The sequence below is a fragment of the Lissotriton helveticus genome, chromosome 3_1 (genome assembly GCF_964261635.1).
Source record: "Lissotriton helveticus chromosome 3_1, aLisHel1.1, whole genome shotgun sequence".
NCBI classification, from domain to species: domain Eukaryota; kingdom Metazoa; phylum Chordata; class Amphibia; order Caudata; family Salamandridae; genus Lissotriton; species Lissotriton helveticus.
This window is the reverse complement of record NC_136061.1, coordinates 265,469,449-265,613,627: the sequence shown is the minus strand read 5'-3', so window position 1 is coordinate 265,613,627 and position 144,179 is coordinate 265,469,449.

The window sequence follows — 144,179 nt, the reverse complement described above, 5'->3', positions numbered from 1 at the left end:
CCCTCAATGTTTCATCCAGTCCTGAAACCTGGCGGCTGTACGATGAGCCTGGGCCCCAGGCAGGGGAGGGTGAGAGTGGTCTAGGGAGATATCTGCCACACAATTGAAGTCACCCCCAAGTATCTTACAGCCTGATTCATGTACGGGCCGTTTTGCGTGTCCCTAATAGCGATTAATAGCGACTCGCTATTGAGGAAACGCAAAACGGCATTCATGTACTTTTCGGGAAAAAAATAGCGACTCGCACGCGGGCGCTAAAGCCGTTAGCGACCTACAAAAAACGCAGAAAAATCGCTATTTCCGGCTACCTGCGATCGGGATAGCGACTCGCAATCCCGATCGCACGGGATTGCGACTCGCAATCCCGTGCGATCGGGAATGCGAGTCGCATTCTCGCGGGATCTGGAAAACGGGAAGACGCATTCCGAGCACCGTGATGACATCACAACCAGGAAGCAGCCAGTTCCCACCCCCAAACACCACAGTGACGCCATCCTTCGAGTGTGCACGAGGGAAAGCAGACGCTAAACCACCGTTAGCGACTCCCGAAACGGCAGAAATAGCGACCGCCATGTCCGAGGAACCTGTCCCTGGCCCCAGCAACAGCGCTGGCCGCAAGCGCAAGCTCAAGTTCTCCGAGCAGGAGCTCGAGAACCTGATTGAAGGGGTGGTGGCCAACCACGACCGGCTCTTTGGTGCCAACTCCAGGAGGGTCCCAGAGCAGGAGAAGCGGAGGATCTGGCTGGGGATAGCCTCCAGCGTAAACTCTGTGGGCGTGGCGGACAGGTCGTTGGAGGAGCTGAAGAAGCGCTGGTACGACCTCCGAGGGCGTGCCAAGGAGAGGGTGGCGGAGTGCCTTGGTGAGGCATCGGGCACTGGAGGTGGCGGACCGACTGTCCCACCCAACACACCCCTGGAGGACCAGGTTGAGGACACCTTGGAGAGGGAGGCGTGTGTTGGCGTGACCCCTCTGGACTCCTCCCGCCCCACCCAAGACACCCAAGGTAAGTGGCATGCGACTGCGACCCTGTCCCCTATGACCGTCCCTGACCAAATAGGCTCACTCATTGGCCCTTAGTCATGCCTATGTTGTGCATCAGGAAATGCCCTGAAGCATTGTGGGAGACGTAGTATGTCCACAATGTAGTAGTACCACAATGCGGCCAGAAAGGTTCCAAAGTGCGCAAATCCACAGCCATCCAGGGAATGACACCCAGCATGCATGTAACATCTGCACATCTGACAGTCACATGCACCTAATGAGTATCCACTTACCCTCACAGGTGGCGATGATAGCAGTGACAGCGAGAGGCTGCTGATTGATGAGGAGGCCCAGGAGGAGGAATCCCTACCCGATACCCAGCCACCAGCCCCTGCCGATGCACCAACACCAGCAGCCAGGCCCCCCACCGTACCTGCTCCTGCATCTGCCGCTGCACCAACACCAGCAGCCAGGCCCCCCACCGTACCTGCTGCTACATCTGCCGGCCCACCGGCTGCCAAGGCCAGGCCCCCCACCGTACCTGCTCCTACATCTGCCGGCCAACCGGCTGCCAGAGCCAGGCACCCCACCAATGTGCCTCCAGTGCCTGCCGCACCAGCAACACCAGCTGCTACACCACCTGCAGCTCGTGCAACCAGATCTGGGCCAGCCACATCCGCAACACAGCGGCCGAACAGCAGGAGGGGCAATGGGCATCTCCATGCCTGCATGAGCGTGGAGCGGCGCATGCTCCGAATCCACCAGCGCCAGTCGCAGCAGCAAGGAGCCATCCAGCTCCAGCTGCATAAAATTGGCCGCAATGTGGCGGGAGTCGGAGAGCGGATGGACCGCATGACGGCGGCCATGGACCGCATGACGGCGGCAATGGAGGACAATACTGCAGCGCTCGTGAAGCACCGCAGTGTTGCAAGCAGGCGCCACTACCAGCTGATGAGCCGGCTGTCGACCTATAGTAGGTCAAATTATGTGGCAGCAAATGCCACCACCCAGCTGTCGCGGCGCTCTCTGACCCAGCAGCACCAACTGGTCCAGTGCTGCGAGGACATAACCCGGGTGCTGGAGCACTTGACCACCGCCGTGACCGCACTGCATACACCTGTGCTACCGGCCATTGTAGGGGGAGACGATGCGAGTGAGGGTGCCTCCAGCGTGAGCAGCCACTCTGCCACGCAGGTCCCGCCACCTAGGCGCAGCACCAGGGCAACGCCTGGTACAGCTGCCCAGGATGAGGAAGAGCCTCACAGGCGCCTGGGCATTACGCGCCGGAGGCGCCAATGACATTGTGTGAGGGACACTGGCGCAGGCTGACGCTAAGCCTGCCATGAACCTTCACATGCAGTATGCAGGAATACTGTAATTTGTAAATAGTTGATACCATGACCCTTTTTTCTTGTGAATTAAACAAATACATTTATTTTGCTGCACACATTCGCCTTGTGTAATCATTACATTTTGCATGCAATTGTGATATGTGGGGTGGGGGAAGGGGGTGGGCTAGAAATTGTTAGCTGTGATGTGGTTGCGACGTCTGTGGCCTTCAGCTGGGTTCTCCCCGCGTGCATGGTGCGCATGTGCTGGTGGCCGGTCGTCCCCCTCAGATTCACTGCCTGAGATGTCAACTGGTATCCGGCGCTTGGTTGCAATGTTATGAAGCATTGCACAGACAGCCACAATGCGGCAGCACGCTGCAGGACTGTAATACATGGCCCCACCTGTCTTGTGCAGTATACGGAACCTGCTCTTGAGCAGCCCAAATGTCCTTTCAATACAGTTCCTTGTCCGGATGTGCGCAACATTGTAGCGCCGTTGCTGAGGTGTGTCAGGGTTGAGGTAAGGGGTCAGGAGGTATTCCCGTAGGGCGTAGCCACTGTCACCTGAATGAGAGGAGCAGATGTTGATTGCCTGTGCAGCGCAGTTACTTCATAGCAATGTGACATTGTCGACAAAGTGTACTTACCAAGTAGGTGTCCTTCCCCAAACTCTCCCCTGATCAGTCGTGTGTGGAGTCCGCTGTGCCTGAAGATAAAGGAGTCATGGGTACTCCCTGGGTACTGGGCCACAATGTCAGTGATGATGTCTTGGCATTGCAGACCATCTGTATGTTGAGGGAGTGGTAGGACTTCCTGTTGCGGTACATATACTCCGTGCCAGCTGGTGGGCAGATGGCGACGTGGGTACAGTCTATGCAGCCGAGGACATGGGGAAAATGGGCGACATTATAAAATTGTAGTTTTGTCAGGTCCAATTCCTGTTGGCTCGTGGGAAATGTGATGTGCCGGTGGAGCTGGCTGAGCATGGCGTCAACAAAAGTGTGGAGGCAGCGTGACATGGTGGGCTGGGATATCCCCCCAGCAGCGGCTACTATGCCCTGGAAACTGCCGGAGGCCAGGAGGTGCAGGCTGCACAATACCTGCACATGTGTGGGCACAGAATTGTTTCGCCTTGTTGGGTGCTGCATGATGGGGTCGAGTTCTTGTATCAGCCAGGTGATCATTTCCCCATTCAGCCTGTATTTTGCATAAATCTGTTCTCTGGTTTGGCCCAGCAAGGTGACCCGCTGCCGGTAAATCCTTGCCTGCCTCATGCGTCTCCTCCGTGCTGCTCGCTGTAGCCTTCGCCGCCTCACCACCATGTACATCCCAGGCATTGTGGAACGCCTAATGCTGCTGCTGAATGTCCTTATGTGTGATTGGTCAGGCCTGGACCTGTTGGTGATTGGCCAACAGTTTTTCAAATTTTACTTAATCATGGCTTTTATGGTTACCACCTGCTTTGAGTTGTCCTTAAATTGCGCCGCGCAAACGTGCGAATTAGCGCTTTTTCGCTAATGTATTTATTTCATGAATGCCGATTGAGACAATATTGCGTTTCGCTATTCATTTCGCAGATTCCGTGGTTGGTCGCTATTTCCGTATCGCTAATGCTCGACTTCCCGGAGTCTGCGACTATTATAGCGTAATCGCTATTTCAATCGCTATTATTTTTTTGCGAATTCGCTATTTCGTACTTGAATGCCGATTCCGTGTTTTGCACCCGCAATTGCGTTTTCGCAGCCATTGCGGGCGCTATTTCGCTTCATGAATCAGGCTGATAGTCTCCATTGTCAGATCAGCCATATGAGCTGACACCGCCTCCGGATAAGAGAGCCATAACCACCCCTGCAAAGAAAACAACCCAAAATATGAAAGAAACACCCATAATCATCAACTCAGTCTCAGTAGAGGACCCTGTCCAACCAAAGGAATGTTCCTTCTGAGGTGAAGTCCAAGATCTAGAGGAGCAGTCTCCCGCTCGGCCCGCGCCTGCCCGGGTTTCAATAAGGCCCAGTGTCATGTTTCTTTAATTACTCGTCATGCTTGTTATGTACAATGTTTTCCTTCAATCCCCATTCCATTGTATCTCAGTGATTCCTTTCCAGGTTCTGCAGGACAGTTGCTGGGAAAGAAGTCCTGAGTAGGCTTCGTCCTACCTTGCTCCTGTGCTTCTTATTTAATAAACCTTCTACTTCTCTAATTCATTGAAGCGTCCTACTTTACAACTGGCGACGATGTGGAAGAAGCAATAGGAAATCCCTGAACCCGATTTTGGATTTTCTTCAATATTCTATATTGTGAATTTTTCTCATTTTTATTTCTTCATGTGCTCACTTAAGGATTCTGTGATTTCTAATTGATGGATACATTGTGAGTACTCATACGTGGATTTGGAGACTTTGTTTTGAATTTCTTTTAAGCAGTGTGCCACGCTGCTTTGGATATTGTGCGCTGTTTAACGCGTCCCATGACTTTTATGGTTATGCTTGCCTAAGGAGTGTTCTACGCCTTTTGGATCGTGCGCAAGTAATTTTTCTACGTGTTATTGGCTTGCAGTAAGCATTTTTATCAACTTTTCTACGTGTGCATCATTTGATTCAATCTGTACCTTCTTCGTTGATCAGAGCGTGAGGCAACCGATTTCTCTTCATTCCACATTCTGCTTTCGACGCTGGAGCTCGGCATTCTTTCTTCTGACACCCGTATCCGCTGTGTTCTTCTCCGACGCAGGAACTCGTCACGCATATCACGCTGTGATGAAGGACGCCTTGCAGTGTTGCGTGATGATGTAAGACGTCAGCGGCCATTTTGTTTCCTTGACAAAGGTGATACAAACTCTTGAACACGAAAATCTTCTGTATTTTATCTCGTTTTGGCTCTTCACGTACCGTTTTTTAAAAATATTTCAGCGAACACTCAGTAAGATTTAATATTTTTTCAGAAAATAATTCTTCGTTCTAGGACTGTTTTTTACATCTTTCATTTCTTCTTGCCTTTTGTCTACGTGCATTATTTATTTTCCTGTTTGATTAATCCTTATTTTATCTTGGATTATCAGCCATGGCTTTTCAGAACTTCACTATTCAATCACCCCAGGCGTTTTGGCCTACAGGTTCTGAACCATGCATGAAGTGGCTACAATGGAAAGCGTATTTTCTAAATTTTATTGAAACTATTGACGAAGAATTAAAGATGAAACCTGAAAGGAAAAGAAAATTGTTTTTACATTCTGTGGGTGCTTGTGGTTTAAAAATGTATGATGAAATGAGTAAAACAGTTGGGGGTGGTGATTCTAATGTATTTACTGATATTTTAAGAGACTTTGATAATCATTTTTCCCCCAAAGTTTGCATAGGTATCACCAGATATAAGTTTTTTTCGTAGGAAACAGCTTCCAGGTGAAACTATTGATGTTTATGTTGCTGAACTTAAGAAGATGGCTGAAGATTGCAAATTTGACCATCTTCAAGAACAATTTATTAGCGATCAGGTCGTTATGCATACTTCAGACCCAGCGATTCAGGATAGACTGTGGATCAATGGGGATGCTGATCTCAAGGATGTTTTAGCGATTGTCAGGAAGGCTGAGTTATCTGGTCATAGTGCTAAAGCTATTAAGCAAGATGATAAAACGGTTACTGAACAGACTTGCTAAAGTTCAAAGTAAATCTAATTTTAAACAAAAACTACAAGTTAAAAGTAAGCCTCAAGAGCTTAAAAAGAGTGAAGAGTTAAGGTGTTTCCGCTGTGGCAGTGACTCACATTTACCCAATAACAAGTTGTGTCCTGCCATTAAGGAAACATTTTCTAATTGTGGATTAATAGGACATTATTCAAGGGCTTGCAATAGGAAGAAGAATAAAAAGGTGAAAGTTATTTAAGATTTCCAGACCGTATATCAGCTCCGCACAGTGGGGCACAGACCATCACGGGGGGTACAGACATTTCCCATTTCTAAACTGTTTTTCAAATTATATAATCTGCAACCCCTGGGGTGAGACTTTCTAAAGGACACAATTTCGATTCTAGATGATGTATATAATAGACTGGAGGTTATATCGTTTTTAATTGTTGATCTTAATATGTAATAAGTATCATGCATCATTCTTTTATTGCTGTTTTATGTTATGTGGGATTCTTTAGGTGTTCCGTATCATAATAAAGTTAAACTGAAACTGGGGGGTTTAACATATAGATTGAAAGCATGTAGTGGAAGAATGATAAGTACATTCACTCTCCTCCTTACAGGTTGGCTGTACAGCTTCACTCTGCTGTCCTTTTATGAGAACCTAGGCCAGCAACTCCTCTAGTACCGTATGGTAACACCCTTTTAGTACCCTGCAATTATGATTAGAAACCCCAGGGAATTGTGATTAACTTTTTCCACCCGTTTTTACCGCCACATATGGCCACGCAGAAATCCCATTTCTCTGGGGCTTAATGCTACAATTTACAACCTGCTCTGAGTGGGAGGTGGGAGGGGAGGGTACAGAAGAGAAGGCATAGAAGTGTCCTGGGAAGGACTGCATACTCCTCCTTTGCCAGAGAGGATGGGCCGGAAGCCAAGGCCCTGCTGCTGTTTCAGCCGCAGCTTGTAGCGAATTTACTGGCCATTGTATTCCAGCTATGAAATTGAGTCTGGTGTTCCCGCACTCAGGAAAACCAGTTGTGAAAACACTGGGACATTTGCGATTAGGTGGAGCATAATTCCATACCGGAATTCCACGCCACTGACTTTCAATGCTTCCCTTAATCTTTCATAAGAACTGCAAAACATTGAACTATCAGTGGGTGTTTTAGGCAATACTAAAGGTGCTTGTTGTTTTCCTCACTAGGTGCAGCGGTCGGGCTCCATATGATGAAACCCAGATAGCTATGCTTGAGAATCAATGTGAAAAGAACAATTGATGGACGGAATGCTGAACAATGTCAAAGATTCACCCCAGTACAGAGATCTGGGCCTAAATTCATTGTTATTTTTGCTCAGCATGCCACTCCAGTTTGGACCCAGTCAAATGCAAACCAGTCTTGACCCTGACATCCATTGGAGCAGTCCAGCCCGAACTGCCAGACGAGGTCCTCCCTGTACTGGAGCAAGTATACTAGGACCGGTTTTGGGGTATCACCCCTCATCAGCCAGAATAGCCTGAAACCACTGGCATGGTGAGCCCGTGACACACGTCTGGGAATCCCGTCCCACTTAGGGTGACAAATGCAAAAGGAACAATTGATGGACGGAATGCTGAACAATATCAAACACTCACCCCCAGTACGGAGTTCTAGGCCTAAATCCATCACTTGCCAGGAAGGTCTTCCTGGCACAAAGACACATGAAAATGAGCAAACCAAGCAAAAGGCAGGGTAGGCCAGGCAGGCGAGGGCACAGTGACAATACTAGTATGGCATATCACAGGTTAGAAAGTGCCCCCAAAAAGTCTATAAAATATGCTTTTAAACACATGTAGTTCATGTTTAGTTGCTGAAAGATGGTTTTGAATTTCAAAGATTAATTCTTTCTTTCCTCTCATAGGATCCTACCTATTTTACTAGGTCATTAAGCATGTATTGCTTTCAATGCAAGATCTGCTAGAGAACAGGGTCTTTGTTGGGTTACAGTTTTAGAACTGTCCACAAATTATTTGGAGCCCAAGGCAGAACTCATTGAGGTCAATTGCGCACTGATGGATGGTTCAGTGAGCTTCGTAAATTGAATCCTGCAATGCTGGCTGAGCCTTCCATTCTTAAATCCAGCACAATTACTTTTGATAACATAACACGTATTTGTAAAGTGCACGTTCACTGCAATGGGTAGCTTGGTGATGAATAATAGATGTTTATTGTTACCCAACTCAAAAGTACTCATCTTATCAACCACAGACAGATGAAAGGCTGAGTGGACCTACTGGGATTTGAAACTGAGGTCATGGGGTCAAACACCGGCCCCTATAGTGGACGCAATATTTCACTTAGCTACCAGACTTTGATAATGCTATTTCATCTCAATAACATCACTTAAACATTAGAAGTGCAGTATGCATTGCCAAAAAGGTTATAAATAAAGCAGCTGATGAAACAAGATTGTAAAAATGACACCATGACATTGAATCGACACATTGTGAGATAGTCAGCTCTTAAGTGCAAGGCAAGAGGTGCGTAGCATACAGTTTAATTACATGCATCCTTGGGATGCATTTGTGGTTCAGCATTCTGGGAGAAAGTATATAGGGGGGATAGCTGGAGGGTTATGGTGACTTGGGAGAAGAGCTTTCAGGTTGTAGGAGGTAAGCTGTCAGTGTCAGATTAATTCAGTAAGGGAGCTAGTAGCTTTTCTCGGCATTGGAAACAGCATTCCATAGTGGTCCTGGCAAAAGATGGAAGGATACTACAGGTGATGGGGTGGAGGGCGATTCAGGTACAGCCAGGTGGGCAGTGCGAACAGTGGACATGATGAGAGTATGTATGTAGATGTTGGACGTTATGAGTGGCTTGATCTCAATAGCAAGTGATTTGCAGTGGGCACGATTTGACAGAGAGCCATTGTAACGGTTGTGAATGGGGTCTAGTGTGTGAATGGAATATATGATATTACCACGATTACAAGTTCCACGCATGGCATTACCACGCGAATTTTAGTTCGCAAGTGGCTTTACCACGCTGGAATTTGCAACGAAGGATTATACCACGCATTTTAACGTCCTTTAAGCACGAACGATAAAGATTAATTTCTTACCTGACACCTTCCTGTCTTTCACCAGCAGCCCGTACTTCAATTCACCATCGAAACAAGCGTCAAAACACGTCTACCAAAACTAAAAAAGGACTGCTATTTTCACGTACACGGCACGTCTTTGGGGGAGGCACTTTCCTTTTTCTTCGGTGGTACTGAAGTTCGTTTTTTTAATTTAAGTAATCCGCTCCTTTGTTTGTTTTTTGGGGGGGAGACCCCCCCAGCCCCCCTCCGAGCCTCCCTCCCTGCCCTCCCACCCGCACGCCCCCCCCTGCCCCCCACCCCCTGCCCCCCCAAGCCCACGCAGAACGACTTGAAGGAATACCACGTCTCCCCCCCCCCCCAGCCCGTGGTAAAGACGTCGTGGAAGGCACCCTCGTTGTAAAGACGTTTGCGTGGTAAGTGTCACGTGGTAAACGTTATTAGTGGTAACGCCTTCGTGGTAAATTATGTTTCCCGTGTGAATGGTGGTGTGATTTGTAAAAAGTTCTTACAGGTGATGTCTTTGTCTAGAAGTGATGAGAACGAATTGTGGGAGACCAGTCAGGAAGGGTGAACGGGAGTCAACTTTTCTCATTGTAAAGTTGGTTTCCTTCCCCCAAATGATGGCACATACACTCGGGGATGCAGTCAAGTGCTTCTTTATTTACAGTGATGGAGCGTGTACAACCAGTTAGCTTGCGCTCCGAGATTCAGAGACGCGCGCAGCCTCCCATCAGGCTTTGCGGTACCATGTGGTGCACAACTACTTGACTGCGACACCACACATCTTCCCCCTTAACAACAATCATGAGGTAACTAACCAATGCATGTGCACTTTGTGTTTCTTTGTGTAACAGAACATACAATACGCAACTGGCGTAGTCAGAAGGCGCCTCACCAGAGGAACAAAAGAGACACTGCAATAACGACTACTTATAACAGATCAGAAGAGGGGTGTAGGAGAAGGGGTAAAAGGGAGAGAGAGAGCAAGAGAATCACTGTGCATTACTAGCTAGAGGGTAGTGAAGGCTAGAGGACAGGGGAGCGGTAAATGTCACTCTCTACACCTCTTGGGTAACACCACTACCCTGCCCCTGCGGGTGTATGTGAGGGGAACTACTGGTTCATGTGCTTCTCCCATGTGGGAACTAGCCTCCTTGGTGCTCCCCTCCAGGACCCTGTCATTTAAGGTGGAAGTTCCCTCCGTACTGTCCGGGCTTTGTATGTCGTTGGTTTCTTGAAGCAGAGTGTGCTGAGTGATATCGGAATTATTCTTCCCTACAGTGGTGCTCACATCGCCCCTTGTCTCCTCCATCAAGTCACTGTTCTGTGTACCTGCAACCACCCTGCCTTCGTTGGTCTACCCTGCATATCCGGTGCTGGTGATGGGAAGGACCTTGTTTCATCCAATGACTTTGCTACACTTTGCCATTCTGCATTGCGACCACACTTTACCGTCGCTCAACAAGACTAACCGGGAATACAGTTTCCTCACGTGTAGGGGCTTGCTGAACTTGCTGTCTCCTTTCTTGCCGAGAGTGCCAAGTTTCACCCTGACCCAATCCCCCGTAGCTAGGAAGACCTCTCCCACTCCGTGCCAATTGACATAGTTGGCTTTGTATACTTTCTGGGCTTTCTCCAAGTTGCTCCTTACCACTGCTGCGGATCGTTTGCCCTGTAGCTTCAGGTTCATCCAAACATGGTTGTCACCTGTGAACGGTTCTCTTCCTCTTAGGATCTTGAACGGACTGTATACAGTTAGGGTGGGCATGATGCGGTATGCCCATACTGTATTCCTGGCTTCTGCTTCCCAGCTCTTACCCGCATTGATGGCTGCTTGAACAGAACCCATGATCACACAGTTAAATTGTTCTGCGAGGCCATTACCTGCAGGGTGATACACTGAGGTGTGTTTAGCCGTGATGCCATTCCTCTTGATGAATGCATTCCATTACTCCAAAGTGAATTGAGGGCCATTGTCACAGGTGATGATTTTTGTGATTCCTTCCCTCAGGAATGTATCAGTGAGAAAGGAAACAACTGCATACGTGTCCACTTTTTCATACACTGCTACCTCCGGCCACTTGGAATATCTGTTGACTAGGACCAACACATATTTGGGAATCCTCCAAGAGTCCAGAATAGGGCATAAAATGTCAACCGACAATTGCTCCCAGGAGTTGTTTGGAGTGGGGAATTCTCCCATAGGAGGCCTCAGCAAGGTTGTTGACTTGTCTGCGGCGGCGCAGTGTTCGCATGCTCTTACGTACTTTTCCACATGGTTGGCTATAGCTGGCCACCAGTAAGACTGTTTTATTCTTCTCTTCAACTTCACGATTCCCAGGTGGCCTTCATGTAGGATGCTGAGAATGCGATCCCGCAACAGTCGAAGGGTCATCTTGGCAATACGTGGGGTAGCACTGTCATGCCCACTGGATGTGAGGACTTTGATCAACGGGCTGTCGCCCGTTCTGAGCATGAATAGGGAGCCCCAGAGATACTGGTGAAATTTCTCCATGGCCCAATCGGATGCGAGCATTTCCTTCTCTATGACACAAAACTTCTCCTCATTGGGGCAAGGGAACCGGATGCGAAGCTCACGGTTGTGTCTGTGCCATCAGTGGACCTTTGGGACAGGACAGCTTCTAACCCTTTCTCGCTGGCGTCTGTTGTCAAGATGCTGTGAGCCGAGCTGTTGAATCCCTGCAGGGGGGTGGCATTGCATATGTCCGTCTTGATGGCCTCCACGTTGGCTCTTTTTGGATAGATCCCGCTGTCACTAATTTGGTGTTCCTGATACATGACGGTGCGTAGGCCAAAGTGGCATTTCTCCAATTCCGCCGTGAGGCTGTTCTCTGACACCTCTTTAAGTTTGTCATCGTGCGCCGCTTTGTGTTTCCCCATGATGAGTATGTTGTCCTGGAATTATAGGACTCCACTGACATTCTTGAACAACTTGTGCATGAGTTTTTGGAAAACTGCGGCTGCTGATGCCAGGCCAAATGGCATTCGCCGGAATCTGTAGCAGCCAAAGGGAGTGATGAAGGATGTCAACTTCCTGCATGAAGGATGGAGTGATATTTGGTGATACGCCGCTGTGAGGTCAATCGCGGAGAACCAATTTATTCCTTTGGTTTGGGCCAGCAATTAATTGATTCTGGGCAACGGAAACTTGTCCACTATTATGTTTTCATTCAGTTCTCTAAGGTCTATGCACAGACACACTTTCCCATTTGGTTTCCGTGCCACCACCAATGGTGCCAACCATTCCGCACTTTCAATGGTTTCGATCATGCCGTTTTCTTCCAGGCGTTTCAATTTGAGTTGCACTGCATCTCTGCAGTTGAAGGGAATGTTCCGAACTTTATGGCTGACTGGCACAGCGCCATCCTTGAGTAATATCTTGTGCATGAACGAGGAAAGCCTCCCAATGGTCCCGCCAAACCGTGAAGGGAACTCTTCCTTCAGTTTTTCCTCTTCGGTTATAGATGGGTTATCGGTCATGAGTACCTGCTTGGTCCCACTGGGGTTGAGCTGGGTGCCCAACGCCCCCTGGTCAGCCCAGCCCAGAACAGAAGGTCCCTTTTCTGCGGCATACAGTTTTACAATGGAGACCCTCTCTTTCCATTCAAATTTAAGCTGCCGGAACTCAACCATGGGGATTCTCTCTCCAGTGAAGATGACAGGGCGTACATCAGTGGGGTGTAGATTTCTCACTATAGTGTCAGAAAGTCCCTTTCCCTTATGTGTTTTTGGATTATAGTGTATGGGGGACCAGAGTCCACCACTATTGATACCTGCACACCCCCAATGGTTAACATACAGGAAGGTTTTTTGCTGATGTTGCAATCAATACCCATGACATGGTCTTCGATGCACACAATACAATCCTCATCAACATTGTCTTCCCCACCTTTATTGTCTGATTCATACAAGACACATTTTACCGTGGATTTGCTAGGCTTCCGTCTACAGACTTTACCAAAGTGTCCCACGACCCCACAGAAGGAACATTTGACGTGGAACGCAGGGCATCTTCTGTCGTTGGCCATGTGGGACTGACTCCCACAGAGGTAGCAACTACCTCGTTGCTCACTCTGGCTCTTGTTGGGTACCGCAAACTATCTCATGGGTCACCAGGTCTGTCTTTTCCCAGCACTGGGAGCAGGTTTGTAATTTGGCAGTTTATTGTCACTCACTTTGCAGACTGTAGGCTTGTGCTTGTTTTCCTTCAGCGCATCTTTTAGACAGTTCCGCTTTCTTCACAATCGCAATGATTTCATTAAGAGGGGCATCACCACTGACCCACAACTGCTTCTGTACACTTGTGTTGACTGTGTGCATTATTATTTGATCACGTACTAGATCATCGTGAAGGTTGCCGAATTTGCAATTTACTGCCAATATTTGAAGCGCCGTCACATAGACTTCCACCGTTTCCAAGTCGGTTTGTTTCCTGTGAAAAAAATTGTAGCGGTCTATGGCCGTGCACACTACTGGTTGGTAATGACTGTCTAAGTCTTCCAATGCATGCTGGAATACGCCTGTGTCATTCGGGTCTCTGGGATTTTTAACCAGCCCCTCGTACACCCTCAGGCATTCCGGCCCCAGATTATGTAGTAAGATTATTTACCTGCGTTTACTGGAGAACTCCTCTTCCCCCTCAACCTCCAGGGCAGGGAGGTAATTGAGGAAGTACACCTTCCAATCAGCCCATTTCATGGCTGGTTCCCCGAGCTTCAGCAGGAACGGCACTGGGTTTGTCAAGGAGAAGGTTTGGGCGCACATCGCGGCGGGCTAGTAGGCGCAGGAGTGGTAGAACCCTGAAGGGAGAGGGGCACAGCAGTCCGCCGTCTGCACTGTAGGCGCTGTTGGCCCTCTGGGAATGGAATGAATCCCAGCACTTGTGGAGGGCTTGTAACTGACCTTGGGGAGTGGAGGCAGCGTGCGTGTCCCTTGGAGAGCTGTAATGCAGGAGATGTGGTCGGCAAGCTGCCAGAGTCGGCAACATAGGTTGCAAACGTGGACACCTGTAGGCAAGGTATTGTGTGCACAGGCGAGGGTGGCCTGAGGTTGTGTTATGCAGAACACCACAATATGTAGAGAGCCACTTGCGCTGCAAGGAGGGCCGCCGACACGTGGTGAATCCCCGTGTGACTGCGGAAGACGGTGCACTCAGAATCAGTATGCAGTGTAAGTCCTTTCAATGTGCAGTCACCAGGGGTTGGTGTTTGCCCTCTGAGGGGACTCTGTAGGCTGCCTTTGCAGCCGGCTTCAGTGTCGCCGCACTCTCTCTCCGACTGACCTAGTGATCATGTGGGCTGCACTTCGGCACCTGGCCGATGCTGTTCGCGGGGCGCCGGCCGTTGCAGACGGGGATTCACCCGCCTCGTCGCCAGCTGTAAAGTTGGTTTCCTTCCCCCAAATGATGGCACATACACTCGGGGATGCAGTCAAGTGCTTCTTTATTTATGGAGAGGGAGCGCGTACAACCTGGTAGCTCGCGCTCCGAGATTCAGTGACGCCCGCAGCCTCCCATCAGGCTTTGCGGTACCACATGGTGCACAACCACTAGACTGTGACACCACCCTCATCACTGAGATGTTAATCAGGGTACAGATTATCCTACCGTCGAGGGGTTGGTGATGCCTGACACCAGGGCAAATTTACCAGTGTACTTGTCGCTACTGTCTGACCCATTCAGAGCAACAGAGCTTCTTTAATAGAAAAGCCTTCTCTCCCGGCTGAGATTGTGATGGTCTGGGACAGTGTCAGCTACCAGCTAGAGGAGTGAACTCCTGCCCCCTTGGGTTATTCGTAGAGTGGGATAGGTCGGCCCCTCCAGCATTAAAGAAGCCGCCCCACCTCCAGCAGATGGAAATCCTTTGGCAACTTGGTGGGCCACTCCAACACGGGCAGCAGTGATGGAGAGGGAGATGAATGAAGCACATGCAACAGTTAAGTAAAAACTTAAATACTACGAGGCTGAGCGGCACCCCGCAGTGGGAGTTCAATGTCCTATAGGCAGGGACCTTCCATCTTGATTGGGTAGCAGGAACCCTATATTCTGATGCTTTTACCCCTATGTCCATTCCCGAAAATTATAGTGTCTACTTTATGGACCACCATTTTGAGAATTGAATATACTTAAATACAATATATATTTTTTCCTGGTAAGCCACTTTCAGTTTTGCTCAGTTTAAATTTGGAAAGGAATATGCACGGAAAGTAAAAGTGCAGAATGCAGAGGCAAAGTTTTGCAGAGGCATTGTTTTGGTACAACGGAGGGCAGAAGTGTGTCTTGGAATATACATAGCAAATGAGAGAGTATTGAGGGTATTTTGTACAGGGAACTAGACACATTTGGTTTTTGACGTGAAGCATAAAAGAGCAGAGGGCATTCTGAGGTCCACCTAAACGATTAAAGGAAGACTGACATTCTATACTGGAGTATAGGATTGCATGAAATAATTGAAAATATGTTCTATGTGTCTTCAGCATCTAGGTGGTATGAGAAACCAAGGAAGAAGATGATGTTATGAAGGATGATCAGGTAGATGGAGAAAAGGAGGGGTCCAAAGACTAAGCCCTGTGAGACGCCAGCTCGTAGGAGAGTTGTTTTTATTTCATTTTTTATTTATTTTTTGGTCCAACATGAACTCCCACGGGCCAGTGCAATCTTGCCTTGCCCTCTAATATATCCTTTGTTTTTAAGTTTAAGGAAAGCAGTACTGAGTCACCATGTCCTTTAAAAGTGGGCACAATGTTTTCTTTCATGTTGTGGACAGCCACTGGGAATGTTCAGTCCCGCAGGATGGTTGGGTCCTGTGGGAACAACCATCTACCTGGACAAATAGCCCTCACAATCTTTTTGATCACTCTATTTTTTAATTTGCGGTCCTGTGGGACTCCCTTGGGCCCAACTGCTCAGATCTCGCTATGTTTTTTAAGCCTGATGTCTCAAAAACAACTGAATGAATCTACACCAAATCACAAAAATCACACATTCCAAGTACAGATCTAGCTTTCTGCCAAATTTGGTGTAAATCTGTTCAGCCATTGTTTCTGCATTACTGTCTAATTTTCCCTGTGAATATTGCATGGGGAAAAAAGTTTTTGGGATACACCTCCACCCTGTTTTTTTTCCCCAGCTTGACGGGCTCTTCCAAAACTTCTCAAGCAGGAGCTGAGGTAGATAAACTCTTTTTTGGGAAAGTTCTATGAAAATTTGTCAAATGAAGCCAAAGTAATTAGCAACAAGCATTTTCAATGCAACGGTTTCGCCTTTGAAAAAGTTAGAGCTATTGGCATTGTAAATGACAACATTTTTATTTATGTGTTGGTTTTGAAAATAGATAAATAAATGGCACTGTCATTTACAATGCCAATAGCTTAATCTCTCGCAAATGCCACACACAAACACACAGACCCACACAGAGTCCCACACACATACATACCTACTGAGCCACACACACAGAGCCACACACACACATACACAGAGCCACATACACAGACACACACACACACACACACACACACACAGCCACATACACACTTTATCCACCCACTAAGTCCATCCACCTAGCCACCACTTAACTCCATTCATCCACAAGTCATTGAACTAAAGTGCGCTAACAGCACTTTTCGAGCAGCGCCAGCGAGCTACTCTGCTAATCAATTCAGCCCTTGCGGAGTGCTGGATTGAGCAAAAGCAACCATGAACACTAAAAATAAACCAAACAGGAGCAAAAATCTCGATTTATGGTATGTGTAGAGACAAGATGCGGCGTGGAAACCAGCATATTCTCGCCATTGGCGGCTTAGACGCCCATTAGGCCATCCCTAAAACAAAGTTTTCCTCCATGCAAACTAATAGTCAGAAAACTCGCCGTAAACACCACAGGTGGAAACACTCCTTTGAAACACGAGGCGGAGTTAATCTACAACCATGTGACCGCAAACTGAGACAAGAAATAAAAGAAATACCTGACCCTGGTCAGTGATTCATTCTGTGCTTTTTCACCATGCTTACTACATGAAAATGATCCAAGCACTCCTCAGACAATGCAAATAAAAAGTGATAAACACAACAATTGTAAAAAGCACAACATTCAGTGATTGCTGCCTAAATTAACAAGAAACTATGACCAAAACACGACGATGCAGAACCTTCAATCTCAATTCAAGCTATAAATGATGAACAGACTTTGGTAGTGCGTCAGACACAAATGTTTACATGCACCCTTTCATTGGAAAAAAAAAACATGAAACAATGCTCCACGAATAAAGTATTCACCATTTGCTGTTGTATAAAGACGACTCCTGCAGATGAAAATACAACCCGATTTCCCCTCCAGGGGGCCTCTGATGCGATTTATTATGTAACTGCTATTTAAAACGGTCAGGGAGCAACCTAATCAAGTGGGCCAGAATACGAATATCTGAATAAATGAGGCTCAAATGCCATTTCTTTCCAAAACTTGATTTAGATGCTAGAAGGCAAGACAATCAGGAGCGTGACCGCCTGGTGAACCTTGAGAGAGAAGTGTGCCCCATCCCACTCTTGCGAGCCCCCAAACGGAGCAGATGATGTTGATGAACCGGCGGTTCGGGGGGGAGGGACAAGTTTGCCCCTCTACGCCAACGTGTGAAGGTAGGTCTTGGCAGGTGAAAGCTGCGAGTGTGATTGGGTCATGCACGACTCTTAAAATAAAACTAAAACCCACCTACAAAGTCTTCTTGTCCGACACAACTCAGATTGCGACTCCATCTAGCTGGTGGAGAGCTGCGGGCTCAGGGAAGGGGGGGCGAGGAGAGACGAAGGAGAGCTGCGGGCTGTTGTAATGCTTGCATGGATGAGTTGGTGGATGCATGGATGGGTGCATGCATGGATGGGTGTATGGATGGGTGTATGGATAGATGCATGGATGGGTGGATGGATAGATGCATATATACAGCCAATCCCTCAACAATTTATGCAATCCACCAACCCATCCAACCAACAACCCATCCATGCATCAACCCATACATCCATGCATACATCCATCCATCATGCATCCATCCACCCACTGCGTCCCACTCCGACCCCTCTAAATATAACTCATTTTTTCTGTATATAGAGATGACTGTATTCACTAGTATATGCAGTAGACCTTTCTACTCTAACATTCCTATGTGACTCTTGCAGTACATCTATTCATATCCCTTCCATATGTATATAGAAATATAACGATAATCAACAGTCTCTTCTTTGTGTGACTACATCTAGTACATTTCAATTGTTTTCCTGTTTGTATCTTTTACTTAACGCATGTAAATCAAAGTCCTTAGGTTTGGCAACTGGTTCTTATGTAAAGCGCTCTGACACCTTCGGGTAAAGTTCGCGCTACATAAAATCACATTAAATAAAACTTTACCCCACAAATCCAACCATCCATTTGTGCCTAGGCTTACATTTGTGCCTAGGCTTACATTTTACGGCCTCGAAGCACACAGAGAAGGGACAGTTTACTAAGTCGAGGCTTTGTAGGGTGCATGGCAGGGGACAGTTTTAGGCGCCAAGGGAGGGTAGGGAGCAGAGTCAGAGTACTTCACGGAGGTAGGGGGCAGTTTTTTATGGTTCAGGGCAGGGGGCTGCGGTACTTTTTGGAGCATGGCCTTATTTTAAAGGGCTCAGTTCAGGTGGAGGAACGGCACAAAACACTAGGCAGACAGAGGGCAGAAGGACACAAAAACGAGGGGAAACAATTATAACTGAGGGCAGATTGGCACAAAAAACTAGGCAGACAGAGGGAAGAAGGACACAAAAACGAGGGGGGATGATTCTAACAGAACGGCACAAATCACGAGGCAGACAGAGGGCATAAGGACACAAAAACGAGGGGGGGATGATTGTAACAGAGGGCAGAACGGCACAAAACACGAAAAAGTGCAAGCAATACCTTTACAATAGCACTTCACCAAATACCACCTAGTCGTCAAACAAATCCACATAAGGGGGAAAAAACTCATTGCAATACCTGAAGTAAAGCACCTGTTGAAGGTCATAGATTGATTATGAAAATTATATATTCTTGGTGCTCAAAAACGCTGGTGCCCATCACCCGCAACCACAAATTAAAACCTTTTGCCAGAAAAATCTCTTGCCGAGTCTCCATTGATAATACTGAACATGTAATCCCTTTAGCAGCAGTGCTTGCACCACCTTGTAGTACTGTCATAAAGATGCCAAGTCACTCATTCGCTCAAAAAAAAAAAAAGGCCGTAGATGAGAATGCGTCAGAGCAATACCAATAAATACAGTATTCAAATGCAGATGGCGGGTGCATATAGAATGGTATCAAATCAACAAAAATGCAAAACACCTTGAAATACCTTAAGCCAAGCACGTGACAGCGATAGACCCCAGCAGAGCGAGAACACAGCAAGTAACACCCGTCTGCACATGAATCCATGCAGGGACCCCCCCGGTCCTTTGTTTTGCCACCAGCATATCTTGCGGAAGCATGGAAACATGCAGCCATGTACTGGCAGCGTTAAATCGCTCTTCAAAAGGTGCCCTTTTTTTCTTTTTAAAGTTTAATATAGCGCTAGCTTGACCCGTGGGTATCAGAGCGCTTTACATACACACAAGAGGTAAGGAAGCAAAACAGATTAAAAAAAATACGTCATTAAAAATAGGTAAACAGTGCAGGGGAGGGAGAGAAAACCATTATCGCGCTTGCCTTCACTCAGCCACGATTAATATTAGATTTATATTTTATACAATCCTGTTTGCGCAAATTACTTTCGATGCATGTTTAAGGTTAACAAGGTCTATAGAAAGGCCTGCTAGCAGTTAAATATAAACCCCGGATTACCTGCAGCAGAACAAATTACTCAACTTTCCGGTTCAGAGAAATCTTAATCCAAGAACAACGTCTCCGGTAAAGTGAAACCAGAGGGAACACTGCTGGCACAAATTCTCTAACTGGTCATGACTCATGTTGATTTTGCGACCTCGTTAAGGGGTAGTAGGACCCATGCACTACAGACATTAATGAAGCGCAATGGCAAGATAATTGCTAACCCAGGCCGTTCCCATATCCAGCCATAAGAAGAAGAGCATGTGAAAACATGAAGAGATCGGTGCCATAGGTAGGGATGAAGCGGAAACACGGACAGCGGGAGGGGACGGGGGAGGGAACGGACAGCGAAAGGGGATGCCGCGGACAATGCGGGGAACAGCTGTGGACCGGGACAGGGCTCAGCAGGGCGCCTGAGGTGAGTCCGGCTCGTGGCAGCGTTTAAGATGTGCGGCGCTGGAGCGGGGCCTCCAAGGGGCTCTGCGGGCTGTCCGGGGTCATACCCCAGGGCCACACCAACTATGCACCCTTCGTGTATAATCCATAACTACTGGACAAACTGGTTCTAAGCCATCTAGTCTCAAGCAGTATAAAAAGTACAGTTTTTAAAAGTTGCTTTTCTACTAAACCATTGAGGATAAAAAAACGGTTTTTCAACGCCAAGGCCGGTACACTTGTACGGGTGGGCGCAGTGCAAGCTCTCAGCCAGCGGGGAGGCGGCGAGCGGTGCGGTCCGGCAAGAGGGGGGTGAAGCGGGTAGAAGCGGGCCAGGGACACAGTGCAAACACGGCTCGAGGTCGGAGTGGGTCACACGGGCGGGCGGCAGCAATCACGGCTTCACGTTGCTCAGAAAGGAGAGTGGGGGTGGGGGCATCGAGTCTGGGGCGGCAATGGAAGGGTCCAAAACCACTTTCCCCATTAACAGTATTACGGAGAGCGGGAGGGAGGTAGGCGGGAACGGGCACCGGGAGAGGTTGCAGAGCAGCACCGCCAACACCCAGAGATGCAGGCCGGGCCACGGGATTGCCAGCAGCCACCGCTGCCTCCAGGACAGAACCACATCGCTGCCGGCGGCTGAGATCCCCAGGGCTCCTGTACTCCATTTATGGAGCTAGCCAATGGGAGCCGGGGGACGTTCCTATATCCCATATTGTAATCATTACATTTCGCCTGCACGAACTGCTTGCGCAGCGCAAAACCTAAAAAGGAGCAATCTAAAATAATTGCAATTAAGAACAAGGGCTGCCAATAAATAACAAGCACTCGATTCTGCCCCACTACGGCGAAGGCACGGACAACGGGAGGGAGGGCGGGGATAAAGAAGGCACAACAACGGCACAATAACTCCTTGTGGGCGTATTTTTCACCATCTCCCCTTCCCATTGGCTGGAAAGTAAAATTCCAGCCAATGGGAAGAGGAGAGGGCGGGACTTACGGAAACGCCCCCCGGATCGCGTTTTCATGGGAAAGCGTGATTGACAGCCTCTGTCTCCCAATGGCTAGCCTCCATTTATGGAGCTAGCCAATGGGAGACAGAGGCGGGACCAAAGCCCATATGTAGGATCATGAGATTTCGCCCTGGGCGGAGCAACTGCTACGCAGTTGCAACGCCAGGGCGAAACCTAAAAAGGAAATGCTCTCCCTATGGAAACTGTGACTCGGATAACTACACATTGGTGCCAGCCACTCGGGGGCGAGGGGGGGGGCGAGGGGGGGGGCGTTTGTGTCTGTGTGTGTGGGTGTTTGCGTGCGTGTGTGTATAAACAACGTTAATGTACAGTTACATATAAAACCCAGAAAATCATTGAAATTCACAAATTGTGGTTATCTTCACAATCCATAGCTTGCAGCAGAGATATGCAAACCGTAACTCGCACACCAAATACAATGTTCATAGCCTCACAATTGATGTGAGATGGAAATACAAAAGATGTCATCAATATTACAGGTCAGATTACTCATACCAATTGGGCTGTGTCATAATCTGTCAATTTGATGTGTGCTTCTAATCACTGCACTGACCCGGAAGCACCAGGGAGTACAGTGAGCAGCGAGTAGCGAGGACCAAGCAGCACGACAACCGGTAACTCGGAGCTGGCCGAAGTTGGAGTCGGAGTAAGAGACGGCCACCTCATTTCACTGACCGGACCTGACCTCACTTTGCAGTCCCCACAGCAAAGGCATCGGAAAGGCGGTGTGGCGCGAGGGGCATGAGGAGGTGCTGAGTAAGCAGGCAAGTGAGCAAGCAAAGGCGCAAGCGGAGGAGGGTGAGAGCATAACCTCCGTTAGTAGGCGGCTGCTGAGTGAAGTGCCCAGGAGTGCCCGCGGAAGCGGCCCAACCAGGATGGGTGCGGCTTGGGTCTCTAGCGTGCCCTGCTCTCACCCCTCGTCAGCTCGCAAAAGCTCCTGTTCCTGCTGTCTCTACCATCTCTGCCCCGCAGCTCCCCCACACCATTCAATCGCTACTCCTCACGGGGGTCCTGCCATTTTGCAGTAGACATCACTACCTTTGGGGGTCAAGCTCACCTGCTCACTAGTGGACAGCTTTGACTGCCCAGCGCATTATCCCCTTTGCTTTGTAATTGCACCGCCACTACTTTACTATTCTTCCCCACCAAACTATCATTTTACCACGCAGACACCACAGCCACAAACGGGCTGGAGCTGCAGACTGGAGCCAGCCCGTAATCTAATCTAAATTACTACAATTTCTACCAAGTTTTAACTTTAACAGGGGTGCCAGCTAGGCCCATTTGTGCAGCCAGGCTTGGGCTTGGGCTCTTTACACACACCATTTCCTCATGAGGATTGCGACAACTCCCAGTGCCTCTCAGCGGTCCCATCTCATCAGGCTGGTGAGACCTAACTTAGCATGAGGTCAGGGAGAATGAAAAGAGGGGAGAAAAAAGACAAAAAGACAAAAAGATGCCAGGCACAGCAAAAGGATGACCCCCTGGCCACGGCCACGGATCACACCAGCATTTCACCTGGAATAACGCAGGAGGGAGTGAACCTCTCAGAGCCAAGGCCACCAAAAAAAGATAAGCTGCTTGAGCTGGAAACCCTAATAACAGGTGCCATGAGAATTAAGTCAGCTGTTTAAAAAAACTCACAGAGTCCGCCCCACAAGCCGCCCAACAAGGAAACAAGAAAGCCACTGCATCAGCTCTAACTAGGCACTACTCATGTCCAAACAGCAGCCAGCGGGCGCTGATCACAGACTTTATAAAAGGTGCTATTAAAACCACTGAGAAAAACTGGGACTGCAACGATTTCATGATCTCTAAAGCAATCAACCCAGGAGATAATACTACAGAGCCTAAAAACAAATCTGACAAGATTTTCTCGGGAGACAGAAGTATCCACAGCTACAGGAATAACAGGAAAACATCAAAGGGCACGGGTCTATTACCCAGCACTCTTTAAACAAACAAGTTCCACTTTCGCAACCTTTAATATCTAATGCTCTCCTCTCTCCGGAAATGTGTCCAAGTCACAACCTCCAAGCTATCGAGGCACTTATTCATAGTCATCCGCCTTTCTTAGACACACAATCGCTGCAACCACAATATACCCCATTGGGAAACAATGAGGGCGGACTAACATATCAGATGAACTCAAACATTCTTAGTCCTTGCGGTGACACACTTACATTGCTGGGAGCTCCTCCTATAGACGAGATGGGTTTTGCCAAACTAAAGCCCAATGAACAAGACAAGCCCGATTCATTATCTCCTCCATGGGAAATGGCACACCAACCAGGCCAGGAATTTACGCAGATCAATTCTTGTGATAACATGTGAAGCAAATCTAAAAACCCAGAAAAAACTCCCATGACGTTACTATTGCAAAACATGGAGCATCTCGGTAGGGCCCCGGGTTCTCTGGACCATCCTTCTTCGGATCCCCCACAGCACCGGGAACAACAAGCCTGTTCACCCCTAGTAGCTTCTTGTAGCCAGTGAACATCTTTAGTCTCGCTTCATTTGCTAAATTCTATGGATACCATTGGTAAAGCAAAGATCTACCATGCAGATAAGCTATACACCCAAGTAGAGATTCTAAACATTTTAGCAATCCACGTACCGGGATGAACAAAAGCAGCATAGCTTCAAAGAGATGATTATGAAGGTCCAGCAAGACCGGGAAACAACAGTTCAAATGAGCCCCTGACATTGCACCCAAATAATTGACAAGCTAGCAACGGTCCCAACCCTAATGACAGAATTACTGGGGGCTACTAGGGACACCGCACTCAAGATCACATCACCACCCGAGAAAGAAGTAGAAACATTAAGGACAGAGGTTCAAGCATGCACCCCGCCTTCTTTTGGGCCAAACTTAAGAGACACAGGGACTGATTCAGCCCAATACTGGCATGTCCAATCACACTCAAACCATCAAGTGCAATAGGAAACGTAGGCGCACTATCACCCATTGTACAATGCAAGCAGTCACCAACAAGGCAATCTCAAATAACTATCTCATTAACCAGGCGGGAGAGAAAACGCTTGAGAAAAGCCAGAAAAAGCAAATGAACCAGACAGGTACTTAAAGCCACCTCTGGTACGATTGAGCATGATACGACCCAAAGTCAAGACAAAGCAATTCCAAATATCTGGGATGTAGAGAGAACGGAGGAGCCCACGACCCCATCAACCAACTCGCCCACCATTCTATGCAGCGAAACTCAATATCCAAAAGAGAAATCTCCACCGGCAAAAATATTTAGCATATTCAAGTCTTCTGCAAAGCATGAGAATCACAAACTAATAACGCAGGCCACACAAACAATGGAAATCGAACGAGCACCAAGGTGCGAATTCACCGAGACCAGTACAATCTGCACTCAGGAAGCCACCTTAACCAGGGCAAACCACAGAGAAGAGAGGCGCAACCCAGCTAAAACCAACAGCTACTGTTTGGGACTTAATTAAGCTATATTCGTAAAAAAAACCTGAAACACATCCTCAAAATAACACACATGACTCCTCAAATTCATCTTCGTCTTACTTGGAGCCTATTACGATCATTAAAAATTCAGAAAATAGCTCAGACAACGAATCATGTCTAGATTCGCCTAATGAGAAATGCAAGATAGATTTTGTTCCCCATTACGATTCTAGGGGAATTCACGATATTCTCAACAGAGGTGTATTGCTAAAATTATTCAAGGCCCTCCCCCCCTGAGTCACATCAACACCAGCGATCTAGAAAGCAAAGAGTTAAAAAAAAACATTAATATTAATGACCAAGAAATTACCACAGCTACGTTTCTCGACAACTCCATCATTGAACAGATCTTGCAGCAGAGGGAACCATTTGCCAATTGGGGCATTGAGCTAAAGAAGCCCGTTCAACCCCGCTATCCAAGCCCACGTCAAACACCCAACCAGATAGAGGGCCTGCTTAAAGGTGCTCAGGGCTCGGACAAACACAGCTCAACTAAGCATACAGATGCAACTACAAGGAAATTTACCATCACCGTTGCTAATCCTGAAGCAGTCAAGCCCTCCGGCTCCCGGCAGCTGAACACAGCCGGAACTACCCAAGGAATGGCATGAACAAGTACAATCGAAGCCACAAAACTGAACCAGGGTTGCAAGTTTTGTTCCTGGAACGTGAATGGTCTAAGTACAAAACTCGAAGACCCCGATTTCATGGAATTCATTCTCCAGCATGACATCATTCTTTTCCAAGAAACATGGCAGACAACCCCTTTACCAATAGTAGGCTTCAAGGAATACTTAAACCCGGCTAAGAGAGACACAAAGCACAAAAGAGCAAAAGGCAGCCTCTCAATATTTATTTCACCAAACATCCAATTTCAAGCCTCTGCTATTGATCTCGACTCACCCTGGGTGCTATGTATTAAAGTAGACGTCTTGCCTTTGAACAGCCTGTTAATATTGAACATCTACATCCATTCTGTGCCTAAACAAAAAAGGTCCAGAATAGAGAAACTAATAGCAACATTAGCAACACTAAATCTCGCTTACTCACATGCCATACTATACTGTCTGAAGATTTTAACATGAATTTATTACATAGGAAGAACAAATACAAAACAGGTTCCGCCCAAGCCTTAAGACGATATAACACATATGGCCAAAGATGTGCGGCTCCTTTGGATGATCTCTCAATGCGCGCACATACGAGGCCAGACAGAAAGCCCCGCTGCATTCACAACAGGTTCCACCATTGATTACACATTAACGGATCACGACCTTCTCCCCCATTTTCACAATTCCAAATAAAAGAATGGCTGGAAAGTGACCATTACCCCCAAACTTTTATACTGCTCATAAACACTGTAAAATCTGGTAAAGATAACCCGATGACCGAAAGAACTCAATGTTATAATTTAAAACGTCTCACTTGTAATAAGGAAAGCATAGGTGAAATTATGGGGACATGTACCAGCCTACTGGAGAGTTTCAACGCTGAAGCATCGAACATAAAGGCCTGGGAGTTACTTATTCATGAACTAAATACTAAATTTTCCATATAGGGCAATGGCCAGAAAGCAGGTAGTCCAACAGGGGCAGTTTGGTTCAATAACAGCTTAAGGACAAAAAAACCCATCTAAACAAGCGCCTAAGACAACTGCAAACTAGGGGCTCCGAACACTCCCAAGAAATTCTCACGCTAATAGCAAGAACCAGAAAAGATCTAAAAAGGAACATCATGACAGCCAAGAAAGAGTTTAAAGAACATTTCTGGGTAAGTCTTCTCCACGCCTGCAAACAAAATGACTCTAAGCTTTTCTGGGAAAATATCAAGCAACTATTAAACGGCAAGAACCGTCACTACCATTTGGATATAATGGAGGATACTTGGAGAGCCCACATTGAACTCACATGTAACGCTATTCCACCTTCAGACACAATAAATCACGGAGCACCAACAGGGAAGGGGGAAGTTTTATCAGTAACAGTCCAGGATACAACTCAGTTAATATCGAGGGAACTCCCCTAGTGGATCTCACAAGCGCAGGTCCTTAAAATTATTTTTAAAATCTTAGATCTGAAGGAGCTCCAGGGCCCAACAGACTGCCAAATGCCCTCTTCCGGCATGTTCCACTATTCTATTCGGGCTACCTTCCCCCCCTTTTTTCACAAATTCTAGAGTCTTGTGCTGTCCCTTATTCCTGGCGAGGAAGTATCTTACACCCAATACACACAATGGGTGCATGTTCTGACCCGTCCAATTACAGACTGATCGCATTAATAGACGTTGAGGTGAAAATGTATGCATCGAACCTGTTGTTGCAATTAGAGGACTGGGTCAGTCGAATAAACCTGATACCAAAAACACACACCGGATTTCGGGCAGGGATGGGCACCCTTACGAATATCTCCGCAGTCACCCTCTTAGCCAATCAACCCCACGCAAATCGAGCACTCTGTATGTGTGCTTCATAGATCTTAAAGCGGCTTTTGATGAAGCACAGAGAGCTAAGGTGTGGGCCAAAATGCAAAGTTGGGGGGGGTCACCCAAACTTCTGGAGGCTATCATCAACCTTTATTCACAAACATGGGTTCGAATTCGTAAAGGAGAGGGGCGCAGTTTGACAAACAAGATTCCAACAATCAATGGACGAAAACAGAGGTGCGTGCTGGCCCCTTGTTTATTTAACATCTACACTGCCGACATCGAGCAGCACCTTCGTTCAATACAAACTGATCCTCCAAAGCTAGGCATAACACCAATAACCAGCCTCTAATACGCGGACGACATTGTCCTCCTTGCCCAGACACCCATAGGCCTCCAACGATCGATTATTAAATTTGGAGAGTACATAATCTCTGCTCAACTGACGATTAATCACAAAAATGAAAGTTACGTGCATCTCCAAACACCGTAAAACAAAGAATAAACGTAGCATTACCTTAGATGAGAAACCACTGTCCCAGGTAGACTCATATAGATATCTGGGGTTTAAACTTGACTGTAACCTTAATTTTATGCAACATCTGGAACTAAGAAAAAAACAGATGGTATTCTCGCCTAAGATCTTGAAACGAGATGATGCCATCCGGGCCGTATACGTGGAACAGCGCACTGCATCTTGCCGTCCGCCAGTGTGCGAAGGCTCCGGACTCCATCCCGGGATGAAAATCTGGGTTCTCAACCAATGGCGTAAATGGCGATGGGAAGGTAGTGAGATCATGCGCAACATTCGTGGCGTCCCACACTCACATCGGAACCCGCGTGATGAAGGACGCATATAGGTTGGGGGGGCGGTGAACTCTGCGCAGGAAGGGCACCTCTTGAGGGGTCCTGCCTGCGACCGCCTGGTCCTGGAACAGCCTGTGTTTATCTGACTCCCACCTGCTCCACTCCACGAGATATCGTAGTTGTGCCGCTTGGAAATATTTGAGAAGATCCGGTATGCCCAGTCCCCCCGTTTCAGGGGCCAGCGTGGATAGGGCTCTCTTGAGTCTGGGCTTGCGGCCCTGCCAGACGAAGCGCGCAAGGTCCGCTTGAGTCTGCCGGATCCATCCTTTCGGGGGTTGGAGCGGTAGAGCTCGGAATAAATATAGCACCTGCGGCAGGAGGGTCATCTTCACTGCGGCTATTCTGCCCAGCCAAGACAGTGTTCCCTTGTTCCATTGGGATAACTCCTCTTTAATTTTCTTGCCTAAGGCCGCGTAGTTGGCGGTCACCATTGTGGGTAAAGAGGGCGCCAACAATATGCCCAGGTAAGGCACCAGGTCCTTGGACCAGTGCATGGGGAAGAGGCCCTGTAGTTCGGTTCTCGTGGCGGCAGTCAACGAGACGTCAAGGGACGCAGATTTCCCCATATTCATCTTGAAACCTGCGACAGCGGCAAAATCCTCTAGTTCAGCGATACAAGCAGGGAGTGCCCTTCTTGGATCTTCTAGTGTCAATATAACGTCGTCCGCGTAGAGGCTAATGGTGTGTGTATACTTCCCCATCCGTACGCCAGTCGCATTCGGATTTTGGCGTATCCTTTGGGCAAAATGCTCCATATAGAGAGCAAAGAGCAGTGGCGACAATGGGCACCCTTGTCTGGTGCCCCGCTCTATCGCAAACTTCTGAGAGCTACAGCCATTCACCCGTACCACCGCAGATGGAAATCTATAGCAGTTGAATACTAGGGTGCGAAATTTCTCCCCTGTGCCCATCTTTGACAGAACCTTCTCCAAGTAGGGCCAATGTACCCGGTCAAAGGCTTTCTCCGCGTCGATCGATAGCAGCATCCTCTCCCCGGGGATTCGGGAGGCCTTCTCTAGGATATGGACCACTCTCTTGGTGTTGTCCACCGTTTGCCTCCCGGGGATGAACCCTGCCTGATCCGGGTCCACCAGTCCCGGCAGGTGAGGTGCCAGGCGTGCCGCTAGGATCCCGGTGTACAGTTTGAGGTCTACGTTCAAAAGGGAAATCGGCCGGTAGGAGCCGCACTGAGTCCGGTCCTTTCCTGGCTTGGGGATAACCGACACCGTTGCTTGGAGAAGGTCCGGGGGGATAGCTCCCGGCGCAGAGAATGAGTTAAAGAGGTGCCTAAGGAGCGGCGCCAACTCAGGGCAAAACGTCCTGTAAAAAAGGGACGTGTAACCGTCAGGTCCCGGAGCCTTCCCGTGTTTGAGCCTGGAGATAGCTGATATCACCTCCTCAACTCGAATGTCTCGTTCTAAATGCTCTGCCTGTTCTGAGGCGAGGGAGGGAAGGTCTACCGAATCTAGATACTCTGCCTCAGCCTGCGCTGAAGGGGGCGCGCCCGCATACAAGTCGGCGTAGATTCGGCGGAAGCCTTCCGCTATCTGGCTATCCTCTGTGGCCGTCACCCCAGCGGAAACTGATAGCTCCTTCACCAAATGTTTTTGGTGCGCTACTCGGAGCTTATTCGCTAGGAGCCGGCCACACCTATCGCCGCCAGTGTAATACGCATGTTTCAAGCGTAACGCAGCGTATTCCGCCCTGTCCATGTCTAGTGCAGACAGGAGTTTTCTGGCAGCTTTAAGTTGCTTCCAGACTCTGGGAGCCCCGGTTCTCTGATGCACCTGTTCCAACTCTCGCACCTTACAGGTGAGTTTGTCCCTCTTTTGTTGCCGCTCTCTATTCTCCACCGAGGAGATGGCAATAAATTCACCGCGAAGCACCACCTTCAGCGCAGCCCACTGTGTCGCCCGGGTGGTGTCGTCATTATCATTGTGCATCCGGTATTCGCGAATTGCGTCCTGTATACGTTTCACCACCGCCTTCTTATGCAAAAGAGCGTCTCTGAGGGGCCACACACCTCGTGAGGGAGACATTGGCGGTAGTCGGAAAGTGCCCGCAACGGGGGCGTGATCCGACAGCAAAAGAACCCCTATTTCCGAGGCTATGGCTAGGTCGCAGACTGGACCCGTGACCAGAAGATGGTCCAGTCTCGTGTAGGTCTTGTGTGCGTGTGAGTAGTAGGAGTAGGCTCGGGCGGTAGGGTGGAGACGACGCCAAAGATCGTGCAGATCCAGGTCGCCCAGATGGGATTTGCCCATCTGCGAGATCTCCCCCCATTTGAGGGCGTCGCTGCGCCGATCTGTCCAAGGACGAATCGAGGACCATATTCAGGTCCCCACCTATAATTATGTATCTATCCGGGGTGGCCGCGATGTCCACCAAGGCCGAGTGAAGGAACCGCTCCTGATGTTCATTGGGACTATATATCGAGCCAACAGTAAACACCAGACCTCCCAACTTTACCCTGTAAGCTAGGAGCCTCCCTTTCTGTTCTGCCACTTTATGTAGGGCCTCCCCTTTAAATGTTCTGGACACCAGGATCGCGACCCCCGCTGTCTTGGTGGTGTTGGAGGAGAAAAACTGTATCGGAAATTTCGGGGACCGCATCCTTTGGCAGTCTCTGGCCAGAAGGTGTGTCTCCTGCAAAAGACAAATATCAGCCTGTGTGTTTTCTAGCAGGGACAGCACTGCCCTCCGTTTGACAGGGTTATTCAACCCTTTCACATTAAGAGTAACGACCTTAAGGGCTGTCATCGGTGTGGGTAAGAGCGCAGCTCAATCAGCAAGTGTCAGTAGTGTGTAGATGTGGTGTGAGGTCAGAGCAAATGCATCAGCAATACAGTACGGTTCCCGTCCCTCCCCCCCCACTCCCCTGGAACATCCCTCCAACAACCCATCCCTGCCTCCCCCTGACCCCCCATCCCTCTCCTCCCCAACAGACCCCCCATGCAAGCAACCAGCTTCACCGCCCCCTCTCTCCATCGCCATTCCCCCCATCCTCTCCTCCCAACCCCTCTACTCTCCCCTCCAACCTCGAAACTTCCCCAACCACCTCCCTCCCCCACCTTCCCCTCAACCCACTTCTCAAAGAGCACCATTGTCCCAGTCTGGTCCCAATGGACCAGTCCGTGGAGAGTTATTCAAGTGGACGTCCAGCCACAACACACCCTCCCGCCGCCCCCATCCCTGGAACCCTCGAACCTGCAAAGATGATGAAGCCATGTCGATCTCCCCCGGAGTATGCTCAGGCCGTTAGGGCCACGTCACCATTCGTCGTGTCTCTGGTCACCGCATGTACTGCACTGTCCATTTCCGCCCGGATAGTGGGCGAGTCTGGCCTCATGGGCGTAGGTGGGGATTGCCGCTCCCGAGGCGTCTGCCAGCCATCTCTAGTGCCGCGCCGGCGGCGGGGTTTAGGTGCATCCTTCTCTGTTGCGGTGATTCCCAGCACTCCGCAGGTGTCCTGGAGGGACCGGAGTTGGTGCAAGGTCCCATTCCATCGGAAGATGAGCCGGAAGGGATGGCCCCAGGAGTACTGCGTGTCGTGTTCCCGCAGGAAGTCCGTAGCTATTTTGAACGCTTTGCGTTTTTGCAGTGTGATGGCCGACAAGTCTTGAAAAAGGGCCACCTGATGGCCACGAAAACGCAGGGATTGTTGCCGCCGTGCAACACGAAGAATCCGCTCTTTCAAAGGGAAGTCCGGCAAGAAGGCCAACATATCGGGGGGCGAGCCGAGGTCCGGCGCGGCAGGCCCACTCTGTGTGCTCTGTCGATTCGGACAGGGAAGTATCCAGGTTCGCCCAGTATTTCTCTAAACAGGTCCCTCAGGTATGCAGCGCCGTCGTCTCCTTCCTCCTTTGATGGGACGCCCCGGACCAGAATGTTATTGCGCCTGGATCTATTCTCGAGGTCTTCAGCGTGGGCTTGGAGGTCAAGCTGCTGGTCCCTGAGTCGCAGTACCTCCTGCTGCAGTTGCACGATCTCTTCGTCCCGGGAGTGGCTGGCCTCCTCTACAGTAGCCACTCGTTCGCCCAGGGAGTCGACCTCCCTTCGCACTTCTCGGACTTCTCCGGCCACCTCCTGCTTCAGCGTCTGGAAATCTTCTCTGAGGGAGCTGAACAGCGACTCCAGGAAAGACCTGGTGACTGGAGGCTCCCCTCCCTCCGCTCCTCGGGGATTGTTCGAGGGGCTCGGGGTTGCTGAGTCCTATCTTGTCTTGGGGCACCCCATCTCAGCATTTCTGGTAGAGTGCGGTCCCCCTTCTTGCCCCCTCTGTTCCCGGACATCGTGAGAGCGGGAAGGCGTGCTAAGTGGCACGGCACCCGGGAGGAGCCGTGGGGCTTGTCCCCGTGTCCGTAGGCGAATCTCCTTGTGGGGCCTGCGCCCAAGGCCACTCAAACGGGCAGTGTCACTAAGTCTCACGTCTGTCTGCGGGCTCCCAGCACACCAGGAGCGCCGGTGCAGGGAAAGCAGCCACGGACCACCTCCGGCGCAGGTCGCAGCAACAATGCCGTGAGGCGAGGGACGAGTCCGCACGGTGTTGGCTGGGAGGTGATCCTGATCCCAGGGGCGGGTCAACCAAAGCACAGTCAGTCCGTGAGACGTGCCTTCAGACCGGCCGCGTGTCACCCCCGACCCCTCTGTGGCGCCCAGACCGCGGCGGAGCCGCTCCACTTGATGCGGGGGTGAGATGCGCCACAGGCCGGTCTCCCTCCAAGTCACTAATGGCCGCCACAATCGGAACGCCTTGCAGTGCGAGGCCTAGAACCGTTCCGTGGTCTCGAGGGGGCCGCCAGGGCCGTTCCCACCTCAGGAGTTAAGAGACGGTGCTGCGGGAGCAGTGCAAGCCGCTGAGGCCCACTTCCGGCCGCGACCACGGCCTCAAGTAGCGGCCCCACGCCGACCCGGGTCGCAGCTTCCCGGCTCCGCGCGCACCACCACTGTGGATCGGGTCCGGGAGGAAGGCCGGTGGCCGTGTCTCTGCGGTCGTGCAGTTGTACTTGGGAGGCCGCCTACTCACTCTGCTCTCCCGCGTGGGACCTCGTAAGCGGGGCCTGAGGGCGGTGTGCAATCTCGGGCCCAACAGCCGGTCGGGATCCCCCGTCTGCTCCTCTCCGAGGCGCCCAGGCCAGAGCGCCTCGCTCTCCGCTTGCTTCTCCCGTCGCCGGACCTCACCGGGGGCTCGTGCGGGGGCCGACCGCCTCCACCAGGCCGCCGATAAGTCGACGAGTCCTCCTTCCTCAGCTCCGGCCGGCGACGATCTCGGCCCCCTCAGCGCTCGGCCTTCTCCCTGGTCGCTCCTCGCCCTGGGCTCACTCCGGTGCTCCGCCTCTGGAACTGCAAGGCAGCACGGAGCCCTGAGCGGCGCCGCTGCGTGCTCCTCTGTACCCGGCTTCGAATTCCGCCAGATCGGGGGGAGATCAGCGATGTTCGGCGGTTCAAGGGCCCTGGATCACGGGAGTTCACGGGCAGTGCGTCCTCTCAGCCCGCCATCTTGGCCACGCCCCCCTAGGAAACTTTTAAATTGAACTTATTGTGCCTTTTTCCATCTACCACCACTTGTTTTTATCTAACGAGTTGTCTATCGATAAAGGATATGACTTTGTTGTGTGTTTATCTTTATCTTTTTATCAACATTTATCCAATTTAACATGTACAATGGTGGCTTGCTCCACCCTTTTATGATTTTTTACGAAATCAAATAAAAGTATTATTGACTTGACTTGACCTGCTGTGTGCTTCTATTTAATAGTGTTGTCCTTTTAGGTATAATTGGTATAAATATGGCCAGGTCACAAGTATTGGCCAGGTCCTGCATCAAAACTGCTGTGAGCAGCCAACGCCAGCCTTTGGATATGCACAGCAGCAGTTGGATGCAGGGCCTGGTCTGCTGCCAGATCCGGTGCCCAACCCTCTGTCAATTTTTTTACATTTATATATTTTAATACATATCCCAGCGGAGACTCTCCGACCTTTATTTAACTTCATCTTGAATTTCCAGAGCACGTCCTGTATCTGTAGAACAAAGAAAGTGTACAATAGAGGTCTGAGAGACCTAGCCATAGGGTTAATAGACCCCAAGGAAAGTTATGCAGACTTCAGAGCCTCTGTCAAGTTCAAGTTCAAGTTTATTTATGATAACGGAACTCAATTGAGGTCCACATAATGATTATAACAAACATTAAAAATGAAAAAAGCAATAAAATTCCGAAGAAAAATACATAGTATCAATTTGTCAATATAACGGCATGAAACATTTAAAATAATAAAACAATTTAAAGCAGAACATATCATTTGGAGGGTTAAACATTGCTTCAATAAAATCAGAGGCTGTAAAGATACCCATTTGAAGACACCAGAGCCTCTGTCGGGTTCAGTGACCCTGCCTCGAAGTCCAGAAAGTCTGCAGCAAAAAGCTATTTTAGCTTGTTTAATCTCAGAGGAGGTCAATTTGTCCAGGGGATGATACCCTGGCCCCAATGGCTCCTTTGCCGTTGTTTTCAGGACCCGGGAAACAAGTGTCCCATCCTCTAATGGCAGCTGCAATAGAGTTCACTCTACCACAGCCAGCCAGCTAAGAGAGCTGGGTCCACATACCTGGCATACATGCAAGGATAAAATTATCCCTCATCCAATCAGATTCGTTTTTTTTCTTGTAAGTATGTCTTTGGATGGGCCACAAAAATGTTTAGCTGCTATTTTTGTTCAAAAACAATTGAACAGAGGTACACCAAACCCAGCAAAACCACTTCATTTGGTAAAGTTCTACTTTCAAGCCATGTTTTGCAGAATTCCGTTCAGTATTTTTGTCTGAAGAAGAGAGCAAATATTAAGTGAGTTAAATTGGGAAAAGCCACTTTTTTATACCCTTTTATGACCTTCCCCATTTATGGTGGATCTGCACAAAACTTGCAATTTCGAGCTGAGATCAGATTAACAGGTTTTTGGGTAAACTGCACAGCACGGGTCCAACAGACCTTGCTGCAGAGTTCACAGACGCCAAGGCACGGCTCATAGCCTTGCTGGGTTGCACAAACCTTGCCTCAGAGAGAGTCCACGAAGCATGCAGCAAAAACTATATTGTTTTAATGTCACTATAAGGAAGGGTATGTTTGGGTAACCCACCTGAGCCAAGGGGCAGGGGAGGGTACACCTGAAACCTTAGTGTTGTACCTTTATTTTTCATGGCGCGGGATCGAGCTACGATCCCTGCAACATATTTTTCTCTGCTGCAGTCAGCCAATCAGGCAGCATCGGGTCGACTACGCAGGTTTGGGTCCACGCCACGGATCCAAAATGCACGCCGAGAGAAAATGATCTCTCATCCAATCAGATTCGGTTATATTTTGAATGTGGGCACTTGGATTGTCTGCGATCCCAGGTTCGTATGCTTCCCTTATTTTAATTATCTAACATTTTATTGTGTGAGAGTTTAAATATTTTAAGTCATTAATTGACACTGTTTGAGGAACATGTGAAAATTATGTGCCAAATGTTAGTGCCCACAGAGACACTATTTCAAAGAGCTTATTAGTTTTTATATTATATTTTTAACACGTCGTTTCAGGTTGTTGGTGCCATAGGCGGTAAAGTGTTCCCATATACATTATTGCGATTCTTGGCTGGTTGTATTTTGTATTTAAAAGCGCATCTGTTTACATAGCTACTACAAGATAAAGCTACTTCCGCTCGGCCCTAAACTCCAAACACCCGCAATGCCATGCAGCTGAGTGGCATCCGCGGTGCCACCATTACTGCCACATAAATCATCCTCGAAGCCGGCACATCAATTTGATTTCGTGCAGGTAATTGTTTCTGATAGCCTCTCCATCTTCTCTCCTTTCACACTTGTCAATGTGCTTTGGCGCTCACATAAAGGGTGGCCCCTCCCTAATGGGGTTCGCACCTCATCAAGCTCAAAGCACTGCAATTAGCACCAGTAGTCGCATAATAAGTGTCTCATCGTCAAAACAAGGGGAAATAATACCCCCATTATATTATCTCTCTTACTTTCTTTCGTCTCTCTCTTTTTCTCGTCCACACTCTCTCTTTAGCTCTATCTTTTTCTCTCTGACCCTTTTTCATTCTCTTCTCTCTCTTGCTCTCGTTTCCGGATCACGGCAAAACCCATAAATCGTCAGCTAATAATACAACATATGTATTCAATAAGGTACAAAACATGGGAGAGTGATGTAGGTAAAGTGTCTGACGAAGGTTGGCAAGAGGTGTTAATTCATTATAGAGAGGTTGTAATAAGGACCGAAGTTACATTGACACCCTTTAAAATACTGCACAGAATATACTACTCAAACCCGAAAATGGAGGTACTTGGATATATCTACTCATGGGCCTACCCGAGGAGGTAGGTTCATGTGGGATCATATTCATAGCCGTGCCCGAAAATACAGACCTATTGGAACAAAGCAAATGGAATATAACAACATGTTATGCACATAGCTAGGGCATTATCTCGCTTACTGCTAATACTGGGGTTCTGGGATGACTTAGAAATTAAATAGATATAAAAAGATGTGTAAAAATGAAAACGAGGGCACATTAGCTGCCGGTGTAAGAGGAAAGGGGGGTGAACAATGAAGACCTGCAGCCCACCGCATCACCGTCTTCTGCTCCTCTCATTGCTCCACTGCAGGTAGAGGCTCCCAGACTCAGGCATGAAAGCAACTTCATGATTGGAATAGGGCGCCGATGATTTGCGCTCCCAGGGAGACTGGGAGCCAGTGCTTTATCTTCTCCAAACCTTGCAACGCAGCTGGGTTGGAGAGAGCTTCAGTGTGCATGACGGTTTGGCCGGCCTCAGATGGCCGTCATGCGCACTGATAGCAGTGCACCCACTTCCCATTGGTGCCTGTCACCCCCCTGTCCCCACCCCCAAGACTCGGCTGGGATACAAAATAAAACAATGATAAACCCAGGTTTATTATTGTTTTATTTTTCTTTACGCTGCTGGCAGGGGCGCTACTCTGCCATAGCGGAGGCGTCGGCCCTTGCTAGGGCAGCAGTATGACCGTGCAAGCGTGCCAACTATTGAGGAGTGGTGCCAGGACCTAGACTGTGTGGGAGTTTTATTGCATTCATAAAATTGTGATTTATTAACAATGTGCAGAATATGGATCTACACTGTATACATTTATATGATGCTTCTGCCTTTGAAAAAAATATGCTATGACCTGTTGTCTCCAGGAAAATGTGACTTATACTAATTAGGCTGCAACTAGGCCTCAACACAAACTTGTTCAAAATGGACGTCTCAACCCTGCACGTTCACTGTTTTTATTTGGGCTGTACACAGTCAATTCGAGTCATGTTTTTTTTTTCTGATTGACGTTGTTTTCTTACCCGTCTTTCTGATGCTTCTAGGGATGTTGTCCGATTTCTTACTGATTTTGCTGCTCATTGAGTCTTGGAATATTTTTGATTTTACCTGTAGTTCAATATTGTCCTATTGCTGAGAACCTTCCTGGCATTGACTTTATGTATCCACACTTTACAATTTCTGTATTGTACCTTTGAAATGTGTGTACTGAATCTTTCTAAATATTATAACTCCTCTCTAGAATTCACTTGTTTAACCTTCCCTTACTTAATTGACTGTATTTTAGATATGCTGTGCTGTGCCTTATCTTTGGACACATTACCTCTTGAAGTTGAGGTTTAACACCATCCCCAACCCATCCACCCGTGTATATGGTTAAGGTGTCTTTTTGGGGTGTAAGATTTTAGGGGCTCCCCAAAATTGTATGAAGACCGAGAGGCAGAGAGAGTAACATATGAATGTAGAGGGCATCCTCAATAATTTGAAAAACTATGGGGTGTATTGAATACTAATCTTTCTGCCATATCAAAGGGACTACATATGTGGCCATTCTTGGGAACAGGGTTGGGAAATTAGAGATAAGAGGATCTAAGCACTACAATCAAACTTTAAGTGGAAGTAAGGTTTCATGATGATTAACCCACATCACATCAGTGGTTGAACCAAGAAAACATGATGTGCTTGACAGGTATTGTATTGTAACGTATGGGTGTTAACATTCAATTAAAAGTGTTTTAAGAAACTCTGTTGCATCAAAGTCTGAAGAAATGGAGGAACTTATTTTATAATCTGTCCCAACCCCGCAGCTGAAAGCATGCTTACTAAATCCTCCAATCTGCTTGAGGATCGGGGACATTCTCAATGGAGGCTGATGTGAGACCTTTTTAGTGGGGTAACAGGCAGTCATTGATTACTAGTCAGTTTCCTATGTGGGTCTGTGGTATCCCACTGGTGTACCAGTATGACCAATACTATTGAACTCCAAATGGGGAAGTAAGACACTGGGCACTTGACTTGCCTGGGGTAGGGAAGCCAAGTAGTCAAGTCTTACACACAATAAACCTAAGGTTCAGTCCATGCTATAACTTTCTGGAAGAACAGGTCTTTATTAAAGGATTCTAATGGAATTGTGTTCTATTCCCAGTGCTATTCTACATGGAAGCATCTCAGTTCCCTCACGAGCCAATAGGCCTCATCAGCTTTTACTTCATTGTCTGTTAAACAAAGACTCGGCTTTACTCTCTCTGGCTCTGTAAGAGGGCTGTAGAATTCAGAAGGTTTGAGACCCTGGTGCTGCTTTTCCAGCAAATATAGTTCTAACGGTCCCTAGACTAAAAATGCCACTACTGAAACAAAATAAGCCTTAGTTCAAGATGTAAGTTTTAGGGGGGCAGGCAATTTCACTTCTCAGAGTCCAGTTCTACTGAACCACTGGCATATGAGTAGTTAATATCCAGTCACACCACAGATCAGGGTGGATTAGTTAAAGATCCAACAGATCACAGCCCTTAGCCCATCACTAGACTCTTTTCCTGGTATCATCATTGTCCCCTCCACGAACTATTGTAAATTGAGGCTCAATCGACGTGTACTGTGTAATCTATGCTCTCCAGCGCTGTCTTGTATATTGTCTTTGTCTCTGTCCCTGCTCTGTACAGAGCTCTGATACCCCTGGTGTTGCCAAAGCTGTATAAAACTCTTTAAATAAATACATATTTACAGTCTATTAAAGGATTTTCATTGGAAACAGAAGCTGGAGTGGATCTGAATCCACGAAGTATCTCCATGGTAAAAAAAAAATGGTTTATATCTCAAAATGGGCCTGATATGATCACTTTTTTCCTTGTTGTGGTTTCACCCCTATAACTGGCAGCACTCACAGGGTCATAGATACTCAATCAGTTCATCTGAGAACCATGGTATGTGGATCGGTGGGAAAGTGAAACTGAAAGTGAAAGAGTACCTAAAAAGACTGGTCAAACAAAGTAGAGCAGTAGCTGTGACGGCCAGAGTATTGAGTTCTGGGGACACAGTAAGTCAGTTGGTGCACAGGGTTGGATGCTTTCGTTAATCTGATGAATTCATCTTGAGATGTGTCAACGTGTGAGTGCAGAATGATGTGTGGGCGCGGTGGGTGTGTACAAGGATGGTGGTGGAGAAGTAGTAGTGTAGTGCTGGTATCCCTAATAGTGATCACTTCTGAGGAGATGTAGCTAAATCATTCACAAAAAGGGATAGAACATTAATAGGAGAAGGGGGAAGAGAATAATGTGTTAATGATGCATGTTAGACATCGAAGTTTGACTTGCATGTACAAATAGCTTTGAAAATCAGATCCTCTGTGAGCCTCCAAGCAGCTGATGGAAATAAAGCAAGTGAAAAATGAATTTCTTCTGGCTAGCCATCGAAGAAGCAAAGGGTAACTATCTGTAATGTTTCTCTACAGCATAATGTTACTGAGCCATTGACTAGGTCTTATTGTTTGGCAATCATGCCCTTTGTTTTCTCCAGGCCTTTTGTGTGGCTCGTGGGGGGCATAACATGTAGAGTCTGACTGGCCTGTAGGGCAATCTGGCAGTGTCAGAAGAGCTGGTCTGGCAGATCAGTTTGTCAGACAGTTTTTTAGCTGTTTGTGTGCCTGTTTTATGATCTGGAGGGCCAGATTTTTTATACTCATATTACCACCACGAACATTGTCTTCAGCAAGCATAAATGCATACTGTCTCCCATACCTTGCAAAACACCCATCTAAAGTGTTTTCAGAACTGCTCCAATTATCACATCTGATTCGCTAATTGAAGCCCCTTTTACTTTGGTGCCCGGGCGTATTTTCTACCCCAGGCTGACCCTGGCCATATGCCTATACCTTGAGTGCTGTTAGTCGCGGTTGAATCCATCACACAGACTCTGAGCATCCGAACTCTACTAACACCCTGAGAATGCTCATCTGAGTGAGTTAAGACACCCCCATTCCCACTGTTGCACCCCTGCGAGTTTATTCTCAAACATATGCTTACGGCTCGAAAATAAATCAAATGGAGTTTTCTGAACAAATGTAGAAAAAGTATAACTTTATTTTAAAAATGATTCTTGTCCCAGTCTAGTCAGTAGTTGGATCCAATGTTTTTAGAAGGAAGCTTTAATGTGGGACAAGGTAGGGACAACATTGGGTGGCTGAAGCTCAAGATAGGATATCACTCCTCTGCACAATTTCACCTTGACACTCTGACTCCTTTTTCAGAGGAAGAGGCGGCCAAAGCCATGACTGAGGTCAAGGCAGGGTCCCCACTTAATCTTTGCCCGTACTTTGTTTTGACCAGATTAGTGTCAGTCTTAAGCCCTCACGTCACCAAAATCCTCAATCAATCTCTGGAGCAAGCCTCTTTCCCAGACATACTGAAGAAAACAGTGGTTTTCCCACTTTTAAAGAAAGCGGGACTTGGTATATATGACCCAGCTAACTATCGCCCAATTTCCCAACTGCCTTACTTATCCCAAATTTGGGAGCGCTTAGTTAACAAACGACTCACCACCTTCTTCAAATCCAACATCTTATTCGATCCTTCACAGATCGCCTTTAGGGCCAATAACAGTACCGAGGCCACGTTACTAGCCATGTCTGATAACATTAGGTCACTAGTTGATCAAGGCAGAGCCATAGCATTTATTCTATTAGATCTGCGGCTTTTGATACCGTATCACACACTAAACTATTTCAAATTCTACACAAAAAAGGGATCTGCTCAAAAGCCCTATCATAGTTTGCTTCTTTTCTGAAAGATCAAACCAAAACAATTCAAATGGGATCTTGTACATCCACCTCAAAAAGCATTGAGTTTGGAGTCCCGCAGAGAGCCACATTGAGCCCCACCCTTTTCAATGCATATATTTCATCTTTAGCAGATATGAGTAGAAAATTGGGTTTTGACATCTGTTCATATGCCGATGATACCCAATTGGTGATTCCCTTGATAAACAGACTGACCAACACTGAGGCTGAGAACAACCTAATAAACTGTCCCAGCACTGTTTCAAACTAAACGCCGGGAAGTCTGAAATTCTGCTCTTCGGGGTTGCCAGGGGAGTTGGGATAATAGGTGGTGGCCCCAGACACTAGGCACCGCCCCAGAATAAAAATGTGTGGCAAAAAATCTGGGCACCATTTTTGATGACACCCTGTCCATGCAGGACCAAGTACGCACATTGTGCGGAAAAGCCCTTTCCACACTGAAATTGTTCAGACAACTCTTTCCTTGGATCCCATTAAACTGCAGACAAACACAGGCTCTGCTCTTAAGCAGACTGGACTACGGCAACGCCCTTTATGTTGGCGTGGCCGACTATCTTTTGTCTAGACTCCAGGTGGTCCAGAACGCCACTGCTAAATTAAAATGTAATAAAAAGAAATACAGTTTGGCATCACACTGCTTGAAGGAATTACATTGGCTACCAGTGCGCCAGAGAGCCAGTTTTAAGCTCCTTTGTTTTGCGCATAAAACCTTGCATGAAATAGGGCCACACATCTTGCAAGATAAGCTACAATTCCATGTCCCTTAGCGCAATCTGAGATCGTGTCACCTGGCTCTTGCCTCAGTCAAATGCACTTCCAAAGTCCGGATGAGCGATCGGTCCTTTTCCAAATCAGCTGCGGTCCTTTGGAATAACCCACCCATTGATCTTCGTCTGACAGATGATTACCTTCTGTTCAGGAAAAAATTAAAAACCACTCTGTTTCCTAGATGCTGATCCTATTCAATTGACCAACTTGCACTGCACTAAAACCCGTCCTAGCGCCGTGATGTCCCTCGGGATGATTGATGCGCTCTATAAATACCAATAAAATACAAATACCAACTACGGGAGGGGCAGAAACAGTAGGGACAAATGTCTAAAATGGGGTTCTGAAACGCTACCTGCCAATGCCTCTGGGGACCCCTCATTGAGTCAAAATATGATGGGCCAAAGTGATTGTCAAGCCTCTAGCATTCTGTACAAGACTTGGGGTCCTCCTGCCCCCGGCCTGCCATTGGTTTTCTGTGGCAGGAGGGTCGGTCTCACTGCTTCTCCACACCTGTAATCAGGAGGGACCAGGTGAGGAAGGATGAGGTGCTGTACTGCTGGGGTTTAGGGTAACCACTGAAGGGATTCTGGGAGTTGTAGTCCTACTTCACTCATTCGTTCCAAATAGACTAACACACCTGAAAACGGTGATTTGAGCAAAGAAAAGCCGAGTACAGGGTCATTGCTCCCTTGCTCACAGAGTAATTCGTAACCTTATTGTTTGGTGCTCTTTCAGGACCCCCGCAGCCTATTTTCGACATTGTCATAACACATTAGTGAGAGGTAGTGGGACATGTGTTATAGGAGCCCAGCAAGGCTGCCTGAGGGGAACCAAGAGTGTGGACAGTAACTTTTTCCCACTTGAAGGCTGGTCCTTTTAAACTGGTCCATTTACACCCCAAAGTATTTTATTTAAGTTACTTGGCTGTGTGTGTTACTTTTATGACGGCTCCGCCCTCATGAGGGTCACGCCCTGACGTTCTTTGTCTCCTTTCTACCTAAGGTGTACCATATCCAGCCCACACCCACCTCCCCTGGCCTAAGGGGCTTTGAAATGTTATAATTTCGCTTCTCATACTGCCCACCCTGTAATGGCAAGCTAAAGGTACATCAGTGAATGTATCTAAGAATGAGAAGAGGGATTAATCAAACCACAAGAATAATAACTTGTTGTGATATAGTGTTTGCTGTTTTTTTAGGCGCTGTAAACAGAATGTAGTACTATCTAATGTAACAGTATTCTCTTAGCAAAAGGGGAAGAATGAAAAGCTGGGGTGCCAGAACAAGAGCTGATGTCAGCCTTTAACAGCCCTCCTTCCGGCTGTCAACCCGGAACCTCTGCACCCCACGTGCCTCCAGGAAACAGGGATATTTCACCACAGGTCCGTAGAACTTTCAGCTCATATTTTATTTTGGTTTAATTTCCCTCGTTTCTATGAGTGGCGAGGCTTTGTGCTGGGAAAGAGAGGGTGACCTCCACCCGACCTGGACAGATGATGTATAATTTCAGGTTGAACATATAGCGCCTGTCCGCTCTGATGGAGGGGGCGGAGGACAGACGCCCCCTCTTGAAAGCAGGCTGAAAATACTGTAGCGCATTATTTTTCCTGGAAGGTGAATCCAAGATTAACCCGGACGAGGGCTTGAATAAGGGGTGCCCTGGCAGGTGGGCACAGTGCCAGCCTTTCATGCAAGCAGGAACATTAATGTATGTATCCCCCGCCGCGCCCCTCCCTCCAGAGCCTGCTCTCCGTCCGTGTCAGCAGTTCGTGTGTGAAAGGTAAGGTGCCCCCGCTGAAGACTGCTTAGCGTCAGATCTGCCAGCCTCAGCAGTCCAGCCCAAGACGCACCGCTCTGGCGTGCAATGTCACCCGTGCAGGCCGCTTGAAGCGCCTTTTATTGTCTCCCTTGCATCCAGGGTGAAACTGCTTTGAAATCAGCTACTAGTTTTATTTCAAGTTTTCTTCAGCGCATACCAGCCTAGATATGGCGTCGGAAACAACTTGTTTACAGTACCCCGATAATGAAACCTGTGGGCTCACCCATGTGCAAATTGGAAGCCGTCTTGGAACATTTCCCTCCATGTTGGTTATATGGTGTATGGAAGACATATGCTCGTGATTTCTCTGGGATGTGTGCCTGCAGTTGGTGTAGGTCACCGCTAGAGGGCTGTTTATACGTATCCATTTCCATTCGGATCCGTCATCAGTGTCCTGGTGCACCAAGACCAGTAGTCGTGAACAGTAACTGCCTAAAGCAGGCAATTGACCCCAACAAAGAGAGGCAGAGTAGGACTCTTAAGCAAAAGAACATTTGTACTGCAACCAGCCGACCCAAAGTCACACGCAGAAGGCCCCTGAATGCAAAAGAGCTAGTGACCAGAGCCCATGGGGGAACTGAAACATCGCTACCATTTTGTTGCCCATGACCTACCTGTGCCAGACTTGTCAGAATGTTTGTGGGGCCCTGGTAACAAACAGCATGTAGGGCCCAGCTCTGGTTTCTGGTATCTAGAGAACCTCGTACAAAAAACACATTATCATAGGACGCATTGGGTGGCAGTTCCAGCACATGGCAGCTGATTTTACCTATCTCATTAGAATAAATATAAACACATACAAACTCGCACACAAACCATAGAATATATATATGATGCATGGACGGACAGATACAATTGGGCCTGGCGCTAACAGCCGTTGTGATGGTTCTCTCTGTGACGCCTCTGGGAAGACTGAGAATAGGCCTGGGAGAAATTTGAATTACACTGGAGTAATCAAAGTAATTTCAGTAATTACACATTACTCTTGTGATTCGAAAGCTTGAGTAGTTAAGAGTAATATGGGGCAAAAATCCTACCTCAGGTGAACAAGAACAAAGGACTAGGAGTGAGAGAGCGGCTGCTGGCCACTGTTGTTCGTGTCCTGTAGCATTTTGTGCTATTTTCTTAGTGCAATATGCGTCTTTGGTCCCATTCTGGCTGCAAGGGTGCATTTTGTACTTACAAAATAACGAGAAATGCTGTGTTGCGCTTCTTACGCAATTATGCATAATTGTGAGTACTTTTGCGATAATTGCGCCAGAGAGAATAACGCCAGTTATGCCCACCACCAACTGCACACCAGAAATTCCTACCTCAAATGTCTGTAGAATAGTGTTGACTGTATTCCTCCTGTGTGGCCATTGCACCAAGAGAGAGACTCAGTATCCCACAGGTACCCCACGGGAACACAAAGATTTTATTTGTATGTGTGATGAACTGATGTGGAACTGATCTTCCAACCCTAACTCTGAGCTTGGCAAGAGTCAGGGAACACAGGGACACCAGACAAACATGTAATAAATAATATAAATCCTATTAATATAAAAACAAATATATTTCGATGGACTTTGTGACACCTGGGAAGACTTTGATAAGAAGGATTGTACTGCATACTCTTTTATTAATGCTCTTTTTGTTTTTCTTGCCTTTGTATGAAAAGGAAAAGTTTCGAAAAGAAAAAGAAAGATTGTGATGGTTGTGACCCCATAATCCTGGAGAGGCGTATTTTAAACACCCCTGTGCTTCTCCTTTGACTCCCATCGTTACCATCTTAAGGAACAAGGGCAGCTCGAGAGCTGTCCGTGGTGCTGAGATCTTAGCAAGCGTACACGGGCAATTAAAGTCTATCGGGTCTAAAGCTAAAGGTTTCAGAAAGACGACCTTAGGAGTTTCACGAAATAAATTAATTAAGATTAAAGAATTACAGAACTGACCCTTTCTTCTGCAGAAAGGCTAACCTAGTGATCAGATGATGGTACACCTTTTATCACATCCACAGGTTTCATGAACTCTGACCCTGGATGTAAAGACTAGTTTTTTTCCTATAATGTGTTAACCATTTATGCTATGGAATTTGTTGCTTTCACTGTAGTTTTTCACTTTAACTGTTGTATTAATCTAAGTGTGCATAAAGAACGAATTATTTAATAAAGTGATGAATGTGACCGGGCAGTGATCTTTATTGATTGCAGTGCCTTATATTGAGTCTGGTAATACAACCTTCACAACACCTTTCATGAGCTTGGCCTTGGTACTTCGGCCCATCCAGAACACCCAAGGGAGCTAGACTGGCAGTGCACACAGAGTGCAAGCTCCTTACCCACACATGCAAAGCACTACACAACATAGGTCCTGCCTACCTGCACAGCCACATGCAGTTCCACCAACCTACCAGGCACATCCACTCTGCTAGACACTCACCCTCACAATGACCATCCATACACAAACGCATGCGTCTGTGCTTACACATACATCGCTCCTAACTCATGGAACCACCTCCCACACCACATTAGAGTCTCCTCATCACGTTTTGCATTTTGCACAGAGCTGAAGACCTAGATCTTCAAGTAAGGCTCCTCGAGGTCAGCACCCCACACATGCTTAGCACTAGGATACTCTCATGGGTGTTTAGGAGCTATAAAAATCCACGTAACATACCAAGTTGTGTACTTCCACTTAAAGACAGTGCATTTATTCCACAGATCATGCTCAATAGAGCAGGCCTCAGGTGGTTATAGTGACAAGCCAATGTTCAAGGCTGCAGGCTTGATTGGTTAATTGGAAGATGCCCTCTGTCGGATCTTATTATGAAAAGGTATGACAAAGGTAGTGAGGGCATTCCTTCAGAGGGTATTTGAGGTGTGACACCACCCAAACGATTGCGTTCCTGGCTTGATAGTTAGGTCTGGGGGCCCTAAATTGGTGATATGGTTGTGTTAGTTTTTCTCCTGAACAGATGCAGATACCTTTTTCTTTTTATAAGTTTACTTTTGTCCTCATTTCGCCTAGAGAACAGGTTTCAACTTGTTCACTTTTTTAATTGGGAACTGAAACACATATAGGGACTGATTTACAAAACTAAGTAGTAAATTCGTACTGCTAGATGTATCTCTATGAATGGGTGCAGATGCACTACTTCACAAACATTGGCAATAATAGGCTTAAAAATGTGTGTCAGGTGCCGTTTTCAGATTTCCAGGCATACTACTGGCAGTGTCATGTGACATGTATGGGCATTGCTATTTCTAAAATTCTTATTGTTCACACAATAGGTATACTCACTGCGAAGGCCAGTTTGCAGTTACACTTTTTTTTCTCAAACGGGAAATATTTTACTCAATGTAGAACTCTCTTTCTGCACGCCCACACAAAATTAGGAGGTTTTCCATTTCTCTTCCATCCCTAGAGGACATTGGTTCTGGCACTTTGCTGGAGCGCATCATTGACAATTTTAGAGGTGGGAAAAGGTCAAAGAGGAGTTTTTGAATGCTCATCAACTCATAAGTTGCTGGACATTCACAAACTTCCAAGCCAAATCATCGTTGATCCACACCCTACAATCTGTGTATGGGGTTTACTACTGAATAATTGTACTACACTTGTGATGTACAATTGTGCAGTACTAAATGTGTAGTATCCTTCGATCGACACTTCACAAGCATAAATAGGGTCATTATGGGTGGGATTTGGCTTGGTGAGCTGGTCCTACAATGTCAATATATTACGGGATGGAGGAAAACAATAAAAATATCAATGGTCATCTTTTTTGTGTCTTTTGTGGGAGGATTGCAGTTTGACATGCAAAAGCAGGACAAAACAACACAATAACCCTCGTTGGCCCTAATTGCTTAAAGTGCCTTAGGGGACACAAGGGGATTATGCTCCCACTTTCTGGTTGCGAGGCACCTTCAGTAATAGAGATCTCTCTGGTGCTAAATGTGTGCCACACGATCCAAACGGTGTATTTACTAATTTGCATAGGGACAAGGCCCCATGTAATGAAGGAAAAACTTTCCCTGTCACCTGCAGTGAAAGATTGATTATAGACGGGTCATAATATTATTACAATAATATGGAGGGATAAAATATTGAAAGGTAAGTGTAAAGAGGTAGGTAGGTATTTACTATTCTTTTTTTTTTTTTTTTTTCAAAAACCTTTATTGGAGTAAGCATAGAAAAGTACAAGAATGGGCCTACAACCTCACGGGCTGGCCGCTAATAACAAGGCAAAATGCATGTAAGAGATTATACACCCGTGGATAGGTACAGCTCAAGTACAAAGCGTTACTCTATAGACATCACAGAACAATTCGTATTTTTATTTTACAAAAAGAAAACATAAACACTAAAGGCGAATGGACGATAATTAAGGTCAGCCCAAAGAGCGGAGGGGACGGTTCCACGATCAGGAGAACACACCCAGAGCCCGGAGGCTCCAATCAAGTCGGGGAGGGGGGGGGAGGGGAGCAGCGGGGAGAACCGGAAGTATAAAAAACCTTACGGAAAGGTTCCGGGAACTCTAGTCTAGGGAAAAAGGACAATCTCAGCCGTGTTGTCAAGGGGAGGGGTGCAAATATCCCCACGATAATCATTCCACTGGCCCCAAACCTTCGTCCACGCCCTGGGTCTGCCCCTGGCCACATAAACCGTCTTTTCACGAAACATGGACCAGTCCATATTATCCTCCCACCTCGAGACCTCAGGGGGCCTGGAAGCGCCCCAGAGTTGCGCGACATCCCGCTTCGCGATCATGTAACCAAGGGTAGCCCATCTGGTCTGGGCCACCGAGTAGTCAGTGGGTTCCCACACATTCAACAGACATCTGCGAGGCTCCGGTCGCAGGGCCACCTCCGTAACAGCAGTCATCACCTCAAGCACAGCAGTCCAATAAGCAGCTATAACCGGGCACTCCCAAAGGATATGCAAAAAAGTCGCACTCAAGCCACATCCACGCTTGCATAGCCCATCCGGAGAAAAGCCCATCGTAACCAGACGCGGACCAGTGACATAGACTCGATGAAGAATTTTAAGCTGAACCAAACGGAGGCGGGCGGGAATAGCCACCTCCTTGGGAGAAGAGAGCGCCGATTGCCAATCCTCGTCGTCCAGTTCCAACCCATCGCGAACCCAAGCCTCCCGAAGTCGGATCAGTAAGTCCACCCGATTATTAATCAACTTCTTGTAAATCAGAGAAATAGTACTATCGGGAAGATGCCCATCGAGGATACGGTCCTCGAGGGGGGAAGAGTCAGGCAAGGCCTCATCAGGAACCAAGACTGAGACGAGGGCATGTCGGACCTGCAAGTAGCGAAAAAATTCCCTACCACTCAAACCATACTCCGCCTGGAGGGCCTGGAACGACTTCACACAACCATTCGCGTACACGTCACCCACCTTGCAGATCCCAATCACATCCCAGCGGTCGAAACCCTTGGTAGACCGGAGTCCGCCCAAACGTTCGGATGCATAAAGCGGTGTCGCCAACGTCAATCGATCCTCCCACCCCAAACTCACACTCGCAGCCCGCCACACCGTTACAGCAATCCTGGATGGGCCCACAAGATGGCGCCCGGCCGATCGGGAATAAAGCGCTCTAGTAAAGTCCCCACCTGGAAGCTGGAGTCTGTCCATCTCGAATGCAGGATTACGACCCGGGGAAAACATCACATGATTAATGGCAGACAACTGGGAAGCCCAATAATATCGCTTGATATCGGGGAGCGCCATGCCCCCGTCATACCAGGGGATGGTGAGCTTTGCGAGTGCGATACGGGGTCGCCCATCCCATATCAACTGCCGTTGAAGACTCTCAATCTCTTGGAAGTAGGTCTTAGGGATAGCGTCATAAGAGTTGTGAAGCGCGTAAAGGAATCGCGGCAAGGACATCATTTTAAACAGGGCCGCCCTGCCCAGCGGTGATAAAGGAAGCTTGCGCCAACGGGCCACATCCAGTCGCAGTCTAAGCAACGGTGGGAGAAGATTATGCTCAAAGCGGAGCGTCGAGTCCAACGTAATAAAAATCCCTAAGTACTTGAAGCCCGAATGGACCACTTGAATGGGAAGTCTACTCGGCAAGGGGGGCAAAACCCCCGAAAGAACATATACACAGGACTTGGCCCAATTAATAACGAGGCCCGAGTTGGCCCCAAAAGAAGCAAGAACATCAAACAGAACAGACAGAGATTTACGCGGGGAGGTGAGGTATAAAAGGATATCGTCCGCGTAAAGCGAAACGCGGTCCTCAAAGTCCGGAGACCAGCGAATCCCCTTGAGAGACGGTTCCCACCGGAGCCAGGCAGCCAACGGTTCCAAGGCGAGAGCAAACAGTAATGGAGACAAGGGGCATCCCTGACGGGTGCCCCTGCCGAGGGTGAAAGGAGCAGAGACCCTACCATTCACCACCACTTGCGCCAGAGGCGCCGCGTACAGCAGCTTGACCCAACCAATAAAATCAGGCCCAAAACCAAATTTCTCAAGAGCCGCCCAAAGATAGGGCCACTCCACCGTGTGGAAGGCCATGGATGCATCCAACGATGCCAAAATGGCCGGCTCCGTCAGAAGCCCCGCCCTCGCGATCGCGCCATGAAGACGACGTAGGTTCAGAGCCGTGTTGCGATGTGGGATAAATCCAGATTGATCCGGATGGACCAAGTCACTAATGACCGTCAAGAGACGGGTGGCCAGGAGTTTCGCCAACACCTTGGGTTCAACATTTAGTAGGGATATGGGTCTATAGGAGGAACAAAGATCACGTGGTTTGCCCTCCTTGGGGATGACAACTATCGTGGCTAGTCTCTGATCATAAGGGAGAATACCCCGTTCCCGGGACTCCAGAAACATGGCGCGGAGATACGGAGCAAGCCTGTCCGGACGCAATTTGTACAATTCGATTGGCAACCCGTTCGGGCCCAATGCTTTGCCAGAACGGAGGGAACGGATGGCAGTAGCTATCTCATCAACCGTAAAGGGGGAGTCCAATGCCACACGGTCCGAATCAGAAACAATGGGCAGGGCTATATCACGTAACAGAAGGCGAGAGTCAACCACATCCCTCACAGACACAGGGGTATACACCACACGGAAGTATTCGGCAAACCGATCAACTACCCCAATCGGGTCCGTTACACTCACACCACAGGCAGACTGAATCACGGGTACCACACGATTAGCTCTCTCCTTCTTATCCAGCCACGCCAGCAATTTACCCGCTTTATCACCCACATCATACAAACGTCCCTGTTGCTCCCGAAACATCACTTTGGCGGCATCCGTGACCAAGGACTTATAATCAAATTGTTTCAGACCCAGGGCATGGAGCTTCTCAGGCGTGACACCAGATTCCAAGCCCTCCTCCAGTACAGAAATTTCCCCCTCAAGATCAACCACTTCTTTATTCCTCGCTCTCTTAGCCTCAGCAATAAGGGAGAGAGCCTGCCCACGAATCACAGTCTTAAAGGCCTCCCACAGGGACACAGCAGATGAAACCGACCCCTCGTTATCCAGAAAATACGAGTCGAGGGACTTAAGTAAAAGGGTGCGGGTCTCAGGGGAGGTAAGATACCACGGATTAATGGGAGCCACCCTGCCCGCTGCTTCCACCCCAACCTCAAAACGAAGCCAGAGCGGAGAGTGGTCAGAGATACCCCTGGGCAAGTGCACAATCTCACGCACAGCCGGGGACTGAGCCGCCGGCATCAGGAAATAATCCAGCCGAGACAAACTCCCATGGGCCCCGGAGTGAAAGGTGTACTGCAGCTGCGTAGGATGCAAAAGCCTCCAGCAGTCTACTAGGCCGAAGGTATCCAAAAAGCCACCCAACCACTGCTGAGCCGCCGGGGTATCTCTAGGAGGGTGGCGATCATGAATGCCAGAGACTACCGAATTGAAGTCACCAGCCAGAAAGAGAGTACTATCAGGAAGGTCCAACAAGACACGGCCCAAATCTGAAAAGGTGGAAGTCTGCAAGCCGGGGGGCACATAAACAGTTAATAAGGAAAGGGTACGGCCTTCATACCGACCCACAAGGACAGCATATCGCCCCCGGTCATCCTGTATAACATCATCAATAGCCAGGGGGAGGGAAGCCCGAATGAGGATACCCACACCCCTGGAACCCGAGGTGAACCCCGAATGTGCTACGAGGCGATAGCCCCACCTGTTCATTGCATGACAGACATTGCCTATCAAATGAGTCTCCTGCAGGAAAACAACGTCAGGAGATAAACGTCGTATACATTTCAACACCACACTGCGTTTGATACGATCACCCAGACCATTAACGTTCCACGAAACAAACCTCAACCCGCTACCCCCCATCCCACCCGACGAAGCCCAAACCCCCCATCAATGAGCACGACCACAAAAAGCAATTCAAATACAGAATAAAGTCGCCTTGAACACAGAACATACAAACAATGAACTTCCCAACCCCCCACACCCCAAATAACAGGAAAACACCCCCCACCCTGCACCCCTGCAAAAAGCTAAAAAGCCACCCCAACCTGCAGTGTGCCTGTCGCCCAAGAACCCCTATTCTACACGAAGACCCCGGAGGAGGAAAGGCTCCGGCCCACCCGCCCCCGATCAATAAAGAACGAGAATAAGACCATACATCAAAACACATATGAGGTAGAGGAACATAAGCTTACATCCCTGGAAAAGTCATACAAAACAAGGCATCAGTCAAATACGAAGCGTTCAGCTCTCAACACCACCGTCAGCACCGCCCGGGTGGGCTTCGGACTCAGTCTCAGGAGGTCGATTAGGCAGGGAGTCCAGCCAGTCATTCACAGCCTCTGGCCGATCAAAAAAGAAAGTTCGATCATCATGCTCAACCCGCAGCCTGGTCGGAAAGAGCATTGCGTAACGCATCCCCAAGTCCCTAAGACGTTTCTTGGCACCACGAAATCCCATCCGCTGCTTCTGGACCTGTTGGGAAAAGTCCGGATAAAAGTTCACCGTGGCATTTTCAAAGGCTACTGGGCCCTTCGCCCGCGAGGCCTGCAGGATAGCGTCCCGATCTCTGTAGTGGAAAAGCTTGGCAACAATAGGTCTCGGCGGGGCGCCAGGCTTGCCCTGGCCCCCCGGAACACGATGTGCGCGCTCCACTGCAAAAAATTTACTAAGGCCAGACGGTGAAAGGTGATTCTGGATAAGATCTTCAACCAGGAGATCAACCGAGTGGGGTTCTGGATTCTCCGGCACACCAACCACGCGAACATTACAGCGACGCGCCCTGTTCTCAAAATCCTCCAAGCGCCGGGTCATGAAATCGTTCACCCTGCGGAGATTGCCAATCTCCGTCTGAATATCAGAGACGTCCGTCGTGAGGCTGGAAGATTTAATATCCAACGATTTCACCTTTTCGTTCGTCTTGGAGAGATCGGCTCGAATCAAATTGACCTCAATCGCCACAGTGTCCAGTTTGTGGGCCAAAGTTTCATACTGGTGGCCTATGGATTCCCTCATGCCAGAAATGGCGCCCATGATGTCTTGCAAGGAGGGCTCCGGCGACGCATCTAGTACTTGGTCCGACGCAGTGGGACCGGGCAGGACAGCTCCGGGGGACCCCTTAGAGTGGGTATAACGGTCCATGACATTAGATTGAACCGGACCCCCGCGCAGAGGTGCCTTCGTCTTGCGCGTCTCTCGGTCCCCTCTGCCCGCCATTTTGAAGATGCGTCACAAGTAATGTCACCAGGGTCGACAGGCCGAGCACCAGAAACGGAGGCCACTGGACCAAAGGACCACAAGAGATGTAGCACCAGGATAGATGCAGCCCACTCCAGAAACAGCGCAGCCAAGGGCCAAACAACCTACGTGGAGAGCGGCCGCAGCTCTGGCCCAGCCCTCTCACCAATGTCCCAGTCCGAGGCAGAAACGAAACCGAAACTTAAGAGGGGGTCTCACACGTCCAATCCCCCTGCCGTTGTTGTTCAACTCCAAGACGGCCACCGAACCTCACCCAGTCCCGGGCGCACTTCGAGGGCGGAGCCCAAAAGTTCAAATGAACATAATTCAGACACCCAATGTCCAAATTCGTTTATGAAAAGTCCAGGTAGATCAGCCCAACGTCCTCTATATGAATCCTCGCAAAAATCAGGATTAAATCAGGATATTAAGCCGGGAGCGGCGGGGGTCCGGGGAGCGCTGTGCTCACGCGGCCATCTCGGATGCCCGCCAAGCTCCTCCTCCGGTATTTACTATTCTTAACTCCACATCTACATACCTTGTGAATATATATATATCATGAGGGACGTATATATGTGGAGTTATGGATAGAAAATGTATAGAAACATAATTTAAATATTTTGCCCCTCAATAGTGCTGTGATGATATTATATCCCATCAATATCCAGGATTCAGTATTCCCAAACTGTACCCGCTGTATTATGAATGCGGTGCAGAGGAAAAAGGCCATCAGTTGGCACACTGGCCGTGGATCCCAAAGAGTTGGTGCAAATTCAGTGCGCCCCCTAAAAGGTGGGAAAGGAGGTCCCATGGACCACCCAGACATACCATTGCAGGCGGGTACAATCGTTTCTTACACTCTCCTGCAAAGGAATTTCTGTCCTCCTTTGCAAAGCAGGTTAGATTGCCGTCTGCGCTGTGAACAATGGAGAGACTGCTTCAAACAGCTTGTTTCAGTAATATGCTGGCCCAGGGCAGGTACGAGTTTACGGCTACCCCTCGGTATCCATAATCGGGTGCACTGTGCCTATAGCTGCCCTGCACACCTAGTTGAAGGTGTCTGCAAGCTAAGCAGACAGAAGTATCTGGGATGTTTTTGTTTCACGGTAGCCTGCAACAGGGGCGGCCTTAGGCATGTGCAAGCTGTGCACCTGCACAGGGCCGCCAAACCCCAGGGGCCGCCACACCAATATATATCCTTAATATAATAATCCTCTGAGGATGGATACATATTTGCATGGCGGGCCCTAGCAGGGATTTGGCAGCCTCCGGCTCTGTTCCACTTCCAAACACCCTGCCCCCCCACCCCTCTTCACTGGCCTCCGCGCCTGCGTTCCTCCGGGGGTCCCCTACCTACGCTCCCTGCCCAGGGCCGCCATGAGCCTAGAGTCGCCCCTGCTTCAGCAGCTTTGCCTCTAACCGGTGCTTCATGCTAGAAGGCATCCATTCATCTGCGACTGCCGTAACCCAAAAAAAAAATGTTCTGTAAAAGAATCGATGAAGAAAGTAAGCGTAAGAAGCCTGTGCTTGGCCAGTGCTCCTTAGCTTTGACCGGAAATGAGGTATTGGCTGCCTGAACAACTTAGGAGCCTACGAAAAAATCACATGCAGAAGCTGTATGAATGCACCGTGCAAAAGAGCAATGCACACTTTCATGCTTCTATAATCCCAAACCGAAATCAGAGGCAGATCATTAAACTTGAGCTCGTCTCACTTTAGATCTAGTTTTTTTTCCAAAGGCAGACATTGTTGAAAGATGTACCATCATTAAGGCTCTCAGATTTATAATACTGCTCACCAACAAAGATGGCAAATACTGCATGTATTCATCTGTATTTATTTACAAAAAACAGAAAACAAATGAGAGGTAGATCTTCCCTTGATTGGCTCTCCGTGATGTCAATCAAGATTGCTAAGCCAATGTTTGTTGAAGTCTGGGCGTAGCTGTTGTTCCTGCAGCAGGCGCATGGGCACCGAAGCCCAGTGGTGTAAGAGATCCAATGGATCCCAGTTATGGCTGCCTTATACTATGAATTTGGAGGCAGTGGCTCTTTCCCGGTCTTGCAGTCGCTTCCATATGCACCCTTGCTGTGGTACTGTTTATACTGACAGCATGTAGATTTAAAAACATACATATCTACAGACTGGCTGCTTCTACAAGGCTATTATTTCAGTGCATTGTTGTTGTGTATGCGGAGACTAATTCCGTGCTAGCATCAGATCACTGAAATTAGTACACACTGAATACACGCAGGAAGAAATGTTTGAAAAATAGCTTATAATCGGTAGCTCTGAATAACTGTAAACATACCTCGTCTCTTTTTGGATTATTCAGGATAAGTATAAAGATTGCTTTACCAATTTTTTTCAGAAATGTGAAAAAAAGGTACATTTAAAGTGAGAAAGACGCAAATTCCTGCTACAAAAAAAGGAAGAGTTTTGACCTCTTTCAATTGTGTGGGCAAATTGATTGACTTGGCGGCTATTCGAACTTCCTTTGGCCCTCACAAGCTCATTTGCATTGCTTCCCCCCCCCCTGTCGTTCAAGGGAAGCAGTGTGATGTCGAAACCTGCCTTGGCAGCTTTCAGAGGTCACCGTGACCCCGGATGGAATGCCTGAGCTTCCTAGGTCAGCAGGTGCTGTCCCTAGCAGGGAGTTCAGCACTTTTTACAAGAGCCCTTCCAAGAAGCACTGAGAGGTGAGCCCCCTGCCCCAGGCCAAAACTGTGCAGCTGTTGACAGCAGGAGGGACCAGTGCTCCTAGGTGAGACAAGGGGAAGTCAATGTCTTCCAAATCTCTGACACCATCATTGCTTCTCTTTGATGAAGGCAGGAGAAATATGAGGCCTGCAGGATCAAAAGAACCGTAGAAGGCTTGAAAAAGGAAATAAGAATATACTGCTGTAGAGACAGATTTTCTGATCCGGCATGCTGTGATATATGTGAGCCCTAGGTACAAATTAAGAGGTCACACCGAAGGTTTGTCTGTTTTTACTTTTCTGACACTGTTTTTAAAGCTTTAGTTGGCAGTGTGGGCTTAAAGGTTTGATTTGAAGTGTTGTCTGATTTATTTTACCCTATAAAATGTTTTAAAGTCACCCCCTCCCGCTTATCCCCCCCCCACACACACACGCACACACACATTTTTCTGTTTCTGCTGATGACAGCGGCAGAGATGAAAAGTTTGCTGTGCCTTTCGGTCATTGTGTGGCAAGGTTTATCTCTATGAGAAGCAGACTGGCATTTAGTGAAACAGATACCCTTTTCCTAGTGGAGCACTCTGCATCAGCATATCTAGAACCTTCTTGGGCATCAAAGGCGCCCTTTGAACTTCTGGGACCGACGCTCAACATTGATGTCTAAGCACAATCATGTCAAAGGCCAGTGAAGATCATGCACGGTGTGTACTCTGATGAGATCCCAGGATTGACACCATAGGCCTCTCTTAGGCCCTCAGCAGCCTTCTATGTGCTGCTGAGGGACTAGGGGAAGGGCAGGGAGTGCACACTGAAGAAAATAGATGTACCCATCATACCGCTTGACATTTCAGATCAAATCAAAGTCATGCCAGAGGTAAGACTCCTGCCACCCAGTGCCTCCCTACAGAGTTTTATGCAACATCTGTAATCCTACCGGCAACCCAAGTACTTGACCTATACAACTTCTCGCTGGATAACGACTCCCTCCATCCGCGAACTAAAGACGCAAACCAAATGATGCTCCGCTGGACAGGACACCTTATCGCCCCTTGTCCTTATTAAATCTAGACAATAAGGTTGTGAGAAAAATCTTGGCATCTGGAACACTAAAGGTACTACCAGTTTTGGTCCATATAGACTAAAGTGCCTTCATTCCTGAGCGAAGTCCCCCCCCCCTAATTTGCAACAACTACATAAAAAAATGTAAAACCACTTGAACGTGAGACACGGCAACTGATTTTGTCATGACAAATGGAAGGTGGCCAATGGACTAATTCTTGAAGCATTAAGAAATGTGAACGCTAGATTGCATGATCTGGAGAATAACTAGAGGGTGATATGAGACTGGAGCAATCTGATGAAGAATGGGTTCAAACTGGTAGGCCTATAGATTGAGTTTCTAGAAATGCTTGAATTAAACGTTTATATTTTTTTAACTATGCTCATTGGATCTACTGAACGTCTGATCACCTACAAAGAATGTATGTTACCATGAGCGATACATGTTCTAGGTGTACGGCTGATGATGCAGAATCCTACCATATGATCTGGTCCTACCAGGAATAGAGGTTTTCTGGAGGAAAGTAACTGAGAAACTGACTTACAGAATTGGAAAATCTAACTTATATAAGCATGAGAGATGTTTACTGGCCATCATGCTGACACCAAAGAAAGCAAGAGTGGAATATATTTTTTTTATCTCGCGCTGGTTGTGGCCAAACCAAGAGATGCAATAACTTGGAAGTCAACGGTTGCTCCATGTATCGAGAGCGGGACGAGTGACGTGAGTAAATTTGCGGAGTGCAGTTAAAAGGTAATCTAGATATATCCCTGACATAGAATGCTTTTAATCGTTACCCAGTGAAGAACAATGATAGGCCTCTGTAGGCTGACCCTCCAGGAGTGATAGTGCTTGGTAGCTAAGAAATACTAACATGGTATTTTGGTTTATTTAGGTACATGATGTGTGGGGACCCTCTTAGGCCATTCTCCTTCTATTCGTATCCAAATATGTTGTTTGGGAGACCACCAGGAGACATGCATTGAGTATTTCTGTAGAGAACGTTTTGAAAATAAGAACCCTAAAGAAACTACTGTTTATTGATTGTTGTATTAGGGTTGTTGATAAGTGCTAACTCATGATTTTTACACCTTCTGGTGCAGAACCCCTATTTATTGCAAATAGTTTGCTTTCATGTTATTGAACTATACTCTCCTATTACCAATTCAGGCAAAATGGATTATGCGTACTTAGAGCCATGATTCTAATGTTTACTTTTGTTTTGGAAGCAAAAATCACAATGAAACTTTTTTTTAAACAAATGATATATTCAGATGGTCCAATGAAGTCATACTTTTACTATAGTGGGTCAAATCGTTGACTTCTCTTCAGTGGGTTGGTTCCATGAGGATCTTTTGACTGCTACAGCCTGTTGAACAATGTATAAAGGGTCCTTCCTGTATATCTAATGTATCTGCTATCTGGAGTTCAGCTATTCAATTAATGTTTGAAATCACTTTAAATCGCCTCAAACTTACTGAACACCACCACCTTCAATATAAACAGGGACAACTGTGAGTATCCTAATAAATGTGTATTGTGGAACTTCTACTGTATTTTAATAGGTCCATCTGAGGTCTGTCTAAGTGATTATTGTAAATTTCTGCTCAAAGGAAGCAGAGGGGGCGTTGTTGCCTTTGTAGGCACATATCACCTTTATTGTGATATTGAGGGACCCACCCCGTGTTTCCAATGGTCTAAGCACTACAACAGGGCTATTGTTGATATTTTAGAGGTCTGGGACTCTTACACCCATCCCTCTCGCTAAAAATCTCCTGGTGAGATCTGATTTCTGGCACCATTTTCTGCCTCTGTCTTTCTGAGATTGGGAACTCTTTTGTAGTAGTTTTCTTCTCGTACTTAATAGTGAAGCATGTATTCATCTTTTCTCTCCATTTTGTAACATCTTTACACAGAACACTGTGAACCGAAAGTAAAAAAAAAAATGTAAATTAATATATCGATCAAAAAAGTTTAGCTGAGCATGTTTATTAATTTATTTTCGGTTTTTCAGATCTTTGGTGCTCTCTCGAGCTCGGTTACATTGTTTCCCTCCAGTGGGGCTCTGATGCGCCACCAAAGGTGCGTATATCAGTGCTCGCAACGAGGACTCGTTAAGAAAGCCTGTGCATGTATTTACATATGTTTTCGTGCCAGCCGTTAACATGTCTGGCTCACGAAATAATAATTTCATTTTAATTGGCAATGGGTTTATTCCCGCCTATAACTCACCGCCCTTGTGCGGGGCTGAGGAAAGGCATTGCCTGGATTGCGGATGGTGTGGAGGGCTTGACTCTTGGAAGCCTTTGCTGCATAGCAATCTTTTTTTGGTGGTTTTTGAAGCGTTTGGGAAAGTGATCTAATTGCACAAGTCTCAGTGCTTTTGGGTGTTTTCATTGCCTGGTGGTCTAATGGCAGGAAACGGTAGCCGGCAGCAGCTGACTCCACCAGTCAGCACCAGGTCATTGGTGGTTTGGGGACTTTCTTCAGCAAAAACAGAAGCAAAAAGAGATTTTGTTAATCTAGTCATTTACAGACCAGGGCTCAGGTCAAAGGGTATTTTCAGGAACTACAGCGTGTTAGCAGCTTGACCCAGCAGGAAATAATTGTGTGCGACAGAAAATTTGTATTTAAAGGTATGGAGCGGAAGTCAAACTGAAGGAAGCATATAATTTCCTATGATTGTTCATGCAATGCAGGGATCTGGTTGGTCTCCTAAACTTGATGGCAAAACTGAGGACAAGCAGAGTCTGACGTTTTAGGGCAAGTCGAGCAATGAATGATCTTGGCCACTGTCATTAGCCAAAATGGTTCCTTTTTTGTTTTCATTGAGTTTCAGACTCTGGTGTGTGTGCAGTGCACGCCAGGGCCATCGGTGCAAATGTCCCTCTTTGAAAAAACGGACTCCTCTGCAACCCCGCCCTTGGTGATCCATGAGAAGCTCCTGTGTGCCTGGTCTGTCTCCTTGTTCACAGAATTCAGAGAAGAACACTCCCTGCCTCAGCCAATATCAGCAATTTGAGAGGGGCTCCCCCTGCACCTGCCAACCTCAGCACTGAGGGAGGTGTACCCGTCTGCGTCTGCTAGCATCGGCACTGAGAGAGAGAGGCAACCCCGGTGGCGGTACGTCCAGTGGGGCGCTGGGGTGTTGCCCCTCTAATGCCACATGGCCCCATTCATCGTTTACAACTTGTAAACGATGAATTATAACTTCGTTCTAAGTTGTCTATAACTGCTAATTCCTGGCCGGCAGTCACCTTCCCCGAGGCAATCAGGGGGTGGGGCTGCGGCAGCACTCAGGGTTGGTTGACTGAAGGGCGGTGACAGTAGCGCACTAAGCACAGCAGCAATAGTGCGCATGTTCAGTTTTGGGCTGGTCATTTTTCTGAACATGCGCACTACTAGCCTGCACATTAGGAAAGTGAGGCCTTCATGCCGCAGCCCCCGGTCTCCTAATAGGCGGGGGAGTATCCTTTCTCAAGCCAATCCTGGCGCTGCTGGAGCAGCGTCTGGATTGGCTTAGAGGCACGTGCGGCGTTCACCGTGCAGTCTGAGCCTCTCTCCCCGTATGGGCAACCCTTGCTTGGAGTCATGGGTGAAGGCGTCTCGGGCCTCGCCGTTCTGCCATCAGCACCCCTCCAACTGGTAGGCAGCAGTGTTCACTGACCACAGAAATCCCAGAGGGCAGTCCAGTGAACTTATGCCAGCCCAGATCCCCCCGCCGTTCCCGGAGTTATTGTGAATGAAGGTGAACAGCAGCGCAGGTGCCCCTGCAAGAGCAAAACTCCTGTGGACATCCTGATGGCAGGACTCAGACTGGCATCTCTGTGGTGTTAGCCGGGCGGTTGGCTGGCCTTACATTACACTGCTTATTTATGCACATTAGATCCCTGCTCCATGGGACCCTGAAACACCCTCCTCCACAGCCATGGACACCAGAGTCGTCCTAAGTGGATGCACATACGATCCGTTCTGCGCAGAAGATCCAGTCCATCCATTTAACGCAAGTCACAAATGCTGCTCATAGCAGCGAGGATCATAAATGGTGCGCTGAAAGGCGTTAACCCCTCCCATGCCCATGACGAGCTCAGCTCATCATGAGCCACAGTGCTCCGGTGCTCATGACAAGATGAGCTCGTCATGGCCCGTGGAACGCTGGGCTAATTCCCCTGCTGTGGTGAGCGTTCCATTAAACGGGCGTGGATGAGCACCGGAGCACCATGGCTCATAATGAGCTGAGCTTGTCATGAGCATGGGGGCGCTGTGCGGTACCCCCGCCACCCCCCATCCCCCTAGCACAGCAGGGGAATAGCCCCAGCAGCCATGGGGTTAATTAATTACCCTCCTCGTCCGTGAGTGGAGATTGGCCATATAAGACTGTAAAATATACAGGCACTGCCATGGAAGCTTTATGTGACCCAAATGACAGAGTTGTCAGGATCATGTGTGCAGTGGAGGTAACCTTACTGAATGCCTCTTGGAAATGATGCTGGAAACTTGTTGCTGTTCAAAAAACTCGAGGCAATTATTTGTGGGCACATTCTTCACAGCCGCTCCACTTGCAGTAGCACCGAGGTTTTCAGCACACTGCTTCCTGGTTCAGAGTGTTGAGTACAGCCTAAGGCGAGATCAGCTGCCTTCCCTTGGCTCCTGCAGATTCCCCGCATTTTTACGTTAGTGGGTGCTGGCCAAGTGGTGGGGGGCACAGAATTACAGAGAGTAGCAGATAGAGGCACCTGGCAAACATACACACAGTTCTATACACTGATAATGTAAAAAGGGACATAACTTGTTTGTAGACTCCCTCAAACCTAACCAAACAAGGCAGATGCGCGTGTGTTAGATTGCACCTGCACCTGCCCATCCTTCCTTAGAGCATGGGGGGGTGGCCTCATGGGTTCTTTTTATTCCTTTGATAGCTGTTGTTTATTTCTCTGCATTTATGATTATTTTGGTATTAAATTCACGTTGCCAGTGTTTTCCTAGTTTTTCTGAGAGCATGGGGACCTCATGGGTACTTTAGAATTTGATAGCTATACATTGGAGATTATTTTGGTATTCTATTAATTTTGACAGTGTGTTTTTTGTTTTCATATTTAAATACTTGTATGTGTTTTGTATCAGAGAGATTGTATGTGTGAAATTGTGAAAGAATGTTCTGGCATGCTCTCTCACCCAACATCACAAATAACCAAAATACTTTAGAATATTCACACAAAGATGTTGAAAAACATTTTCGCTCCCTTGTTTGGAAAGAGGTCAGACAAGCCAGCTGTGAAGGTGCCGAGTGGCTGAGATGGGGTCGGGGCAGATTTGTTGCAAGGGGAAGCAGCACGCCAGAAGAAAGGAAAACATTTGAATTGTGCTGTTCTCAACAAGTGTCTGACGCGCTCCTCTTGCAGAAACTCCCCTCCTGGTACGACGTAAAACCCATAGCAGAATATTCTTAGCACAGGGATTACTTTCAAAGGAAGGGACACGTTGGTTCTGCAAAAACATGTTCTTACAAGAGGGTTGTCATCTACATTGTATAGGCGGGTAAGAAGCAGCCATTCCTTCCACAAATGAGGCAACACGCGGGCATCCTGAATGCAATACATGCTTGTTTAAGTGGAATAATCGATGTGCACGTAACTGGAATTTAAGATGTGCACTTTTCTTTAACAAAGAATGGCACTTTAAAATTGCCCATAATCCCTGCTCCTTATGTAAGCAGCTACCTAGGTCATTATTGTTTGAAATCTCTTTATTGATGGGATGTCATAACTACTCTTTCACAATTGCTTTATCAATTTTCTTGCTTTTTCAAATTTACTTGAATATGCACCATTTGCCCACTTTATTTTTTATTTAAAAAAAATCCTTTTGGAGGTCGGGTGCGCTCGCTACGCTTGCTCGCCACCGGGCACTCATACAGAGGTTTTACGCCTCACCACTTTCAAATTTCACCAGCCGCCACTGGACACCCCTCTGCACCTGCCAACCTCGGCACTGAAAGAAGGGCACCCCTCTGCACCTGCCAACCTCGGCACTGAAAGAAGTGCACCCTTCTGCACCTGCCAACCTCGGCACTGAAAGAGGTGCACCCGTCTGCACCTGCCAACCTCGGCACTAAAAGAGGTGCACCCGTCTGCACCTGCCAACCTCACCACCCTCTGCATCTGCCAACCTCACCACCCACTGCACCTGCCAACCACAGCACTGAGAGAGGGGCACCCCTCTGCTCCTGCCAACCTCACCACCGTCTGCATCTGCCAACCTCACCACCCACTGCACCTGCCAAACTCAGCCCTGAGAGAGGGGCACCCCTCCGAACCTGCCAACATCAGCTCTGAGGGGCATCCCTCAGAAACCTACCAACCTCAGCACTGAGAGAGGGGCACCGCTCTGCAATGCCAACCTCACCACCCAGTGCACCTGCCAACCACAGCACTGAAAGCGGTGTTCCCCTCTGCTCCTGCCAACCTCACCACCGTCTGCATCTGCCAACCTCACCACCCACTGCACCTGCCAAACTCAGCCCTGAGAGAGGGGCACCCCTCCGAACCTGCCAACCTCAGCTCTGAGGGGCATCCCTCAGAAACCTACCAACCTCAGCACTGAGAGAAGGGCACCCCTCTGCACCTGCCAGCCTCACCACCCTCTGCACCTGCCAACCTCACCACCCACTGCACCTGCCAAACTCAGCACTGAGAGAGGGGCACCCCTCTGAACCTGCCAACCCCAGCTCTGAGGGGCATCCCTCAGAAACCTGCCAACCTCAGCACAGAGAGAGGGGCATCGCTCTGCATCTGCCAACTTCACCACCCAGTGCACCTTCAAACCTCAGCATTGAGAGAGGGACAACCCTCTGTACCTGCCAACCTCAGCACTGAAAGAGGGGCATCCATCTGCACCTGCCAACCTCAGGACCCACTGCACCTGCCAACCTCAGCACTGCGAGAGGGGCACCCCTCTGCACCTGCCAACCTCTGCACTGACAGAAGGGCACCACTGCACCTCCCAGACTCAGCAGTGAAAGAGTTGCACCCCTCTGCACCTGCCAATCTCAGCACCTGCCAGCTCCAGCATTGGGAGATGGGTACCCCTCAGTTCGTGCCAACCTCGGCACCCTCTGACTCTGCCAACCTCCGCACTGCGAGACAGGCACCCTCTGCACCTGCCAACTACAGCACTGAGAGAGGGGCACCCTCTGAATCTGCCAACCTTGGCACTGAGAGAGTGTCACCCCTCTGAACCGGCCAACCTCAGCACTGAGGGGTATCCCTCTCGACCTGCCAACCTCACCACCCACTGCACCTGCCAACGTCAGCACTGAGAGAGGGGCACCCCTCTGTACCTGCAAACATCCGCACCCTCTGCACCTGCCAACCTCATCACTGAGAAAGAAGGACCCCCTGCACCTGCCAACCTCTGCACTGAAAGAGGGACACCCCTCTGCACTTGCCAACCTCACCACCCACTGCACCTGCCAGCCTCGGTACTGAGAGAGGGGCACCCCACTGCACCTGCCAACCTCAACACCCACTGCACCTGCCAACCCCAACACCCACTGCACCTGCCAACCTCAGCACCAAGAGAGGGGAACCCCGCTGCACCTGCCAACCTCAACACCCACTGCACCTGTCAACCTCAACACCCACTGCACCTGCCAACCTCAGCACCAAAAGAGGGAAACCCCGCTGCACCTGCCAACCTCATCACCCTCTGCCAACCTCAGCACTGAACGAGCGGCATCTCTCTGCACCTGCCAACCTCAACACCAACTGCACCTGCCAACCTCAGCACTGAGAGAGGGGCATCCCTCCGCACGTGCCAACCTCGGCACTGAAAGAGGGGCATCCCTCTGCACCTGCCAACCTCAGGACTGAGAGAGGTGCAGCCCTCTGAACCTGCCAAACTCAGCACCCTCTGCACCTGCCAGCCTCGGCACTGAGAGCGGTGCACCCCTCTCACCTGCCAACCTCATCATTGCAAGAGGGGCACCCCTCTGCCTCCCAAGCCACTGTATTCTGAAATAAACACACAAGAAACTGCCAAGACGAATACTCCAAGGAGCACCAACCCCCCCCCCCTTCATTCACTTTCATTACTTACCACTGAGCACTTCCTCAACCTCCATCAACCCCAGCATTGACATGGAGCACCCCCTGCCTCAACTAACTTCAGAATTCACAGAGGAGGTCTCCCGCTATTTGTACAAAGGTCTGGGGTACAGAAGAGTACCCCCTTTCTTCAAACAAAGGCCCAAGTATTCACAGAGAAGCTCCTCAACTTTAAGTAGAAAGGTCTTGGTGTTCTCTGAGGAGCTTCCCACTCTTTGTACAAAGGTATCTATATTCACCGAGGAGCTCCCCCACTCTTCGTACAAAGGTATCTGTATTCACAGAGGAGCTCCCCCACTCTTCGTACAAAGGTATCTGTATTCACAGAGGAGCTCGCCCACTCTTCTTACAAAGGTATCTGTATTCACAGAGGAGCTCCCCCACTCTTCGTACAAAGGTATCTGTATTCACAGAGGAGCTCCCCCACTCTTCGTGCAAAGGTATCTGTATTCACAGAGGAGCTCCCCCACTCTTCGTACAAAGGTATCTGTATTCACAGAGGAGCTCCCCCACTCTTGTACAAAGGTATCTGTATTTACAGAGGAGCTCCCCCACTCTTCGTACAAAGGTATCTGTATTCACAGAGGAGCTCCCCCACTCTTCGTACAAAGGTATCTGTATTCACAGAGGAGCTCCCCCACTCTTGTACAAAGGTATCTGTATTCACAGAGGAGCTCCCCCCTCTTCGTACAAAGGTATCTGTATTCACAGAGGAGCTCGCCCCTCTTCGTACAAAGGTATCTGTATTCACAGAGGAGCTCCCCCACTCTTGTGCAAAGGTATCTGTATTCACAGAGGAGCTCCCCCACTCTTCGTACAAAGGTATCTGTATTCACAGAGGAGCTCCCCCCTCTTCGTACAAAGGTATCTGTATTCACAGAGGAGCTCGCCCCTCTTCGTACAAAGGTATCTGTATTCACAGAGGAGCTCCCCCACTCTTGTACCAAGGTATCTGTATTCACAGAGGAGCTCCCCCACTCTTCGTACAAAGGTATCTGTATTCACAGAGGAGCTCCCCCACTCTTCGTACAAAGGTATCTGTATTCACAGAGGAGCTCCCCCACTCTTGTACAAAGGTATCTGTATTCACAGAGGAGCTCCCCCTCTTCGTACAAAGGTATCTGTATTCACAGAGGAGCTCGCCCCTCTTCGTACAAAGGTATCTGTATTCACAGAGGAGCTCCCCCACTCTTGTGCAAAGGTATCTGTATTCACAGAGGAGCTCCCCCACTCTTGTACAAAGGTATCTGTATTCACAGAGGAGCTCCCCCACTCTTGTACAAGGTTCCCAGAGGTATTCACAGACAAGGTCCCCCACTCTTCTTATTCAGGTAGGCTTCAGTACTTACAGAGGCACCCCCACTCTTCGTACCAAGGTGTTGTATTCCCAGAGCAACTCCCACTTTCCGTATAAAGGTAGGTCTCAGCATTCACAGACGCGCCCCCACACTCTTCCTACAAAGGTTTTGGCATTCATACAGGAGCTTCCCCACTCTTTCTGCTAAAGCCTCGGTATTCACTGTGGAGCTCCCTCGCCCATCGTTCGAAGGTCTCGGCATTCACAGAGGAGGTCCACCTCTCTTTGTACATGTGTTTTGGTAGTCACAAAGAAGCTCCCCCACTGTTTGTTCAAGGATCTCCGAACTCACAGAGGAGTTCCCCCACTGTTCGTACAAGGGTGCCAGTATTGACAGGAGCTCCCCCAATCTGCATACGAGGTCCTGGTATTCATAGAGGAGCTCCCCCGCTCTTCATACAAGGGTGCCAGTATTGACAGGAGCTCCCCCCATCTGCATGCGAGGTCCCGGTATTCATAGAGGAGGTCCCCCACTCTTTGTACCAGGGTGCCAGTATTGACAGGAGCTCCCCCGATCTGCATACGAGGTCCCGGTATTCATAGGGGAGCTCCCCCACTCTTTGTACCAGGGTGCCAGTATTGACAGGAGCTCCCCCCGATCTGCATACGAGGTCCCGGTATTCATAGAGGAGCTCCCCCACTCTTTGTACAAGGGTGCCAGAATTGACAGAAGCTCCCCCGATCTGCATACGAGGTCCCGGTATTCATAGGGGAGCTCCCCCACTCTTTGTACCAGGGTGCCAGTATTAACAAGAGCTCTCCAATCTGCATACAAGGTCCCAGTATTCATAGGGGAGCTCCCTCACTCTTTGTACAAGGGTGCCAGTATTGACAGGAGCTCCCCAAACTGCATATGAGGTCCCGGTATTCATAGAGGAGCTCCCCCACTCTTTGTACCAGAGTTCCAGTATTGACAGGAGCTCCCCAATCTGCATACAAGGTCCCAGTATTCATAGGGGAGCTCCCCCACTCTTTGTACAAGGGTGCCAATATTGAAAGGAGCTCCCCGATCTACATACAAGGTCCCGGTATTCATAGGGGAGCTCCCCCACTCTTTGTACCAGGGTGCCAGTATTGACAGGAGCTCCCCGATCTACATACAAGGTCCGGGTATTCATAGGGGAGCTCCCCCACTCTGTGTACCAGGGTACCAGTATTGACAGGAGCTCCCCGATCTGCATACACGGCCCCGGTATTCATAGAGGAGCTCCCCCACTCTTTGTACAAGGGTGCCAGTATTGACAGGAGCTTCCACAAACCGCATACGAGGTCACGCTATTCACAGCTCCACTCTCTGAGTCCAAAGTCCTCAGTGCTCTCTGCCTACGTCCATCTATATGTTTGTTGAGGTTGGCCCTCTTTCTGCCTCTGAAAGGAGCTATATTCTCTCTCAGTGGGACTTCTCAGTAAGAGTACCCCATTCCGCCCCCCAAGACCTCAGTGTTTACCTACTTGACCCCAAAATAATTATGTTAATTTTAGAATAGACCATTAATATAGCGCCTACAGCTAACTGAGTTGTCTCTGAGCGCGTTAATAATAAGGGTTTGTTGGTATATTTATAGATAGAGACCCACAGATTACATCCATTCTCTGCAGCAAGCTAAAGACTTACATCGCTAGATTTCCAGACTCAGAAGTAGGTATCCTAGTCAGGAAGATTTGCAAATGCAATGTGCACGTCACTCACTGAGACCTCCAGCTGTCTAAATGCTTCCCACCTGCACTCTAACACTGTCCGCCCAACCGGGCACCCTTGCCTTTCAAGTGCTTGAAGGTGAGGTTAAGCAGAGTTGCCTCTTGTCATTTTGACTACAAATCACTCCTGGCAGAGTGTTTCCTCCATGCCCAGCAGGCATTGTATTCTGGTTTTCACTTGACACATTTTTTCCTAACCAGCTTTTCCTGAGTGTAGCTAAAGTACAGGACCCCCAGCTATACACACAACATTTATAATACAACTACTAGAGCACAGTCCCAGGTCTAAAGACAGTCATTTCAACAAGGAGAAGCTACTGTATTTAATACTACAATGAGTTGGCACTGAACTACAGAAACCCGGCTGTGATGGTGATGGGGTAACATGTAATTGGTACAGTACTTGGAAACATATTTGGTTTTCACATATTTATTAAACACTTGAAGACACATGTACATTAGATTACACATATTTACCATAGTTGTGGGTGGTTGCACCCTCCTGCTCTGTCTCACTGCACTCTTTAGGTTTATGGTTGAAGCCTATCAGACCGTACAGTTGTCTGGTTTGCTAAGGACATCTTGGGGACATTCAGAAAACTTCCCTGGAAACGCATTCCACCCATTGCTTTGCATTGGCCTTGTAACTCACTTTTTTAAAGTTTTATGTAGCGCTAACTAGACCCGAGACATCGGCTATCAGAGCACAGTACATGAGCACCTGTTTTGTTGCCGAGACTCAAACCCGGTTCCCCAGCTTTGAGGTCGACCGCTCTAGCCGTAACGCTACATCCTCTCCCCATTTGCTTGCTTTAGGCTGTCCTGGTTGAGTTTGTCCCTTTCCTTGCCCAAACTCTACTTACTGAATTCTTTCACCAGTGCTGAAATTCTGTCAACTTTAAATCTTATTCTTATATTGTCACATTTGTTGTGCATTCAAAGACAGAAGTCAAATGTCAGGCTCTGCCTTCCAGGGAACTTGGTGTATACTTCTCTTTCTCTGACTTCAAGTGAGAGGATTTCTGTAACAATCAGGCTTGCTACTCGGAGTGAGTTAAATGGGTTTACTTTTTTCTAGCAAAAAACAAAATTTAAATGAATGTAAATGAACTGAGCAGATATTTCAGAATATGCAAAGTACCATTAAAGCAAATTGTTGGGTAAGGTGTGGTGGAAACAAATATTTGAATAAGATCAAAACAAAACAATACACTAGGTGAGGACATTTCCACTCATTATCGTTTGTGCATTATATTAGTTTATCAGTAAAACTGTATGTTTGTGCAAATGTAATGGTCATTTCAATTGACTCTGCAACACTTCACCCAATGCCTCTCTATGCTACACCATATTGATTATTATCCTTACTCATTCAGACATCTTCACCTTAACTCTAACCATAATGGGGAAGGGGTTTCCCATTGTCACAGACGAGTAAAACGTCACCAGATTAGCTCTATTAACATTGGTTTGCTGAGGCCTTGGACCCTTTACCCCCTAAAAATGCTGAATACTCTGCTATGCAGCAGGGCACTCTTAGCCACTGCACTCTGTGCCAATCCACTCTAAGCCACTATAATCTACTCTATATCACTGCACTCTACAACAATCTACTCTATGCCACTGCATTCTACACCACTTCACTTTACTCTAAAATAATCTACTGTGTGCCACTTCACTCTACGCTGCTCAATTCCACTCTGTGCCACTCCACTCTACACCACTTTAATCTACCCTGCACTGCTCTACTGCACTCTACACCACTCTATTCGATGATGCTGCACTCTACACCAATGCACTATACGCTAATGCACTCTGCACCACTTCACTTAAAACTAATACACTCTACGCCACTGTACACTAAGCCAATCTACTCTGCACCACTGCACGTACGTCACTATTCTCTTCAACACTCTACTCTATGCCACTGCACTCTGCGCCACTCTACTCTACACCTTTGCACTCTCCGTCACTTTACTCTGCATCACTCTAAGCCACTGCACTCTATGCCACTACACTCTATGGCACTACACTCTATGGCACTACACTCTATGCCACTTCAACTTACCTTGTACCACTGTACTCTATGCCACTGCACTCTAAGCCTCTCTACTCTGCTCTGCACCACTCTGCTCTATACCAGTGCAGTGTACCATACTCTAATATGCACCACTGCACTCTTCATCACTGCACTACTGAACTTTGCTGCACTCTACTCTGCACCACTCTACTCTGCACCACTCTACTCTATGCCACTGCACTCTCCGCTACTGCACTTTCTTCCACTGAATTCAACGCCACTGCACTGTATGCGACTGCACTGTTTGCCTCTGTACTCTACTCTACTGCACTCTACACCAATACACTCCATGCCACTGCACTCCATGCTACTCTACTCTGCTTTACTCCACTCTATGCCACTCTAATCTATCTTGCACCACTACACTCAATGCTACTGCTCTCTACATTACTCTCCTCTATGCCACTGCACTCTATGCCCTTCTGCACTCTGCCCCACACCACTCCACTCTACCCTACACCACTCCACATTACGCCACTTCAGTTTCTACTCTGTAACAATCTACTCTATGCCACTGCACTCTATGCCACTGTACTGTACGCCACACAAATCCACTCTGCACCACTCCACGTCATTGCACTCTATGCCACTGCAATGTTTTCTGCACATCTTTACTTTACATCACTGCACTCTATGCCAATGGACTCTACGCCACTTTACTCAAAACCAATGTACTCTACTTCAATCCACAATGCACCGCTGTACTTTACGCCACTTCACTCTAGTCCACTCTATGACACTTCACTCCATGGTACTCCACCTTATGATGCTCTACTCCATTACACTCTATGATACTCTACTCCAATCTATGCCTCTCCGCGGTACAATTCTCTACTCCACTTTATTCCACTCTGTGACACTATTCCACTCTGACGCTCTACGCAACTCCCTCTACACTACTCCATATCACTTTACTCCACTCTACTTCACTCCACTGCTCCACTCTACAGCACTGCACTCCACTCTATGCCACTCCACTCTGGTACTCTATGCCACTCCACTTCCCGCTACTTGACTCTACAACACTCCACTCCACTCTATGCTATTTGACTCTCCTACACTACTCCCTCCACTCTATGCCACTCCACTATACGACAATCTATTCTGCTCTACATCACTCTACGATACAACTCTACACTCTACTCTATGCAACACCATCTATGCCACTCCACTCTGCTGTACACCACTCTATTCCACTCCACTATGCAACACTCTACTCCACTCTGTGCCACTCAACTCTTACCCACTCTACGCCCTTCCACTCTACAATTTCTACTCCCTCCACGACACTCCACAATACTCTATACCACCCCACTTTATGCCACTCTGGAGTGACGTGGAGTGACGTGGAGAATCGTGGAGCAGCGAAGAGTGGTGTGAAGTGCAGTAGAGTAGTGTAGAGTAAAGTTGAGGGAGTGGAGTGGAATGAGGTGGATTGTCAGAGTGGCAATCCCCTACAGGTCTTTTCTTACCCTCTTTCTTAGGTCCCACCACCCACACACCCGCATGCATCATCTGGCATTCTCCAAAAGATCTCCGACAAAGTGACCCTTTGGGGGACCCGTAGGGGATTGCAGCGCCAGCACTACTAGGAGCAAATGCCCGATGATGAAGCATGACACCCTTTGGGGTGTGTGAGGGCAACAGGAGATAAGAATTGTTCTTTCCTCTCCTTGGTGGGTCCCTTTATGACCTAAGTTTCTTTCCTGTCTTTTTCTTTGAGAGCGTTGGGTAATTTTTGTATCTCGCTCTAGGAACAGTGTCCTTTTTCGGTATGAATATTATGTTTAAGGAGCATGGACAATGGACCATAAGTGGCTCCTTAGCCCCCCCCCCTTTGTTTTGTTGAAGTGGACCACCCATCGACAAATCACAAACAAGGAACCCTTGGGTCTATCATAGTTGCTCAAAACAATCAAAAGAACACAAACATATGCAGAACCATCCAGTGATCCCTTGAGACATCACACGGTAGTGGATTCACTCGAGGTAACCCACTACTGTCATGACTCACGTTTCAGCTCACCCTGGCATGGGGCTCAGGGGATTCTTTGTCTGACAGGAACGGTTTTGTATATGTCATGAACAGAATGTTTTTTTCTTCTTGTTTTGAGCACATTTAGCAGCAGGACTGATATGTAGGTCCTGAAGAAATCCTCAACACCTCTGTTGAGGTTTACAGGCTGAAACATGTCGATCTTTTTCCGACACTGAAAGTGGGTTTAATTATTATTATTATTGCAATTTGTATAGCGCAAACAGCTACCTCCAATGGAGGAGTCCCGGCGCTGACAGCGATTGCGAGGGGAAAGGTACCAGGTGAGGTGGGCACTCCACAAACAATTGGGCGGGCAGTGGATACATACGGACGTAGACAGATTTTCGGGGATCAGCCTTCTAGAAAGGAGTGAAACCAAGTTAGGGCAGTGCCTCCCACACCCATCTGCTCAAGCCTCTCCAGAAGGATCGGGTGTGAAACAGTGTCAAAGGCTGCAGACAAGTCCAGCAGCACTAACATAACATAGTTACCCTGATCCATTGGTTCTCATATCATTTCTGCCACTTCCAATAGAGCAGTCTCTGTACTGTAGCCTGCACTAAACCCAGATTGGGTGTCATGTAGAAGTTTGTTCGATTCAAGGTATGCTGAGAGTTGTTTCTGTACTTCCTTTTCCAAGATCTTGGCTGGTGTTGGCAGAAGAGAAATAGGTCTAAAGCTCGTTAATTCGGTAGGGTCTGCATCAGCTTTTTTTAGGTTGGGATGTACTAGTGTGGTTTTCCCTATCGTTGGGTAAATGCCAGTATTTAAAGAAGAGTTTCAGATCTGATTTAGTGAGGGGTTCAATACTGAGGCAAGTAAGGTAAGAAACTTAGCCGGACATGGGTCGGTAGGGGATCCATATTTGATTTTGACAAGTTGATTTAAGGAAGCTTCAGAGCGAAGATGGTGAAATTTACACCAGGTTTCTGAGCAGTGGGGTTTAGGTGGGGACGGGGTAGGGGTTGTTGTTTGGGCAAATGCAGAATATATTGCCTGTATTTTGTTCTGAAAAAATCCGGAAAGGTCCTCACACAAGGTGGCAGAAGGTGCAATAGTGCATTGCAGGACCTTTGGCTTGATAAATCATTGGACAATTCTAAAAACTTCTTTGGCAGAGTTATCAGAGGCACTAATTTTATTTGCCAAAAAGTCCCTAATGGTATGACATTTGAGTGTTTTAGATTGTTTTAATGCTGCCTTCTATGCGCTTTTAGTTTAATCATTCCCGTAGTACCCTGTTTTTCAATCCTAGCCCAGGGACACCTCAATAAAGTTATTTGTGAGCCCTGCAGTTGGTTTTAATCACTACTTTCACTTGCTCTGCTGCCGTCACCATCTGATGCTCATTAATTGGCTATTTATTATATCTCTCTCTTTCAAAACATCCCTTAGCTCCTCCCCCTGAGTGAGGGGGTTGTAGCCCGTACAGTGACTAGGCATCACACTATGAAAAGGATCCCAATGATGAAGTATGCCACCTATGGTGGGTGAGGGAAACCGTCCTTTAACCCCTTCCACACTCATGACGAGCTGGGCTCGTCATGCAGTAGCCTCCCAGCACGCTCATGACGAGCCCAGCTCGTCATGAATAATGGGTTTTTGCATATTCCAGCACAGGGCTGGAACACCTCGAGCATCGATGTGGTTAAAAGGAACACTCCACCATGTTTAAGGTCCTAGCTATGACAGCAACATTGACAGACGGAAGGGGTCCATTTTTGTGGTGCCGATGTTGAATAGGGGAGCAAACCTTGCAGGTCTTTGAACCTCCATTGGCCCTTTTGTGTGACAAAGTGAACCACCAAGCCACATCACCACTGGTCTCCAGGCACAGAAGAGGCAAGTGCCCTACAGGAAATTTGCACAATTTATAGAGTTCATACCAAAACAAAATTGAATGGACTGAAATAATATCTTTTATTGTTACTCATTTTCCCAACTTCAAACAAAAATATGTGGTTATAACTGACAGGGTGCAGCAGGATTTTTAACCCACATATCTAGAGAGAATGTCAATGCTTTCAAAAAACTATATCTGGAGCTACTGGTTTTACTTAGTATGTATCTCATTAAAATGATGTCTTAACTATTTTTCCATGGAGTCATAGGTTTGAATCCAGTTTGAGATTCCAAATGAACTTTCCAGAACCCATGAATCTGGTAGCTTTGCAGTTAGAAACTACACTTGCCAAGGTCCAATTGACCTAGGAGTCCCATTTTCAAAGAGTCTGAGAGGACAGAGTCCCTTGTGGGCTATTCTAAAACTAGCCTCTGAGCTTGGGTAGTTCCTGTGTTGCTGGTTAGGGTGTGTTTTAAATACGGAGTTCGTGTTTAAGCCTGGTTGCTGAAAGAAAACCAGTTTGATGATCTTGACTGTCAGGGTTTGAAATCAATTTCTGTCTGGCCAAGGCATTCATATTCATTTCTTTTAGTGTTGTGGACTTTTGACTAGGGGTGTTGCAAACTGTACGGGGGGTGTACTATGAACAACCTTAGAAAGTTGGGCAACACATTTAAGAAAAGGTAAGAAAAAGCCCTCAAATAGTCTCTTGAAAACGTGAAAGTGAAAGCTGATTATCGGGCACTTCTGTCCTGAGTAATTTATTCAAATGTGCATTTTACGTCATCACACGCCACCTCTTTCTGAATTAAGTGGTCTAATGTCTGTGTCTTTTACTTACTGGATAGGATGTATCAACATCACACTATGGAACATTTCTTCAAAAGATTATAAAATTCTGTGAACCTTTCACCACAGTGCTACACATACCAATTGTGTTATTTATTTATGCCACAATAAGATACGAATAAGCTTTTATTAAAACACCACATACATGTCAAAATGTATACAGTCTTCCTGACGAATTCGTAAAGGGTCTCCTTGTTTTCAGTGTCCATTACAGTAAAACATTGCTATAGTTTTTCGAAGTCCCGTTTCCTTATTAGCATTTTCCCTAAAGAGGGATACACTTTGAAGGAGAAGCCTTTGAATTATGTCTGCTTTTGTAGCCTATTTTATTCCTTTATTCCACAGTTTTTTTTATTGTCTGTAGATCCACTTCATGGTGTAGTTTATGGATCTCAACATTATAATGTCTCCTCTTCATCGACTACAGCTATGCACTTTATCTTAGCATGAATAGATCTCTTTTGCACCAACTTTTGTATCTTAGAATAGTACCTGCAGTAGCATATGTATAGAGCTTACTACCCTTAATGAGGCATTGAAGTACTTTCAGTCGAGTGGTATGCTACTCCGGAAACCAAAGTTAGTGGTAATCCAGTGGTATTGTTGGTTGCACAAGAAAAGAATATCCATACATTTACTCCGGTTTCTCTGTGCTAGATTAAAATGTATACCAGTTAGAGATGATCGTTATTGGGGCTATGCATTTTCAGGTGCATGGTTGGTACGGTAAGTTGGATCAAGTAGCCAGACTAGCGCTCTCAGCTTCTGTATTTTCTATACTATACTGTAGTAATTAATACACAACACGTGTACATTCAATCCTCTTTATTGAGTAAAAGTCCTGTAACCTCCAGCAGCTCACAGCACCTACTAACTGCCAGCTCCAGAGTTTCTTCACCTCAACATTCCACATGTAGGAATCAATCCTACACTTACCCCCTCATCCAACAACTACAGCCCCATAAAGACAGAGGGGCTTATTTAAAAGCCCCTTGTGCCACCGGTGCGTCACTTTTTCCCATGTTAAAAGTGAAGCACCGGCGGCACAGGGGGCTTGTAAATAAGCCCCAGAGTTAGGTCTGTACAATTCATTGCTGTATGCACAGTGCAGCCCCTCAGTTCCTCAAACACAATTCAGCAGCATTGCCTCCGAGAAACCAGTGTTGTTCTCATCACCCCCTACTTTGAACTCCCCATATCTTGAAATCCACTAATGTTTGTGTGTATATAGATCCTAAACTCTCTTACCTCATTACTTATCACAGTCGCATGGTGACAAGAGAGACATGGAAATGGGATACACTTATTTTCACTACAGACGCGGAAGCTTCTGGGCATGTGACTGTTGTTAGTGGTAGCTGGGCAGGAGGTATGGTATGTGCTTTCTAGATGCCCATTACTGATTCACAGTTGGTTGTTAATGGGTACTGGGCATCAACAGGGGCATGAGCAACATGACTAATGGGGTCTGTGAGGTTTAAAGATGATGACTTTGATGTTTTTCTCCTGAAATCATGAATGTCATTCTTACTGGTCAGTGGAGACTGGCCAGCCCTCAACATCTATATTGTTTTTATTACTTTAATGCCGAAGCATAACTACATACCTATTTCTTCCTGACTATAGATAAGGGTATGCACATTATTTTTACCCTCAATGATTTGCTGAGGTCCTGACTTTCTGCCTTTTAAACTTAGAATAGTTTTACAGCTTTCCTACAACTTTGACCTAGCAAGCTTTTTTTCTTTTAAACTCACCATTTTAACAAGTTAATTTTCATAGATATTAAAATCAGATAAGGGCAGAATAAACCAGCTACCCCTAACCCTGGCAAATTCCAGGCCCCTGATCTCTCCACCACGCTACCAGGTTTCATGCCCACTCAATCCGGCCATAAGCTGGTCCTCACCTCTTGCTCGGGATATGTTGTCCCTCACCCACAACATCTCTTATGACCCTTCCCGGCTCTGTTGCTTGGTGACCTCGGGGGGGGGGGTTGAGGACTGCAGTCTATAATCACCATGAGCATTTATTTCATGACGTTTTGTTTTCATATTCAAAATACAAACTTATCCACTCTGAGAAGGTGTTATTGTGGTGAATTCTGCTTCAGCATCAACAGATCTCTTATATGGTGTTGGCATTCTTAATTGTGTAATGTAACTTCATTGGCTATGGTTTTCTTATTTGCTTTGTAGCATGGTGTGGATATCCTTTAACATGTATCTCTTTCTCCTGGACTTAGGAGACACCTACATGGAGGCACAAAGACACAAGAGCAGAGAGAGGGCCATGTGGAGTGTGAGAAAGGAAGATGGATGGGTAGACAATTCGGTTCTCAGTAACATTCTGTGAACTCTAAGTTAACACCTTACCTGTAAATGTGATGAATAGAACCTAGACATACACGGGGAAAGATGGATGGATATGTCATTATATTTATGATGAAAAATATTAATTTTTAGGGTATCAACATTAAAGTTACTTTGCAGGGTAGTAAAACTAGTGAAAAAAGCAATGGCAAAGCCAATAGGCCTGGTGTTGGCAGGCAGCTTTTTGGATTTGCTAATGTTTGTTATCTTTTGTCATTTTTTTGTAAGGCTGTATTGTGTGGAATGCTGGTTGACCCATACTGAATAAATGCAATAACTAAAAGCAAAACATTTTTTTGTTCTTTAAAAGCACACATTGCCAAAGTAGTCCTTGGCATTGGACCTACTTTCTGGGTGAATGTCCTCGTAAAAATAAATGTGAAGTTAAAAAGATTGATGCTTACGTTAAAATAATGAACTTTAGAGTTATAAAGTTGAAGATATGTGTCAAGCCGAGCAGTTGACAATGTTTGAGGTTGAAAATGAAAGAAAAGCGTTAACAAATTTAAAGTCAAGTTGTAGCTATAAAATAGTATTTGAAACAAGCGGAAAGTTTGCTTTTGGCTGCAATCTTTGGACCTTTTCATTGCTTGTTTTGATTTGGTTTTTTATAAAATATTGTTGTGGGAGCTGCGGGGGCCTCATTATTATTAAAAATATTTGCAAAAAGCAAAAACAATGTTTTAGTGTTAAAAAAGCACACAATTCCATTACAGTCCCTTGCGCTGAAGGAAACTACTTTGTGTGTGAATGTACCCTTCGTGCAGGATCAAAATACATTAATCACAGTTAGACAATGGATTAGGTGAGCTGACCAACTGCTCCCGTGGTGTGGGCTGTAGTGGATGAAGAAGAATTTGAATGACAGAAGAAAAGACCAATGGATGAAGGGGGCTGGCTGAAACTCCTTAAAAAAGGTATATAGGGGCGTGGCCAAGACAGCGATGTGAGCAGACGTGTCTCGATCGAGCTCCGTCGCCCCGCTGCACTGTTGAGCCTGTTTTAGCGTAGTTTCGGGGGTCATCTGCTCCTGAGGACCCCCGGTGCACTGCCGACCCTGTTGGCGATCCTTCTTGGCGGCGAATCGCGGCCGTGAGCACTCACGCGGCCACAGCGCACGGCTCTGGGGTCCCCGGCTCGGCCGCTGGCCGCCATCTTGCCGCAGGGCCCGCTGCCGAAACATCCGGACTAGCTCCCGAGAAGGAGACCGGCACAGCGGCCTGAGTGAGGCTCCGGAGCATTCTTACCCCAGCCTGCGGCTCCGATCCATCAGCGGAGCCGGTCTGACACCGGCTGCGGTGCACCGACGCTGTCTGCACCGGGCTGCCACCGGCGGGGAGAGCAGCGGCGGCCTGGACGCCCCATCCACGAGAGGCCCCGGCTTTGGCGGGAACGGCAGGCCCAGACCGGAGGAGTCGCCGGAGGCCCCCTGCCCGTGAGGCCCGACCACGACCCCATCGCTGGACACACCTGGTGAGCTGCAGCGCGCCGCCCTTACCCCCCCCTTCTCCAACTCCCGGGGGGAATCCGGCGACAGCGGAGCTCGGCCGCGGGCCTACCCGCCATCTTGCACCCTGGGTGGAGGACAGTACCACCAGTGCGGACAGCCCCTACTTAGACGCTGCCCCGGACACATACAGCAGCGCTTTGGGGAAGCGGCCCTGACGCTGCTTGCTGGCGCTGCCTGAGCCTCGGTGGGCCCCTGCACCACAGGACACTTCCCCTGCCCGCCTCTCCACCACAACCCGGCCCTGCTGAGCCTGGTGAGCTGCAGCCCGGACCACCACCTTGCCACGGGCGGGCGGATCCGCCATCTTCTACCCCCAGGCACTGGGCCTCCTACTGCTGAGACGTGGGGACACTGGGAAGGACCCCCCTGATCACTCCTCGGTTGTCGCTGCAGCGCCGGCTGGGGGTCGCGCTGGGGACTGGCCCTGGCACAGTCGAGACCGGGAGGCTGCGCCACGCCACGAGCCATAGGAGGCTCTTCGCCTGTAAGCCCCGGGTCCTGCTTGTCGTGGAGCACCTACTGCCATCGCCCACGCTGCCTTGCCTCCCCGGCTGCGCCATCTACCTCCGCTCCTGCGACCTCTCTACGGCCTGGCCTTCTCTCGCCTGAGTGCGCTCCGCGTCCTGTTGGCGGACCGTCCAGGCTTTGGACTCGTGAGGGCCAAGGCGTGCACCGCCCTCTCTAGCCTCATGGACTTGAACCCCTGCTCGTGAGATCCGGACGGCTGGGAAGCAGGGCACCAGGGCGGCCTCACACAGCGTATCCCCCGCCGCTGATCAGGGATCGTCCACAGCAACTGACCCTGCCCCCCACTGCCCTTTGCCGCCCTGAGTGGACCATGACCCGCGGCAAGGGGACCAGGCCGGACCCCCCGCCCACGACGACCAGAGGAGCATCAGTGGCTTCCATGTGGGGCAAGGCGGGTTCGCCGTCATCATCCGGGGGGCCCTCATCGTCTTCAGGGGGGAAACCCCCACCGCCAGCCGACTCCCCACCGGTGACGCAGGCCTTCATGTCCTCCTTCATGGCTGATCTGAAGACTGAGATTGGCTCCCTCAGGTCGGAGGTCCATACATGCGTCAAAGAACTTCGCAAGGAAGTCACCGACCTTGGCGACCGGGTCGACGGCCTGGAAAAGACGGTCGATTCCCGCACCGAAGACCTGGAGCAGATCTGGCGGAGGGTGGCGACCCTCGAAGAACAACATATCCAGCTCCAGATTAAGCAGGAGGACTTGGAAAATAGGGGACGCCGCAACAACCTCCGCATACGGGGTGTGCCACTTGGAGAAGAGGGGACTAATACCATGGCCTACGTGGCCCTACTCCTGCAAGCGGTGTGGGGCGAGGAGGACGCCCCCCCGCCGCGCCTCGACCGCGCACACCGAGTCTTTGGAGCGGGAGGAAAAGCGGGTCCCCTGCCCGACATCGTCACCAGGCTTCATTATTTCACTGAGAAGGAGGCCATTTTGAAGGCGGCTAGGGACAACCCGGACCTGAGGTACGAAGGCCACAAGATCCAGATCTTTCAGGACCTGGCCCCCTCAACCCTCTACAGACGAAAGGTCTTCCGCCCGATCACGGAGAGACTCCGGACCCTCAACATCTCTTACCAGTGGGGCCACCCCTTCGCGCTCATCTTCAGGTGGGAGGACAAGCGCAGGGCGCTCAGGTCCTATCAGGAAGCGGCACAACTGCTAGGCATGCCGGAGTCCCCGGATCACAGTCCAACCCGACCTCCCCACCTGGAGAAGGCCCCTCCACGCTCGGAATGGTCCACTGTGCGCAAACGTCGACGGTCCCCTCCGGTGGCTGCACTCTCTGCCTCACAGACCAAACAGGACATCATCGCACACATCCGCTCTCTTGAGGGCGACCGCGAGGAACAGGCCTCCCAGCTCCTCGCTTCTGGATCTGAGGGTGGGGATCGCCCCTCGGCTACGGAAGAACACTGACCATTGCTATTGTGCTCACAGATGCCCTGAACATGCGCTCGCCCATTGGGCACCCCGATGTGTCCTCATGCATCATGGAGACTTCACCCCACTGTTCTTGGAAAAGGGGCTTTCCCCCTCTCACTGGCAGGCCACATCCGTGGCTCTCCCCCCCCCGCCCGCGGGGGTCTGAAGGAATGGACGATATCTTTTGCCTCCTCCAGGCCATGTACTGCATCAAGGAGCCCCAGCGCCCCACTGGCGCCTGAATGGACCAAGTGGTCCCACGGCCCGACACGCCCCCGAACTACCTTGGAGCAGCGGGGTGGACGGGCTCTGAGACGATTCAATCTTACTCCACTTACCTAGCTCTTCTCTCCCCCCCCCTTTTGTCCCATAGGAAGTGACATTCCTGAGTTCATCCAAACCCTTGGGTAGAGGATGTCCGGTATCTGGGACAATGTACACTGGCCCTGTTGGCCTGTTTTGGTTCTACTTCTTCTCTGCGCCTTTTCTCTTTTTCCTTTCTCTCCTCTTCCTACTTTACCCTTCACTGCCCTCTCCTATCACTCTTTCCCCGCGCCTGCGAAGGGGTGGCGGGGTGGGTCCCGTGGGGGTTGGCGCGCTGGAGGCGAGATGAGGCTGCCGCTGTCCTGTCTGCGGGTGGGTCTGCTATGTTGGGTCTTGCGCGACTCCACACCCCCTTAGTGCTATGACAGCGAACATCCCTACGCCCTTGAAGGTCCTCTCCCTCAACGTCAAAGGGCTCAACTCCCCCAACAAGCGTAAGCAGATATGGCGCTACCTCCTACACCACTCCCCTGACATTATCCTCCTCCAGGAGACGCACCTTCTCAGGGGTGACATCAAACGCATGGCGCACCCCAGATACCCTACACAGTTCTGGGCATCCTCTGACACCAAGACAGCGGGGGTGGCAATCCTCTGTAGGGCTGGCATTCGGCGGGGACCCGTGAAACCCTTCAAAAGCGCTGACGGGCGTTTCCTCCGGGCCACGGTACAGATGGGACGAGCACAGTTCACTCTAGGATGTGTGTACGCACCCAACCAGTCGCAGGACAAATACCTCCAGGCGCTTCTGCGGGAACAGTTCCCATCGGGCGACAGTAATGTGATCCTGGGCGGCGACTTCAATCTTGTCTGGGACCCTGAGCTAGATCGGGCGGGAACCCCCTTTAACGGCGCGGGAGCAATGTCCTCTGCCCTTAGAACGCAGCTTACAGACCTGGGACTAGTGGACGTGTGGCGCTACCACAACCCGGGGACCCGGGACTATTCCTTCTATTCACATTCCCATCGGACATACTCCCGAATCGACTATCTCTTCACCTCCCTTGAATTGGCCCGAGACTCCTTAACTGCCACTATCTCCGACATTTCCCTGTCGGACCACGCTCACGTGGAGCTTTTGTTGCAGGACCCCCTGACCCGTGCCACTCGTGAGCGCAGATGGGCGCTCCCGCCGAGGATCCTCCGGGATCCGGACGACGTCGCCAGCATCCGAGACGCCATAGACTCTTACTTCGCCATCAACGACACCCCCGACCTGCCCTTTCACACGGTCTGGGATGCCTTCAAGGCCACCATTCGGGGCCATATCACCTCCCTGGCGGCGGCGCGGAGGAAGGAAGCGTTCCAGATGGAAACCGACCTGGCTAGCGAGATCAAGCAGGCGGAGTCTCGGGACCGGGACTCCCCTTCACGGGCGTCAAAGAGAACTCTCGCCATTCTCAGGGGGCAACTCCGCGCCCTGCGCACCAACAAGGCGGAACACTCCCTACTAGCGCTTAAGCAACGGTATTACGAGGGAGGGGACAAGGTTGGTCGTCTATTGGCCGGCAGGCTGCGGGCACGCGCAGCTAGGGCCCACATTGCCAATGTCAAGCGGCAGGATGGCACCAGTGCCACCTCAGAGAAGGCCAAACAGGCCGCATTTGTCGCTTACTACTCCTCCCTGTATGCTGAGGAGCCCACCTCTGCGGAGGCGCGAGAGGCCGTTCTTGCGGACTTCGGGGGGTCTCCACTGTCCCCTGCTTGTGCGGCCACGCTGGAGGGGCCCCTGCAGGAGGAGGAAATAACAGAAGCGGTCAAAGACCTCCCTGTGGGGAAAACCCCGGGGCCGGACGGCCTGCCGTTGACCTTCTATCGCCTGTTCTTGACCCAACTCCGCCCGCATCTGCTGCGGCTCTACAGCTCCTTCTCTGATACCGTTGGCCCATCCCCTGATATGGGCCTGGCGGAAATTGCCCTGATCCCCAAGCCTGGGAAGGATCCCGACCTGTGTGCCTCCTACCGCCCCATCGCCCTCCTTAACACCGATCTCAAGATCTACACTAAGATCCTGGCCAAGCGGCTGGACCCGCACATGCCGGGATTAGTGAACCCGGACCAGGTGGGATTTATACGGGACCGTCAGGGAGCCGACAACGTTCGCAGGCTGGCACACCTAGTGGGTAAGGTGCACCACTGGAAAATCCCGGCCTGCCTCCTTTCGCTGGACGCAGAAAAGGCTTTCGACCGGGTCGACTGGACCTTCCTACGGGCGGTCCTCACGAAACTTGGTCTTGGCCCTCTCATGATCTCCAGGTGCATGGCCCCTTACCTTGGGCCGCAGGCCAGAATTCGGGTCAACGGTCAGCTGACATCGCCGCTCTTGATCCACAGGGGCACGAGGCAGGGATGCCCGCTTTCGCCGCTCCTGTTCGCTCTTGCGGTCGAGCCATTGGCGGAGCTGATTAGGCGCACTCCTGATATTCATGGTATCCCCCACGGAGGGCGCTCTAACAAGGTTGCGCTATTTGCGGACGACCTGATTCTTACTCTTACGAATCCTCGGGTCTCCCTCCCAGCGGTGCACGAAACCCTCTCATTGTTTGAGCAGGCGTCCGGCCTTAAAATTAATCACACCAAATCTTGGGCGCTTAACCTCACCATCCCCGAAGAGGAGGTCTCCCTCCTGAAGGGGGTCACACCCTACCGTTGGGCGGATGACCACATTCAATATCTGGGTCTAGACCTCACACCCCACCTCGACTCGTGGTCCCCGAGGAACTGGGCCTCTTGCCGCAAGGAAGTCCTGGCGGACCTGCGGAAATGGAAACCTTTGATGATTTCCTGGCTGGGGCGGCTCAACGCTGTCAAGATGTCGATCCTCCCCCGCATCCTATATGTCTTCCAGTGCCTCCCCACCCCGATCCCGATTCACTGCATCAGAACCCTCCAACGCGACCTCACGTCCTTCATATGGGGGGGCAAGCGGCCCCGGTTCTCACAGAAAGTCCTCATGGAGCCGAGAGACAGGGGTGGACTGGCCTGCCCGAATCTCCTCCACTACTATTGGGCGGCGCATCTCCGGTTCGTGATCGAATGGGGTGCACGCGAAAGCGACAAGCACTGGTTCCACATGGACCGAGTGGTCACGGGACGCACCATATGGGACCTACCATGGCTACCGCGTGTGGCGCGCTCCAGAAGTGCATATATGGCGGTCCCCACAAGGACGGTTCTTGAAGTATGGGACAGAGTGGCGGTACCCAAGGGCCTCACCACGTTCCCCTCTCCGCACACCCCCATTGCAGGTAACCCGCACTTTCCCCCTGCTGCCCAGACCCGAGCCTTCGAGAGTTGGACTCAAGGAGACTGCAGGGTCGCAGGAGATCTTTTTCTTGGTGGGTCGCCTAAATCGTGGCTGGACTGCAGAGACGAATTTGGCCTTCCTCTCACCGCTAGCTTACAATATGCGCAGCTACGCCACTGGCTCTCGGGGGACGACATGTATCAGGCTGCTACCAGGGCATATACCCCGTTTGAGAAGTTGGCACGCTCCCTCGGGGGATTGAAACGGCTCATCTCCCAGATCTACAACATATTGCAACACCCCGTCGCTCCGCCTGCGCATCCCTATCAGAGGCAGTGGCAGTCGGTGACTGGCGCTGATATCACGCCATCTCAATGGACTCGGCTCTGGAACGACATCCCCAAAACCTACCGCAGCATCCCACAGAGGGAAAACGCGTACAAGATGCTAACACAATGGTACTACACTCCCCTGAGACTCAGCAAAATGTTCCCCACTTCCTCGCCGCTGTGCTGGAGGTGTGGCACTGCGACTGGTGACTTCGTACACATCTGGTGGTCGTGCCCTACCCTAGCTGTCTTTTGGAAGGAGGTCCTTAGTCACATTAAGAAGGTGCTGGGTTTTCCCCTCCCTGAAGAGGTTTGCACACTCCTGCTGGGCATTCGACCCCCCACACTTAGGGCCCTCACGCGCAGCGACTGGATCCTCTCCCTTCACATGTTGGGCGCAGCCAGGCAACTCATTGCTCTATACTGGAAGCGGACTGAGGCACCGCCGATAGCCTCTTGGTTCGTGCGCCTCTGGCACGTCCTGACTATGGAGCTACTCACGGCGTGGATACAATCACGGGGGATACGCTTCAAGGCAGTGTGGGAACCTCTCGTGCGATACCTGTGCTCCATCAGTTATGCCCGCCACATGCCTCCCAGGCTCCGCGCCCTGCAATTGTTTGAGGATGCCCTCATCCCTGCTGACCCAAACAGGCTAGCCACCTAATCGCTTCCCCCAGTGCCGATTTGCGCTGTCCATCCCATATTGGCGACTGCAGTCACGCCCCCCAGATCCCTCTCCACCTCGCTACTACTCACTCCTCCTCTGACTTTTCTTCTTTCCTACTTGCCACTCTGGCTTCCACCCCTCTTTGGGGCAGTTCGGCCCCTGTTGGGCCTTTGAAAATGTGGCACCATTGCTCTCTCTTACGTACGCACCTCCCCCGCACACCGACGCATTGCCGTCATCTGACCACCTCTTGTTATACTCTCCCCTAAGCCACGCGGCCGGCCCCTCCAGGGGTTGTAGGCAGAGCGCTGTGTTAATGGTTCCACCTCCCCCGGTTAATACTGCCCACTGGTCTTTTTTTTTCTGCGCGGCCGGCCCTGAAATGGGGTTGTAGGCTTATCGCTGTGTTCACAATAAAAACAGATTTGAACAAAAAAAAAAGGTATATAATATGTGAATCATTTTATTAAATTCAAAAGGTCTTGGATAATGCTAGACCAAAAAATAGCAATCTGGGCAGGAAAAGGAGGAACCAGGATACTAGTAGGATAATGATGTAAGATCAGAAAGATTTGATGGATGCAAACATTTTTGATTTTGTGCACGAAATGCCTTACACAAAATACTTCATTGATTCATAACGTTTTCAAAGCATCATTTTCTGATAAAACTTCTTGAGGTTTGCAGAACTAAAATCCATCAACCGTGCAAGAACTTATTGAGCAAGAGGGAAAAGGAAAGAAATGCACTAGAGCTAGGTGACATAGATGTTTGCTAGGAGTCATTGACAAAAGGACTCCACTCTCATCCTCACAAGCAGGAGACTTCAACCCCGAGTTTGGGTAGATGGGTGGCTCACCGGCCTTTAGGACCCGGAACCCCCAGTAGTGCCGGACACAAACCACACCACAACAAGTTACCAACAGGACACAAGAAGCTTAGTTGTGGGTCTTTTATTAAAATAATTTCTTTATCAAGTAAAAAACATCACAAATAAAAGGTACATCAAAACCATAAATCTTGTGTAAAACAAATATAAAATGCACATGGCAATAACTGTCAGCAAATTCACAGACCATAACCGCAAGGAGGGAAAACCATGCAATCCTGGACACCATTGGACCACACAAGGTGCAACGCACCTGCATCCGCGAGGGGCGGTCCCATACCCCTGTACCCATGTGCTCACACTGGGAACCGCCCCTCGAACACCAAGCTCCCCCGGGGCTGCGTAAAAGGTGGTCAGGAGCAGGGCACCCCGTGTTGACCCCAAGATCTAACTGTGCGCCCTAGCCCACAAGCTGCTGTACATCGTCTGGTTGGCCCAGGACTGTAACCATTCCCCCTTGTAACTAGTCTGAAGGGGAGGGGACCGCTTCCGTAGGACTCCCCCTCCCCCGGCTAACTGGTGGAGGTGACCTATGTGTTCTTATACCCTGTCTGCTGACCCACAATAAGCCTAAAAATCACGGATGGGTGGAAGGGAGACGATGATGAGCTGGTCCAGTGGCGCCGCCGGGATGACCAGGTGAGGAAAGGCCAAGGCAATGGACCCAGGGTCTTTATACCATCACCTGGCCATCCCGTCAGCGGCGCTCAGTGATGACGCAGTTCCGGTCACTCGCCAATCCGGTCGAGTGACCAGAAGGCGCGAAGACTAGGAACCAGCTTGAACTGCCCATGGCCAGCATCCCGCTAGAGCGCGTTGTTCCAGGCCGATGGGGGCCCGGATCCTAAGCTGCGCGTCCCCTCCCCATTTTGGGGGTCGATGCTCCGTTCAGTGTGATGGCAGAGGTCCTGACTTCCACCTCCTGCCCGCCTCTGGCAGAAAACCGACCATCACATCTAGAAATCCCGTGTTCTGGCTTGGTGGAACTCTTTTTTCAAAGTTTCTCTGTTGTATCAGTGGACACACTTTGGTCAAAGCTGTATGTCAAGTTGAGTGCAAAGTTGTTTTGGCCCTCTTGGCGTACTTTTGTTTGTGTGTCATCAACAAACTGACAATGAAGGGTGTTGTTTGTGAAAACAAGAAATCAGTGGCCCAGAGGCACAGGAATTGATCTCACTGTATGTGGGTATGCATCGTATGCATTCCCAATCTATAAGTGACAAGGCAGGGAAAATAAGAGGTGATTACCCTGTCCTATTTAAAGTACTTCCCTTAATAGGGTGGGACACCGCCACTGTGAAACGGCTCCCCTTGTGTACGTCCCTCCCACTCTACTCCATGTTGATCTCTGTTGCCTGACTACTCCTCTCTGCCGTCCTCCCTCTTGAGCTCACCCATGTGCTTCCCCATTGCGTCCCCCACCAACTCTGTTCTGTAACTAAAAAGAAAAGAAAAACATTTGTGTCATTTTGTATGCACACGTATGTGTGGTGCACTCCTACAAAATGAAGCTTTTTAACTTTAGCCACACTAAACAAAAATGACTAAAAACCATTTTAAAAACCCAATAGGTCACAAAGACGAGATCTATTGTCTTTGCCAATGCTTGTTTCATTCTGTGTTCTAGCTACCAGATCTTTGATTTCTTGAATGTGCTGTAATGCAGTTAGCACTTTTGACATGGAACTAATATGATCCTTTAAATACATTTGGAACAATCATCACTGACGTAGAGAAACAGGGGATTTGGAAACGTTCTCACATACAGCAGCAAGGAGGCAGATACATGGGGTAGAAATATTGGCATGGGAGCAGGGGCATACTGGCACAGGGTCAGGGAAATGCAAGCACAGAAGCAGAGAGATACAAGAATGGATAAGGAAGACATGGACTTGGAAGACACTGATGCAGGAGCTCATTTCTCAGCTTGATGTGGGAGATCACCACTCACCTCTAGCTGACCCTGATGTTGCCTATTGTTTCTAGCCCCACATAAAGGAAGAACAAAGACATATATCATACCCAGGAGTATGTTCTCTAGCAATTTAGTAAGCAAGATGCACATGCATATTTTTACTCTCCTGGTGCTATTTCTCACAAACATCCCACCCACCAACTCTACGTGTATTGTAACGAGGTTCTGTACTTGGTCTCCATCTCTCACCGTGTAGAACAATGTCCCTCAACATCAATAAATAAATATATACATCATCCACATTCGTAATTTCTGATCTTTCTTGCACTTGGCATCTCACAAAACACAAGAACAGGATGGCAGACAGCAAAGGATAATATTTAAAAATACACAGTGAATAGCAGAAACAGAAAAGGGAAAGGGGGACCCTCATAGCAGCACCCTGCTTATCTTAAGTTTCTTTTGAAATGTGATATACAAATGACACTTTAGACTTCTTGCATTTTGTGTTTTTGCACTGATGGTTTCGCACATGCTTTGACAAGCAGGCCTTCATCAGGTTCCACTTCCACCAGTAACTTGCCTATTAGGTAATTCATCTCACACCAGATCTGCATTACATCTTCTTTCATTTACAAAGAAAGACCTGTGCTCCTTGAGAGGGTAAGCTCTCCCTATCTATTTAAGCACACAATAAAACACACTGGCCATGTAACATTGCACATCACTGATCAGGCAGCCCCACTTCTTCTCCGAGGATGCATCTGGGCATCACCAGGTATGTTCAGAATCACAAAACTGCAGAAAAAGGGAACAAAGTAGCACCAAAAGAAATCTAATTAAGGATACTCTCTAAAAGAATAATCAAACAAGATTCAAATGGAAAGCGTACAAGACTATGTCAAGGTTCTCATTGACCCCAAAGGGAATCTCTGAAGTCTTCAGGGTCACAGGGATCAGGGTTCTGATTCTCGAACCAGCCGAGAAAGGCATTCATATGGAAACAGACTGCAGATTAGATGAGTTCCTGCTCTCAGTAGTAGGTGACCCTCGTGTTAGTTTGCATGTTGCATATATAAATGACCACCTAACTCAGAAATGTGCATTGAAAGCTCCAGCTGAATGGGTTGTTGCATATTATGTTCTCGTAAAACTACATTTTGCAAGATGTATTTACAAAAGCAGCAGCTGTAAACTATTAGCAAAACATATCTGTGATGGGTCGTTAGAAAAGAAACAAATGCAAATAGCTGCTTATGAAGAATATCATCAAATTTGCTGTTTTTAGCAACTAAATACATTTTTATTTTGTTGAATAAATTCCCAAAGAGAAATACTTTTTTATTCCCGTATAAGTGTAGTGATTTTGAATATCACGCGCACTAAAAGATTACCTTTAAAACACAACAGGTGTACTAGAGGAATTACAAATGGAAAGCAGGATCTGTAGAAAAGTCAATCTAGCCTACAAGAAAACATGTATAATAGACTAAGAAGATATTAATGGTAAGTAAAGTGCAAGGAGAAGACGGGGAGCAAAGAGGATTCCTAATGATCTTGCCTAAAGAGAGGTAAGGCAGACTTTAGAATGGAGAAACAGAGAGTAGGCTGTACAGACAAATGAAAGACCAGTCCAAAACAGACAATAAATTCTTCAGGGCTTGCATAGCTAGATGCCTAGCACCAACTCTGGTTGGGTGGTTGGTTTAGATGGAGACAACTGTGCAAAACCTTCAAATTGAATAACATATCTCTTGTGGTTGTTGGGTTCAGGGTCGTAACTTAGTCAGAAAGGTGGAGGGGGGATGATCTGATTTTCCTACAATCAGGCTGCCTTATAATGTTAAAATACATTGTACGACAAGCAAGGGGCATGACAGGGGCTTTAGGGTCAGCAGAAAGGGAAAGGAATGCGGAGTGGTTGGAGTATTAGTGAGAGAAATACCATATTTTGTAAAATAATCACATTTTTAGGAGTTTCAAAACCGAGATGAGAGTGTGTTTTTGTCAGTGTGCGTATGCAAAAATCCCAGGTGAAATCCGACAGACATCCTACTACACTGAAAGCACCTGTACCCAACTATTCATCAGAGAATACGGATGTACGACATTACAACGCATGCTTTTACATCGCATGCTTTTACAACGCGAGTTTTACAACGCATACCATTACAACGCATAGTGCTTTGGGGCGCTGGATAGTGAATTATTTAATTTACTATTCCAACTCCAGTCCCCGTGGATAGTAGGGAAGGTGTTGGATAGTAAATTAAATATATTCCCTATCCTAGAGCGCCCCCCAGCGCAATGCGTTGTAATGGTTTGCGTTGTAAAAGCTGCGATGTAAAAGCATTGCGTGGTAAAAGTTGCGTTGTAAGTGATGTTTCCCGAGAATACATGTATTAGGGGAGGTGTAACACCCCAAACACCCCCTGAAGCTATGCCCCTATTTGTGTTAGTACATCGTGGTGGTTGACGGTCTAACAACAGTAGTCAGAGATTGAAGTCAAAAGACATAGAAACATTGAGGATAATAAATGATTTTAACAGGTTTGTCTGAGCAAGACTCGTTTCATTTGAATTATTCCTGAAAGAATTCCAATTACGCACTGGTTTTTCATGAGGTGAGGTGATCAGCGTCGTTGGAGTACACCAACGTGAGCAGAACACCGCATCCCGCCCTGGCATTGTGCACGATATTTGAGAATTCTCAAGAAATTGTAGTTACCCATGACGCTGATAGAATCTATTAAGTATCCACTCGCCCTGAGGAAGCCCCAGGCCAGATGGCCATGTTAAGGGGGCGAAACATGTGTTGGCTGTTTCTCCTTTCACTTACTCTTATGAATAGAGTATAAATAAATCTACAATCACCTCATGAAAAACCAGTGCGTAATTGGAATTCTTTCCAGAATAATTCCGATGAAACAGGTCTTGCCCAGACAAACCTGTTAAAATCCTGCTTACCTTAGGGGGTTAGGGGTCATTCCCCCTGTCAAGGGCAAGAACCAAAAAGAAGAATCCACGCTCATGTTCTGGCTAGTAAGGGATTGGGACCTTTTTTCACAGGATAATAAATGAGTAGTTGACACAGGAAATCTTATAGTCAGCAGCGGCATGTCCAGGTAAGAGCAGTGGGTGGTGGGGCTGGGTGGAGGAGGATTTCGATAGACGACAAGGGAAAATTAAATAAATAATTACGTCAAAATTCCCACTCGGCCCCACCGCTCTTACCTGCACTGGCCGCGGCTGCTTAAAGTCCCTATTGTCCAGCTTGATACTTTGCAGACCATTCTCTCCTCGTGCCTTGGCCTAGGAATAAGGTTCATTCAACCATTGCACGCCTGGCAGACCAAAGCCAAGCAAGGTCAACCCCGTGAGCTACCAAAAGACTGGAATGATGCGTTCCTCCTGGAGACGGGAGAGGCGCGTGGGATATCGAAGGGATATCGAAGAGTGGGGAGGGTGGTACATGCACACAGGATGGACCAGCCAGCAAGCAGCGCGGAAGTAGAGCGCGTGCACACAGGTGGCCTGTGGGCCACAGAAGTGAGGCTGGCTTGTGTTGGCCTACATGATAAACCTGCTGCCACGTGCTCCTCCGCGCGGCAGAGGCTCCAGCCTGCAGGCCACAGACAGACCAACTTGGCGATTACTTCTGCCTGTCCTCCCGGCCTGGGAGCCGGGGAGAACTTCAGAGACTTCTCCCCGAGCAGCCGAGCGGAACCTATCCCCCCTCTCAATGCAATTAACGGCACCAACATTTACGAAATATGATTGCAAGCGCTTCGGTTAAGTAGAGGAAAGTATATTAGATCGCAGCGAGGGGTTGATCGCGAGGCGCCTCTTTTCGAGAGACTTGCATTTTCTTTGTGCAAATAAAGCGGCCCTAAATTCTCCATAGGCACTAAAATCAATGCAGTGGAACCATGATAACAAACAGAGGCGACACTTTTTGCTACATCCCCCAATTAATTAAGCCTTTCACGGGCATGTAATTAGGAACATTAGCAAGTCATAAAATTGCCGTGAGTCTTTAAATTATGTGCTGGCCCTCAGCAATTTGTTTTTAATTCCTTTTGAAGACAATGGCACTGCGGGGCCCTATAGATCTTCATAGCTGCCTACTGTTTGCTACTTTATGGCGCCTCCAAGAGCCGCGCTGTCCTCCTGCAGCTCCCAGATGCAGCAGCGCCGTTTCTTCTGCACTTTTATTACCTGCAGGGATGTGGCGGATGCTCTGTGGTCCTGAGGCAGAAATGCACAGAAGGGTCCACCATGCTGGGGCAGGAAGAGCAGTGCGCAGCGCATGCGCGTTGATGGGGTCGAGTCATCAGAGTAGACACCACTGCCACTCAGGGATCACTCCTAAACCCAAGCCATCCCTGTGTCTTATTATGGGTCCCAATCTGATTCTGTGTATGTCCAGGTGAAATATTTACATACCGAGTAAATCCTGATGATTGAGTTTTTCGTATTTCTGCTATTTTTTTCCTCCCAGATATACTTTTTTCACACAATTTTCGCCCACTGGACACTGGTTTCAGCGGGAAATATTTTGGAGCTGTGAAATTGACGCGTGCCCTGCCACAAGGCATTTTCTGCTTGAACCATTGTCCCGCAGGTATATTGCACAATTATTGTACGCATGTTGCGGCTTATACACTTTTAATGCAGAAACAGGTGAAGTCTATTTCAGGTAATATGCATACATTTCTCAAAAAGTACATACATTACGGGAGGAAATAACTACAATTTTGACCACCCCCAATTTTGTTTTGTGTCCTTCGTTTGTTTACATGTTGCTCTTGAGTAAAACACGGGCACTGCACTGTTTATTCTGAAACACTGCTTATTATAGCATTCTCCTCACCATAAATGCCTATAAATGTCTTACTCATTTGGGGTGATGGCACAGGGATTGGTGCTGGCAGGGCACATTTTGTGCCTCAGGTCAGCTAAGGATCCTGTTGCGGCTCCATGATGGAAGTGCCTGAGAATTAAAAGCTTTCACAAAATGTATGTTTTACAAACTGATATCCACTGAAAATGTGAATATAGCAACCTTTTGGGTTACATTAAATGTTAAAAGTTTGCTTTTATTTGTAGCAGTATTGTTTCTAATAAGACCCTACAGAACACTTTTGGTTGTTTTTCTTTGGCTGGTTTCTACAACATTTGATATTTGATATTTGATATTTGTGGGTATTTGTAAAGCGCGAACGTTCGCTCCCAGGGGAGCATCATGGCGCTAAGCGAGTTACGGAGGAATAACTGGAATAAGTGGTGAAATAAAAAAAGGAACTAGATAGCAGCCAGGACAGAGGAATCGGAGAGTTTGTAGACCCATGTCTTAAGGAGTTTCCTGAAGTTGTTCTCATTATTGATGACTCTGAGGTCAATGGGCAAGGTGTTCCAGGCTTTAGCTGCCAGAACATTAAAGGACTTTCCTCCTCTGGTCTTGTATTTAAATCTGGGGATTTGGACAAGGTTAGTCCCAGAAGATCTCAGGCAGCGCGAAGGATTGTAGCGCTTGAAGCGGTTTACAAAATAGCGGGGTCCTGTGTTTTGCATGGTCTTATGAACTGTGAGAAGCAGTTTGAAGAAAATTCTTTTGTGTAATGGCATCCAATGAAGTGAATTCAGGGCTGCAGATGCAGATGACCTTCTGGGGAGTTGCAAAACCAATCGAGCTGCAGCATGTTGTAAACTCTGCAGCTTCCTGAGGGTAGATTTTTTCACCCCAGCCATAAGGCCGTTGCAGTAGTCAAGTCGGGAGAGTAGAAGGGCTACCGCGACTGACTTTCTGGCTGCGATTGGGAGGAAATCAAAGAATTTCCTCAGAGATTTTATTAGTCCAAAACATCGACCAGCAGTGATCTTGACGTGGTCGTCAAAAGTGAGGGAGGAATCAAATTGTACACCCAGATTTCTGGCTGTTGTAACTGCACTAGGAGGAGCCTCGGAGCCTGTGGGCCACCAGTCTTTAGGGGAGAAAGAGATATTCTTACCTATTGGAATAATCTCTGTCTTTGCGCTATTACATCTGAGATGGTTAGTGTTTAGCCATGCAAAGACATCGGAAAGGCAGTTTTTAAAGCGAAGCTCTGCGTCCGTACGCTGTTTGTCGATGGTGACGACCAATTGTGTGTCGTCAGCGTAGGACGTAACCAGGATACCATGCGACTCTATCACAGCTAAGAGGGGTGCCATGTAGATATTAAAAAATAGGGGGCTCAATACGGACCCCTGGGGCACTCCAGATGTAATTAACTTTTCGCTGGAAAGATAGGGTCCAAGTGCTACAGTCTGGGACCTATTTGATAAAAAAGATGAAATCCAGGCCAAGGCTAAGTCTGTCACACCGATCTCTCGCATTCGATTGATTAGAATAGCGTGTGAGATGGTATCGAATGCCGCTGTGAGATCCAACAGGATGAGGACAGCTTGCTTGCCCTCATCCTGTAGGAATTTAATAGAGTCGGTAAGCTCGATCAAGGCTGTTTCTGTCGAGTGACCGGAGCGGAAGCCCGATTGCTGTGGATGCAGGATGTTGTGGGCTTCTGTGAAGGTTTTAAGTTCCTCGTGCACTAAATGCTCCGTGACTTTGCCTAGGAAAGGAAGTAAGGAGATAGGCCGCATATTAGTCAGGTCTGTAGGTGGTTTATTCTGTTTTTTTAACAGAGGTTTGACAGTGGCCTTCTTCCATTTGACAGGTACAATTCCAGATGCAAGGGATTCATTAATGATTCCATTGATGTGGGGATTGACTGTATCAATCAGGTGATGGAGGATGATAGGGGGACAGGAGTCCGTGGGTGCTCCTGATTTGCAGGCGCGGATTGCCTTACGTGTCTGTTCCAAGGATACTGATTTAAAACTGGAGAGAGGGAGGTGATTAACTGTGACTTGTGTGGTGGTCGTCGGGGGTAGAGGAAAGTCTTTCTGAATGTTGACAATTTTGTCAACGAAGTAGTCTGCAATTTGGTTGCAGAGACTCTCTGACGGAGGTATGTCAACGGTAAGAGCTTTTGGGTGGGTAAAGGACTTGACTATAGTGAAGATTGTTTTTTGATTTTGGTACGCTTCCATTATAAGATTAGTAAAATAGTCCTTTTTAGCTGCTTTGATGTCAGAGAGATATACTTTTCTCTGTTGAACATAACGAGTTTTGGAGGTCGTGTCATATGTTTGTCTCCACTGTCTTTCAAGTCTCCGGCATTGGAGGTGGCTATCTGCCAGGGTCTTAGTGTACCATGGGGCATTGGGTTTTCTTTTCTTAAGTCCCTTTCCTTGGTTACTTTTGGGTTCAGAATTAACCGCAACTATTTGGCACATCCAGGTGTGGAAGTTACATGAGTCGGCTTCGACATCTCCTGTTAGTGCGGGGGGTAGGGGCAACGGTTTGGACTCAAGCTGTATACGTTCTGCCACCTTCTTCCAGTTGACTGTATAAGCGGCTTGGGTGTGTCTGGGGTTAGATAGGGGAGCAGTAGGTGTCATAATGTCAAAGGGGATAAAAAAATGATCGGTCCAAATTAAGGGCAGTGGAGGGGAGGTGGAAAGGGAAGGAATATTAGAACAGATGCCATCAATGGTATGACCAGCACTATGGGTGGCCATATTAATAAGTTGGGGGAGGCTGAAGATGTTCAGGGACTGTAAAAAGGAAATGACGTGGGGATCAGTGGAAGATTCCATGTGCAGATTCATATCACCAAGGAGCATGAAATTAGAATATTGTAACATAAGTGCGCCTAAAGCCTCGTCCAGAGAGTTGAGGAAAGAGGAGGGATTGCCCGGGGGACGGTAAAGGAGTCCGGCTGAGAAAGAGAACGATGGAGTAATTTTGATTGAGAACCCCAGACTTTCAACGTCTTTAAGATGGTATAGGTCGAATGTGTGGCAAGGAAATATATCCTTGATTATTAATGCTATCCCACCACCTCGACCTGAGGGTCTGTCCCTTCTAAAAATAGTGTACCCTGGGGGGAGGGCAATGGCCAGATCGGGGTTGGAAGAATCGTTAAGCCAACTTTCCGTAATAAACAAGGCATCCAGCTCTTGATTTAGTATTAGGTCGTGAACGTCTTGGCAATGGCAGGCTAAGGACCTGGCATTAACCAGACCTCCCTTGAAGAGGGTGGGGCGAGTATTTGGAGGGGCATGCATATCGTTGAAGCCATTTGTAAGTGTCAAAGGTGTCCATTTACAACAAGGACATAACAGAGGGCTGGAAGCGGGATCTAAATGGGGGCAGACATAACCATGGGGGGCGGGTGGAGGGCGTAGGGACAGTAAATGAATGTTGTCATACCTGATAACAGGCTTTGGACCGACAGCATGCCCTGCGCCCAGCGCGATCCGGTCGCGGACGGGCGCAGACGGGCTTGGCTTAGGCGCGGCTTCGGCGCGCGTCCGGCGCGCCCGCTGCGCCAGCCCGCTGCGCCGTCTGGCCGGATTGCACATGATATAGGGAGAAAAAGGGGCGGTAGTATAGCGCGACTAGAGCGCTCTCCCTGCCTCCCTCAAGATGGCGCCCACCGTCGCCGGTGTTAGAACAAAGCGGGAATGGCGGAAAATAGAGATTTTAGGGTGGTAGCGGTGTCAGTGTGCCTACTAAAATATTTCCCCTTAGCTACAAGCAAGTCCCCCAAATTAAGAAAGAATAAAGGACTAAAAAGCAAATAAGTTTAAAATTAGCACAAAGCGTATTGCAAAGTATCCACGTTATTTTACAATTCACCACAGTTTTCCAGAAGTAAAAAGTAGCTCGCAGCCCCAGTTGCCTCGCTGGGGAGAGCTACTGTAGGGCACCGAGCGCGAGGAGAAGTCTGATTAAATATTCCAGGGGGGCGGGAGTATAGCGCGACTAGAGCGCTCTCCCTGCCTCCCTCAAGATGGCGCCCACCGTCGCCGGTGTTAGAACAAAGCGGGAATGGCGGAAAATAGAGATTTTAGGGTGGTAGCGGTGTCAGTGTGCCTACTAAAATATTTCCCCTTAGCTACAAGCAAGTCCCCCAAATTAAGAAAGAATAAAGGACTAAAAAGCAAATAAGTTTAAAATTAGCACAAAGCGTATTGCAAAGTATCCACGTTATTTTACAATTCATTGAACATTGAACAGTTGGTACCTTATCTGTGATCTTTTTCAGTTTGTCATCATGTCATACAGTTAGTTGAAATATAAATATAACTATATATTCCTACAGCTGAAGGTCTATTGCATCAATTAGGTGTAACGAGGGGGTATTTATTGCACTCCTTTGTTGATGCTTTCCAACCCCTGTAATTCAAACACTCTCACTAAGTAGTTTTTCAGCTTTTAGATTTTTTCACTTTCAGTAGGTGATTCTTTCTGCCTTTTGTCAATCGCCGTTTCTAGAAAATATTGTATTTTTTAAAAAGCACAGTAGCTTGCTATCAATCAATCAATATTAACTTTATTTCGCATTAAAGGTGAATAAAAGTACATAAAATTCACAGCAAACTATTGATATGTTACAAAAAAAACAATATGGTACAGATGACAACATTATATCAAATCAGCTTGCTATCAAGGGACCGCAGTCATGTAATGTAACTTCCTGTATTTTCCCCAAAGGAAGAGGGAACGAGATGCAATTTCCACTACACCTGTGATTCAGTTAAATGGTTAAACAGTGCCACTGTTCTACTCACCCTTCCTAATTCTGCATTTGTGATGGACTTTTGTTCTCTCGTATGTTGTCGTTTTGCGCAATAAGTTAAAGGAATAGTTACCGTATGATACCATAACACAGGGAGATGAGGCACTATTTAAATGTCAAATAACATTAACTGCAAGCCATTGTAATCACCATAGAGTGTTGATGTCAATGTATTTATGATTTTCACATTCTGGGCTCTGTTGGGAAAGCTGTATTTTACTTCAGTTTATATTAAGTTCCCTTTGGAGATTGTGAGGTCTGCAAATAGTATAGCTCAGGTGTTATCCAAGCAAGCAAAGCTTAAGGTTAGTATTCATATGCATTCAAGTTTCATTTTAAGCCAATTTGTCAAGACATTAGCATGCCAGACAGGAACTCTGTTACTCAGGAAAAAAATATAACCCTAATGCAAAAAGTCCAGAACATGGTTCTTCATTTTGGGTCAAACAAGGCATGTTGGATTATTTTATTTCGCCCATGGGGTGCTGATTCTTTTTTGGCTGCTGAGCAAAATGTGAACTCGACTTTAAAAGAGATATGAACCAAAACATCAGGATCTTGCCCAGGGACAGGTTTACCATGATTACGTCATTGCTGGCCTTCTAGGCCTGAAAGTGGCCTTCACATGAATTAAAATGCAGATTTGGCACGCACAACTAAGTCCTATGATTCCTTTTACATGCCAAGCTGTAGGAAAGTACTACAATTCAAAGCAGCGTTATATTATGCTCTTAACCATTTAACATGAGCTGCACAAGGAGAACAGCAACTAAATGCAGTGAAGTGCTTTCGATAGAGGCAACACATGAAAAATGTGAAAGCATTCAAGTTCATTCAACAGGAATGTTTGAAGAATTGTACATGACCTATCCTTGAAAGCTGAAGGCTGTGCTGACGATTTAAAGACAAGGAGTGGTTCATGTGGCAAGAATATGGAACATTTTTCTGAGCATCTCTAAGTGAGGTGGTTCTTCACCGTTCAAAGTTTTCTACCTGGACCTTGTGGCAGTGATCAGTGCGGGAAGCTGTTCTGAGGCACCCGTTTCATTTACAGGCTTGCTTCATCCCCAAATCCCAATATCATGAGAGGCGGGTGGGGCACTTGCCAAAGCAGCCTCTTCTTCCTCCATCCTTCTTACAGACATATGTAAATAATGCACCCACAATATCTTAGATACACCACTTTTTTTACGTGGAATGTCTTGACTCTAAGTGGAGCCACTATTGTTTCTATATTTCAAAGAGAGAAGGCTAAAACCAATAGGGAAATTCACTCTTGAGATGCACCTGACTACCCTGCCACTGAGATGGTGCTGCCTCAAAGATTCACATGGATCTTCCATTCCTGATAACCGTACTATGAATACCTGACTTATCTTAGAGCATTTGCTAACCTTACCTCACCAGTTGCCCTGCCTAGCAGAGGAGTGACCCTTGACCTTTGGCCTCTGATAAATAACTGGTCAAATGTGGGTCAGGCCAAATATTCTTAAAGTTGGTACCGCCAGATGGCACAACGTGTTCAAACACAGGCACTGGCCCTCCCCCTCCTGCAACTATGGGAGTTTAGGAGCCCTAAGCAAAAATACAATTTGATGTTTGGGTACTTCCATTTCCCTACAAGCAAGGTTGGTTGTGAAGGAATTAGTTTCAGTCTCCTGCCCTCTTGTGGTGGTGTCATAAGACAGCTGTCTAAAGTGGCTTTAATAGTAGACAGGTTGAGAGATATCTGCCAACAACTAGCGGAAACTCCATTTTGCTCACGCTTGCTTTCATATCTGTAAACCCTTGCACGCATTTACCCCTGTAGACTAGGAGATCTCTTCTGGTCACTTATACCTCATTCTTTTTAACTTACGTCTCCGTGAACAGTCAGCGACCTCCATTCGAAGACATTCAAGAGGCTTGCTGTGTCAAAATTGGTCATTACCCCCAGGTCCCGCTGGTCCTCGTCCCATTCATTACAAAGTGAGATATAAGTATCTCGCAGACAGAAAAAGAACAAAAGGGATACTGAAAACCTTACCTCACCTCGTCCCACCGAGAGTAGTTACGTCATACTTACCCAGCATTCATTCTGTTCTTTTCTCTGTCTGCTGATAGAATGGGATGAGGAATACGAGGGCTGCTCCTACAGGGCTAGGGTGTCGGTGATCTTGTGGGCCATCATCATAGCGGGGCGGCGGTGACAGCTGGCAACGGGTGCATCTCTCTGGCTGCTGGGCTTGCAGGGAGACGTGTGTGCTGGCGGCCCAGATGCTTCCTGGAGGGCCAGACCTACGGATCATGTTGCTGTGAGTGGTGCGCGTCTCCCTGGCAGCCAGGCTGACAGGGAAAAATGCATTCGGGTATACAAGCATGTTGGGACTCAGGGAGTGCGAGGATTGGTGAGCGCTTCCTGGTGCGCCTGACTTACGTTTTGGACATCTTGGTGGAGCGCAGGCATACTGGTGGCTGAGTTCACGCCTGTGCTTTCCATTCTTGAGGTTTTCCTTAATGACGCAGATGGAGAACGCCTACTTATGTCAGGCTAGGCGTGAGAGTGACACATACGGTTTGTGTTTCCAGCATTTACTAAGGATTTATGTGGTGGCCATTTCATTGGATCATGTTGTGAGCGTAACCATGGGGAAACACTCTCAGAAGAGAAGGCATGTGGAGGAGTCTTCTTCTTCTGCTTCTTCCGCCTCCTCTCATTCTCCTCCTCAGTCGAAGTGCTGCAGAAAGAGTGAGGATTCTAGGCTGAAATGTTTGATACATGAGACTTTGCAAGAGATAGGCGAAGGTAGTAAGCCTAAGGAGGCTTTCCCCGTGCAATCTTTTCAGTCCGCAGGGACAGAGGAGGAGGGCCCTGGCCCTGATGAGCAGAAGAGCAATTATATTGCTCGGGACATGTTGCCAGATTTAATAAGCCATGTTAAGCCGAATATGGGGTTTCCGGATGATGAGGCGCCAGACGCTTCTACTGGTTCTCTTCTGTACCAATTTCAGAGTTCGGCTACTATTGATGTTCTGGCTCACCCTTGCATTCATGAAGTTCTGAAACGGGAATGGAAGGATCCTGATAAGATCATGCTGCCTAGGTTTATGGCCAAGTTATACCCTTTGCAGGATATGCAATAAGAGCTGCCAGACTCTATTATCATTGATTCATTTATTGGCATACTGGTGAGGAGGACATCCTTGGCGGAAGATGCTGTGATTAAGGATGTGGTGGATAAAAAGTTGGATGCTTCCCTCCAGAAGGTGTTTTCTGGGTCACACCTGGCCCTCCAGGCTGGATGTATTGTACCTATGTGGCCCAGTCTCTGATTTCATACGTGAAGGCCTTGAGTAGATCATGAGATGATACATCTGACTGTTCTGGGTTATTAAACCATATTGAGCGTCAGGGGGAATATCTCTCAGATGTGTCCTTTGATGTGGTGAGAGTGTCAGCACTGTCCAGTGGGGCTTGTGTTGCGGCTCACCAGAATTTGGTTTTGAAAGATTGGTAGACTGGTTCAACCCAGAAAGCATCGGCCCCTTAGCTTGCCTTTCCAAGGACATTTGCTATTTGAGGCAGAATTGGAGAATGAACTCCACAAGTTGTTCAAAGAGCAGATGCATTTGTCTTCCTTAAAACAGGCTTCTTTGGATAAGATGTTAAAACCTAAGTACCCCTTTCATCAACCTTCTCGGAGGCAGTATCCCTGTTTCCAGGGGAGGTTTCCAGTTGGCAAAGGTAGAGACAGAGAGGCCAAGTCTCCCCCTCCAAAGCCTCATTCCTAACTATATGCTGGTGGGTCAGGAGTTTGTGGTCAAGTGTCAAATCCAGCACTTTCTCCAGGCCTGGGAGGAACCTACTTCAGAAGCCTGGATATTGAACAACTTTGTGCTGCACCTGCCCTTCAAAATGGAAACATTGCAGAGGGTGATTCCTTTGGTGATCAAAGGTCATCTGATATGCACCTTGGACCGGCAGGATACGTATCACCATTCCCACTTCCAGAAGTTTCTGAGGTTCTGCATACAGGGGACTCATTATCAATATTGTGTCTTGAAGTTCGGCCTTCTGTCTGTCCCGAGGGTGTTCACCAAGGTGGTAACTCCATTGGTGGCTTCGATCCATCTCCACGGCATTCACCTGTAACCCTAGCTGGATGATTGGCTACTCCATGCTCCATCAGAGGAGCAGATTATTCACTATCTGCAGGTGGTTTGTGCAATTCTCAAGGCTTATGGGTTTCTGCTGAACCAGGAAAAGTGTCAGTTGGTACCTTCACAGGATATGACATTTATTGGGGCATGGTTTCATACCAACTTGACAGGGTCTTTCTGCCAGTCCCCAGAGCTTGATGCCGATGGCAGGAGAGGTGATAAGCAGATCTTCCCTTCTGGTGCAACTGTGGTTGTGACTACTGGATCACATGGCAGCCTCAGAATTCAATGTTCCTTGTGCCCGGTTTCACCTACGACCTCTGGGGGTTCATCTGCTTTGTTTTTTGGGATTCATGCTCACTGAATCTTGTCCAGCTAATCCCAGCAACTCTTGATGTCGTTACAAATCTGTGCTGGGACAATCTTTCCAAAGAGATGCCTTTGCAGCCGGATCCAGCTGTGATCCTGACTATGGATGCAATGGCTTCTGGGTGGGGTACCACTCTGGTGGACAGATCTCTACAGGCGGGTCTGTCTCTGCAGAAGGGGGGTCGTTCTTCCATTTGGAGGGAACTGATGGCAGTCTACAGGGCTGTCATGGGGTTCTGTCATCTTCTGCTGAGTCACAATTTGGTGGCATGATCAGACAGCCCAGTGACTGTGGCTTATCTGAACCATCAAAGGGGATCCATCCAGGTCTCTGAATCCAGTGGCAGTGTCCCTTTTTCACTGGTGGAGGGTCATCTACAGTTACTGGTGGCAGATCATGTGGGGGGGGTGGTAGCAGATGCCTTCAGTCGGTTCTTTCCTCCCTCACAGGAAATGTCTCTTATGTGGCGGTTTATTGTCAGGTCGGCAGGAGCTTTGGTGTTCCTTTCCTGTACTTATTTACTTCCTGGCTCAATGCCCAGATATCCAGGTTTTGTGCCCACAGCCAGCAGAAAAGGAGTCTGGGGGTGTGGATGCATTGGCCATTCCTTGGCCAATGCCTCCTGTTGTATTCCTTTCCTCCAATTGCTCTAATTCGCAAGTTCCTGGCATGTTTGATTGGGGAATCCTAGGTGGTAGTGATGGTGGTTCTGTTTTGGCCCACTTCGTTCTTGCTTTCCCCGTCTCAAGCACATGGCAGTTCAGGGTCCCTGGTTGATTACCTGCTTCCCCTCTAATCTGTGGTAAGCATCTTAGTTGTCCCTTCCTAGGCTTTATCTCTCGGTTTGGAAGTTGAAAGGAGGGGGTTGCAGCACAAGGGGCTTCCCCAGCACTTAGCAGTGGCTATCCAACAGTCTCATAGACCTTCCACTCTAAAGTCCTATGAAAAGCATTGGGGTAGTTTCCAGCGTTGATGTGGGTCTCTTCAGTTGTTCCCCATTGGAATGTTCGTTAGCGGATGTTTTACAGTTTCTGTTGGCCAGTTTTCAGAAACGGTTGGTGGTGTCTACATTGAGGGCCAGCAGGCAGCTATCAAGCCTTTTCAGTCCCCAGGGGGAATCCTGGATGATGCTGACGACTTGGTGGCAATGTTGCTATGTTCATTTTCTCTTTCTGACCCCTTGGTAAGCCTCTGTTTCCATTATGGGACTTGCCTCTGGTGTTGAAGGCTCTGGTTGCTGTCCCCTTTGAGCCCTTGGAGATGGTGTACATCAAATATGTCACGTTTAAACTTGTATTCTTGGTGGCCATCACTTCGGCCAGGCAACTTGGTGAATTTGGGGCTCTGAATGGCTGGGGAACCTTTTTTGTCTTTTTCTGACGAGGGGATAGTGTTGCTTTTGGATTCTGCCTTTGTGCCCAAAGTAGCGTCTCAATTTCATAAGACTCATGAAGTGATTCTGCCTGCTTTGGTGGCTGATTCAGGGATGGCTGAGGAAGTTCTGTGTTCCTGCTGGACGTGAAGCAGGCTTTGCTGGTTTATTTGGATTGCACAAGTTCCTTCAGGAAGACTGACTTTGTTTCTTTTGGGGCTTCCTACTGAGGGGAGAGGGCTTCTTCTTTGTCCATCAGCAGGTGGCTGAAGCAGCTGATTGAGTTGGCTCCCTCTCCTCCTCCAGCGGGTGTTCAGGGGTGCTCTACTCAGGGGGTGGCAGCTTATTAGGTGAAATTGAGAGGGGTGTACCTTTCAGAAAGTTGCCAGGCAGCAATTTGGGCCTCCTCAAATACCTTTGTACAGAATTATCGCCTACTGAATGTGTTGTGTGATGATACCAATTTTTGTTTGGGAGTGATGCATGTTGTTAGCTCCTGAATTGGTTGTATGCCGATGTTAATAAATCACTTTTGGTTGCTGCTGCTTGGTGCTGTATCCTTTTGGGATTTCTTTCTATATTCTTGGCTTAGGTATTCTCACTTTGTAGTGAATGGTACGCGACAGGGGGGACTGAAGGTTAATGTCATATGACTTACTGGTAATCTTCATTACTCCTGGTCCAGTTTTCATCGTCCCATTCATTACACCCCGCCCTCACTCCTGGCGGAACGGCCTTCATGTTTGGAGAGTTGTAGCTCAGAAGTAATGCTGGGTAAGTGTTGGACTTGGCCCGCAGGGCTGGTTCACCCCTGAACTTTTTGCCTTATGTGTGACCCTGTGTCAGTGATTTTTGGGTCTCTGCGCACTTTCCCCTGGGTCCCAGAGTGAAAGTGCGTGCGTGTAGTATGGCTGGCCTGCCCTCCCATAGGAATGCATGGGGAATGTGTGTGCCCTGGTAGTTCCTGATGTGTGGGGAGTGCAGGCTCGAGTTTAGTATGTATGAACTCGTGAGAGTGAATGCTGCGCAATGGTATGTGCGGCTTGTATGTGTCTAGAAGGGAAGTGTTACTTCTGGACATTGAGATATGTGTGCATGTGCTGTGAGGGTGCTGGAGCGTGATTGGCTGGAGCTGGCTGGCATGCCAGGCTCCAGGAAGTCTGGATGGGTCTGCCCGGTGGTGAGTGGGAGATTAGCATGAGTGATGTGTGGGAGGAGTGTACCTGTGTCCTGGATGGGCTGGGTTTTCCCCACACAATGCTGGCTCCGCCCCCCTGTGGTGTGTCTAACGACCCTAGCCTCCCCAGTGAAAGAAATGGGTGGTTGGGCCATCAAGAGTGCTCCAGAGCCAGCTGAAACTGGTTTTCCCCCCACCCTGCACCTTGAAACAAAGGATTTGGTACTATAAGAAGGGGCTGTGTCCCCTTGGAAAATGTTCTCTTCCAGGATCCTGAGGGGGCTGTTGCTGCTGCTGGGCCAGAGGACCGCCACTTGGGGTGTCTCCCTGCCTGGAGACCCAGTGTGCTGGCTCTGGGCCCAGCCTTGCCCCTTTCCCCTTGAAAGGACTTTTGCTGGACTTTGGGCTGTCCTCTAGCGCTGGGAGCGCTGGAATTGCCTCTTAGCGCTTGGAAGCGCTTGCAGATTCCTCCTAGCGCCTGGGAGCGCTTTTGTTCTGCTATATCGCTTTGGAGCGCTTTCTTGTGGCTTGTAGCGCTGGGGAGCGCTTTATTTGCGGCCCTAGCGCTTAGAAGCGCTTTATTTATCGGCTAAGCGCTGGGAGCGCTGTCATTGCCCTTCCGCGGCTGCCCACGCCGCTTTTGCTGATTTCAGAGTCCCCTGGCAGGTGCCCACCCTGCCCGGGACATTGCCGCTGTTTCCGAATTATAATTTACCTCGAGGGAGGCCACCCCTCGGTAAATTCATCCCCCGCCTGCAGTGCCTGAGCCGGGCCGCCGCGCTGCCAGCGACGACCCGGAAGTGGTTGTCCGGCCGGCCAATCGGTGCGCGGCCGACCGGAAGTCCCGCCCACCGCAGCCGAGAGGACAGAGGAAGCCGGAAGCTGCCGGGAGCCGACCCCGGGATCCGGTGAGTGAGGAGGGAGAGCGGCGCCTGCCTTCCCAGCCCAAGAGCCGCCGCCGCAGCACGACCGGGACCAGAGTGGAGCTCCCCGGTGTGGGAGAAGAGTCCAGCACTCCAGGAAGAAGTCGCCCGGTAAGTGGAGCCGGGCCTGGGGGGACTCCGTCGGTACAGACGAAGGGAGGAGGGCGTCGGGGCACATTGCCGGTGCCCGCCCCTCCCCCCTGTGCCATCCGGGTTGCAGGGACCTACCTGGGGGCATTGTGGGTATCTCGAGCCCGTCAAGGCTCCAACGTGAGTGTTGCCAGAAGCGAAGGGAGGGGCGCCGGGACACGCTGTCGGTGTCCGCCCCCCCCCCTGCCCCCTCAGCAGCGCGACCTCGCGCCCTTGTGTTTCAGAGCCAGAGAGGCTCTTAGGGGGCATTTCTGGGCAATTCGAGTCCCCAAGAGGGGGACTCCAACTAGAGCCAGAGAGGCTCGAGGCGCTATTTGTTTACCGAGCCCAGAGAGGCTCTAGGGGGCCTGCTGGTTTTGTGAGAGCCCTGAGAAAGGCTCATTGCCCATTTTCGTTTTGAGAGCCCTGAGAGGCTCTGGGGCCCAGTGGTCCTGGAAAGAAGGGCCTGAGAGAGGCTCAGGGCACCAGTTCTTGTCCAGGAGCCCAGCGAGGCTCCGCAGTGCCACAGTGGTGGTTCTTGAGCCCAGAGAGGCTCCAACGTTGCCCTAACTTTCCCTGCACCAGTTGCCCAGCACTTTGTGGGCAACTGCGACGTTTAGGCCCTGACATTGGGACACAGGGACAGTCACAGGTGGTGACTGATCTAAGTTTTGCGCAATGTTATTGCTGCACCTCTGAATGTATTGTTTATGCGTCATGTGCCTTTACACCTCTGAATGAATGTTATGCATTGCATCATGTGTTTTCCTCTTACACCCCTACAGGTATTGTAATACATAGGTGGTTGTTTTCTCCCTAGTACAGGTGGTGCTAGTGAGGCCCTGTTACCAGTAATGACTGGTTGTATGCTATTACTGAAAGTATTGCTTTATTACTGAAGGTATTGCTTTATTTCTGAAAGTATTATTTCTGAAAGTGCTACTTCTGATTCCTGACAGTGGTCCAGGTGGCCCTGTCTTGTACATATCCCCTGTAAATTCTGCCCGTGCCTCTGGCACATTGTAAAGTGTGTGTTTTATCTAATGTGTTTTGGTGTAATACAAAGGCTATTATTTTTATATAACCTTGTGTGGAGTTTCCTTTGTGGTGGGCCTTTGGTTGTTGTTGCTGGGGTGCGTGCGCAAATACTTAGCCTACATCGCCTCCAAGTTTAGCCTTGCTGCTCGCGCCACGTTACCTAGAGGGTGAGTAGGGGTTATCTTGGCGTGTAACTCCCTTGCCCTGACTTGGGAGTGGTGGTCTCTGACTGACTTTGGCGAAAGCCCTGGCCAGCCGGGGATCCCATTTCCAACATTGGCGGCAAGCGGCGGGATAAGGATTTGTGTTTGCGTTGTACCACAGTAGCGGCTGGCCGCACCACAAAACTCTGCATTTTAGATGACCACATTTTAGGGGATTGTTTTTGAAATTCCATTGTTTCTTCTCCTGAAGAGTGTCATTTGATTGTGTTCAGTACATTTGTCCCCCGCCCTGCTTCCAGAGTTTGGTACCTGTGTCGGTTTTGGTCAGGTTGAGAAGTCAGGGGTGGTAGAAACTGCCTTACCGATCCGAGGGGAGGGTGTGTGTGGATGAATGGTGTGTTTTCCTGGACGCATGAGTATGAGTTCTCTTTGATAAGGAGAGTGTGGAAGTTTTGGAATTGTGTCCTCTTACTTCAGATTGTTCAGTCCCCTGTGTTGCACGTGTCTGTGAGCATCCTGTCAAGATGGAATCGCCTTTTAACCTTTGTGGCCTGTTTAAGTACAGTGTGCATGAGTTGGTACGGTTATGTAAGGAGAGAGACATCCCAGTGAGTGAGTCAGACACCCAGTCCAAGCTTAGGGATAACATGATCCTGTGGCAGAAGAGTGACTGGGAGCGTGAGCACAGAGAGAGAGAGAGGGCCCGGGCCGCACACCAGGAGGGTGGTGGGCCTGAGGGGAGCCCTGAAGAGTCTGATGTGGAGAGTGAGTTTGACAGTGGGTGGGCGCCAGCAGAGAGCGAGTACCCCCTAGATAGGGAGTCCCTTGCTGGGTCCAGTGTCAGATGTAGCACCCCATCCCTTTCCCTGTCCCCAGAGGTGTGGTTGGATAGGAGAGAAGAGAGGGAGCACCAGCTGGCCATGGAGAAGCTCCGGTTAGAGTATGCCAGAGAGATGGCGCAGCTGGGTGTGAATGAGCGGACTGCAGAGGCTGAGAGGGCCTTGGCCAGGGAGAAGATAGCCCTAGAGTGTAGGTTATCCCCTGAGCGCAGTCTTAATTTTCTGGATCCCCCAGGGAGGGTTGGGTCCAGTGGTGGCAGCTATTTAAATTCCAGTGTAGGAAGTCCCAGTCCACGTCCCCCACATAAGATACCTTGTTCCCAAGATGAGGAGTACAGGTTGAAATTCAGGGGCAGTAGGAAACTGCCTCACCAGTCTTGGGCGGATTTTTCAGATGTATGTGATGAGGCACTGGCTGAGTGGCTGATGAGTATCAAGGAAGAGGACTATGATGAACTATTCAGGCTGATTGTCAGAGAGCAGATGCTCAGTAGTTGTTGTCCTGAGTTGCGCCAACACCTGTTGGCAGGTGAATTTTCTGATCTAAGACTATTTACAGAAGAAGCAGACCGCTGGGAGAGTGCCAGAGGTTCTGTAGAGTCATTAGAGAGCGAGTCCAACAGTAGTGGTACAGGGAGCTTCCAGCCCAGCGTGGTGGAAGAGGCTCAGTGTAGCCCAGCTAGGTCCCAGTATAGTGAGAAGGGTGGAGGGGCTGACTACCTGGCTCCGTGGAGCAGGAGTCAGTGGGTGGCTGAGAGCCCCCCGAGGCCCGAAGCCCTGTCTCAGAACTTGGGTGGTTTCTTGAGGGAACACCAGGTTAGGGACCTAGGCTGTCCTGTTAGTACACTTGAGGAGGATCTCCTAGTGTCTAGGGAACCGGGAGCGTCTGTAACTAGAGCTCCAGGGGTTCCAGTGTCCGGCAGTGCTACTCCAGGAGGGAGTGCACAGAAGTCCGAAGTGAGGAGTGATTGGGGGATGAGTTTCCCAGTGGGTGCACCAGTGGACCAGAGACTAGCCAGTTGGGCTAGATCTTCTTGGGGGGACCCGGGTGGCGCCACTTCTGGTCTGGGGGATCTTTGTGCACTGTCAGGTGGACAGGAGGCAGGAGATCTGCGCCAGACAGACAGTCACACGACACATGGGTCATGTGTCAGCCTCAGGGGGATTGCGTGTGAGTCCCCAGAAGTCCTGGAGTGCCAGGCAATTGTTCCACCGAAGGTTTTAGACCAGAGGTTGGAAGGCCAGGTTCAGGATCAGCCTGACCTGAAGGGTAGGACGACTGTAACCAGTGTCCTGACCGGTTCTTCTTCCAGAGGAACTTCTCCAGGTGGGAGAGGGCAGACCTCTGGAAGGGGGTGCAGAGGGTGGGAGAGCCCACCTCTGACCCCGGTGCAACCTGAGGGGTTAAACCCTGGGTTGGAATGGCGTTCTAGGTGTCCCCCTCGCACGGGGAGGAGGAACCCTAAAAGAAGAGGTAAGGGGAGGAGAGCCTTTCCTGAGACTCCTGGTCCACCTGAGGTTGTAGACCCTAGGCTGGAGAACCAGTGGCAGTCTGGCCCTGTCTGGCAGACAGGAAGAGTGGAGAGTGGCTACTATGGGCCTGGGGTTACTACCCCCCACTTCGTGAGTAGGCAGGAACCAGTGGCACCTGGGTGGCCTAGGGCCTGGTCCTGGCCGCAAACAGCTGAGGAGTACCAGTGGGGTAGCCCAGCTGGTCCTTACGGTAGCCTTAGAAGGAACCCTAGGGGTTCACCGTGGCATAGAACAGGAGGGTGTCCCGGCAGTGGAGGGCCTGCGTCCGTGTTCTATCGCCCCAAGCAGGGAAGTCCATCACGGTGGTGATTGTTCTCCCCTGCGTTTTGGCTGGAAGGGGGTTATGTTGGACTTGGCCCGCAGGGCTGGTTCACCCCTGAACTTTTTGCCTTATGTGTGACCCTGTGTCAGTGATTTTTGGGTCTCTGCGCACTTTCCCCTGGGTCCCAGAGTGAAAGTGCGTGCGTGTAGTATGGCTGGCCTGCCCTCCCATAGGAATGCATGGGGAATGTGTGTGCCCTGGTAGTTCCTGATGTGTGGGGAGTGCAGGCTCGAGTTTAGTATGTATGAACTCGTGAGAGTGAATGCTGCGCAATGGTATGTGCGGCTTGTATGTGTCTAGAAGGGAAGTGTTACTTCTGGACATTGAGATATGTGTGCATGTGCTGTGAGGGTGCTGGAGCGTGATTGGCTGGAGCTGGCTGGCATGCCAGGCTCCAGGAAGTCTGGATGGGTCTGCCCGGTGGTGAGTGGGAGATTAGCATGAGTGATGTGTGGGAGGAGTGTACCTGTGTCCTGGATGGGCTGGGTTTTCCCCACACAATGCTGGCTCCGCCCCCCTGTGGTGTGACCCTAGCCTCCCCAGTGAAAGAAATGGGTGGTTGGGCCATCAAGAGTGCTCCAGAGCCAGCTGAAACTGGTTTTCCCCCCACCCTGCACCTTGAAACAAAGGATTTGGTACTATAAGAAGGGGCTGTGTCCCCTTGGAAAATGTTCTCTTCCAGGATCCTGAGGGGGCTGTTGCTGCTGCTGGGCCAGAGGACCGCCACTTGGGGTGTCTCCCTGCCTGGAGACCCAGTGTGCTGGCTCTGGGCCCAGCCTTGCCCCTTTCCCCTTGAAAGGACTTTTGCTGGACTTTGGGCTGTCCTCTAGCGCTGGGAGCGCTGGAATTGCCTCTTAGCGCTTGGAAGCGCTTGCAGATTCCTCCTAGCGCCTGGGAGCGCTTTTGTTCTGCTATATCGCTTTGGAGCGCTTTCTTGTGGCTTGTAGCGCTGGGGAGCGCTTTATTTGCGGCCCTAGCGCTTAGAAGCGCTTTATTTATCGGCTAAGCGCTGGGAGCGCTGTCATTGCCCTTCCGCGGCTGCCCACGCCGCTTTTGCTGATTTCAGAGTCCCCTGGCAGGTGCCCACCCTGCCCGGGACATTGCCGCTGTTTCCGAATTATAATTTACCTCGAGGGAGGCCACCCCTCGGTAAATTCATCCCCCGCCTGCAGTGCCTGAGCCGGGCCGCCGCGCTGCCCGCGACGACCCGGAAGTGGTTGTCCGGCCGGCCAATCGGTGCGCGGCCGACCGGAAGTCCCGCCCACCGCAGCCGAGAGGACAGAGGAAGCCGGAAGCTGCCGGGAGCCGACCCCGGGATCCGGTGAGTGAGGAGGGAGAGCGGCGCCTGCCTTCCCAGCCCAAGAGCCGCCGCCGCAGCACGACCGGGACCAGAGTGGAGCTCCCCGGTGTGGGAGAAGAGTCCAGCACTCCAGGAAGAAGTCGCCCGGTAAGTGGAGCCGGGCCTGGGGGGACTCCGTCGGTACAGACGAAGGGAGGAGGGCGTCGGGGCACATTGCCGGTGCCCGCCCCTCCCCCCTGTGCCATCCGGGTTGCAGGGACCTACCTGGGGGCATTGTGGGTATCTCGAGCCCGTCAAGGCTCCAACGTGAGTGTTGCCAGAAGCGAAGGGAGGGGCGCCGGGACACGCTGTCGGTGTCCGCCCCCCCCCCTGCCCCCTCAGCAGCGCGACCTCGCGCCCTTGTGTTTCAGAGCCAGAGAGGCTCTTAGGGGGCATTTCTGGGCAATTCGAGTCCCCAAGAGGGGGACTCCAACTAGAGCCAGAGAGGCTCGAGGCGCTATTTGTTTACCGAGCCCAGAGAGGCTCTAGGGGGCCTGCTGGTTTTGTGAGAGCCCTGAGAAAGGCTCATTGCCCATTTTCGTTTTGAGAGCCCTGAGAGGCTCTGGGGCCCAGTGGTCCTGGAAAGAAGGGCCTGAGAGAGGCTCAGGGCACCAGTTCTTGTCCAGGAGCCCAGCGAGGCTCCGCAGTGCCACAGTGGTGGTTCTTGAGCCCAGAGAGGCTCCAACGTTGCCCTAACTTTCCCTGCACCAGTTGCCCAGCACTTTGTGGGCAACTGCGACGTTTAGGCCCTGACATTGGGACACAGGGACAGTCACAGGTGGTGACTGATCTAAGTTTTGCGCAATGTTATTGCTGCACCTCTGAATGTATTGTTTATGCGTCATGTGCCTTTACACCTCTGAATGAATGTTATGCATTGCATCATGTGTTTTCCTCTTACACCCCTACAGGTATTGTAATACATAGGTGGTTGTTTTCTCCCTAGTACAGGTGGTGCTAGTGAGGCCCTGTTACCAGTAATGACTGGTTGTATGCTATTACTGAAAGTATTGCTTTATTACTGAAGGTATTGCTTTATTTCTGAAAGTATTATTTCTGAAAGTGCTACTTCTGATTCCTGACAGTGGTCCAGGTGGCCCTGTCTTGTACATATCCCCTGTAAATTCTGCCCGTGCCTCTGGCACATTGTAAAGTGTGTGTTTTATCTAATGTGTTTTGGTGTAATACAAAGGCTATTATTTTTATATAACCTTGTGTGGAGTTTCCTTTGTGGTGGGCCTTTGGTTGTTGTTGCTGGGGTGCGTGCGCAAATACTTAGCCTACATCGCCTCCAAGTTTAGCCTTGCTGCTCGCGCCACGTTACCTAGAGGGTGAGTAGGGGTTATCTTGGCGTGTAACTCCCTTGCCCTGACTTGGGAGTGGTGGTCTCTGACTGACTTTGGCGAAAGCCCTGGCCAGCCGGGGATCCCATTTCCAACAGTAAGTACGACTTAAATAGTCCTGTGGGAGAGGGCAGGGTATGGGTTCCAGTGTCCCTTTTACTCTTTTTCTGTCTGCGGGATAGTTATATCTCACTTTGTAATGAATGGAACGAGGACAACAGGACCAGAAGTAACGAAGATAACTGGTTAGTAATACGGCATTTCAGTGGACTGTAGTGAACTGACTCCCCATATCCCTTCTTCGTTAATGGGGAAAAAATACCGATAACAAAGACTTTTTCATACCTTGGCGTATTGTTTGATCATAAACTTACTTGGGGACCTGCGGTAAGGAAAAAAATGGGAGAAACAGCAAGGACAAATGCTGCAATAACAGACTTTGCACGTAAAATGGGAAACACGCTAGTGGTCGCTCTGATGAAACTGTATCAAGCTAAAAGCACTGCTGTGGCCTGTTACGGGAGTGAAATTTGGGGCTTTGTTCCTGTGGGTGACCTCGTAACAACTGAAAACAATTTCCTAAAACAAGTGCTAAGTCTACCTAAATGATTCAGAAAAGGGGGTGGTGATGAACAGAGTGCCTGAATTAAGCAGACCACTCTTACCCAGTCCAAAGATCAGGGCTTGATCCATCGCCGTTTTTTAGCTCACTGCACCATCCCAGCTCAGAACTTGGCTATATGCAAATTAGTCTGTTCCTGTCTGTGCATGATGGGAACAGGGCAAACCAAACTACCAAGCCAATTCTTGTACTGGGAAGGAAACAAGCTTCCGGGGACCGGTTTCTGCCATTTCAGGCGTCGTCGGCCCGGCTTGCTTGAATCCTGATGGTGCAATGAGCAAGGGACTCACATCTGAGTATACCCTTCCACGCTTATGGTGGACAAAATGATTCAGAAAAGGGGGTGGTGATGAACAGAGTGCCTGAATTAAGCAGACCACTCTTACCCAGTCCAAAGATCAGGGCTTGATCCATCACCGTTTTTTAGCTCACTGCACCATCCCAGCTCAGAACTTGGCTATATGCAAATTAGTCTGTTCCTGTCCCAGTGCATGATGGGAACAGGGCAAACCAAACTACCAAGCCAATTCTTGTACTGGGAAGGAAACAAGCTTCCGGGGACCGGTTTCTGCCATTTCAGGCGTCGTCGGCCCGGCTTGCTTGAATCCTGATGGTGCAATGAGCAAGGGACTCACATCTGAGTATACCCTTCCACGCTTGTGGTGGACAAAATGATTCAGCCCTGATCTTTGGACTGGGTAAGAGTGGTCGGCTTAATTCAGACACTCTGTTCATCACCACCCCCTCATCACCACCCCCTTTTCTGAATCGTTTTTGGCCACTATAGGTGTGGCAGGGTATACTCAGACATGAGTCCCTTGCTCACTGCTCCATCAGGATTCAAGCAAGCCGGGCCGACGAGGCTGAAATGCCAGAAACCGGTCCCCGGTAGCTTGTCTCCTTTCTGGTGAAGAATTGGCTTGGTAGTTTGGTCTGCCCTGTTCCCATGATGCACTGGGCCAGGGACAGACTAATTTGCATATAGCCAGGTTCTGAGATGGGATGGGGCAGTGAGCTAAATAACGGTGATGGATCAAGCCCTGATCTTTGGACTGGGTAAGAGTGGTCTGCTTAATTCAGACACTCTGTTCATCACCACCCCCTTTTCTGAATCGTTTTTGGCCACTATAGGTGTGGCAGGGTATACTCAGACATGAGTCCCTTGCTCACTGCTCCATCAGGATTCAAGCAAGCCGGGCCGACGAGGCTGAAATGCCAGAAACCGGTCCCCGGTAGCTTGTCTCCTTTCTGGTGAAGAATTGGCTTGGTAGTTTGGTCTGCCCTGTTCCCATGATGCACTGGGCCAGGGACAGACTAATTTGCATATAGCCAGGTTCTGAGCTGGGATGGGGCAGTGAGCTAAATAACGGTGATGGATCAAGCCCTGATCTTTGGACTGGGTAAGAGTGGTCTGCTTAATTCAGACACTCTGTTCATCACCACCCCCTTTTCTGAATCGTTTTTGGCCACTATAGGTGTGGCAGGGTATACTCAGACATGAGTCCCTTGCTCACTGCTCCATCAGGATTCAAGCAAGCCGGGCCGACGAGGCTGAAATGCCAGAAACCGGTCCCCGGTAGCTTGTCTCCTTTCTGGTGAAGAATTGGCTTGGTAGTTTGGTCTGCCCTGTTCCCATGATGCACTGGGCCAGGGACAGACTAATTTGCATATAGCCAGGTTCTGAGCTGGGATGGGGCAGTGAGCTAAATAACGGTGATGGATCAAGCCCTGATCTTTGGACTGGGTAAGAGTGGTCTGCTTAATTCAGACACTCTGTTCATCACCACCCCCTTTTCTGAATCGTTTTTGGCCACTATAGGTGTGGCAGGGTATACTCAGACATGAGTCCCTTGCTCACTGCTCCATCAGGATTCAAGCAAGCCGGGCCGACGAGGCTGAAATGCCAGAAACCGGTCCCCGGTAGCTTGTCTCCTTTCTGGTGAAGAATTTGCTTGGTAGTTTGGTCTGCCCTGTTCCCATGATGCACTGGGCCAGGGACAGACTAATTTGCATATAGCCAGGTTCTGAGCTGGGATGGGGCAGTGAGCTAAATAACGGTGATGGATCAAGCCCTGATCTTTGGACTGGGTAAGAGTGGTCTGCTTAATTCAGAGACTCTGTTCATCACCACCCCCTTTTCTGAATCGTTTTTGGCCACTATAGGTGTGGCAGGGTATACTCAGACATGAGCCCCTTGCTCACTGCTCCATCAGGATTCAAGCAAGCCGGGCCGACGAGGCTGAAATGCCAGAAACCGGTCCCCGGTAGCTTGTCTCCTTTCTGGTGAAGAATTGGCTTGGTAGTTTGGTCTGCCCTGTTCCCATGATGCACTGGGCCAGGGACAGACTAATTTGCATATAGCCAGGTTCTGAGCTGGGATGGGGCAGTGAGCTAAATAACGGTGATGGATCAAGCCCTGATCTTTGGACTGGGTAAGAGTGGTCTGCTTAATTCAGACACTCTGTTCATCACCACCCCCTTTTCTGAATCGTTTTTGGCCACTATAGGTGTGGCAGGGTATACTCAGACATGAGTCCCTTGCTCACTGCTCCATCAGGATTCAAGCAAGCCGGGCCGACGAGGCTGAAATGCCAGAAACCGGTCCCCGGTAGCTTGTCTCCTTTCTGGTGAAGAATTGGCTTGGTAGTTTGGTCTGCCCTGTTCCCATGATGCACTGGGCCAGGGACAGACTAATTTGCATATAGCCAGGTTCTGAGCTGGGATGGGGCAGTGAGCTAAATAACGGTGATGGATCAAGCCCTGATCTTTGGACTGGGTAAGAGTGGTCTGCTTAATTCAGACACTCTGTTCATCACCACCCCCTTTTCTGAATCGTAAGTCTACCTAAAGGCACAGCTAATTTCTCCATCCACGAAGAACTTGGTATGTCCTACCGAGGAGATAAAATAGCTGTCAATCCTTTGCTGTGTTGGTTAACCTGCTGGACGAATGATGATATACCGTTTACCCAAAACATCCTTCTTGAAGCACTCACTTGGGAAGGGAAATACAAGATACCTTGGTTAAAATACATCAGAAACTGTCTTCATGAATTGGGTCGGCTGGAACTTTTCCTAGCACCACAGCAAGTATCCAAACAAGATGTAACTTATGTGAAAAATACCTTTATGTTGAATCGGCAGCTAGCTAGGGAAGAGTCAGAGCTTAAAAAAAGTAGTGTGAGGAAGCATGTCTTAACAAAATCTTGCGTGCAAATTGAACCCTATCTATCCTGGCCCATTTCCAGATATGAACGTTTTCTGATGTCCAGATTTCGCTTTGATCTGTATCATTTGTTGCTAGCTGTGCCTAGTGGGGCCCACAGAGGACAAGTGTTGCCAGCTTGCAGCTGCGACAGTAAGTCTCCGCAAGACCTGGCTCACTTTTTATTCACATGCTCCTATTACACGATACCACGAAAACTGTTCTTAAAACCCCTTTTTAAACAACTGAATTTTGTACAAATAAGGCCTGCATTATTTTATCTCCAAATGTTACACTGTGAAAATACCATGTTTTTATGTAATTTTTTAAAAACAGCCTTGAAATTCAGAAAAAGCATGGAAGGTTAATTGTTCAACGAATTATGCCTCCCCCAGCAATATGTTTTTTAGATAAACAGCATATTTATATTTTTTAGAATCTGTATCTCTTCTTGTAACTTCTCGCTCTTGATAAACTGTCTTTTTAACATTGTTTTGAATGTATATGTATTGTATTGTACTTTTATGACTGTACTGTATACAGTCGAATAAAGGAACTTTGAATTGATTTGACTCCCCATATTAATTTTAGGTGGGGTACTAATCAGCCAAACCATGCACAAAACTTTTGTTCCCTCTATACAGAGGTTCGATTTTAATTGTGAAGTTAAGTGGGTGAGGGATTTCCTATCTATTCAGATCACATTTGAAAAATTGGTGTTTGTAGTCTTTTTACTCTTAATTTTTATCTTTATTCGATCTTCCATAAAAGATACACAAGTAAAAACATACAATAAAAAGAAAAAAAGGATTACAATTTCTACAATAAAATGTATTGAAAACTGCCACTTAAAGCGATATTTGTAGTCATATTCGACCCATTATTTGCATTTATGTAAAATTTGTGCACCTGGAATAGTTCTGAGGCTCAGACCTCGGGTAGGACAGTACCAAATGTGAGATACTTGTTGTAATATGTGGTTTATCTTCTGGGTTTAAAACCGTTACCCCAGGGCATTTTAATCAATACATAACACCACACACTTTGCAGATTTTATTTATTTATTTATTTGAAAAGTTTTATATAGCGCTAGCTAGACCCGGAGGTATTAGAGCTCTTTACATGAGGACGAGCATTGTTTCAGCGCAGATAAAGGAAAGAATTATGTTTTTTGCTTTTTCAGCTCAGAATCATTGTAATGACAGTGTCCTCAACAATATTCATTAGTTAGTAGGCAGACTTTTATGTTCAGAATGCCAATGTGTTTATAACAGCTGACACGTGTTTCGCTTTGTGGCTCGACTCATCTGCGAGCCTTTTTTTTAAGGCTGATGTCCCTTATACTCCATATATATGTAATCTTATTGAAATATCAGTACAGCCATGGAGCATCAGCTGGGATGGTTATTAGTCTGTCGCTCTGTATCTGTGTGCCCCAGTCTAAACTTATTTTTGTAGGAAAATATTGTAGCAATGACAGGTTTAAGTCACAATGTGACAGATGGGTCAATGCAAGTACCTTTTATTCAACTTTTTGTTTTGTAAATAAAATGCATCACTGACTGACAACTTGCTGAATAAAACCAAGAGCGACAGGTTCAGTTCTCCTGTGTTGCAACGTGCAAGGCCCCATCTCGCGTGAAAGACATTATGACAAAGCACGGCGCGCGCTACCTAACCTTGAGTAAGTGTTTTCTTGTTGTCATAAAAACATCTACAGGAGCCCTACAGAGAATACACGGAGGAGACATACATTATACACGGAGCATTTTATCTCACGCTCGCGCCGCTGCCTATCATGAATCGCAGGCTTTTATTCTCACCGGTGGGACAGAGTGCCGTCCCAGGGCCGCATATTTCATGGCCGGGAATGGCGTACCTTTTTTGCATTAATATAAATAGCTGTTTAGGGCTGATTCCTGGCCCAGATACTCTCGCCTGACCTGTTCTTTATCTGCTGTATTTTTTCGGCGCGCTCCAGGGCCGCTTTATTTAAAGCCCGGCTCGAGCAGCTTTACATATTAAAGGTGCATTTAAAGGGAGCATTCTCTATTCCGGCGCGCGGGGAGGGCTCTGCTGGGCCTCGCCGGGGCTGCGCGCAACTGATTTACATTTCCCCTGTTGGTGCGGAGCGGCGCGCGCATATGAGAATGTAAATAACACTGATGGATACGTGTATCTTTAAAGATCCATTTTCTTTTTTAACTAACGCATCCTGAAAAGGAGTGTAGATCACTTTTACAGGTGAGGCGTCAGTCTTTCGGAGACCAGGCGCACAACACGCAGAGTCAGACCGGGCCCGCGTTTGTGGAAGGGGGGCGATGGGATGTCGTGGGGAGGGGGGCGGGAGGAAAGCTAATTTCCCTTGTTGACCTCTTATGAGAGGGATGCCTAAGTCTCGTGCACAGAGCCAATCTGCAGAGTTGAACCCACTCCTGTTCCCGAGAATGCCACCTGAAGTTGTTAATGACTGGTTCTTCAGTCTCTGGGTATTTCCCTCGTGTTGTCAAGCGTGTTTTTCTCCCTCTGCATATTTCCGGATAAGGCTCGCTGTCTAAAGAGTAAAGGTCCTTGTATTTAAGCAGCACTACCCGAGACTCCTGTAGTGCGTTTATATAGATGTCAATACTTGGCAAGCCACCTGTCTCCTTAGGCCTTTAATTTCCTGCATACCTTTTTCTCTCTTTCTTCCAAGTCTTGTTCAGGGTTCTGCGCTGGGGGGGGGGGGGGGGGGGGGGGGGGGTGCCGCTACTGCTCGAACAGCCAGGTCTTCAGCTTCCTCCTGAAGGAGAGGTGGTCTTGGGTCAGGCGCAGGTCGGTCGGGAGGGAGTTCCAGGTCTTGGCAGCCAGGTAGGAGAAGGACCTTCCTCCTGTAGTCGCTCTTCGGATGCGGGGGACGGCGGCGAGGGCGTGGTTGGCTGATCGGAGGTGGCGTTTGGGAGCGTAGAAGTTGACTCGGCTGTTGAGGTAGCTCGGGCCTTGGTCGTGTAGGGCTTTGTGTGCGTGGGTGAGGAGGCGGAAGGTGATTCTTTTGCTGACGGGGAGCCAGTGAAGGTCTCTGAGATGTCCGGAGATGTGACTGGTTCGTGGGATGTCGAGGATGAGTCTGGCTGAGGCGTTCTGGATCCGCAGGAGTCTCTTCTGGAGCTTGGCGGTGGTACCGGCGTAGAGGGCGTTGCCGTAGTCCAGTCGGCTGGTGACGAGGGCCTGGGTGACGGTCCTCCTGGTCTCGGTGGGGATCCACCAGAAGATCTTCCGTAGCATGCGTAGGGTGTTGAAGCACGCCGAGGAGACGTTGTTGACTTGCCTGGTCATGGAGAGGGAGGAGTCCAGGATGAAGCCCAGGTTGCGTGCATGGTCTGTTGGTTTGGGTGCGGAGCCCAGGGCGGGAGGCCACCAGGAGTCGTCCCAGGCGGAGGGTGAGGGTCCCAGGATGAGGACCTCCGTCTTGTCCGAGTTCAGTTTTAGGCGGCTGGTCGTCATCCACTCGGCTACCTCCTTCATCCCTTCGTGCAGGTTGGCTCTGGCGGCGGCGGGGTCGTTGGTCAGGGAGAGGATCAGCTGGGTGTCGTCGGCGTAGGAGATTATGCTGAGGTTGTGTTTGCGTACGATGGCCGCGAGGGGGCTCATGTAGACGTTGAAGAGGGTGGGGCTCAGAGATGATCCTTGAGGGACGCCGCAGATGACTTCGGAGGCCTCTGACTTGTACGGTGGTAGGCGGACTCTCTGTGTTCTTCCGTCGAGGAAGGAGATGATCCATTCCAGCGCCTTGTCCTGGATTCCGATGTTGCTGAGGCGCCGTACTAGGGTGCGGTGGCAGACCGTGTCGAATGCCGCGGAGAGGTCTAGGAGGATGAGGGCCGCTGTTTCTCCATTGTCCATCAGGGCTCGGATGTCATCGGTGGCGGCGATGAGGGCGGTCTCGGTGCTGTGATTGGCTCGGAAGCCGGACTGTGAGGGGTCGAGGGATCCGTTCGTCTCGAGGAAGGCGGCCATCTGCTTGTTGACGGTCTTCTCGATGACTTTGGCTGGAAACGGGAGGAGCGAGATGGGGCGGTAGTTCTTGAGGTCGGTGGGGTCCGCTGTTGGTTTCTTGAGTAGAGCGCTGAGTTCGGCGTGTTTCCAGCTCTCAGGGAAGATGGTGGTGTCGAAGGATGTGTTGATGATGTCTCGCAGGTGGGGTGCGATGACAGCGTCGGCCTTGTTGAAGACGTGGTGAGGGCAGGGGTCGGTCGGAGATCCGGAGTGGATGGAGTTCATCGTGCGGATGGTGTCTTCGGTGCTGATCGGGGTCCAGGCGTGGAGGGTGGTAGTGGGGGGTGGTTGTTCGGTCATGGTGTGCGTTGGTTGGTTGTTGAAGCTGTTGTGTATGTCCGCGATCTTGTTGTGGAAGTATGAGGCGAGGGAGTTGCAGAGGTCTTGCGATGGGGTGATGTCGTTGTTTCCTGCGCTGGGGTTGGAGAGCTCTTTCACGATGTTGAAGAGTTCCTTGCTGTTGTTTGCGTTGTTGTCCAGCCTGTCCTTGAATGCTGTTTTCTTGGCGGCGCGGATCAGCTGGTGGTGTTTCCGGGTGGCAAGCTTGAAGGAGGTCCTGTTGTCCGGTGTCGGATCCCTTCTCCAGACTTTCTCGAGGGCTCGGCAGTTCTTCTTGGAGCTCTTGAGTTCGTCGGTGAACCAAGGGGCCTTCTTGCTGCCGGGTCTGCTGGGCGGGGTCCTCAGTGGGGCGAGTTCGTCCGCGCAGTTGCTGATCCACTTCGTGAGGTTGTCGGCGGCCTGGCTGGGGTCTGCTGAGCTGGCAGGAGGGTGCTGGCTCAGGGAGGTGGCGAGCTGGTCTGCTGTGATCTTGTTCCAGCTTCTGCGGGCGGCCTGTTGTTGGTGGTGGTGGGTCGTCGTTCTCTTGAAGGTGAAGTGGACGCAGCTGTGGTCCGTCCATTGAAGTTCTGTGGCGTGGCTGAAGTCGATGTCTGTGCTGGAGGAGAAGACTGCGTCGAGTGTGTGTCCGGCGAGGTGGGTGGGGGTGGACACCAGTTGCTTGAGTCCCAGGTTGGCGAGGTTGTCGAGCAGGGTGCTGGTGTTGCGGTCGTTGTTGTTCTCCAGATGGAAGTTGAGGTCTCCCAGGAGGATGTAGTCAGCGGAGGGGAGGGCATGCGGGCTGACGAAGTCGGCGATGTCCTCGCTGAATTGTGTGCGTGGTCCAGGGGGTCGGTAGATCAGGGTGCCTCTGAGGGTGGTGTTCGGGTTGGTGTGGATCTGGAAATGCAGGTGTTCGGCGCTGGTCAGGGTGTTGTCGGTGCTGGTCGTGAGACGGATGGTGTTCCTGTGGATGATGGCGATGCCTCCTCCCATCTGGTTGGCGTTTCGGTCCCTCCGGACGATCTTGTAGCCCTCTGGGATGGCGATGGCGATGTCGGGCGCTGAGGAGGCGTTCATCCAGGTCTCCGTGAGGAAGGCAACGTCAGGGGCTGTGGCGTCTAGGAGGTTCCAGAGTTCGATGGCGTGTCTGTGGACGGAGCGGGTGTTGAGCAGGATGCACTTGAGGTGGGTGCTGCTGGTGTTCGACTTGGCGGGTGCTGGTGCGAGGCTGGTCCGGATGCAGGAGAACTTGCAGGCGTGGCAGCTGAAAGGTCCGTGGGTACGTCGTGGAGTGGCTTGATGGCATTCTGGGAGTCGGCCGGTGTTGAGAGCGGTGAGGGTGGCGGCGGAGTACGTCAGGCGGGTCGGTCGGGCTCTTCGGGGGCCAGGGGTCCTGGCACTGGGCGCGGTCCAGGCGCGGACGGGCGCAGACGGGCTCACCTTTGGCGCCTTCGGCGCACAATCGGCGCACCCGCTGCGCGTGACCGCTGCGCGTGACCGCTGCGCGTTCGCACGGTCGCCATTTAAGGCGAAGTGCGCGGGTGGGCGGAGCAGCTGGGAGGCGGGAGCGGGGAGGGAAACAGAAGAGAAAAGGGGCGGGGCTAATGGCGGTGGCGGGAAGCGGGAGCGGAGGGCGGCGAGGTAGGCGGGGAAGCAGGAAGGAGACAGGCACAATGTACAGAGGAGTTCAAAACACGACGAGAAAACGGCACATACAAAAAACAGGCAACAATTCAAGTCAAAAACGGGGGAAAAAACAGTAAGCACACGATCTTGGGCACAGGAAGAAACAAGCACAAATTACTGACAAAAACGGGCGAAAACCAAAGGAGAGCGCTCAGGGCGGCAGCGAGGCCGGCGCTGAGGCAGAGGCAGGCACTGGGGGCACACGCAGCAGCTGGTGGCCGTGCGGCGCGGGGGTGTCCCACAAAGAGCATGGTCACCCTGGGACCTGCTGCTATGGCTGTCATTAAAACATTTCTAATGTCTTGAGCTACATTTTCTCATCCTGAAGTGGCCAACCTGAAAAAGAGTCTAAAATCAAGGTCATAATAACCACTCTGAGAGTGCGTCAATTGAGAGAGCGCCCCTCTGCCCCGATAAGGGGGTGCAAAGTTAGGTTGGGCGTGCAAGGGTCCATGCCCCCCCCCCTTATTTGCTGCCAAAATAGTAGCCAGAGGCAGCAACGCTACTCCCCTTGTGGGCCGGGTGCCTGCTCCAGTACTGGTCCGGAACAGGAATGACGTCAGTGAAGGGGGTCCCGCTCTGGTGACATGCCCTCGAATGATCGTGGGATTTAGATATTATTAAGCAGGGCGGCTGATGTGTGGGTGGTCCTTTCAGTGTCATTGGAGGGACTAGTGCCATCATCCGTTAATCGAGGATTCAACACCTTCACTACGCCTTCATTGCTGCAGACTGCCTTGAAGCTCTCCGGAGGGGTGTAGCGTTCCAGGAGGGTGAAGGTTCCGGAGTCCCGATCGCCCTTGTAGTGGAGAAAAATAACTGTCTCCAGTTTTAGGTGGTACAGGCCAGAAAGGTACCTGTACTGGTCAGCCATTCAGTGACTGCATATTCTCACTCGGTCTCAGGCTACTTTGTGGGGTTTGGGTCGCCTGTGGTTGGCAGAGTGGGCGGCGGCGCAGAGCACAGGGCGGCTGACCCTGCACTCACCACCAAGGTGAGATCCCTCAGTCCTGGATTTGTGAGGAGGTGGGGTTATGACTTCTACCTGGGGTTACAGGTTGTCTCTATATCACCTTTCATGCACGTTTGTGGTTTCAGCCTCATGATGGTCCAATAGCACAGAGCGAGGAGACAGACTACAGAACCTTAACTCTTTGCAAATAATATTTGAATACTTGGTGTCTCGATTCGATATTTGCAGGTTAGTCGGGTATGCCCATCAATCATATATGTCAAACCTTTTGACTTGAGTGTGTGGAAGATGTGTTATCCCATGGTGTATTTATGTTAAAAAATACGGCAAATTTGTATCCAATAACTTCAGTAATGGTAGTCATTGTCTTGGCTGGTTTGGTGGTGGCAGCACCAACTGGGTATCTCTTAGGTACATGGCTTGCAAAAGGTACTAACTCTGAGCGTACAGCATTTAACAAGTAGGAAATACATTTCTTCAATTGTGAGCAAGAACATTTATTACTGTGTCGTCATACAGGCATGTCCTTACTATTCAGTTAGCACCCAAAAGATAAGATTACATTTTTTGGAACACACTCAAGAGCTTATAATCAAATTAGGAAGATTTAAATTGGCATTTATGAAAACATTGCCAAAATTATAATTTTTAGTAAAGCACAAGATATCCTAAAAGACATCCCCCGGTGTGTTGTGTGATGTATGTATGTGGCATTTATTCAGCGTAAACCTAGATGAAAAATACAGTCAAGATGTGGCTGGAGGGGTAGATGAATTCTGGGAGAGAAAGTGTACTGTTACTGCATCATGATGCAGTTTTCTGTAAATACGTGTGTCTTTAGCTCTTTCGGGTGTTGGAAACTAGACAGAATTTTTCAATAACCCAAAAGTTTTTTGGTGCCGATGGCATCTTTATCTGTACAGATATGTTCCATGTTGTGGGATCTTTTGCCACTTTCAGTATTTGCTTGATGGAGTTACTACAACAAGACCTACAATAAAATGACTCAATGGTATTGAATGTCAAAGTACATCAAACTAAATTGCCTTAAGGTACACTTGGCAGACAATTCATAAAATGTACATTTTTAGAGAGCTTTTTACGAAGCGCTAGTTAGTCTTGGTGCAGGTGACATAGGGGGTGCATTCCAAACTGGAGGACCTTGGTCTGCATGTTGATTACTTCATTTCTAGCCCAGCAGATTTAGGAGACTTGGGGCCAGATGTAGGTAGGGTTTTACCGGTCGGTAACGGCCGAATTCGGCCGTTACCGACCGGTAAATGGATATTGATATGTAGGGGGCATATGTTGACAGCTTCGGTAAATTTACCGTTCGGTAAATTTACCGATTCTGTAAATTTACCGATCGGTATTTTTACCGATTCGGTAAATATGATATGTAGGTGGGACTCTTCTAAGTCCCACAAGGCCTACAAAATCGGTATTTTACCATCAAATTCTATTTGATGGTGAAATACTGATTCCGGTGTGCATGCACATGTGTGCATGCACACCTGTGCCATATGACAGGAAGACCTGCCCTTAGGGCAGGTATGCCTGCCACATGGCCCCCGAACCTTTTTTGGGGGTGCTAGAGGGTGTCAAAGTGACACCCCCTGCACCCTTGTCAAAATCGGTATTTACCGATTCGGTAAATACCGACCGGTAATGCCCCATTCATTCCTATGGGCTTCAAAGCCCATAGGAATGAATGGGGCATTACCGGTCGGTATTTACCGAATCGGTAAATACCGACTTTTAAAGATTCGGTAAATCCACATCTGGATTTACCTACATCTCGGTACTTCTATTTTACCGATTCATAAATACCGAATCGGTAAAATTCGGTATTTATGAGTCGGTAAAATAGAATTACCTACATCTGGCCCTAGAAGTCGTTTTTTGTTGAGCAGGTAAATAAAGCGGATGAAGTATTCAATTTTCTTGCTGAGATATTTCATGGCTGCATTTGTGGATGAAGTAAAATTCTGGAAGGTGACTTGGGCGTTGACAAAAAGTTAGCAGAATGAACGTAGAATTGGAGAAGTGGATCCCAGGCTTTATTTCTGGTTACAGTTTGACTGCAGTACTGTGTTCTGTCTGGATGTTCAGAGATACGCTTGCACGTCTGATGGTCTACATTATGTTAACACTGTAGAATAAATCAATGTAGTTGGAGCATGTATGGAATGTTGGTCTGCAGTATGAATCACAAGTGGAATTAAGAAAATTAGCCCCAGCACAAGAGTCAAGTCCAATCGAGGGTCGTCTAACCGAGAAAAATTATTTATGTGTGTGTTATTGAGGGATCATTTTCTGATTTGAACACATACACGAGCTGGCAAAGCCATGCTTGGCTTTGTTGGTAGTTATCACCATTTGCTTATAATCATCTGGGAGGGGTCTACAGGAGGAGAGAGAGGTGGTGCATCTTGATTTGGATATCAAGTGTCATTTGTGAGTGAAAAGTGACTTTTAGGCTTTGGGACTTGGTACCGGGGAGTCATGATGGGTTGACTCACTTAGCATAAGTGGAGTGGTATAGTCAGTGGAGACATTGGTGGGCGCAATATTTGTTATTGAGAGGCAGTAGTCCTGGGAAACAGTAGCGGGCATTTGATTCTGGTGTTGCTTTACAGTGAAGTGTAGGTTGAATTGAGCCGTACCAGCTTCGTAGGGAAGAGGGGGTTGTTCTTGCCAATAGTTTTCCAGGCTGGAGAGATGGAGGTGTTAAAGAACAGAGGTGTTGAGTTTGGACTTGTGCAACTCTACACAATGCATGTCACAAGCTGGCAGAAAGGGACTTAGTTTGATTTTCAGAATTGATGAGATGACAGACATAAAGCGGGGAGGGAGGGATTCAAGAGTCAACACACCCAAATCTCATGTTCTCCAGGGCCAAACCCACCCTGAGACTTAGAAGAACAAGTACGTATGTCTTACCTTCACTATCCACTTCAAGGATTAAGTACAACAATCCAGACTGGAAGGGGTGCCTTTGGGTACTCTACATAGGCATTGTTGCCATGGTGAGCTTGGAGAAAGGCAATAACTGGGAGAGTAAATGCAAGAATCAATAATGTTACAATGATGAGGTGTGAGACTGTTTGATTGGCCCAACATGAATGTAAGACATTCTTCAAATGGTAGCACAACAAAAAAAATGGGATGTGGTGTCATTAGGCTAGGCGGATGAGGTCTCTACACACTGGAACAATTGCCCAAGATAAACTACAGAATATGGGTTTTGAAGGGGAGTATGGACACTAGAGCACAGAGATGATCATTTCCATCTTATAAATCACTTTCCAGTGCTCATGCAAGGGGTCGTAAGAGTTCACAAACATCTTGGTTTTGCCACTTTTGAAAATCTTGAAGATGTGTTCCCACTAGCAATTTTACCTGCTGCAAAACTCAAGACGTTTGATTGGAGGAAGTTAAGTTGATGTAAACATTATTTTAAAGTTTTCTATTTTGTTGATTCATTTTAGATGCTATGTTAGAGTAACATTATTTTATAGTTTTAAGCAATGTGAGGTAAAAAGTCTTCAGTGTGTTCTTGTTTTTGAAAATAAATATGGCTCAGACTTTCCAAGGAACACTTTTGGTGGTCTGTGTGTTCTTCCAGGGGTCCTGGTCGTCTGTCCTCAGCCCACCCAAAGCTGCAATTCTTCCTTCAAGACTGAAGAGCTTCATGTTGTGTCAGGTAGGTATCTGGGCAGTGTCTCATCTAGTCCCAGTTATTTTGAAGGTTTACTTACTTCGTCCTGATTGGTGCACACACATTAATACCTGAAGGAGTAAGCTGGGGTAAGGGGACAATACTGACATAGTATATGCATCAAATTATATAGGAGATTTACTTGAGGCAAGCAAGGTGGGAAAAGATGAAAGATACTGGCGCAATATACAATACAGTATTAATGAACACTTTTATGGCAGCCTATATAAATGGAATCCTGATTTGGAAGCTAAATGTAGGTGTTATTTAGGTCGCAACTCAAACACTCAAGTCTATTACTCCTTTACAAGAATTGTCCTGCGGGAATAGGAACCCGTGGCCTGCTTGTAACGGGAACATCTGCCCACGTGCTCACCTCACTGAACTTACTTGGTAGGATGAAATCTCGCGATAGCGTGAGGCCGAGTCCCCTGATAACGCACTTTTATCACTGCGTACAGCTGCGTTGGGCGATTCCTGGGCTTCTTCCGCTAATCCCTCATTCCCAATTCCTCCTCACATCAGACCCTGCTGCCTCTTATCTGCGCCTCTCCGCCCTCCGTCCTCCATTGCTCAGTGTCTCCCCCGCCATTGTGCGGGGCGGTATTGTTCCTCTCCTGTCCCCTGCCCATCCTATCTCCGCGTTCTCGGGGCTGCACGTGGCACCTCGTCCTATCTGCGACGCTCAGCCTCCCCGCGCCTCGTCTCTGGAGCGCTGCGGCCTATTCTCTGGAAGCTGCCAATTCAGCCCCTCGCGCTGCCTTCAAATGCTCATTATTCGCCCGAAATTCCTCCCCCCACATGCCCTGACGATGGCAGAGCTCCAGCAGGCACACAGTATTTGGAGATATGCGCAATATTGTAAATAGTGTAACATAGACGCCTGTGGTGTATTAGGAAGATTACTGAAGGGCCTTGTGGGTTGGGGCGGGGTCATGCCATGCCCCAGGCTCCATTTTAGAAGGGGGTGTTGCTTAAGGGGGGTGCTTGGAGGGTGTGACACGCCACAATAAATGCATTCTCGGTTTGTTAGTTGGGTCTTGGGGCCCTGAGTCGGGTCTGCTATCTCCCTGTTCGTTTTTCATAGTGAGCCAAGAATAGAGGTGGGCGAGCCAATAAATTAACAGGTCAAGCTGAGCCAGAGCCAAGGGTCTGGATTGGCTCTTAGAGCCTGTGCAGGAGCCGGGCCCTAAAACTGTTTGCCATGTAAATCATGCAACAAACATTGCATAAAATATGATTAAGTCACTGGTCAAATAACAATTGAAAAAAGTGTATTTGTTTCCCACATGAAGCTTTTCACATTAATCTGTCACGTTATAATTCTGTACTGAGAGCTACTTTATAAAATGAACTTAAAACCATTCTGGCCCTCCCCCACCCTGGCGTGAGTGCCAGTGACGCAATACAGTTGTCTGCTGAAGAGTGGCATAGCTAGACCATTGGCCGCCCGTGACGGTCCTTGCGTTTGTCACCTTGCGAAGGCCGCAGGTAAGAGGGGGTAGGCGGGGGTGCTGGAGATCCCTGCGTTTTCTGCCCCGCGCCAGTCACAGGTAAGGGCGTGGGGGGGGGGGTATGTGATCCGACTGCCACAGGTAAAAGGGGGAGGCTGCCGCCCCCAAAACTCGTGAGGCCTGGTGCGGACCACCCCCCTGGCCACACCACTGTTCGTGAACCCTTATGTGGCCCACATACTTGGTGACAGGGCAACATTATAGCCTGGTAAATCAAACACAACATGTTTTTGTACAGCTGGTACTCGGAACTCAGATATTTGAAGGTGCTTTCATTTGTGATAATGAAGAAAAAGGCTGATGGGTAAAATAAAATATTTGACTGAGATCACACAATTTGGTTAAGCTGGAAACCAATTATTATTGCAAGTTTTTTAGGTCTCGCCTGTCGATGCGCATGCGCATCGAGCAAGCGAGACTATAGGGGCTCATCCAGACTTTATCTAACTTGCAAGGAATCGTGGCGATTCCTTGCAGTGCCCGTGACTTTTAAGCTCAATGCGCATGTGCATTGAGCTTAAAAGCGCGTGCACATGCCCCCAGCCGCCTGCCTTGCCTACTCTCTCTCACAGCCTCCCCCAGCTCCGCCCCCTCACTACTTGATTGCACGGCCGCTAGGCCGTGCCTCCCCTACTCTCCTCCCCCCTCCTCCTCTCCTCCCCTGCCTGCCTGCCGCTAGGCCGTGCCTCCCCTACTCTCCTCCCCCCTCCTCCTCCTACTGCCGTGTCGCACCTCTCCCCTCTCCGCCCCCTCCCCTGCCAGCCGTGTTTGTTTATTTTACCCGCCGTGTCTCTGCTGCTTCCCCCTGTCCTGTCTCTCCTCCTCTCCCTCTCTATACCCTCCCCCTCCCCCCCACCACTCCCATCAAGTCCCTCTGGCCCTTCCCTCCTCCCCGGACCCCTCCTCCCCTGCCCCCTCCTCCCCTGCCCCCTCCACCCTTTCTTGTCTATTGCACTTCTCTGCCATCTGTCTTTTCTTGCGGAGTGATGCTGGCTTTCACAGCATGCCGAGCTGCTGCGTGCGTCCCTTCTACATTAACTGGCTCCTCTCTCTTCACCGACCACTTTGGCGATCGGCGTCCTGAAGCAGCAGGTAGAACAGTGTGAAACAAGCAACAGGGACCGATGCTGGGGATTAACCTTCCGCAGACCAAAGCCACCCGACCTGTATAACTCTGTGTCAGTGGTGCGTAGTGTCCTGTGGCCGCATCCAACACTTCCTGTGCAGTGCATATCTGCCCTGGTGAAAATACTTTCTCCGGGGAGTTTCCAGCAGTTTAATTGACAAGGTTTCTTTCTTTATTGTATTAGCTATACTGATTTCCCACGCTTTATGTGCAAACATAAACACGGCCTTGTGCCTATGACAGCATTGGTGTTGGTCAAATATGTGCTTTTCTAAGTTGCTGTATTTGGAAAATATACTGTTTCTACTTGTGCCAGTATACCCCTCACTGCTCTTTTGTTACTTAATTCGCTCCGACTCACACAGCCTGTGTGTTACAGTCGACTGCCCCCGCCCTCCACCTTCCTCATTACTGTGTCTGAAAGGCCCGGCTTGTTCACACCCACATGCCGCTCTGCCCCGCTCCGCCCCCTCCCCTGAGTCATCCTGCCTGCCCCTTCCCGCCGTGTCGCATTTCTCCTCCCCCCTCCCCTCTCCCCTCTCTTCCCTCCGTCTTGTTCTCATTCCCTACCACAGCTTCCTTTGACAAGGTTTCTTTCTTTATTGTATTAGCTATACTGATTTCCCACGCTTTATGTGCAAACATAAACACGGCCTTGTGCCTATGACAGCATTGGTGTTGGTCAAATATGTGCTTTTCTAAGTTGCTGTATTTGGAAAATATACTGTTTCTACTTGTGCCAGTATACCCCTCACTGCTCTTTTGTTACTTAATTCGCTCCGACTCACACAGCCTGTGTGTTACAGTCGACTGCCCCCGCCCTCCACCTTCCTCATTACTGTGTCTGAATCTTGGTTGCTTCTCTGCATGTTTTTAACAACATGAAGATTTTGGTGCATATCACACTAAAATCTGCACCTACGGGTAGCACTATACTCTTTCCCGTTAAATTCTGGAGGGTAAATTCTGGCGAGATACCCGATAATACAAGGTGCAGTAAATACTTAACTCGTAAGTGCGACCCCTGTGCAAACAGGGGTTTACACAGGAGTTGGACAGCACCGCTCATGTCCGTTCCGCTCGTAATCAGAGCTATATTGTCTAGTCCCCAGCTTTATTTTATTAATTCATTTTTAATATTTCTGTTAGTCCAATTAGCTCCCCTGAAGCACACCTAGACTACAACAACCAGAATGCATTGGCATCATAAATAAAAGACAAGAAGAGTATTTATCCTACACAAAGTCCTTCAGTAAACTGTCAGGTGTGAAAGGTAATGTTTCTTAAATTTACATGGAACGTTAGTTGACCAAAACTCCTTAATGTGCTCTCTCATTCCTGGACCAGTGTATTCACTTTGGCCATACGCAGTACATTTATCCTCCCGCAAATCTCTCCAAACAACCAATCACCTTCCAGATAAGGTCAGACTGGACGTTTTGTTTGCTAAAAAGAGAGCATAAGATTACATAGCGGGCTTGGTGAGGCTTCCTACGCCCTCCTGTCCTGATGTTTGCACAGACAACTGATTTGTGGATGTACACAGAATAGGGCCGTCTTTATTTACAAGGTAAATTTGAAATTATTTGCTGAAATCAACAATTCATAGTCTGCATTGACCTGTCACCGAATATTTTAAAATATTCAAGATGACACATGAAACAGCTTTGTAATATCGAATACAGCAGCTGCATCACAACATTCATGGTCAAGCACCCATTTTTTTTTGGGGGGGGGGGCAGTGGGAGGCAGTCCTGGGTAGAATTCTTGTCCAGGGCTTCCAAGTTTTCAACTTACTTATGTGTGACATTTGCATGTTTGCATTATATGTGACATAACAATGTCTTTTGTGTGACACTTCATCACAAATCGACTTATTGGCATGCAGCAGAGAATCAGTCATAGCAGTGTAAAATGTGGCTCTGAGCAGCACATTAAATTATATTCAGGCAGTGTCATTGCTTCAAGCTAAGAGCGAAGCTCGAGTGTTCTATGACGTCACTCAGAACCCTGAATTGAAAAATATCCACCTAATTAACGTTTTACCCATCTATAACTTTATGTTATGTATCTCCATCAAAACCTCCTGCCCCTGCTTTCAAATGCTATGAAGGGGCAGATGAGTAATTGAGGAGTCATGCATAACCTGGCCTTTCATCCCTTTACCAAATCTATAAAATGAAGGGAAAAAAAACCTTACCTCCCACCCTCACTCACTCTCACTCTCACTCACCCTCAACCCCTCACTCACCCTCAACCCCTCACTCACCCTCACCCTCACTCACCCTCAACACCTCACCCTCACACAGTGCAATAGGTCTCAGAGGATTTTTAGTTAAAGCTTTTACAATTGTTTATGGCTTTTTTGATTTGTAATTCTTTAGCATTGGCTACAAGAAATAAAAATGCTAAAGATTTACAACAAAAAACCCATAAACAATTCTAAAAGCACTAACTCTAATGCTGCGAGACCTATTGCATTTCCAATGCTTGTTTTATTTAGCTTCGTACAAAACGGCCACTAAACAGGTACCTATTTGTCGCTCCTATTTACCTCAAATGTTAATGTTCTGTTTTTACCTTTTTGTGCATGAGGCTAAAGCGAGGTTGAGAAGCTACATGTCAGTTTTGCTTGTCATGGGCATGAGTTTCTAACAGGACCTCGAGCTAAGCCAGAGCCAGGCTTAGGGCTCCAGCCTGGCTCGAGCTTTCAGAGCCTCACCCACTTCTAGCCAAGAATGAGAGAAACAACAGTGACTTTTCATGTAAATCGGAGAGAGAGAGAAATGCCCATCTGGCGGCTGAATTTCAAAATGTGAAATCAGAAAACCTGGAGGCAATAACGGCTTCCCTGCTTGTCCAAATTGTGTGTTTCTAAACACCTTTTTTGGGCTTCTGCTAATATGAGAAAATAGTCTAGTCTGCTCTGGGTTTCCACTGTGGGTGTGTAACAGGAATATGTTCGCCCCCACGAATGTTGAGACCTCCGAACGTCCACCAACCCCATTAACCTCATCATTTGTTTCATGGCATCTGTAAGATGAAGCTTGGTGCCCTTACGGGGGGGATCTATCCATTTCCCCGTACAGCACACTATTACAGTCACCAGCAAACACTATTTCTGCCGGTAGAAACCCATGTGTCATTGTCAGGACCACCCCATAAAAGGTCCCACTGTAAATATTGGGGGATGTATACATTTACTAGGCAGAAGTCGCGTGGATCCAGGGTATGACGTATTTCCCATCGGGCTACACACACACACACAGTTTTTGGAAAGGAACACCGGGAGCCACCGATATATGGGTCCCTCTGTCAACGCTGGAATACGAGGTGGCATATATTTGACCAATCCATCCCTGGTGGTGTGCAGTGGTACAGTCTCCCCACAGGTGGATCTCCTGCAGGAAGGCAATTGTTATTCTGTAGCTCTTACGGTATGCTAGAATCTTATGGCATTTTGCAGGGCTGTTCATCCCCCTAACGTTCCACGTGAAAAACTTGTAGTCACCTCCAATAACAGAGATGACATATTGAGCCATGGCCATCCCACTGAACCTTAACAGCACTAACAGTAGTGCCCATGGTATATGAGCGTCAAGCAAAGTCTTTCCCAAACAAAGAAAAACATTGAACCCGGAACTCAACAACACCCCCTTCATCCCCCTCCACTCCCCATCCACAGACAGACTATTCAGTACTCCCCCAGCACAACCAATGGCCAGAAGCTTGCTGCCATCACCCTCCCTTTAATCCACTACGGCAAGTCATAGTTAGTAAGCGTTATTTAGGCCGAGCAGCCATTGTACCCCTGAACCGTAAGCCCCAAGCAGGTGCTCAGCAGGCCTGTAGATGATAGGCCCCCTTGTAGAACTGGCTTTTTGGAGACCCATCCCCACTAGGAGAGTCAAAGCCAGCGGTGCAGGGGACACCTAGAATCTATGGGTTCTTCTTGCTTGAATCATACATTACCAAAGAGACCAGGACAACCAGCCGTGGAGGGAAGTAAGTTATTTATTAGCTTTAGCTAAGGACAGGATCCCAGAATGGTACAAAGACAATTTTACGGAGACTGCTGCTTCAATCCGCAGCACACACATTATTATAGTACTAGCCACGCCCATTCGCACAATACAAGTTCCTTATTTCGATAAGTTCCTCATCTGACAAGTTCTTCGTCAGTTTTATGTGGTGCAATCGTGGCCAAGGGACATCTGTCTCTGAATGCACAATGTACATAGCCTCGTGCTTCCTTATGCACATGGTGTGGTCACGGGGCAGTTGGTCTTGAGCCTCGTGCTTCCTTGTCCACATGGTGTGGTCACGGGGCAGTTGTTTGTGACAGGCTGAGTTACCAACAATGGACAGGATGTGGCTGAGGAAGGGGGCGGGGGGGCACACAGGCAGCTTCTCGGAATCGGCTCGACCACAAGGAGCGGGGAGGGTTGTGCAAGTTTCAACAGGGACGTGGAAAGCAATTGCCGAGAGCATGGCAACACACAATGGAGTCATGTGGTTCATTTTAAAATACAGTTCAACACCCTGTCACCTTCCGCCACAGAACTGTCAAACCCAACAAATATCATGTAATCCCTGCTACTAGCATCAGGCAGGCGTGCTACCCACTAGTGGCCCCCCAATCCCAAACAGCAATTTCTGGTGTTACGGTCATCATCAAATATGAAAAGTCACATTACAGTTCCGTATTTGTAGCTCCTGCCGGAGTAAGGCGCCTCTGGTCTCTGCAGCATCTCAGACACCAGGACAGCAGTTATTGTTATTGTTATTGTTATTGTTATAGCGGGTTTATATAGCGCCGAATCACCTGCAGGTCTCAGGGCGCTTTTGACCATAAAACATAACAGCCGGGATACTGAAAAAGGGAGGAGGGAAGGGGCAGGACTTAAGCTAAGCTGAGTGCTGTTCTGAAAAGGTTGGTTTTCAGGGCTTTCCTGAAGCGGAGTAGATTACCCTCCTTACGGAGTGCCTCCGGCAGGGCGTTCCAAAGGTTCGGTAGTAGGACCGAGAAAGATCTCCCTCCCATTGTGGCCAGTTGAAACGTGGGCATACAAGGAGTTGGGCGTTTGAAGACCTGAGGTTTCTTTCCGGTCTATATATCTCAATCCGTTCCTTAATGTAAGCCGGGGCCTGCCCATAGATGGCTTTATGGGCTATACAGAGGCTTTTAAAGACGGACCTCTGCCCGATTGGCAGCCAGTGTAGACTCTTTAGTAATGGAGAGGCGTGTGCTCTCCTCGGGAGATTAAAGATGAGTCTGGCGGCATCGTTTAGGACTACCTGAATTCTGTTTATTAGCATTTTTGGCAGGCCTAAGTAGAGCGCATTTCCATAGTCGAGTCTTGACACTATGGTGGCAGAGACCACTGTGCGAAGCATCGACTGAGAGAGGAGAGGAACTAGCTTGCGCAACTGTCTTAAAAGACCAGTGCAGATACCAACCACGGTAGAAACCTGGTTGGTCATAGAAAGGGCACTGTCTAACTTAATGCCAAGACTCTTAACTGTGGCAGCTGGCTGTGGAGTTGGGCCCAGCTCCTGGGGCCAATACATGTCACTCCAAGAGGAGCACTTGGATGGTACTATCAGCACCTCTGTTTTTTCCGGGTTGATTTTTAACTGGTTGGTGGCCATCCAGTGGACTGTGTATCTGAGTATGTCCTGGGCGTGTGACTGGGCTTGTACGGTGTCGTCTATGCCCAGCAACAGCTGTGTGTCGTCAGCATAGTTAAACACTCGACAGCCCATCCCTGCTAGTGTGTTAATCAGAGGCTGCAGATATAGGTTAAACAGGAGTGGGGATAGTGCTGAGCCCTGGGGGACACCACAAGTCAGACCTCCCACTCCTGATATGCTGTCTCCCATCTGGATTCTCTGGGTTCTCCCAGATAGGAATGATTCCAGCCACCGAAGAGCTAAGCCCTGAATCCCAACCCCAGCCAGCCAGTAAAAGCAAACCATACAGGAGAGTACACCCGGCTCAACCTCATCATCCACAAGGGGGTCAAGGTATATCCCTCCCAATGGTATCACACCAGGCATCCTGCTGCAACCCGGTAGTCTACCAGCATCAGTGTATCGGTAAAAAGTGCCTCAATCCACGGATCCTGGGGCCTTCAATCTCTAGGTGCCATCTGGACAAACAAGAATGCGTTCCATAACTGTATCCTCCTTCTTTTTCAAGGGTTCCGATGGTGTCCATCTAGTGTATGTATGTATATGTATGTATAAACCGGTTTGTAACGCGCTCCGTTACTTGGGAGTATCCTGGCGCGAATTGGGAAAGACAGAGAGCAGAACAACAAGAAAACCACCTAGGTTATACTCCTGAACAGATGAGTTTTCAGGTTCTACTTAAATTGAGCCACAGATTGCATGGAGCGCAAATGGAGAGGGAGAGCATTCCAAGCTCGGGCCGCTACCACGGCAATCGACTGACCGCCGAGTCTAGCTCGGTTAAAACGAGGAAGAGACAGTTTAAACAGAGTAGATGATCTAAGGGTACGGGCGGGGGCATAGATGGCAAATCTGTTTCTCAAATATGCGGGGCCTTGATCATGGATTGCTCTAAACGCAAGCACCAAAGATTTGAACAAGATGCGCTGTGATACGGGGAGCCAGTGAAGAGTGCGCAGATCAGAACGCACACTCTTCCATCTTGGGACATTGAATTGGAGACGGACAGCCGAATTCTGGATGATTTGCAGGCGTTTGACCAGGTAAGCCGGAATGCCACTGAACAGTGCATTTGCATAATCCAACCTTGCCAGTATGAGAGCCCGAGCAACAGTCTCCTTGGCATCCCTAGGGAGCAAAGGGAAAAATTTGCGAAGCATTCTCAACGTGGCAAAGCAGGTTCCCGTGAGCTTTTTTATATGGTCCTCGAATCTAAGGTCCTCCCCAAACCAGATGCCAAGGTTTTTCGCGGGGCCCCCCATCTCTTTGGGGCTGGGAATATTCGGGGGCCACAGCGTATTCCTGAACAAGGAGGGGAAGGAACCATAAAAAAGCACCTCGGATTTGTCCTCATTGCATTTCAGCTGGGCCAAGGTTAACCAGCGAAATACTGAGGACAGACATAAATGGACTGCAGAAGCATCCAGAATATCGTCTGGCCAGGTGAACAGCAACTGAGTATCATCTGCATACCCTATAATCTTAGCCCCATACTATTCCGCTAAATAAACCAAGGGAGTGATGTAAATGTTGAACAGTATGGGACTGAGAGTGGATCCCTGAGGGACCCCCATGAGGAGTGGTTTAGGCTCTGAAGCGTGGGGCGGCATCCAGACCTGCTGTGTACTATCCGATAGAAAAGAGGACAGCCAGGCCAGAACAACCCCACCGATACCAATAGCAGACAGCCTGGCGAGGAGGAGCTCATAAGGGACGGTATCCTGGGAGGGGGGAGACTCAATCCCCATGGAATCGTTCCACGACTGCCTGAGAGACACAGCCAGCTGGCTGCACAAAAATTCTTTGCAATTCAATTCATCAAAGACCGAGGTACTGCTCTGTGCCGGGAGCCGGATTCCTCGTCTATTTCCCACGGAATTCTGGCCCCCGGAAACCTCAGAAAAACCACAGCCGGTGACTAGTGTCCGGAATTTGGGCGTCATGCTAAACGACAAACTCAGCATGGAAACGCAGGTAATCAAAACAGTTTCTACCTGCTCGGCCCTATTGCGTTCTCTACGCAAAATTATGCCACTACTTCCCTCACAGGCACGAGCATTAATAGTCAGGTGTACTATTCTTAGTCGCCTTGCCTACTGCAATGCACTTCTGCTAGAGTCCCCAGCCGTTCTACTGGACAGACTCCAAAGAGTCCAGTCGGCCGCAGCCAAACTTGCTCTCGGATGGACCAGAAGATCCTCGGCCACAGCAGCCTTAGCCGAGTTACACTGGCTCCCACTGAAGCAGCGAATAGCTTTTAAAGCACTTTGTCTTGTTTTTAAAGCGCTACACGGAACTGGCCCTAGATCCCTACAAAAAATGTTCTCCTGGTACACCCCCACCAGAACGCTCCGATCTGCCTCAGCCTGCCTTGTTGTGGTACCCAGATTCAATAAGGTAAGGATGGGGGGAAGATCCTTCAGAGTGGCTGCCGCTAAGCTCTGGAACAGTCTGCCGGCCGACATCCGCCAAGTCCAACAACTCCTTCCTTTTGTAAAGCGGATTAAAACCTGGCTCTTCCCCTAAAACTCCCTCACCGGTATTCGTTCCTAGCATCCCCGTTCATTTCTCATCTCAGGAGTAATCTCTCAGCGCCAGGATACCTGCCAGGTGACAGATGCGCTATATAAATGTTTTAAATAAAATTAAATAAATAAATAAATATCAAACGCGGCAGAGAGGTCCAATAAAATCAGGACCGCTCTGCCGCCTCCGTCCAAACATTCCCGAATAGACTCCGTCATCTCCACCAGCACAGTCTCGGTGCTATAGGACGCCCTAAAGCCCGATTGGGCAGGATGAAGGGCATTGGAGGATTCCACGAAACTCTCCAATTGCTGAAAAACCACTTTCTCACAGATTTTAGCGAGTGCTGGCAAAAGGGATATGGGACGATAGTTCCCAGGGACCGTAGCGTCCAGTCCCGGTTTTTTCAGGAGCGGCAGAAGTTTGGCTCGTTTCCAACCAAAAGGCACCTCGCCAGAAGCCAAGGAAAGATTCACTATCTGCGTGATCTCACTACAGACAGTTTCCGCCACCTCCGAAAGCACTCGGGCTGGGCACGGATCAGCGGGAGAGCTGGATTTCAGAGACTGAAGAAGAGGTAATACAGCACACTCTGCGACTTGCGCAAAGTTAGTCAGCTGTTGCCCAGAACACGGGCAATGTGTAAAACAAGAGTCGGCCGCTAAACAATCTGCGGGCCGCGCCGCGAGTAGATCCTGCTGTATCCTAGCTATTTTGCTGATGAAAAAGATGGACAAATCCTCGCACCATTGCGCAGAGGAAGGGAGAGTAGCAACATCAGCAGCAGGGGATACAAAACTTTTAACAATAGAGAAAATCTCTCTACTATTGTTATCTGCTTTAGCGATACGCCCTGCATAATAATTCCCTTTAGCAACCTTAATGGCGGCATAATAATCTTTTTGAGCTGAGCGTAGAACAGACTTGGCCTCAAAGCTATACCCACATCTCCACGCACGTTCCAATTTTTTACAGCCTAGTTTTAGCTCTCTCAACTCGGGGAGAGAACCAGGGTTGAGAGGGAGAACGTCGGAGTCTAGACACGGTAGTGTGTTTGGTGGATATAGTAGCCGCCTGCTAGTACTAGTAGAGATCCCCCGTGGTCAAATTATACTTTCACATATGGCATCAACTCACAAAGTCAAATATAGACCCTTCAGAAAAGGATTACAGGTACAACAATTGTTTTTTCTTATTTCATTTTTTGCATTTTATTTATTTTTTTCATATTTGTATAGTAGCCGCCTGCAGCACCCACTCATTAAACCCGCCGACCTCCTCATCCAAAACCACCGTGGGTTGTGGGCGGGCTCCAGATAGGGCCTTTCTGAACGCGGGCACGTTGACCTTTTGGGTATGGCACATGGGGGGTGTTTGACCAGATTCCACCATCTCCCACGCAAACCTGACCAGGTCATGATCGGACCAGGTAACTTTTTCTACGCTCACAGTCTTAATGGGGAAATTTGAGCAAACCAGATCAAGAAGGTGACCTCCCACATGCGTCGGAGAAGTCACCCATTGCTTGAGCTGTGCGAGGTCAAGAACTTCACTGAGCCTACGGGCTTCAGGTGAGTCAGGAGCATCCGCATGAATATGTAGGTCGCCGACCAGAATAAAATGATTGGCCTGGCCCGGGGGCCTGTAAATCAAAGACCCTCCTAAAGTAAAATGAGGGGAAATTATAATGGAGAAGTGGAGAACCTCACCCCCTACATCTGCAACAGGCGGCTCAGAGGTGAAGCACCACCCATCCTTAAAAATAAAGGCTAAACCGCCCCCTCTACCCCGAGGTCTGTCAACCCTAGCAATCTTAAAACCTCTGGAGACTGCAAGTTCCACACTTGGGGCGGATGTACTGGTCATCCACGTCTCCGTGACGAACAGCACCTCCAACTGGCCCTCCACCAGTAGTTCAAAAACATCGGCGGCATGTCTCACCACGGATCTGGCATTAATCAGCCCAGCCCTAATGGTTGCTGCGCCGGTGTTACTGACTATGCGTGGGGGTATGGATGGCTGGGGAAGAAAACGACAACTGGGGCACTTCACCATAGCACAATCCAGACCCGCGCACAAACAAGTCAATCTACCGCCGGGGAGAGCAAGTCTCATAAGATCATGACGAGAATACTTGCGCTTCTCTGAGCTGGACGAACCCGGAGGACGTCGGGCAGAGTAGCTGGCCCTGGGCCCGTCCGGGACACGGACGGGCACAGACGGGCCCTCCTTTGGCGCTCCTTCGGCGCGCGCCCGCTGCGCGCCCTATGAGGTATCATTATTTAAGCCCCTCCCCGAGCTGGACCGCTACCTCCCGACCAGCCGGGGACCGGGACTCACTAAAGATGGCGCCGCTCGACCTGTCCCTCCACTACAATCGGCACAGAGCAGCCGCGGTGGAACGGGGCACAGGGGAACCGGGAAACAGCACTAAGAAGTTAAAAAGGGTACAGTTGATTAAAATACATACATCACAATTATTAATTAATTAAATGCAAAAAACGGGTTTATTTTTAAAAAAGCGCTAAAAAGGACAGTGCTGCAAAATGTAAAGGGGCAGAAGAGGAAATCTCGCAGTCTGCCCGTCTTTCCCCAGCGGAATCTCAGAGTGCTGCCACCACCATGATCAACCACGAGGGTCTAAGGACAAAGGATCTATTTATCACCCAAGCCCCTCCCCGAGCTGGGCCCAGCGCTGTATTGCGCCCACTTGTGTTCCACGTCTCCTGTGGGTATCAGCAGGATTATCACCCCCTCAGTATGTCCAATCAGTCTGTCACCTGTCTTGAGGGATCATAAAAGTGTACTTAGCCGTTGTGTTGAATGTGCAGTTTAGCAGAAAACAGACGGCTGTACTTGATGTTAGGGTGTATAAGTCTACTTTTCGCTAACATGAAGTTGTTGCACATAGTCTGAACCTTGTGAGTTTAGTCTAGATAAATGAAGGTTTGCTTGTCCTCATATCTGAGGTTACTGCTTGTTTGAACATGTTGCAGAATAGAATCACAGTTACTGCAGTTGAAAAGACAAGCAATCAGGGCTCGCATTAGTGCTCCGTGACGTGGTGCTGGCACCAACGCCCTGTGGGCCCTGTCAACTGTGAATAAATTAGGCAGTTTCGGGGGTCGAAGAGTCTTAGTTATCCATTGTTCTATAAAGACTTCTTGCTGAGGGGCCCTCGGCTCATTCTGGAAAGTGCACCAAGTGGAGATTATTTTGCCTCTTCTAACCCTCCACATCTTTGAGGTGCTCCTCCGCGAGTGTGGTGCTAGACTACAGCCCATCCACTGCAGCTCGCAGCGACTTCACCTCCTTGTAAAGACCATCCACATTAACTTCCACCACTGTGATTCGGTGCACACACTTCTTCAGGTATCAGACATAGATGATTTATTTCCATGGCCATTGTGCCCATTTTTCCTTCCAGTGCTCTATGAGAACCCTGAATCACTGACAGGAGTTCTGCAGCCGTGAGACTGTGAATTGGCGTGTCCATGGATTGAATGCCAGGAGAGTGCGTCCGAAGCGCCTCAGGTTTTGAATAGTTTTTTGGTCAATTCTGTTGGCTGGAGCCGGTTTACCCCCCTTGTCTTTTCCCACAATCAATGGTGTAGAGGGGCCTTGGACAATAACCAGTACCCCATACTTGGGCTCCCACTTGCAACAGTTTATTAATTTTTCAGGCACTGTGGTGATGCCCAGGATCCTAAGATGCTAAGCAGATAGGAGCACACACTAGTGGGCACGGGTCATATGCCCTCAAGCAGTCTCACCAGTCCCTCGTCTCTTGAAAAGTAGTACAAGCCTATAAAGGATTCAAGAAATATCCTAGAAAGCCACATTGGCAGTGATAAACTAAGACCATCAATCTCGTTTCAGAACAAAGAGGGCCTACATAGAACTCAAAATGATGGACTGGGATGCAGCCCGAGTAATTTACCTGTGGCTGAGATTAATTCAAGCATTCCATCCATCACTTTTTGTTTAATCCAGTACATAGAACTCAAAGCAATTCCTTAAAGGGCGGTAGGGCTGGGGTAGAGTCCATTGCATGTAAGTGTACTTTTTCATTGGAGGCAGCTGTGCCACTGAGCCAGCAGGGGCGAGGTTGGTCAGTCTCACTTCACAAGAAGTTCTTTAGCACAGGGGGACCCTAGAAATCAGTAGATTTCCCGAATGGCCAACAGGGCTCTTAAACGCGGGAAGTAAGGATGCAAGGAGTACTGCAGCAACCCCAAAATATCTATGCTGGGATTCAGAAGGGGAATGAGCACTAAATATGCCTTCTGTTATGGTTTATATTGTCACATTTGCTGTGTATACCAAGACAGCGGTCAAATGTCAGGATATCTTCTGACAAATCACTGCCTATTCTTTAAACATGGAAACTCAATCAATCAGGAATTTTAGAGGGCACTACTCACCAGTGAGGGTCTCAAGCCACTGGTGGGGGTGGGGGGGGGGGGGGGGGGGGGGGAATGTGAGCAGCTCTGTTGGTCATTCGAAAAGCCAGGTCTTGAGGTCCTTTCTGAACTGGTGCAGTGTCAGGCTTCGTCGGATGCGAGGGGGGAGTACATTCCAGGCCTTGGCTGCAAGGTAGGAGAAGCATCTGCCATCTGCTCTGGCTCTGTGGATGTGAGGGACCGTGGCTATGGCATGGTCGGCAGAGCAGAAGTTTCTCTTGGGGACATGGAAAGAGATTCATTCATTGAGGTATTGGGCTCTGGTGTTATGGAGGGCTTTGTAAGCGTGTGTGAGCAGTTTGAAGGTTATTCTTCTTTCAATGGGGAGCCAGTGGAGATCATGGAGGTGTTGGGTGATGTGGTCCTGTTGTGGGATGGCGAAAAAGCATTTCCGTAGTCCAGTGTGCTGGTGATGAGTGTGTGGGTGAGAGTCTTCCTGGAGTTAGGGGGGATCCATTTTAAGGTCTTGCAAAGTATGAAGAGGGTGTTGAAACATGTGGAGGGCACGGCGTTGATCTAGCAGTTCATGTTTGTTGAGTTGTCTTGTGGTGTTCGGGAGGGGGGCAAGAGTGTTGGTGCAGTTGGCGATCCATTGGTGGAGGTTGCTCGTCACTGTGTTGGCGTCTGTCGTAGTTGGGGGAGGAGTGCAGTTGAGGGCAGAGGTGAGGTGTTCTTCTGAGACTTTGTTCCAGCTTCTGCTTGGGGGTGGGGCATTCGCTTGTGTGCGGTGGGTATCGAGAAGGAGAAATTGATGCAGTGGTGGTCTTTCCAGAGCGGTTCTGTGGTGTGGCTGAAACAAAAGTTGTTTCCTCTGGAAAAGATGGGGTCAAGTGTGTGTCCTTCTGTGTGAGTGGGGGTGGAGACAAATTGCTTCAGTCATATGTTGGTGAGGTTCTCCAGGAGGGCAGTGGTGATGGGATCACTGTGGTTATCTAGGTGGAAGTTTAGGTCTCTGAGTAATATGTAGTCCATGGAGGTGAGGGCGCGGGGAGTGATGTGGTCTGTGATGACGTTGGTGAAGAGGGTGCTGGGTCTGGGAGGTCTGGAGGCGAGTGTTCCATGGAGCGTCGTTCTAGGGTTGAGCTGGATCTGGAAGTGGATGTGTTCCTTGAGGGGTGAGGCGTCGTCCGAGTTGGTGGTTGTTAGTCGGAGAGAGCTTTTGTGGATGATGGCTAGGCCTCCTCCTGGGCGGTTGGGGCGTCTTTCCTCAGGATCTTGTGTCCGGCGGGGATGGTGGTTGCGATGTCCGGTGCGGAGCTGGCATTGGTCCAGGTCTCTGTGAGGAAGGTGACATCAGCCGAGTGAGTGTTGGGGACGTCCCAGATTTCTACGGTGTGTCTTTGCAGGGTGCGTAGGTTGAGGTTTTCTTTCTCTGACAGCAAAGTAAGAGCAACTTGTAAAGTGAACTATGTGACACCCTTGCTGGATTGCAGATAATATGAAAGGCTGTAGGTT